Source organism: Desmodus rotundus, chromosome 1 (assembly GCF_022682495.2).
Source record: "Desmodus rotundus isolate HL8 chromosome 1, HLdesRot8A.1, whole genome shotgun sequence".
In the NCBI taxonomy this organism is placed as follows: Eukaryota; Metazoa; Chordata; class Mammalia; order Chiroptera; family Phyllostomidae; genus Desmodus; species Desmodus rotundus.
The window spans coordinates 78,394,703-78,538,425 of NC_071387.1; the positions used below are offsets into that span (position 1 = coordinate 78,394,703).

The 143,723-nt window shown below is 42.1% G+C and overlaps 3 protein-coding genes and 3 pseudogenes across 7 annotated transcripts; 5 read left to right on the forward strand and 1 right to left on the reverse strand.

The window, feature by feature from the left end:
• The first annotated feature begins 309 nt into the window (after positions 1-309).
• Positions 310-24,381, forward strand: ZNF367 (zinc finger protein 367). Its single transcript, XM_024558272.3, has 5 exons — positions 310-1,194; positions 13,924-14,074; positions 17,702-17,821; positions 19,108-19,246; positions 21,746-24,381. Exons 1-5 carry the CDS (start codon positions 802-804, stop codon positions 21,966-21,968), a joined length of 1,026 nt encoding a protein of 341 aa, XP_024414040.1. The 5' UTR covers positions 310-801; the 3' UTR covers positions 21,969-24,381.
• On the forward strand, positions 2,043-6,752 carry LOC112302750 (protein S100-A10 pseudogene; annotated as a pseudogene).
• A 2,174-nt stretch (positions 24,382-26,555) lies between the features above and the next one.
• Positions 26,556-89,471, forward strand: SLC35D2 (solute carrier family 35 member D2). Of its 5 annotated transcripts, XM_053925140.2 has the most exons (16): positions 26,556-26,745; positions 38,019-38,052; positions 40,658-40,744; positions 48,170-48,237; positions 55,673-55,744; positions 56,638-56,706; positions 60,890-60,992; positions 62,214-62,306; positions 67,978-68,045; positions 77,700-77,778; positions 78,726-78,808; positions 79,452-80,501; positions 83,537-83,643; positions 84,634-84,735; positions 88,540-89,032; positions 89,138-89,471. In XM_053925140.2, exons 1-12 carry the CDS (start codon positions 26,600-26,602, stop codon positions 79,552-79,554), a joined length of 1,005 nt encoding a protein of 334 aa, XP_053781115.1. In that variant the 5' UTR covers positions 26,556-26,599; the 3' UTR covers positions 79,555-80,501; positions 83,537-83,643; positions 84,634-84,735; positions 88,540-89,032; positions 89,138-89,471. The 5 variants fall into 5 exon arrangements, with proteins under 5 accessions (XP_053781115.1, XP_053781123.1, XP_053781130.1 ...); XM_053925148.2 differs by lacking the exon at positions 40,658-40,744; XM_053925155.2 differs by lacking the exons at positions 55,673-55,744; positions 56,638-56,706.
• Positions 35,268-37,495, forward strand: LOC112302727 (endothelial differentiation-related factor 1 pseudogene; annotated as a pseudogene).
• Positions 49,633-50,337, reverse strand: LOC112302728 (ATP synthase subunit g, mitochondrial pseudogene; annotated as a pseudogene).
• Positions 89,472-99,757: 10,286 nt separating the features above from the next.
• Positions 99,758-143,617, forward strand: HSD17B3 (hydroxysteroid 17-beta dehydrogenase 3). The gene is made up of 11 exons (XM_053925193.1): positions 99,758-99,911; positions 103,003-103,049; positions 126,613-126,688; positions 128,414-128,521; positions 129,791-129,858; positions 131,106-131,141; positions 134,260-134,294; positions 135,387-135,468; positions 136,115-136,180; positions 139,163-139,312; positions 143,320-143,617. The coding sequence occupies exons 1-11, from the start codon at positions 99,758-99,760 to the stop codon at positions 143,560-143,562; spliced, it is 1,065 nt and encodes a 354-aa protein (XP_053781168.1). The 3' UTR covers positions 143,563-143,617.
• The last annotated feature ends 106 nt before the right edge of the window (positions 143,618-143,723 follow it).

The following is a 143,723-nucleotide window of genomic DNA, read 5'->3' on the forward strand; positions in this document are numbered from 1 at the left end:
AGGGCGCGCACACTCACCAGCCCACAATCGCCCTAGCTCCGCCTCCCCACCGATTCTTGTCCAATCAGCAACTCTTTCCTCCCGTCCCAGTTCCTCGCGTCCCAGTTCCTCCCCATCTCTTCGCGCCTCTGCCCCTACAACCCGCAGCCTAGAAACGAGGGGGCGGGGCTCCCCGCCAGGTGCCGGGGCAAGTGGTAATGTCGCGCGCTCCCCCTGATTTTTTCGAACACAGTTGGCCCTCCAGGCAGAAAAAAATACAAGAGTGGCGGCCAATGGCTCTCCAGAAAGAACCCGCGCGCTGCCCGGGCCCCGCCTCATTCTGCTAAGAAAGAAGTGCAGGCCCGGCCATTGGTTCGTGTGATCTGTCACTCGCCGCTGCGGCCAGCGGGCAGGGGCCTTGCGGTGATTGGTTCCGCCCAGGCGCGAAATGTAACGCGGGAAAAGTCGGAGTGGGGACCGCAGAGGCAGGTTGTTATTTTCGGGGGTTCAGAGGCGTGAGTTCTGCTTTCCTGTCACCTCAGGCCAGGCCGCCAGCTGCTTCCCTTCGCTGAAGCCTGCATTGGAGCGTACGGAGGACGGGCTTGGCCCAGGGGTTGGAGTCCAGCACTGACCACCCGGTGGCTGCCTTGCTGCTCTGCTCCTTCGCTGGCCGCCGTACAGGAGGATTCCAGGAAACGTCCGCTTGCCATGAGCCGGTGGGACTGAGAGCCAGCGACTCGAAGCAGAGCGGGCGAGCAGCGCTAAAGGCCAGGTCCGGGCTCAGGGAGCGTGGTCGGCGGAGCTGCGGATTGGGGCAGCACGATGATTCGGGGCGTGGAAGCGTCGATGGCGGAAAACCCGCCGCAGCCGGCGCCGCCGGTCATCTTCTGCCACGACTCCCCGAAGCGGGTGCTGGTGTCGGTCATCAGAACGACCCCGATTAAGGCCACGTGCGGGGGGGAGCCGGAGCCGCCCCCGCCACTCATCCCTACTAGTCCTGGCTTCAGCGACTTTATGGTGTACCCGTGGCGCTGGGGCGAGAATGCGCACAATGTGACGCTCAGCCCCGGGGCCGCAGGGGCCGCAGCCTCGGCCACCTTGCCCACCGCTGCCCCTCAGCACCCGGGGCTTCGGGGCCGGGGCGCGCCCCCTCCCACCGCCTCCGGGGGTGAGGAGGAGGAGGAAGCCAGCAGCCCAGACAGCGGCCACCTTAAGGTGAGCGGGGCGGGGCACGGGGCAGCCGAACGGTTAACGGTGCAGCCGGGAGCCCGCAGCGCCCGGGACGCGTCGGGGCGGGGCTGAGTTTAAAACGCAGAGTAGCTGGGGCCACGACTGGGAGGGGGGCGGGTGACAGGACCCTGACGTCACTGCCGCGCGCCAAAAAACGGGCCCTGCGTGGGGGTGGGGCGAGGCGGTGGCCACGTGATGCGGGAGGCTGGGGGACCAGAGGCGGGTGGTCCTGTGGTGCTGTGGAAAGGAACCCATCCCGGGATAGCGGTGGAGGTGGTCAAGCCTCCCTGCAAGGCGCTGGGCAAACCTCTGGGTCTTCGCTGGCCCGGGAGGGAGGGAAGTGACTGTCTCCTTTGAGCTGTTTACTTTGGGTGCTGGAAGAGAGGGGGCTGCGTGCGCAGTTTGTGTTCCATCTCTGTAGATACTTGGCCCCGCTAAAGGTGCGTTGCAGAGACAGCTGAAGAGTGAGAAGGGAGGTCAGGGAATCTTGAGTGGAAGTTAGGCCTTCCCTGCCGTTCATTTACCCGGTGTACTTTCTTCCTTGGTGCTGAAAGAGCACTGTGGCATGGGACGCTAATCTCTAATCTTACTCTCAGACTGTTTAGAACTGGGAAGGATGCGGTTACCTGGTTAAAACCTACAATTTTACGGATTAGGCAATTAAGGCTTAGATAGAGATTGGTGAAAGGACCTCCCCAAGTCACACAGCTAGGTAGTGGGAGAGCTGGCACTGTGGTTGAGTTTCTGTGGCTCCTAGTCCTGACGCATGTGTTTGGGGTGCCTCTCTGCAGACATAAAGACTATTCGACTTTAATACCTTACACACTGTAAATGTTGAATAAAGGTGCTCAGTAAATAGTTAGGTAATGAATGAATGGTGCTAATATACGGTTACTATTAAGGTTCTATTTGTTAACTGGCTATATAAAATAAGCAGTTTGCCAAAGATAAAACAAGTAAATCACCTAATGGGTAAGTGCATCTGTATTGGCAAATACTTAAAAGTTGTTATAAGTTTGATCGTTTTACACGCAGTAGCAAAGATGTTGAAACTGTTGCTTGAGCCCGGAGGAAATTGATACACTTTATGTCATTGTTATTAAAGAACTATCAAGTTAATAAAACTATGTGCTTTGACACTTCATCTCTTGAAGCTGCACTTCAGTAAAAATTTGAACAGTATATAAGTAGGAATGTTCAAAATAGTGCTGATCTCTGGGTAGCCTTTAGTAAGATGGATAGGTATCCCAGGTATTTTTCTTTGTCCAGGTCTTTTTTAAAAAACATATCTTAGAGCCCTGGCTGGAGTGGCTTAGTGGATTGAGCACCAGCCTGCGAACCAAAGGGTTGCCAGTTCATTTCCCAGTCAGGGCACATGCCTGGGTTGCAGGGCCAGGTCCCCAGTAGGGGGCATGTTTCTTCCTCTCTCCCCCCTCTAAAAATAAATAAAATAAATAAAACACATAGATTATATAGTTAGACATCATAAAGGCATACAGGCACAAATACTTGTGGAAGGTTTTGGGCTTATTATTGATTATAACAACCTAATTTGGGGTTATCCAAGACAATATTATCACAGATAAATGGAATCTGCAGGTATGTCCTTTTTATCCTGACAGACATACTTTCATATAAACCTTTTATAAAAGTTGCTTGCACAATGCATAGGTTTGAATTTTATTTCCATGTTGTTCACCTCTTTTCGGAGGTAAAATATACCAGAAATTATGAAGAACATGTGAAAGTGAAAAGGCTGTATTATATTTCACTTTTTTACTCCTCACGATTTTTCATACTGTAACTCTGATAAATTATCAGAGGAATTGGTTCTAATTTGTCCTCTTATCAATGAAGCAATCCAAATACAGCTCCAAAAATTCACTCATTTAGCTTGACAATCTTTCAGGATTGGGAGAAGGTGGGGCCCCAGGGCGAATTTAGAATATGCCTTTATTTAAGGAAGTTACCTAGTTGGATTTGTGACAAGTACCCTTTAGACTAAAAGCAGGGAGTCCTAGTTCCCTATGTTTGCTCCTTAAAAGTGCTTGTAGGTCTTTATCTCCAGGTGCAGCATGGGTTAATCGTACTGCCTGAATCTGCTCACTTTTTGGGAAAGTGGGAGACAAGTTTTCATTAAAGCTGATGCCAGTAACATGCGCCCCTCCACCTTTCTCAGTGTATAGGTTAGAGGCTGTGGGTTTGAGAACAACATTTGTGTTCATTTGCTGTCTTTGTTGCTGCTGCTCCCAAAGGAGGTGTCTGAGTCCTGCACACTGGTTATCAGCTTCTGGTTGCTCTATTGTTTGTTCCTGTCCAACACTGTCTCCCCTACCTGTGGGGAGAACATCCATCATCTACCTACTTGTTCCGGCTCCTGATTGTAAGATTGCTTAGCATTTTAGCAGGTATAATTACATATTGGCATTAGAGCTTTTCCTGTAGAATTTTGGGAGGTAAGGGAGCAGGTCTAATTTTCCTCTGCCATAGGATATTTCAGGCCTCCCCATCTTGTGTCCATGAGGTTACTTCTCTACTGTGGGACCTGTGTGGTTTGGCTTCTCTGTGCTTAGCCTCAGGTACCGTTCACTCTTCAGGGCCTGCCAGCTGCCTATCCTCCCTTCCCCTTCCTATCACACGAATACTTCAACCATCTAGACTGCACACAGCCTTACAAATAGCTGATTAGTAGAGAGTAATTACTACCATATTAAACATAACATGTTAACACAGGAGCCACCATTTACACCATTTATTGTCTGGCACAGTGACCTGCCAGGCTCTGTGTTGAGTGTTTGTAATTCCTTTCCTAATTTACCTTGTTTACCTGATGAAGGAGAAATTAGAGCAAAGAGTCCCCAACATTAAGTGTAGTTACCATCATGGTAAGTGGCAGAACTGATTGGAATCTTCCAGAGCCCTTGCTCTTAATCCCTACATGAGATTGGTTTTGTGTATATCATGTGTGAATTGCCTTTAGGTATTTATTATGTTTTTAATATTAAGCTAATGCAAGTAGACTTACTACATATTATTAACACCTATCTATGTCTCAATGGAGATGCTTTATGAGGGTCTGGTAATAGTTCAAATTAAGACTTGGAAAGCTTTGCAGGTAGGTCAAGGTGGGGAATAGAGTGAGGGTAGAGTTAGGGGAATACAGCTATGGGAGCCATAGGACATTTAGATCTAAATCTGACTTCAAAAGGGGAAATAAGATAAATTATATTTTCTCAATTACTTAGCAATGTACATATGCCTTCCACTGAGTCCTATTTTTCTTTTCCTTCTAGGTTGTGCCTGGGTACTTTATTTGAATTTTACTTTGTATAAAAATGGGTTGAGGGCTTTTAGATTTTTTAGTAATCACATGAATACCAAGTTGAATATAACTTTTTCTAAAGCCTAGGTAAATATGTGCATTATGCCAAGTGGTTTGAGAGTAGCCCCAATTAAAAAAAAAAAATCCTCACCCGAAGATATTTTCACTGATGTTAGAGACAGAGGGAGAGGGAAAGAAGGAAGAAGGGAGGGAGGGAGAGAGGAAGGAAGATCAGTTGCCTCCAGGACCTGCCCTAACTGGGGATTGACCCTGCAACCTTTTGGTGCAGTGGGCAATGCTCCAACCAACTGAGCCATCTGACCAGCGCAAGAAATAACCCAAATTTTATTAAAGAATTTTAGCCCTGGCCAGGTTGGAGTGTCATCCTATACACCAAAAGGTTGCAGGTTCGATTCCCAGTTAGAGCACAAAATGCCTAAGGTGTGGATTTGATTTTCTGATCTGGGCGCATAGGGGAGGCAACCAATTGATGTTTCTCACAGCTATGTTTTTCTCTCCTCTCTCTGCCCACTCCTCCCCACAATCCCCCCACCCCCGCCCCGTCCCCCACCCCAAGCATTGAAAAAAATGTCCTCTGGTGAGGATTAAAAAACATAATTTAAAAAAAGATTTTATTTATTTATTTTTATGGAGAGGGGAAAGAGGGAAAATGAGAGGGCGAAAAACATTGGTCAGTTGCCTCTTGCATGCCCCTAACCAGGGACCTGGCCCACAACTGAGGCATGTGCCCTGACCTGGAATCAAACTGGTGACCTTTCAGTTGGCAGGATGATGCCCAGCACACTGAGCTACACAGTTGGGACAAAAAAAAATTTTAAAGTTAGTTATTCACATCGAGAACTCAAAACATTTATCATGGAATAGTTTTTCTAAAAAACTATTCACTTTCAAAAACACTTCATTTTAAAAAAAAACACTTTCAAAATCACTAAGCTACTTCTGGAGATGTTGAAATTCTATTTAAAAAAATGAAGTTTACTGAAATATGTGTACAGTTTTGGTAGTTTAATCATTTAGCTTTATGGTAGCATATCTTGCAGCAGTTGCCACATAATACCAGTGGGGTGTCTTAGAATTTGTTAAATTTTTCTTGCAAATCAAGCAGTCTCAACAAGATTTCTCTCTTTTGCTACAGATATACTTGGTTGCTGGTGAGACTCTATTGTTGTCAGAATGTACCTTCGTACTGCTAAGGCCAAAATGAAAATAGTTCTTTTTAAGTCTGCTTATTTTTTATATGTACAGTTAAAAGATGCTCTTTATTTCTTGATTTATGGCATTAGATGATTACTTACTTGCCTTGCCTAATTTTCTTAGTTCAAAGACTGCACTTAGTGAAACCTTACTTGTTTATGGCTAGGATGTTGTATTGTTTAGCTTTCCATTTCTCATCTGATAAATGAGAATGTGTGGTTTGTACCTGAAACAAGATCTTAGAATTGCTTGGAAGCAGCCAAATGGTTAATTTTTTAAATATATCTTCCTTCCTATTAAACACACTTTTTTTTTTACCAGAAACATAGACAATATTAATGAGTAATCTTAAATTTTTTATATTAACTAATCATTATTTAAAATTGTAATAGTCGGCTGCATATCCCAGCCAGCCTAGTGATCCTGCTGTGCTTCTGGCCAAGACCTCACCGAGATGCCATCTCAAATGGAACACGCCATGGAAACCATGATGTTCACGTTTTACAAACTTGCTGGGAATAAAGGCTCCTTAACAAAGGAGGACCTGAGAATTCTCATGAAAAAGTTGTTCCCTGGATTTTGGAAAATCAAAAAGACCCTGTGGCTCTGGACAAAATAATGAAGGACCTGGACAAGTGCAGAGATGGCAGAGTGAGCTTCCAGAGCTTCTTTTCACTAATTGCTGGGCTCACCATCGTGTGCAGTGACTATTTTGTGGTACACATGGAGCAGATGGGAAAGAAGACAGCAGCACTGAGTGCTTCTTCTGCCCTGATAAGAGTTTTCCCAACGTGTCGCTTAAGGACTGTCTGCCCCACAGCTTCCCTCTGTGTAAGGATTTCATGAGCAGATTGGGACCCTTAGAAAATGTACAAATAAAATTCCACCCCCATTTGACAAGAGAAAGCAAACCCAATTAAAGTCAGAGAAGCAGAGGATATAAGGGGACTAAATGGTAATGGAAAAAAATACAATAAAGCTTAAATTTTTTTAAAAGCCAGATAAGCTTTTGATTTTTATATTGCTTGCATCTTCTTTCCCTCAATAAACACATTTTATTTTTAGTTCTTAAAAAAATAAAAAACTACAGGAACTACTATAAAGGACACATGGACAAAATCAAGGGGGAGGGTGGAGGTGGGGAAGGGAGGTGGGTTCGGCTGGGGTGGGGTGGAGGGATGGGGAGAAAAGGCAGACAACTGTAATTGAATAACAACAAAAAATTTTTAAATTAAAATCATAATCAACAATATGTTTTTATGTATTTAAAAATATTAATATTAGGAAAAGGATTCTTTCATGGCAGAGGAGTTGTATATCACTAAGGTTTTTAATTAACTTGATTTCATTAACAGAATCACCTATTTTTATGAATCATAGATGCTACATTTATTTGTTTAGCATCTTTAAAACTATTTAAAAATATTCATGATATGACCAAAGCCAGCAACAATCTATACAATTATTGTAGCTCAATAAATTATGGCAGTGGATGGTCTAATTTTATTCATGGTTGGGTCTCTCTTTGCTGATGCTCAGTGAACAATTTTATCAAGAAAGACTAGAGCTAAATGTAGCTCCTGTGGATCACAGCCAAGGAGTAAAGGAGGTGAAAACGAAAATGTTTGATAACCAGCAACAATTGCCAAATTGATTTCCTAATTTGACCTTAAACATAAATAAGTCAAGTTCCAATTAGGACCTTGCCTATTCTGAACTTCATTATAAATGGAAACTCAAGAGCCATATGGTAGCCTTTTGAAGCTTTTGCTCAGAAGTCACACATGTAATTTCCACTCACATTTTAGTGGCCAAAGCAAGTTATGTGGCCAAGTTGGCCTTATGGGTGCCCACAGCGAGAGAGGTACGGTGAATATTTTTACAATAATATAACCTTCTACAGTGCCTTTGCACATTCCTTTTTTTTTGTCAGTTGTGACAAAAAACAACAAAATTTACCTTCTTAACCATTTTTTAGTTTTAATTGTGTATTGTGCAATAGATCTCTTGGACTTACTCATCTTGCAAAACTAAAACTATACTCACTGAATTCCTTCCTCTTTTCTCTCTGCCCACAACTCCTGGAAACCACCCTTCTACCTTCTGTTTCTAAGAGTTTGACTACTTTAACTACTTCATACAAGTGGAATCATGTAGTATTTGTCTTTTTGTGGCTGGCTTATTTCTCTGAGCATAATGTCAGTCAAGGTTTATCCATGTAACATAGCAGGATTGCCTTCTTTTTTAAGGCTGAATATTCCATGTATTGTAATGCACCATATTTTCTTTACCCATTCATCTGACCGTGGACATTTAGACTGCTTCCACCTCTTGGCTGTTGTAGAAATAGATTTTAATATCTAAGAAATTTTTTGGCCCTGGCCAGGTAGCTCAATTGGTTAGATCATCATCTCAATATGCCAAGGTTGCAGATTCGATCCCTGGTCAAGGCATATACAAGACTCAACCAATGAATTCATAAATAAGTGGAACAATGAATTGATGTTTCTTTCCCTTCCTCTTTCTCTAGAATCAATAAATTTAAAAAAAATTAAATGATTTATTCTTTAAGTTAACTTATATTGAGCTTTTTCAAGTAAATGTTTTATTTTAGATAAGGTTTAGATGTATAGAAGTGTTAAGATAGTACAGAGTTCCCATAAACCACATACCCAGTTTCCCCTATTGCTAACGTCTTACATTAGTATGGTACATTTGTTAAATTAATGAACTGAATTGATACATTATTATTAAGTAAAGCCCACAGTTATTCAGATTTCCTTAATTGTTTTTAATTGAGCTGAAATTCATATAACAAAATTAATGTTATATATAAGTGAAATTATAAGTGATATTTAGTAATTCATAATGTTATGTAACCACCACCTATATTAAGTTCCAAAAACATTTTCATCACCCTAAAAGAAAGCCCTGTATCTGTTAAGTAGTCACTCACTCTTCCCCGCTACAGTTAGTGTCTGGAAAATGCCAATCTGTTTTCTGTCTCTATGGACTTACTTACTTTGGATACTTCATTACATGGAATGATACAATATACAGCCTTTAGTTTCTGGCTTTCTTCACTTAGCATACTGTTTCTGAGGTTTATCACCTTGTAGCACTTGTCATTTCTATGGCTTAATAACATTCCATTATATATGTATTATGTACATTGTACCACACTGTTTCCAGTGATTTAACCCTTTACATTTTTCTCAGCAATGTACAAAGGTTCTGATTTCTTTACATCCTTACCAAAAAACACTTTAATTTTCTCCTTTTTTCTTTTTCTTTTTTAAAAAAAATATAGCTTGGTGTGAAGTATCTTACTGTGGTTTTTTAAATTAAATTCTTTTTCTTTGAGATTTATTGGGGTGTAATTGACCTCACTGTAGCTTTTTTTTTTTTTTAATTTATTTTCTAAAGATAGGGGAAAGGAAAGGAGAAAGAGAGGGAGAGAAACTTCAATGTGTGGTTGCCCCTCACGTGCCCTGATTGGGAATTGAACCTGTGACACTTTGGTTTGTAGGCCCATACTCAATGCACTGAGCTCCACTTGGCTCACTGTAGTTTTGATTTGCATTTCTCTGATGACTAATGACGAGCATCTTTTGATGGTTTTGCTGACCATTTGTATTGTATAATTACTATGGAGAAATGCGTATCCAAGTCCTTTACTCGCATTTTAATTGGGCTTTCTTTGTTGTTGAGTTGTAAGAGTTTTTTATATGTACTGGATGCTAGACCCTTAGTAGATATATTAAGATGATAGTGCAAATATTATCTTCCATTATCCTTTTTTCATCTGTGATTTTGGTGCTATATCTGAGAATCCATTGCCAAATATAAGGTCATGAAGATTTATTCCTGCTTTGTTTTTAAGAGTTTTATAGTTTTTGCTTTGACATTTTGACATATAATACATTTTGAGTTAATTTTTATATATTGTATGAGGTAGGGGTCCAACTTCACTCTTCTCCATGTAGAAATTAGTCATATCAGGCCATTTGTTGAAGAAACCATTCTTTCCACATTGAGTGTTCTTGGCACCCTTGTTGAAAATTAATGGGCAATAAATAGGGGTTTATTTCTTGACTTTCAAATCTATTGTATTGGTCTATATGCCTTTCCTTATGCAAACATCACACTGTCTTGATTGCTATTGTTTTGTGGTAAGTTTGCAATAGGGAAGTGTCAGTCTTCTTGTTTTGGCTATTGGAGTCTCTTGCGTTTCCATATGAGCTGAGGATTGCTTTTTCTATTTCTGCAAAAAAGGCCTTTGGAATTTTGATAGTGATTGCATTGAATATGTAGATCATTTCAGGTAGCAATTGCTGTCTTATATTAAGTCTTCTAATCCAAGAACTGTATCCCACAAGTTTAGATATGTTGTGTTTTTGTTTTCATCCATGTCAAAGTATTTTCTGATTTCCCTTGTGGTTTCTTTGATCCATTGGCTGTTTAAGAATGTGTTGTCCAATATCCATATATTTATGAATTTTCCAGTTTATCCTTCTGTTATAGATTTATAGTTTCATTACATATGTGTCAGAGAGGACACTTTGGATGATTTCAGTTTTTAAAAATTTATTGCCCTGGTTGGTGTGGCTCAGTGAATTGAGCACCGGATTGCAAACCAAAGGGTCACCGGTTTGATTCCCAGTCAGGGCACATGCCTGGGTTGCAGGCCAGGTCCCCAGTAGGGGGCGCTCAAGAGGCAACCACACATTGATGTTTCTCTTCCTCTCTTTCTTGCTCCCTTCCCCTCTAAAAATAAATAAAATCTTTAAAAGTAAATATTTAAAAAAATGTATTGATACATGCTTTGTTGCCTGACATATGGTCTATCCTGGGAAATGTTCCATATGCACTAGAGAAAAATATGTATTTTGCTGTTTTTGTGTGGAATGTTCTGTATATGTCTGTTAGGTCAAGTCAGTTTATAGGGTTGTTCAAATCTTCCATATCTTTGTTGACCTATGTAGTTGCCCTATTCATTAGTTGAAAGTGAAAGTCTCCACCTATTTTTGAACTGTCTCTTTTCTCCCTTCAATTCTGCTACTTTTTCTTCATACAGTCTGGGGACTCTCTTGTTAGGTATATATTTATAATTATCTTTTTCTATTCTTTCACTTTTAACCAATTTGTGGTTTTGGATCTAAAAGTGAGTCTGTAATAGACAGCATATTGTTGGAGCATTTTTTTTTTTTAAATCTGTTCTGCTAATCTCTGCCACTGAATTGGAGAATTTAGTCTATTTATATTCAAAGTCATTGTTGATATGGAAGAATTTACTTCTGCCATTTTGTTTTTTGTTTTCTATATGTCATATACTTGTTTTGTTTCTCAGTTCCTCCATTACTACCTTCTTTTTGTTTAACTGGGTTTTTTTGTAGCATACCATTTTCATTCATACAATCTTAGCTTCCATAGTATACAAAAGGTATGTTCCTACACAGCTCTGTACCTCCCCCTTTTATTGTTGTCACAATAACATCTTAGATTGTGTTCCCATTAATACTGATTTATAATTTTTAATACATTTGGCATTTGAATTTTAAATTACAGGAAAGAAAAGAGAAGGTACAAGCCAAAACCACTGGTGTTCTTTATTTCTTTGTCTAGCTTTGAGTTATTGTCTAGTGTCCTTTCATTCTGCCTGAAGAACTTTAGATTTATTGTAGGACAGGCCTCCTAGCAATGAACACTTGCAGCATTTGTTTGTGTAGGAATGCTTAATTTCTTTATTTTTTATTCTTATTGTTTTGTTTTTTATCCTCACCCAATGACATTTTTTGATTGCTGTTAGAGAGCAAGGAAGAGAGAGAGAAAGACAGAGAAAAAAACATTGATGTGAGAGAAAAAACATCGATTGGTTTGTGGACCTGGGATCATATGCCCTGACCAGGAATTGAACCGGCAACCCTTTGGTTATGGTTCAATGCTCCCACCAACTGAGCCACATCAGCCAGGGCTAATTTCTTTGTTTTTGAAGGATAGTTTTATTGAATATAGGGTTGGTGGTTGACTTCTGTTTTCTTTCAGCACTTTAAACATTGTCATCCCACTGGATTCTATGGTTTCTCCTGAGAAATCAGCTATTCTTATCTGTGGACTCCATGTATGTGATGAACTGCTTCTCTCATGCTGCTTTCAAGATTCTCTCTCTATCTTTTGTCTTTTGATAGTTTGATTTAATGTGTCTTAGTGTGTATCTCTCTGTTTATTCTTAATAAAGTTTATTGAGCTTCTTGGATGTTTAGAGTTTTGTCTTACAAATTTGGGAAGGTTTTAGTCACTATATCTTCAAATATTCTTTCTGCCCCTTTCTTTCTTGCCCCTGGGTCTCCAATGATGTGTATGTTGGTATACTTGGTCTCAATGTTTGTGTCCCCTTCCCCGCAAATTTGTGTGTTCAGGTTCTGACCTGCAAAGATGGTGGTGTAAGGAGGTGCTTTGGAATTTACTTAGGTCATGAGAGCTCTTATCAAAGAGGTTCTGGAGAAATCCCTTTCCCCTTCTACCATGTGGGGACACAGAAGGCACTGACTATATGAACCAGGAAGAGGGCCCTTATACGATTGTGCTGGCACCTTGATATTGGACTTCCCAGATTCCAGAACTGTAAGAAATAAATTTTTGTTGTTTATAAGTTACCCAGTCTATGGTATTTTGTTACAGCCTGCAGACGAAAACACATGATGTTCTACAGGTGTCTTAGGCTATGTTAATTATTTTCTCTAACTGGATAATTTAAGTTGACTTATCTTTAAATTTACTGATTCTCCTTGCCCTTTCAAATTTGTCGTTAAAACTCTGTAGAGAAAAATTTCATTTTAGCTATTGTTTGTTTTAGCTCCAGTATTTCTTTCAGTTTTTTATTGATCTGCTCTGTTTGTTGAAACCACATTCTCCTGATTTCCTGTTATTCTTTGTCCTTTTAGAGTGTCTAGTAACACCATTGTCTGTTTCTATTAATTTTTCCTTTGTATGGACCATAATTTTGTTTCTTTGCATGTTTTATAATATTTTCTTGAAAACTGGATATTTTGAATATTATAATGTGGTAACTCCGGAAATCAGCTTCTCTCAGCTCAGAATTTGATGTTATTGTGTGCTGTGGATTGTAATTGTTTGGCAACTTTTCTAGACTATTTTTGTAAACTCTATTTTGTTGTCTAAAGTCTGTTTCCTTAGCTAAAGTCTGGTCAGCTCATATTTTGAGAGAGATCTCCTTGAATGCCTGGAGCCAAAAAAAAGAAAGGGGAAAAAACTGCTAATTTTTGCAGAATGGCTCTGTACTGTATTTTTCCCTTCCTTCCTTCCTTCCTTCCTTCCTTCCTTCCTTCCTTCTTCGCCACACTATTTATAACTCTGTCTTAGCCTTAATTTCCTACTTGTGCTAAGTCTCTGATCGGCCAAAGGTGAAAGCTTAGTGTCTTCTCAGGGCTTTTCTGAGCATGCTTCCTGCCCTGGGCATGTGTGTGGCTTTCTAAATATCTATCTTTAGGATTCATTGGCACTTTTCAATGTCATAATTTCCCAAAGAAAATCTCATCCAGTTTTTCCTCCCAAGCTCTTGGCATATTTCTTTGTCTCATTTGAATTCTTTTGCCCCAGGTGGCAGCAAGTTGTCATTTGCCTCACAAGGGTTTTGAACAGTGAGCTCTGTGTAGCAGTTTCCACCCTGAGAGTTCTAAGTTAGGCAAAAACAAAGACAAGCACCTTGCCTCGGCCCTTCAGGTAGCCCCAAGTCAGGTCAAACAGACACAATTCTTTCATAATAAGATCTGTTCTACTCTCTCAGGAACCAGGGACTAGGTTCCCACACTGAGGATGAAAGCTGCTATCTCCAAGACCACCTTGTAGTATAGTAGGGAAGAGGGGCAAGGGCAAGTAAAAAACTCTGCAAAGCTTTCCTGCTATTTTCATTTGCCTTTTTCTTAATTCATTGTTCACTGAGTTGCCGTAAATCTCTGTTTTCTGGAGTTGTGACAAAGTTGATTGTGACAGCTCGATTTTTCAGTGATCTATGGAGGGATGGGTCCTTGAAACTACTCTGTTATTGTTTTGGTGATGTCACTCAAGAAAGATTTAAACAAAATATTTATTATGGTATTTTGCTTTAATGAGTGGAGTCCAAGAAATATATTAATGTTTATACATACTGTTAACAGGATGGTATTCGACGTGGGAGACCCAGAGCAGATACTGTCCGGGATTTAATAAATGAAGGAGAGCATTCATCCAGCAGAATTCGTTGTAACATCTGTAATAGGGTGTTTCCACGGGAGAAATCGCTCCAGGCTCACAAAAGGACTCATACAGGTAAGTTGTGCAAATTTTAGAGAATGTTAAAAATAATACCTAACAGAAAGCTGATTTGATGTTTCGGCTTATAAATTAATTTTTTAGTTGCATTATATTTCCTTATTGTAGTTTTAAAAGTAGGTACTATGTATGTTACAGGACCCAGGTTCCCGTGTCTGCCACTTCAAAGGAAGGACAGTATTCAACACATGAGAATTTCAGAGTAAGGAAAGGTTTATTGATCGAGAAGGCCAGCTTGAGGAGATGGGAGAATTCTCAAATACATTTTTTCTTTGTTGTATGTTTTTCCATTACCATTTATCCTCCTTAGACCCTCTTCCACCACCACCCCAAACCACCACACTGTTGTCCCTGCCCATGAGTCCTTTTTCTTTATTGCTTTACCCCTTCACCCCGTCAAACAATCTGAAATTGGAAGGGAGGAGGGGCGATCTCTAGATGCCTAGATCTCTAGGCAATCTCTAGACAGGTAGGTCTTGAAAGGGATCCAAACGAGAGTATGAATTTTCTCAGTCCCTTCTTCCTGGTTGGTCTGTGGACCCTCAGGATCCTCACCCTCACCCCTGCTGATCTGAGTCCAGTTTTCGAGACCGGTGAATCTTTGATAAACAGTCATTACTTTGTGCATATTTCCCACCCTTCAGGGTTAGGGGAAGCACCCTCTATGGCAGGGGACTACTCTTGCAAAAACTCAAGCCTCAAGCAGAATTCCTCTAGTTAATTATATCTGTAGCAGGAACTATTAGCCAAAGGGCAATAGAGAGAGGAAGCATTTCACCGTGTTACAAGTAAGTCGGTTTCTTTTTTGTTGGAGAGGGATGGCTTTCTGAACCATATGACTTCTAAAGTTACAGGGTAATTAATCTAGTAATCATAGATATCTTATTACTAAATTTAGTTCTATCTTTCTACCTATCTGAATTTTACTTGATATACCCTTGTCTGTATAATTATTTAAGCTGATTTGTTGGCCATATACTAAAATAGTAATTGTCAAGTTTTTAATAAAATTTCCAGAGCCCTGAGTGTGCCATGGAGAGTGTTGGACTTAGCCATTAAGGCAAAGGTGAAGTATAATTTTTCAGAATTAAATGTATTGTAGGTAGCTATTTCAAGACCATCATCCATCTTTATTTGTGTAGAGAATTAGACTTGTGTTTAAAATATCATATAGAAAGTGAACAGATAAATAATATAGAGATAGTCCTTGTTCTTCCACAGAGAAAGTTGGCCTCAGAAAGAGGCTCATGGTTCTAATCATGGTATCTAATAATTTACAGATGAGGCAGCTTAGGCAACTGCCTTACGACCTCTCCCATCTGAAGGCTAGAGCTGTGCTGGCCATTATAGTAGCACACGGGCTCTTGAGCACTTGAAACGTGCCTCGTCTAAATTGAGACGCACAATATGTGTAAAATATACTTAGTATGAAAAAACAGTGCATGATGTCTTTAATAATTTTTGGTACTGAGTATATATCTAAAATGTATATCCATACAATATCTGACATACAATATTTTAGATATATTGGGTTAAATAAAATACATTATCAAAATTAATTTCACCCAGCCCTGGCTGGTGTGCCTCAGTGGGTTGAGCCATGGGCCTGTGAACCAAAAGGTCGCTGATTCGATTTCCAGTCAGGGCTTGTGCCTGGGTTGTGGGCCAGGTCCCTGGTTGGGGTGGTGTGAGAGGCAACAGATTGATGTTTCTCTCATGCATTGGTGTTTCTCTCCTTCTCTTTCTCCCTCCTTCTCCCTCTCTCTAAAAAAATAAATAAATAAAATCTTCACAAAAAATTAATTTCACCCATTTTTCTTTCCTTTTTAATGCAGCTACTAGAAGTGGTTTACACTTTATCTCTCTTGGGCACTACTGGTTTAGACCTTGGATTTTTAACTCTTAGTCCCCTGTTTTTTCTACACCTGTTTCTTTTTTCCTTTTAGTTTTTTTTAAAGTTCATTTCTTATTGTATTTTTTCCATTACCAGTTAGCCCCCCAACCCTCTTCCACCTCCACCCACTCCCCTTCCTCTCCACCGCAGTCACTACACTGTTGTCCATGTATATGAGTTCTTTTTCTTTTTTGCTTGATCCCTCTCCTTTTAGTTTTTGAAAAGTTGTATTTTAATGTTATGCTAGAACATAGTTTTCTCAGCTAAATCCCTGGAAAAGGGTAAAGCTTAAATTTTGAATCATAAACTGGTGGCCAAGAAGTTTTGACTTTAGGTACAGTTCAGTAAAAATAATTACTTAGTGAATATCTGATTTTGAGAATTTTTGAATTAAAAAAAATCTAATTAGTCTGAAATATTCCCAAGAAACTGGTCGTAGAGTACATGTTGCCAGTGTAGAAAAGCTTCAAGACCATATGGCATAATGAAGAGAGTCCCAGTTCTGATCACCCACCTACCGTGTGTCACCTGATAAGCTACTTCCCAGCTACTTCCAGGAGTCTGCCTACGACACTGTATGTCAGGAAACTGAGCCCAAGATCTCCGTGGTGTAGTTAAGCTCTAAGAGTGTATGCTTTGTAAAAAGCTTTTCTCTTACTATTTTAAATAATTCCCCATCTCCTGTGTTTTATGAACTTGTGTCCAACTATCACAACCATTTAGTGTATTTCTAAATAATGAGAAATTTAGAGAGGACTAATTAGTGTTCTTTTAGTCATGTTGGAAGAACCAGAATATAACTGTGGATCAAAGAATATTTTTTTCAAGAAATAATTAATTACGATTGAGCAACGTTTTTGAGCACTTTGTCCAGCCTAGCACTGTGTTGAATACAGGAATTGAAATGGAGTACAAGGTATTATGCATCTGTGTGTAAGGAGAGTACCACGACACATGAACAACATAGGGTACTAAGTTAGGGAGAGGGTACAGAGCTCCAGTATTTGGATGTAGAGGGAGTTTCATGAGAGCCCACAGGATTGAGAAGATTTGAATGGGCAGAGAAGATAGGATTTGCAAGGAGTAGAGCCAGATGAGGAACTGCCTCTTGGCTGCAATAAATCTCAGGGGTGAAGTAAAGATAAATCCTGTCCCCAAACCCAGTAGTTACATTGCACACTTTAGAGGATCATTTAGAAGTCAGCAGATAATTTTTATTTGTCTAAGGAGTGTAGTAGGGTTTAGGTGGTTTAGGGGGTAGTTGCTATGACAAAAGCAAGAGTTATGTGCCAGCTACTTTTGAAGTGTTGTGCAGGTGGATTGACTAGGGCGTTAGCCAGGGTTTGTTCTAGGTGGAGGAGCTTCCAGTCAGCAAGGGGAAGTTGCAGTGGGAAGTGGGAATGGGAGACACTTTAAAGAACCAGCAAGAGTTTGTGATTTGGATTATGGGGAGAAAAAATATGGGATCAGCTGAAGATGGTAACTTTAAGGATTTGAACCTGGGTACCTAAAAGTTCAAGGCCTAAAGAAAATATTGTGCTTCCAAGTGGATAGCTGCCTGATATCAGGGAAGGGCTGTCTTTGGCATGTTCACTTGCAGCTCTGTAGAGGTCGATGTGTTTTATTGCTGTTTGGAGTCATGATCTATATAAAGGTTGATATTCTCCACCTGGCCCTTCTTCTTCTTGCCTTATTGTTTCAGAAATAATGTATAATGTCTGTCTACTTAGGTGAGAGACCCTACCTGTGTGACTATCCAGACTGTGGCAAAGCCTTTGTTCAAAGTGGACAGCTCAAAACACATCAGCGTCTTCACACCGGAGAGAAACCTTTCGTTTGTTCAGAAAATGGTACGATGTTAGAAGTTAGGTTTGTGTAATAACTAGTTGTGAGTTAGTAGTTAAAATATCTTTTGCTTGAATTATTTGGGAGGGTATTTTTGATAAAGATTTTAGAAAACAGCCCTAACTATTGTGGCACAGTGGGTTGGACGTTGTCCTGCAAACCAAAAGGTTGCTTGTTGGCTTCCTGGTCAGGACACATGCCTGGTTTTGGGGCCGGACCCCCAGCTGGGGGCGTGCGAGAGAGACAACAATCAGTGTTTCTCTCACACATCTGTGTTTCTCTTCCTCTCTTTCTCCCTACCTTCCCCTTTCTCTAAAAATATATAAATAAACTCTTTCAAAAAATAATTTTAGAAAACACCATGCTCAATTTCTGGGAACAGATTGATTTTTTAAAAGAAGTATTCTTTTTAGGTGAAAATCTTAAAGGGTAATTTAAAATACTGTATCCAGTTGTAGGCAGTAGAAAAATCTATAGCCTTTAGAAATAGGCTTTTAGTTTGGTTCTAAGCCTTTTAACTATTAAACTGAAGGAAGCATATTATTGTCTACATTTTCAGTGAAGGGAGAAATTTTACCATCTTAATACTTCCACTATTAGTAATTTCTTATTACTTAAGTGATTTTCTTAATCTCTTATCACAGTTTCTTAGGATATTTTTCTTGTGCGCATTTTTATGCAGTTATAATTGAAATTAAATACCATTTTGTTCTGTAGCTCTATGATTTTCTTGATTATTGTCAGTTGTTACAAATGTGTGCAGGCTTTTCATCTAGTGAATTTGCTTGAGCATATACTAGTTATATCTGGATATTTGCCTCTAACTCCCACGTTATTCAAGGGTCAGCTGTGCACAATAATTGCCTCATAGTTCAATATTGAATATTTAATTTGTTTTAAAAATGCGTTTGTTACTAACAAGGCTGAGGGTCATGTTTTCTTACTTAAAGCTTTGTTTATCTTTTGGGATGTTGTGTTCTGATAGATTCAAGAATAGAATTCCAGGGTTGGAGGGTCTGAACATTTTTATGACACATGCCAATGAATCACTTCCAGTGGGTTGACTGCATTTATAATGTGATGACCCAGAGGTGAAAGAACCAGCATCCCATCCCCCTCACTAGCATTGATACAATACTGTGCTTAGGGTTTTTTTCCCCCCTCCTTTAATTAATGGAATGCTAAATCTCATCATCTTAATGTATTTTTCTTGGTTATCAGCAAAACTGAACATTTTCCATGTGTGCTGGATGTCCAGATTCTGATGAGTGTTTCCCTCTGTGTTTTGAAGGCTGCCTTAGCAGATTCACCCATGCAAACCGCCACTGTCCGAAGCACCCTTATGCCAGGCTGAAGCGGGAGGAACCCACTGATGCTCTCAGTAAGCACCAGACTGTGGACAACCAGGCCGCTGCCGAGTGGTTGGCAAAGTAAGGCTCTTCCTAGAGTCCACTGCAGAATAACACCCAGTATATGGGCTGATGCTGGGGACTTTACAGTTCTGGGTTTTGAAATAAGTAGCTTTTATACACATTTTATGAAATAAAATAACTTGAGATGGTGCTTTATTTTCTTAAGCCACAGAATTGTTAGGAGTATTACCAGGATCTGTATGTGATAGGAAACTATATGGTACTAGTCTTGAGTGCCCAGACCACAATTTATTTTAAAAGCAAAAGTTCTCCCCATTTTAAAAGAATGTTTTATACATATTTCATTTGTTAGTGCAACCCCTCTTTATTTCCTTATACTAGAATTAAATATGTGCTGATTATTATAGGAATATCTATCTCCATATAGCCCCATATATCTCTATATACAGGTATGTATGGATATAGATGTATATTGAGAGATGTTCTTCTGAAGTTCCAAAAAGCACCCAGTTTAATTTTTTTAAAAGGCAACAAGGTGGAAGGAGGCAGTATTAAAAAACTTCTCTAAGGACATTTTGATTTAAAGAGTCATCTCTCTTATACAAACCACCAGCTGCTAATTGTGCCACTCTCGAGCTTCATCAGCTTCTTCTGCACTTGGGATAAGGTCTGGAATGCCTGAGTGTGCTGGTGCAGCTCTGCCTTTCCTTGGCAATGAACCTGTCGCCAGCCCTCTGGGCTTCTGGCTCCTTAGTACCATTTTCCCTATGGTTTCTGGGCATTTGTGCTCTTTGCTTCCTCTGCAGAGTATGTTCACTTCCCTCTTCATTTAGCCACTTGGCTCATTCTTCATTTCTTACTCAGATTAAACATCACTGTAGGAGGTTCTTCCCTAACCTGCTCACCAACCCCCCAAACAAATAAGGTTAAACTCAATTAATAGATGCTTTTATAACATTTTATTTTCCCTTTCAAAACCTTTGTCATATAGTTATTCATTCATGCAGTGTCTGTCTGTCTTCCCTGCTGGACTGTAAGGTCTACAAGGGCAGGAATTATGTCTCTCTTGCCTACTATATCACTTTGTACCTCCTTCTTCCTCCTCCTGGCTGGTCTCCACTGCCCCATTATCTCTAATTTTGTCCAAGCCAGAAACTTGATGGTTATCCTTGTCTTTATCCTTTCCCATCAATTCAGTGGCTAACTTTTGGAATCCACCTCAATAACTCTCAGATTCAGCTACTTCGTCTCTCTAAATCCATTCTCCATGCTGCTGCCAGGGGGTCTTTCTAAAATGCTAATGTGATCCTCAGCATGAAGCCTGAACCCTATATTATAGTATTCAAAGATCTTCTTTACTGGGTCCCTGCGGACCTGACTACACTTACCTTTTGCCAGTCTCCTTTTCTAGCTGTCCTTCAAGTCAAATAAACTATTTGCATTTCTTTTTTATACCTCTGAGTATTGCCAAAACTTTTCCAGTATGAGTAGTAACAGCTTTACTGAGGTATAATTGACATACAATAAAAGTACACATTTAAAGTGCGCAATTTGATACATTTGGACATATGGGTGTATCTGTGAAATCATCACCACCATCAAGATAGTGAACATATCCATCATTTCCAACAGTTTCCTCAGGCCCCTTTGTAATTCATCACTCCCACTCCTTCCTTCCCGCCTCCTCCCCAAACAACTGATCCGCTTTCTGTCACTATAAACCACTTTGCATTTTCTAGATTTTTTATACAAGTGAAACCATACAGTATGCACTCCCTGGTTGTCTGGCTTTTTTCACTCAATGTAATTATTTTGAGATTCATCCACGTTGTTGACTTTTATCAATAGTTCATTCCTTTTTATCTCTGAGTAGTAATCCCTTGTGTGGATATACCTCAACTTGTGTATTCATTCATCTGTTGGTAGGCATTGGGTTATTTTTGGCTATTATAAAGAAAGCTACTGTGAACATTAATCTGCAAGTCTTTGTATGGACAGTTTTGGATATAATGATACTGTCATTTAAATATGCATTTCTTTAGTTACCAGGAAAGGTGGAACATTTGCATTTTCTCTTATGAATTACCAGTTTGCCGTGAAATAGAATAATGGTGGCGCTCTTAAGTTTTTGATTAAGCTCTGGTTACAGATTAATCTCTAAGGCATTTTTGTGGGTTTAAAGTTTCTCATAGTTAACTCTGGATAGAATAAATAGGTTTCGAATGGATATTTGTTCTACTATTTCTATACTTCAGTGCACTTTACATATGACCTTTAAGGCAGCTATATTTTAAGGGCAAAAACATGTGATTAGAGGGTTGAGTATGAAACCCAGCACTGCTTTTGATGTTGATTTTGGAAATCTGAGAAAATCTCTCTTCAACTTGAATTTTTTTCCTCTATAATGAGAAAGATATGTAATATATATGGGATATCACTTTATAACTTTTTAAGCCAAAACATATTTAATACCATGGTAAAGAACCTTTTTTTAAAAAGTAAACATTTGAAAATGTCAGGTATACCATTTAACTAATGCAGATGCATTTCCCATAGGTATTGGGAAACAAGGGAGCAGCGTACCCCAACCTTGAAAGGAAAGCTCGCTCAAAAGGCCGATCAGGAGCAGCAGGACCCTCTGGAATACCTTCAGTCTGACGAGGAGGACGATGAGAAGAGCGGTGCCCAGCGCCGGCTGCAGGAGCAGCGGGAGCGCCTGCATGGAGCCCTCGCTCTCATAGAGCTCGCCAACCTGACGGGGGGGCCACTGCGCCAGTAGCCTGCACACTTGACTCTTCCACTGTACAAAAGTACCGCCCAGCGTACTTCAAACATAGATCCCTGGGCATAAGCTAAGCACCTTATTTGCTTGTCATAGGCTGCTATTCTGTAGAAATTAATGAAGAATGTCATTGCCCCGGAATATGGGGTGAGAGAGAATTGCACTTTTTAAAATATGGTAATGGGTTGTTGTAAAGTTTAAAATATTTTGTAAATATGGGACCTCTAGTACAGGGTAGGAAACTACACGTTGTGGGAAGCTAGATTTTGCAAGTTTAATGCATTCATTGGAAGCAGTTCTCACAGGAAGCACTTTTTGAATAAGACACTTTTATTAAAAAACAGAATGGAACATGTAGCCAAAGAAGGTTAAGATAGATTATTTATAAGATCATTTTTAACAATGTGTATTAGTATGTTTAACAATACTGTAAACACTGAAGTAAGTAAGAAAATGTAAGGTGTATGTGAGATGTATATTTTTAAATTGCAAAATAGTGTGACTAACAGTACTAGAGAAGTGGAAAACTGACTATTTCGGAAGATGTCCTAAGTTACGGACTTTGGAGGAAAAATAGATATCTGAGGATCTGAGTAAGATGCATAATGGTTGAGACTTTTAAAAATTGGAGTAAAATCAGTCTTATTCTATCTTTATGAGGCTTTATATATCCTATGATGTTTAGGTTTGAAAAGCACTTGTCATCTCTCTCATGTTAACTTGGGAACTTTTGCACATTTCATATTTCTCATTTGCTGAAATTGAGTGATTAATCTTGCAAAGTCTAGGTAAACCTGGTAATTGCTTTCTTTCTTTCTTTCCTTTTTAACATGAGCCCTGTAATGAGATTTGGCACTTGGATTTTTATTAATAAAATGGACATCTACAGGGTTGTTTTGTAGTGAACTGTTTTAAATCTTTTGTTAACAAACACTAAATTTTAACTGTATTGCTTTTTTAGAATTATTAGCAAATGAAAACCTCCTATTTATATTTTCAGTGCATAAAGCTACCTTGCTTTTCAGAATACCATGCCAAGCTATTTTGTGCTCACTAAATTTAGCTATCAGTTAAACACCGCAGAGAAAGTATTAGCTACTCAAATAAGTAGGTTTCTGGAATAGTTTTAATTAACTGCACGTGTGTTAACTTGTGTGGTGGTTTTAAACCATTTTTTCCAAATAGATGAAGTTTTTAAACACCACTTTATGTACTGAAGCATGAACATAAAAATCAAGAGCTAAGCAGTTCACCTCCTTTATGTAGGTACAAATATCCATCATTTTAGCTTTTGTTTAAGCAGGAACTAAATAACATACATAACATGGTAATTTTTTATGGATGCTTAATTGGAGTAAACCTCAGAATAATAGAGGGAAACATGGGCTCTTCAGCGCCTTTTGTTTTCTTTTTTGAATTGAAGTAGTAGCCTACATATATAGTTTAAACATTATCTAAAATGTAGGCTTATTTATCCCCAAATCCCAATGAGTTACAGTCACAGTTCATATATGTAGCAATGGGGAAGGGGAGGCATGTAAATGTCTTGAAAAGGAGCAAAAGTTTGAAAGATGATAGTAACAAATGATGTGCATGATGAGGACTTACTTTACAAATGTAATCCTCAGTACAGTGAATTACAAATCTTGAAAGATGTTTTTGTAATAAGAAAATTTATATTTGTAATGGTCTAAGAATTTTGTTTGTAATCCGATATATAGAATTTTAACTTGGAGCACTTACAAGCACAGTGAGAGACTATAGCATTGAATTTTCTTGGTTTAGGTTTCAACATTTTCTCTAGATTTTTCCTCTCCAGTATGACTTAAATGAACTATATGAAGCAACACTTACTAGTCTTAGGAAATTAAACATTTAATGACATTACATAAAGAAGGAAAGGCAGTAAGAATTTTAAAAATACAAATACTTGTCAATTCAAAAATAATAAAATTTAAGACCTTCAAAAGTATGGTTTTTATTTCACTGGTCAACTTTTGTCAACTATAATAGTTATATTCACAGACATTTTTTACTTGTATAATTGAAAATTTTAAGAAATTATTACAACTATTTACTATAGAAATATTTAAAATGTTCTTTTTGATATAAGCTATGTACTTGGACAAAATACATTGGCATTTAAAATTTGAGGTGTGTGAAGACTGCTTTTTGTTTTTAAAATGTGGTTTACATTCAGATTTTGAAGTGTTTTATGCTTCATAAGTTGTAGTTTGGCAGAGTTAACAGCATAAAAATAAATATGCTGTAATTTTAAAAGATGCTTTGAATAAAATTTTATTTTAATTTACAGTTTAAAGTACATGTTCCTTATTGAACTGTTTATCATTTGTTTTCCTATCAAAAATATAACCACCATGATATAAAAATTAAAAGATTTAGAAAGAAATGTCTCCTATTGTCTTACATTCATCATTACTATTTTGATATATTTCATTCCAGTTATATATACATATTTTTTAATCCTCACTCCAGGATTTTTTTAATTGATTTTAGAGACAGGGAGTGAGAGAGAGAGAAACATCGATCGGTTGCCTCTCTTATGCTCCCAGACTGGTGATGGAACCACAACGTTTTTGGTGTATGGACCACGATCCAACCAACTGACCCACCTGGCCAGGGCCTGGTCATCTTTTAAGCATAATTGGAACCATAGTATGAATTGCTTTGTCTTACTTTGGAATAATGGCCTTTTATATCAGATACTCATTCAACTTTCTCCTCTGGTTCATTATTACAGTGTTAAAAATACACTCGTGTAGATAAGTGATAAGTATTGCAAACGTATTGGATTAGGGTAATCAGGAATGGGATTTAATTTTACTTATATGCAGGATATATGGGATCTGGGGTCACCTCCTCAAGAATCCACTCAGAGCCTGTTTACTTTTTATCTGCAATTTTTCTTTCTTTCTTTTTTTTTTTTAGTATATGTTTAGTCTTGTACTTGAAATGACAAGGTCCAGCCTGGGGCTTTGCAAAAGAATTTCACAAGCAACTCTTTAGTTGTGAGTTGTGATTTTAACAGTGGCTTAAGGTTTTGGAACTTGGGTGCATAAATGCACCCACATAGATGCAAATTAAATGCAAAGCGATTAAGGATGTCATTCAAAGTGACTACTGTTTGGCAATCAAAACTGACTTGGAGACTCACTGGAAACTTGATCTTTTTCAGGAAATTAAAATGATTTCAAGTTCAGGTTTTTTGATTCAACTTGCCTATGAGTTTACTTTCTATTTTAAAACGGTCTTACGTGTGTTTTCTTTCGTGTGACATGGACTCATTCTGTGTTTTTTAGTGCTAGTTGCCAAAAGTTATGTTTTAGTTCTTATCAGTGTTGAAAATGTTCTTGGTTGTTCAGTGCCTACAATAGAAAAACAATTGTATGGCACGGATATAATTAGCGCAAAGCTAAGATTTCAGATTTTTTATGTTAATTATTTAGAATGAAAATATGGGACATTTGAAAAATTCTAGAGCAGTGGACTGTGGTCAAGAGTAGGCAGCTCTGGGAGGATCTTCAGTTAACGCCAGTAACACTTTCTTAGTTGCTATACCGCTGGATAGAAAGCGGACCCTCGGGAAAGGAGAACCTGTCAGAAAGCACCCAGAGGCAAGGGAAGCCTTGAGACTTTGCACCTACCTTACCCAGCCATTCCACTCCTAGATACTTACAGAACAGAAATGAAAACATGCACACGAATGTTTATGGGAGCATTTTATATACTAGCCCTAAACTGGAAACAACATGCTCTGCAACTGATGAATGAATAAACAAATTGTGGTACTACTCAACAATGAAGAAAACAACAACAACGGGCGAGTGGCAAAAATACAAAGGGAGTGGAAAAAGCTGTAGTCCTGACTTGGGGGTGTGGTTCGGTTGGGCCTTGACCTGCAGAGAAAGGTCGCTGGTTCCTCCGGGTTGGGGTACGTGTGAGAGGCAATCGCGGATCAATGTTTCTCACATCCATGTTTCGCTTGCTCTGTCTCCCTCTTTTCCTCTATCTTTAAAAAAAAAAAAAAAGCCGTAAGAGAGAACATACTCCTGAATTTCCAGAAAAGGCAAATCTAACTTATGGCAATAGAATAACTCCTGATAAACTTCGGTGGGGCAAAAAGGGCACTTTTGGGGGTGACGGAAATGTTTTAATTTGGGTGGTTGCATGGGTGTATGTGTCAAAACCATTACACTGTGGACTCATGAAATCTGCATTTCATTCTATGTAAATTATACATTAAAAGAAGTAGGGGAAAGGCAAAATCAACCCTGAAAAAACCATTTCTCCCCAAGAGCAGTGTGGAAGGAGGGAGGGCCTTTGAACTCTTCCAAACCCGTCCCAGATCTCCCGTTAGACCGCGGGTGCTCGCACGCACGGCCTTTCCGAGGACGGACTCCAGCTGCCGCGGCTCCTCCCCCGCCGGCAGCTCCGGGGCGCCGGCCGGCCTCGCGGGCGGGGGGTTCGCGCAGGGGCCCTTCCTGTTTGGGCTGCGCCCTGTCCGGCGACCGGGGGAGGGGCGGGCGGGCGGGGACGGAACTGCGGCGGGCGGGCCGGAGCGACTGGGAGGGTGCGGGCGGCGACTGGGCGGGTGCGGGCGGCGGGCCATGACCCGCCAGGCGGACGGCGCGGGCGCGGACCCCGCCCCCGGCCGGCTGCCCCCCGGGGTGGCCCAGCTGCTGTCGGCGCTCTTCTACGGGACCTGCTCCTTCCTCCTCGTGCTGGTCAACAAGGCGCTGCTGACAACCTACGGGTGAGGCGGGCGCAGGGGGCCGGGCGGGGTCCGCTGGGGGCGCTCGGCCGCTCGGCGGCGACGGACCCGGCACCTTCCCGGCACTGGTGCCGCACCCGGAGCCGCGCCCGCCGGCAGGGGCTGGCGGGACTTGCGAGGTCCCGGCGCGGGGGCCGGGGCGGGGGAGGGGCGGAGAGCCGCGGGGCTGCCCCGCGCCCGGTGCGCTGAGGCCGCGTCAGCAGGTGGGCGGGGCGCGGAGCGGGGAGTCCCAGCGCCGAAGTGCGCGGCTGTGTGCCCCGCACCTTGACCCCGTTTCACGGGGCCGGGAGCTTCGCAGCGTTGTAAACACCGAACCACACACCGACGAAAGTCATTCTACCCCCAGGGACCGCGGGCACACCTCACTACGACTTACTCCGCAGGACTCTCAGTACTTTCAAATGCAGCCGTGAGCTGAAAGAAGTGAACATTCCTTTATGTGAAGCTAGATGTTCAGTCATCAGATCAGTCCTGAGGGATAAGTTTATTTGTAATATGTATTCATTCTTAAATTACCAGCACGTTCATAGAAACTGGGGAGAAAGCAATGCGAAGTTCCCATGATGTAGTTTTTTGTATGACTGTACAGTAAACCAGCAAATTTGTGGTTTCTTGAACCTATTTGTAAGGACTAAAAAGTATGTCTAATTCTATTGTCACAGTAGCCGTATTGAAAGAGCTGTGAATTTAGACCCAGCTTCACCATTTAGTAGCTGTTCCTCTTGGGCCAGTCCCATGGTCAGCAGTTTTCTCAGATGTAAAAGCTGGGTAATTACCGGCCTGTTAATTGCCCACCAGAGCTTTTCAGGAGCTGTCGTAAGTGAGGGCTCTTTGTAAACTATGCTTGCTACAAGACTGTAAAATCAGCATTTTATAAAGAGCACAAAGAGATGTCAGAGTATCTTCATTCAGCCTTCTTATTTGATACTTGAGAAAGCGGAGACCCACATGAGCTTGGCTGGTTACTCCTACAACATACTACGTGTCAAACCCATGGCGGGCACCAGGGAAGCAGGTGTGAACAACACAAAGCCTGTGCCCTGGAGGTCCCATGTCAATGGTGGGGACAGAAAATAAACAAATGGGTTCATGAATAACTGAGGTGATTTCAGGTATGAAATGAGAGTGCCTGGGATGGACTGGTTGGTCCTAACGCATTCCCAACAGAAGGGAAGGTGTTGAAGGGGGCATGAGCTGGGCCAGCTGGAGGAACAGAGAGGGCACTGTGGCTGGAACTGAGTGAGCAAATGGGGAAAGATGGGAGAGATGTCAGGGAGGTCAGCAGGGAAGGCAGGATCAGATCCTTCACTCAGTAATATTTCTTAAGAGCCTATTACGTGCCAGGCACTCTCCTAGGCACTGGGATACAGAAGTGAATAAAGCAGGTCAAAACCCCAAGTGTCGTGAGCACACACCTATCCTTCTGGCACTTCCATGGAGCTTTCTAGTGCATTAAGAAATAAACTGCTGGAATTTGTATTATGGCAGATGCAGCTATGCAGTCAAGAGGGAAAAAATAGGCAGGAAAGGGAGTAAGGTAGGGAGTATGGGCATGGGAAAGAATTCCGTCTTAGCGTGGCCAGTGAAATCTCACCATTTGAGCTAAGACATAAGTGAGGTGAGGGAGATGGGGGAAGAACATTCCAGGGATAGAAGAGTAAGTAGCTTGGATGGGAATGGTACTAGATGAGTCCCAGGTAATGGACTGGTACATTGTGTAGGGCCTTTGTGGCCACCAGAAGAAGCAGAGGAGTACCACTGTTGATGGAAGAGAGCTGGTTCTTCTTGCTGATTCATGTAAAGAATTACGGATCAGCAGATCTATTAGCATGTAATCAGTTTATTAGTGACCTGTTCCCATGGAAGAGAATGGGACTAGGTAGAGTGGGGGTGAAAGGCAAAGTTCCAGGGCAAAGCAGGGCGGGAAAAGTAACAGCAGCTGAAGACTGACCAGGGTGGCAAGCCCCCAGGTTGTCTGAGGCCGGGTGGCCAGAGGCCCAGTGGCCCGAGAGCCAAGAGCACCAAGAGCACCCCAAGCCCCAGAGAGAGAGAGAGAGAGACCTTTGTTTTGTGGACTTACATAGTTGGTGGGATGGGAGAAAAAGGTTACATGTTGATTAACGGGTAAATGTGGTGCCAGCTTTCCTGGGGGAATGTGACTACCCAAACTTAGGTTTGTGTCGGGTCTGTTCACCTGAATCCTTATCTTGCTCCAGACTCCATTTGTTCATGTTGTTGTAAAACAGATGCGTAACAGGAGGCAGTTAATTAAAATTGGGGCACTTTCCAAAGTTATTTAAGGGCTCTTTCTATAAGCATCAGGGACTCCCTTGTAAAACAGATAGTGACCAGGGGTAGACAGTTAACCAAAGTTGTTTTATGGTCTCCTTCTTCGGGCACCATGGCCCATCTCCCACATTCCAGGCCTTGGGATAAAAGCACAGCTTCAAGGCCTCCTTTCCCAGATAGTGGAAATGCTACAAAGAATTTCAAGGACTTCCCTTCTTTCTTGCTGACAGTGTTTCTTGTGATGTTGGAACACCTAGTGATATTACCAGACCAGGCTCAGGACTGCTGAGTTAGTGAGACATGTCTCCGTCCTCCTCTCTGCCTCAGTTTACTATTTATTCGACCTAAGTGGTAAAAGGTGTTGCCTGGCAACCAGGATGCTAGAAGCTGGTCAGTAACAGCAGTGCAGTCTCAGAGTTCTTCCTATGCTGTCTCCTGCCTCACGGTGATTTAAATCACTTTGGCTGCTGTGTTGAGAGCAGATATTGGGGGACCAGGGAGGAAGCAGGGAGACCATCAAACCAAACAATCATTTTAATTTTAATCTAAGTGCAATAGGAAATTCCTTGGATGGTTTTACAATGGAAATGACATGCCATAATTTGTGCAGTTAAAAAGATTTCTTTGGCTGGTGGGTGGGTAGAAGTGATGACTGGAAACAGGGAGAAGAGCTAGGAAGCCATTGCAGTATTCTAGACTCTGATAGCTCCGATTGGGGTGGGGTTAGCAGCGGACATAGAGGGAAGCAATAGACTTGGGATTTTTTTTTTTTGGTGGTTCTATGGCTGTTGACGTTGTTTACAAGGTCTCTACCAGTGTGTTGCAGCTTGATTGCTGGTGTCCATGGGAAATGCAAACCCTGCTTTAAAGAAATTAGAATGACCATATGCCTACACCTGGATCATTTAACACGTACAGTGGAAGCTAATGAAAGAAAAAGAAAACTTGAACACCTATGATAAAGGACAAGAGAACACTATTAATAGGCTTGTTTGGGAGTGGTTGGAAGTTGTGTCAAAAAGTGTGCTCAGTCCCCACTTTTTGAACTTGAGTGAGCAGGTGTGCTCTCTGGCCATGGTAGTTAGTGCCTCCAAGATGCATGTTTCCTTGTTGGAAGCTGGGAGCAGTAAACGTTGGTTAGTGCTTTGAAAAGGAAGGGTAGTGTCCAATCAAGAAGAATATTACATGAGACATTCCATGCTGTAGGCTTTCCATCTTTAAAATTTTGAGGTCCATGATTAAAGGAGAAAGTCAAGTTTTTGTCTTAGCAAGACAAAACCCTTATAACCCTTATAAGTAAATGGTTCACATTTCTGTAATGTAATATGTCGTACAATTGGAGAACCCTGTTCAAATAACATTGTTCATTTTCTCTTCTCAAAATGCTTTAGGAGCAGTTTTGAAGGAAGGAGGGTTGGTGTGATTTGGTTACAACAATAAACCGTAGAAATCTGATCCAAGCATTACCTGTTTGAGGATAATGTTGTGTTGCAGGTTGGAAGGAAGGACCTTAATAATCACCTCATTCACAGGGTCATGGGAATGTAACTCCGTGGATGTTTTTTCTCTTCAATTTTGAGCAGATTGTTTGTGGTTGGGGTACAAGACTGACTGATGGGTGGTCTTAGTTACTTGTGCTAGTTATTGTATTTTGTTTTAGTTCAACATGATGCTCTATTTTCCTGTTTGGACAGAGAGGTCGCTGAAGTACATGAACTGTCATGTGCTGCGGGGAGAGGGAAAAGCAAGGTATTCAGGTTCATGATGGTTGTGCAGGTGGTCAGTTGTTGTTTGGTTGCCATTTTAATGCTATTCCTTATGATGTGCAAGAATTTACAAATGATGCTTGAAAGATATAGAACTTAATTGTATTCAGTTCACAAGTATTTGCTATGTGTCTACTTCTTTCTGCATTCCAGAGCTTTGGGATCATTTAATAATGGTTTCCAAATCTGCCTGGGTCATGTGAATCACTTGGAAAGGTTTTATAAAAGCTGTTGAATCAGAATCTGGAAATCTACATTAAAAAAATGAAGCCAATTATTAATTTTCTCAAAACTTTGATGAAAATGTGCTGTAACAGGGTGCAGCCAGCAGGGCGGGGTGTGGGGGAGGCACCCAAAGAGGGATTTGTAATGGGGTCTAGAACTTGGGGTGTCCGGGAAATATTAAAAATACGGGATGTCTTCACCCCACAAGTTTGAACTGGGGGGTGGGACACATGGAGCAGGGCCATTGAGAGCTATTTTGCATAGCAACAGTTTTGCAGCTAACCTCTGGCATGGTCATTTAACATATCTATAACTTTTCACAGATATGTTAAATAGCCGTGGCCATGCTTTGAGCCAGGGAGATGGGAGTGACTTCCACATAGGAGGTAACTGGGAGGCAGCTACTCCTGGTTACAGCGCCTGTGTGAGAGCCTGGAGTAAGGTTGGGACCACGCTGCTTTGGCGAAAAAGAGAGGGGTCCATGTGGCTTTGGGGCTCCCTTTGCCACGCAGCTTAGGAAGCTGGGAAACAAGATGTAGCAGCGATGCAGAGCTCTCTCTCAGCAGTTTGGAAGAATGCAGGAGACACTGCGGGAAGGAAAGGGGTGAAAGGACTCTTGCTGTGGACCAGGAGAAGGTGCTACGTGGGTTTTGGATTAAGAACTAGAGCTCATGGTGACACAGCTGATGGTGCTGGGAACCGAGGGAGGCCTGCCATCCGAGCACGGATTACTGGGAAGAACCAGGGGCTACCTGAGCCATGGACTTCTATTTCTTTTCCTGAGATACGATACCCCTGAGTGGGCAAAGGGGGGAAGGAAGTACTGTGTGTGTTTGTGGGTGTTTTAAGGGACTTTGGGGTCTTAATGAAGACATTAAGTCATTAAATCTATATAACTTTTGAATAAAGTCCTTCCTTTTTCACCGATCTCTGACACTGAGAGACGTAATTCACTGGCAGTGGGCAAGGCGAACCTAGTACAGGAGGACCCCAGGAGAACCGGGGTCCATTCGGTAACATTGTGTGACCCCACCTTCTCTGGTGGCCAATCAAGGAAAATTATGAGACCACATGCACAGTAGCTTTAAAGTAATACAACTACTTGTACATGTGCAATAAAAGCCCGCCCAAACTAGCCTGGAAGGATCGCCCTGTAAGAATACAATCCCTCCAGCCCCTGAGGTCATCTCTGTTTGGAGTTGGCCTGCTCCCATGTTCTCTGCTATAAACTCTGTGTGTTCAGTTCAATTCTTTGTCCCCATCACCAAGAGCCTGGTTACCTGTGCCCAACTGTGACAGTGCCTCTCCAGAAGATTCTGCTCCCTTCTGCCCCCAAGTTGGAGCTGGATTCTGATTTCACCCTGGGTGTGGTCAGGGGCCAGAGTGCCTGGCGGGGGTCTGGTGGCTTCCACTGCGCATGCTCCTTGCAAACTCTGGCCTCCCAGCATGCATTTGGAGTTCTTTGTGATGGTTCCAAGGCTCCTGCAACTCTTAGTGAAGAGACCTGATCTTCTCAACTGGGACTGGCGTCAGCCATCAGAGCTTCAGCATATCCATGCTGAGTCATGGCAGCTGGGCTCATCCCACTTGCTGTGGTCACTCCCGCCTCTGCAGGGATGGCTGCCACCTCGGGCTCTGGGCAGCCCCCCTCTGGGTTCAGCGGTCCCATAGAGAGCAGCTCTGGCAGTCATGTGCTCCCTTCCGGCTCCCACCTTGGCTGTCACTCGTCCAGTGCAGCGTCCTTTCAACTGCCTCCTTCCTTCAGTGCTTGAGCAGCTCTGACTGTCCTGGCAGAGAAGACATTCTGGGCTGGCTGGTTTGACTTTAAATTGTTGATCACAAACCTCACACAGCTCTCCTTGTCCCAGAAATGACTCAGGTTTTGTCCTGTGACGTGAAATTGCCCACACCCCCATCCTCCACCCTCCTTCCTTTATACTTAATTGAAAAAATACAAGAAAATAGAAACCGTCACACGAGGCCACTCCCTGTCGTTCCTGCTAACATCGCAGGAGCCTTTTGTTGTCCCATGGAAGGGCCGCCTCCCCACCACTTCTAGGCTTCCACTCCGTCCGCGATCCCCCTCTTTTCTCATCAGCAACCAAAACCTTCCCTTGACCCCACAGGGCATTCATTTCTAGTTCTCTCAGTCCGACTTCTCAAAGGGCACCACTCTACTCGTACTGCCTTAACTTCCTTGCATTCACTCCTACAAGAACTCAGATAAAAAAAACTGGGGGCTATTAAAATACAGAACTGTACAAAGAATAATAAGTATTCATATTTCCACAACCTAGAATCAATATCTTGAAATATCTATTTTTTAAAAAGAAAAGTCATCCTGTTGTGATCATTATAAAGACTTCAAACAAAAGAAAAATAATTAGGGTGAAATTTCACAAGTTTCAAGCATACAGAAAAATGGAAAGCAAAGAACAATGGATACCCATATAGATACCACTGAGATGCAATAATTAACATTTTGCTATTTGCATTTTCCCTCCAGCACCATTGAAAGTAAGTTTTGAACATCATGGTACCTCACTCTGAAATACGGATATTCTCCTACATAGTATCACTTTTTTCTGTTAAACTTATCAGTAATTTCCTAAAATAATTTAATACCAAATCTATAATTATTCCCATTTTCCCCAAGATGTTCGTATAGTTATTTCTATATTTGAGGCAAGATCCAATCAAGCTTCATGTAATGCATAGAGTTATGTCTTTATAGTTTGTTTTCATCTAGAAAAGGGCCCCATTCCACCCCTCCCCCATGATGTTGACATGTTGAAAAGCCAGCTGTGTTGTAAAATGCTCCAAATTATGGATTATCTGATTTATTTTCTTAAGTCTCGCTGACTTATTTTCCTCCATTTCCTAACTGAAAGTTATTGAATAGACCTAAAGGCTTGATTACACTCAGACTAAATATTTATTCGGCACACTGCTTCATTGCCGACCCTGTGCACTTCACAGGACATCTTATCGGGGTTGCCGCACCATTAATCATGCTACCTGCATTTGAAGACTTAATTAAGGTGGAGATTACAGGTAGCATGTATGTAGGAAATTACTTCTAACTGATTTGAATGGAGGAAAGAATTCAACAAAAAGAATTGTTGACTTTCAGATATATATTTCTTCACTGCAAGAGTTAATATTTCTTAAAAGATCCCGTTAAGATTAAGAGGTCATGAAAAACATTAAGCTGAAGTCATTATGTTTGTTTTATAAACACATTTCAATTTTGGATGGTATGTATGACCTCTCTGCTATGAAAGATGAGCAGCTCTGACTGTCCTGGCAGAGAAGACATTCTGGGGTCATACTTCTTCCCCTCTTCCCTCCCCTCCATAACTTCTTTTTTAATGTAGCATCCTGTTCTGTAATTATAATCCCACAGTTGTCTCCATTTCAGTTTATTGTTTTGATTTGACTCCTAATTGGTGGATTCCTTTATCAGATAGTTTTTTCATGAAGAGTTCATGGCTGCTGTATTAATTATTTGAGCATTCTTCACAGATTTTTCTGTAATAAGTGTGCTTTTAGATCTGAAAATTCAGCTTATTTTCTTCATGTCATGGAAATGAATCTGTCTTTTATCTTTAAACTATTTTCTCTTTTTACTGAGTTCTTTACACCTGACTCAACAATCAGCCCTGCATGGGGTGTTTGTCTTCCATATCTATTTATCTTTGAATAGATACATCGAAGTCTTTTTCTTCTGCATTTACCCTACTTCCAGGGTTGGTAATTCAGTTTTCTGCAGTGGCCACTTAGTCTTGTGCTGTTTCTAAATTACTCATGTGGTAGCTGTGTTGTTTTGGTCCTCAGTTTGTTTCCATAGACCTGTACACGCCCTCTTCATCTGACTGTTTTATCCTCTCAATTTTGAACACTTGTTTTACTGACCTCATCTTCTTACTGAGGTGTTCCCTAAGCAGAAGCAATTATGAAGAGTTCCTTCTCTCCATGTATTATATTTTCTTTTAGGCTGGGCTCTTTGTCTACCTTCTGAGTGTTTTTTGTGCTGGTGGTTGTACTGTTTGTTTATATTGTTGTCTTACCGTTTTGCTTGATGTCACAAGTTGTGTTCTTAGGAAGCAGACTCTGAGGTTTGGGGAAGTATTTGAGGAGCACTTGTGGGATTCATTTCTGTGGTGGCGGGGTGGGAGGCAGGGTTAGGCAGAGGGGGAGATTGGGCTATATTGTGCTCAGAACAAAGCCTGATCCCAGAGTCTCTTGACAGAGTTGTCCTGAGTTGGGGTGAGAGGCCCTAGCCTTTCTACCCCTGCATAGACCAGTGACTGGGAAGCAGGTTGCTCTCAGAGAGGGAGTGTGCTATTGGCAAGGCAGCTTTCTTCAGCTCATGCTCTTGGGCAACTGGGGAATGAGTGCTTCAGTCCAGAAGCGGGTATCTGGGTGGCACAACCCAGCATCCATCCACTAGAGTTCATTTCATTCTCACAGTGGTAGTGTCCACATATTTATTCTGTTTTCTCTGTTAAGATAGGCTGATTTCTCATTTTTTTCTTACCTGTCTGAAATAGGTGTCTCCATATGACAGGCAGATCAGGGGCTGAGGTGTTGTTGTTTTTTTTAATCCCCCCCCTTTTTTAGTAGCCCGAGAGAATGACTGGGAGCCAGTAGAAGGTTGGGCAATGAGTGAGCCCAGTGAGGTGGTGAGCTACCTTCCTAAGTATGGTGTGAGAGAGGGGTCAGGATTTATCCAGACTACCCGGTGCCATTTGTGGAAATGGCACTTCTTTTCCCCATTGCTCTGCACTGTCATTTTTGTCACAGATCAGGTATCCATTTATATGTGTATCTGTCCCGATCTCTGGTCTCTTCCATTGCCCTATTGTCCAAATACCACACTCTCTCATTTATTGTAAGTTTACAGTGGTGCTGACATCCAGTAGAGTAATTTCTCTGGCTTCATTGGTTTTCAGGATTGTCTTGGGTAATTTTTGTTATTTGCCTTTCTATTCAGTTTTAGGATCAGCTTGTCAGTTTCTACAAAACACCTGCTGATGTTTTCACAGCGATTGCATTGATTTTATAGCACCGTTTGAGAATAATGGAGAATATTGGGTTTCTAATCCATAAACTTTATTTAGGGCTTCTTTAATTTTTTAAATATTGACTTATAGTTTTCTTTGTAGATGTGTTTCTTGGAAATCTCTTACTAGATTTGTACCCGGTTATATTATTAAAAACAAAATGAAACAAACAATAAATGAATCACCATGTAGCCATCACCCAGTTTCAACAACTTTGTTACATTTATATGCCTCTGTTACTTAATCCCACCATTTTCCCCCAGATTATTTTGAAGCAAATTAAAATATATCATTATAGGCATTTTAATATGTATTGCTAAAAGATAAGAAGGACTCTTTAGTTTTTAAAAAATAAACATGGCCCAGCCCCGGCTAGTGTGGCTCAGTGGATTGAGCACCAGCCTGTGAACCAAAGGGTTGCAGGTTTGATTCCCAATCAGGGTACATGCCTGTTTTGTGGCCAGATCCCCAGTAGGGGGCACACGAGAGGCAACCACACATTGATGTTTCTCTCTTTCTCCCTCTCATCCTCTCTCTCTGAAAATAAATAAATAAAATCTTTAAAAAAATAAACATGACCCAGAGTGACAAAGTGATGGCTCCTGAATGGCTGCCCTAAAGCCACGGGATCTAACACTGTCCCACTCCCCCCACCATGGATGGCCCAGAGCAACTGGGACACCAGGACAGTGCTGCAAAAGAAGGGACCCTGGCCACACATGCCAATCAGGCCATCTTAGCAGCTCACACACGAGATGTGGAGAATTCCAAGAAATGGGCTGCTGGCCAGAACAAACAGCATTCAGTCACCAAGAACACAGCCGAGCTGGACTGGGGAGACACTGGAGGTGGGCAGGGTAATCCAGCGGGATCGGACCGGCAGAGCAAGGCACTGACACAGAAGACCGGCAACAGAAATCAGCAAAAATTCACAGGTCGTTGCAGACTATACGAGAGTGAACAGGCCAGTCCTAATCAGGTTCTGGGCAAAATTGAGAGAGCCATCACCCTCAAGCTCTGGGAGGACATTGGGATGCCGACGAGAAGGGACCAAGGGCAAAATGAGTAAAAAGCCTTGAAATCAGTGCGTCCCAGCTGGTCTGGCCTGTCTGGCTACCCTAGACCACCATCACCATCCTGGGTCTCTTCTTGTGCCGAGTGTGATACTGGGTGCCAGATCTGCCCACCAACCCCCTCCACACAAACCTGCTTTCAAACGAAACCTTGCATACTCTTTGCTTCTGCTGATTGTTTTTCCTCCCTACACCCCATCCTCAAATTAGGGTGCAGAACACCATCGTCCTCTCCCAGTGTCTGCCCACTCCTGAGGGAGCTCCGTGCGAACCCTCACAGGGGTGAGAGAGAGGGATGATGCTGCCTCCGGTCCAAGGCATTTGCTGCCCTTCAAACAAAAAACAAAACAAGACACTACCCAATATCATTTTATACCTAAAGATGTAAAAACAATTCCTTTTACCATAAAATGTCCGGTTAGTGTTTGTTGGTTTTTTGGTGCTAGTGTAAATATCTTTAAAATTTTTCTTTTCCCTTATATCTTTCTGGTATATAGATATTTTTATATGTTTGTCTTGTATCCAGTATTTTGCTAAAGTTATTTATTCTAATAATCTATCCCAGATTATTTTGGCTTCCTATATACACAGTCATGTTTGTTGATATGACAGTCCACCTCAAACGGCAATGAAATTTCCCAGGTTTAGAAACCATCAGTTTAAAAAGTGAAAGAAATAAACAGATGAAAAGTGAACAAATTTGATGTTAAGATTTCATCATCTAAGATGAAAAAAATGGAAGACTTTTTAGTAACTGTCACTATGTATCATGTTACAGACTGTCTTCACATTTTTAGGAGTTGCTAAAATTATTTATTATTCTATGTTTTTTGTAGTTTCCCGTCACCAATTGTTCTTGGAATTGGTCAGGTAAGTGAAAAAAAAAATTAACCTCTTAATTAGCCAGTACACATGCAATTTTAAGTGCTTTTGTTTAAGATTGTGGTTTACAAATTTATTCATGTAGTCTTGGTACTCTTGATGAAACAATATGAAACAACACATTTTATTTCATTTTACAATTTAGGAAGAGTGTGTATTTATAGGGAAAACAAGTACTTACTTTAATTTCCTTAATGGAATTTAGTTGTTCTGAGGGGCCAAAAGATTGAAAGCCTTCATGGTCTGGTGGGTAGTAAAGGAATGGGTTGGGAGCTGGGGTGGGGCCCTAGAGCCTAGTCGCCCCTTTGAGGTGTGGGCTTGTAACTCCGCTTAAGCCACTGTGCCAGAGAGGAAAAGGGTGGGGAGATGCGGTAGGGCCCTCTAGGCCCTTATTATCAGACTCCAGAGGTTTTTTAAGAGCAGCAGGGAATTTGAAATTTTTACATCAGATTTCCCAATTTGTTTTTTGTTTTGATAAGCAAGTTTATTTGTAAATTTAGTCAACATACATAATTGACCTAAAAACGTCAATAGAAGGATAAATTTAAAAACCAGTTAGAAAACCATCTCTATAAAGTGATTTTCCCAGGACCATACCAGAGGTAACTTAACTGGACACCATCTTAACTGGCAGAGGATCAATAAGCTGGAGCCACGTGTCCCACCCCCACAGCAAGTTCACACTAAGGGTTATAATACAAACTCCAAGAGGAAAGAACTCGGGTATTGTTTCCTCTTGGTAGAGGGAGAAAAACTCAACCTAGTTATGAAACCAACCACAAAACAAAAATGCTGAACTAGTTCAGAATGTTAGCAACAGATGATGCTGGTGTGAATAACTTGTATTATGTTCTAGAGCCCTTATAAATAAAATCCCGCGATAGTTTGCATTATCAGCTGGAGGGTAGTTAACATGTGGTAGAATGAGGACTTATGCAAGGCATTAATTTGCAAAGCATTTTACTACTATGGAACAAGTGCAGTTTAGTTAGAGGAGAAAACCAACTGGACCTTAAATTACACACTCCTTACTGACAAGACTCCCCACATGTGAATGTAAAACATTTAATTTAAAAATACACTACAATGCTGGCAATGGATTCCAATTTTTATAAAACTCTCTGTGGCCCAGACAGAAAATGTTTGTTTCCTGTGGTTTGTGGTTTTTGTTCTCAGGTATAATGTTGAGCTTGGAAAAACTTTCACACTAACCTGTTTGGCTGTTTCCCATTAATGTGAATTTGTGGCTTGTTTATTCTTTTGGTAATATGCTGGTGATTTCTAGTTGACAAGTGCCAACAGGTATCAGATTTTTTTTCCTGATTTGCTTTAATTTATAGGGAGAAAAAAATTTAAATTATGACAATCATATCTTAACAAAATGTCTAATTGTGAATCTGGAAAAAGCTGTCATTTATATGATTATAGTCTGGTTAAACGTTTTGCTAATACGGTGCTCTTTGCAACATCATGTTAGGGAGACAAAATAACAAGGAAACAGTATATTTCCTTAAGGTCAAAAAATGTATTATTTTTAATGTTTCAATGTGAAAATATGCAGGAAAAAGGCATTTTAAAAGGTCAGTGAATATGTGATAATATGCCCTTTGTACTCCCTAAGGCAAATAAAATCACTGGCCGTACTCAGTAAAGGTAAAGTCTTTTGATTTGTAATTTGTTGGTGGGAGGAGCCAGCAGACCTAGTTTTAAAAGTCTGAATTACAGAATATTTTAAATAAGTGTTAGTATATTTCTGTAAGAATTATAAAGTAAGTTATAAATATAAACCATAATTATAGTTCAGCATGGGTTGGTTTAGGTGTATAAATCTATTATGGGTATTAAGTTTATAAACTCATTAGGATCAAGATCTAGGATTATAATCATATTGAAGGAGTCTTTAAATTTTTGCATTCTAATATGGCGAAAATTGAGAAAGTTCTACAATTTGCATAGGAAGATGATACTAAAATTTATATTTGATAATAATCTGGAGTATTACTAATATACCTGGTGTGCTCCATGATAATAGGATTTGAATGAGACATTTTTGCAATACTGGAGACATTGGAGAAAATATAAATCCCCTTTAAAATTTATTTTTCTCCTAATTTGTCCTTCTGTGTTACAGAAATACTGGACTTTACCAAAAACTGTGTTTCTGTGTGGAGTTTGTCCCCCTTCTTCTACCCTCACATTCACTTTATGGGGGAAGGTGACCACATGCTTAGTACATGGAAAGGAAGGTCCAGGATCGAGGGTCTTCACTGACTGTGGTCACTCTGGTCAGTTTTGGGGACATTGTTCCTGTTTCCCCTTTGTCACCCCTTCCTTAAGCTCCTTGAGATAAGATGTGTGTGTGTGTGTGTGAGCCTACTTGATGTTATACTTTTGCCCGTAGGTCTGCTGAAATTCATACAGTGGCGAGAAAATCAATTTTAATATTATAAGAAATAGTTCATTTTTCTTGGAACCTAGAAAGTGATTTTTTGGTATATATTTCTTTTTGGTGAATCTGTTTTCTTCTGATGTCTTTGTACCTCAAACAGTCCAGATATTTTGCTGAAGTTTCTTTTCCCCCCCTTTTCTTTAGATGGCAGCTACCGTAATGATACTGTATGTGTCCAAGCTAAATAAAATAATTCACTTCCCTGATTTTGACAGGAAAATTCCTGTAAAGGTATGTGATAAAAAGTACAAGTGGCTATAATGGAAGATGTAAAAATATTACAGAATTTACAAATTGATCTTACAGTACAGGTCAGTCTGTATACACTGTGATTCCTGCTTGCACTAGGTAGAAACATTATACAGTTAAAAATTGTGAATATGGTCCATACATAGGGAAAAAGGCATCATGTGTGAATATATAGCTGAATAAGTAACCATTACCTAGGTCATAAAATGGGATCACAAAATCCTCACCAAATTCTTCTTTTGTAATAATAATTTCCTTGCTATTCCATAATTTTTCTAAATTTGTATGAATCCCTGAGTTATGCAGTTTAGTTTTGCTTATTTTTGAACATTTTGTAAATGGAATTAAACTCTGTGTATTCTTTTGTATCTTGCTACTTTCACTTAATATTATAGTGGTAAGACTCATGCATGTTGTATATAGCTGTATTCTTTTATTATCTGCTTTACTGTGTAAGGTAATTTTGGTTTCTAGCTTGGCAGCTAGAAAAATTAAAAGCACTGTTTTGAACATACTTACATTTGGATCTCGGCCAGCATTCCCATAACAAAATACCACAGATTAGGTGGCTTCAACAACAGAAATTTCTTTTCTCACAGTTCTGGAGGCAGGAAGTTCAAGGTCAAGGTGCAAGCGAGTTGGTTTCTGGTGAGAGTTCTGTCCCTGGCTTGTAGATAGCTGCCATCTTGCTGTGTCCTCACATGGCCCTTACTCTGTGTGCCTCTACTCCTGGTGTCTTCCTGTTATAAGGACACTAGTCATTTTGGATTACGGGTGCACTCTTATGACCTCATTTAACCTTAATTACCTCCTTTTAATGTCCTATATTCAAATACAATCATCTGGGAATTAGGGCTTCAAAATGTGAAGTTTTAGGGCACACAATTTAGTTCAAAACACCACATGTACATAAGTTTCTCTGGGAGGTATATCAAGACATGGAGCCGCTGACCCCTAGTGTACGTACATGTATGTTGGCAACTCGAGTAGGTGCTGTCAAATTGTGCTCCAAAGTGGTTGTACCAGTTCCCTCATGACACGAGCACGCTCCTGTTGCTCCTTATTCTTGCCTGTTCTTGATATGTCTCATTTAAATTGTGCTGATCTGGTAGGTATGTAATAACATCATCTTAGCTTTTATTTGCATTTCTCTATTTATTAATTTATTTTATTTATTTCTCTAGTTATTAATTTTTATTCCTCACCTGAGGATATTTTTATTGATTTGGAGGAAGGGAGAAAGAGAGAAACATAGATGTGGAAGAGAAACATATTGGTTGCCACCTGTGTGCACCCTGACCAGGAATCACACCCACAACCTAGGTATGTGCTCTGGCTGAGAATTGAACCTGCAGTCTTTTGGTGCATGGGATGATGCTCCAACCAACTGAGCCACCCATCCAGGGCCCTTTTCACTTTTTTAAAAAATATTTTATTTATTTTTAGAGAGAAGGGAAGGGAGGAAGAGAGGGAGAGAAACATCGATGTGCAAGAAAAACATCGAAGGGTTGCCTCTGGCACACATCCCCATGTGGAGACCTGGCCCGGAACCGAACCGGTGTCCTTTCTGTTTGTGGGACAGTGACCATCCCACTGAGCCACAACAGCCAGGGATGGCCCCTCTTCATTTTTTAATGCCCTTTTGGATATTCTCTTTTGTGAAGTGCTTGTTCATGACTTTTGCCCATTTTTCTATTGAGTGGAAGTCTTTTTCTTACTGATTTGTGTAGGAGTTGTAAAAAAATATTTTAACGATAATCCTTTTGTTACTTATGTACAATATTATAAGTACATTTTTTTCTCTTTGTGGCATATCTTATTTTATGGTGTATTCCTTATCATGTAAAGGAATCTTAATTTTAAAATTGCTATTTATCAGTACTTTCTTTTATTATTAATCTTTTTTCTTATTTAAATAATTCTACTCTGAGGCAATAAAGATACTTTCCTAGATAAATAGTATGTAGATTTTCAGAATGAGGCTTTTAATCTGCTTGGAGTTGAGTTTTGTGGATGGTGTGAGGTAATGGTCCAATTTCATTTTTTTCCTAAATGGGCACTCAGTTGTCACAGATTCAACTGAAAAGTCTGTCCTTAACATTGTGCTATTGTCATTCACACGCGCGGGTCTGTTTCTGGGCTCTGTCAGCTTTTCATTTGTCTACTTGTGTTTTCAGCACCATCACCGTACCGTCAATTTCTGTAGTTGTAGAAAAAGTCTTGTTACCTGGTAGTGTTGCAGAACGGACCTATGGTCGGGGGGACAAGATACTGTTACCCCTCTCCCGAGGACCCTCTGCACTAGGTTTGCCTTGCCCACCACCCTTAGGAATTGTGGCTCTCAGTGCCAGAGTTTGGTAAAAAGGAAAGGAACTATTTATTCCAAAGTTACACAGTTTAGGATGATGACAGAATGTTGCCATTAAAAATCCCAAAGTTCCTTAAAACACCCACAAACACACATAATCCTCCCTTCCCCCTTTACCCAACCAGGCCAGTAAGGGCTTCCACTTCTCGGGAAAAAATAGAAGTCCATAGCTCTGCTAGACTCCTGGTTCTTCCCAGTAATCCGTGCTCCGTTGGCAGGCCTCCCGCAGTTCCCAGTACCATCAGCTGTGTTTCTACGACCTCCAGTTCTTAATCCAAAACCATATGGCACCTTCTCATGGCCCACCAGCAAGAGTCCTTTCACCCCTTTCCTTCCCTCATTATCTCTTCTGCATTCTTCCAAATTACTGAGAGAGAGCTCTTCATGGCTGCTACATCTTGTTTTTCTGCTTCCTAAACCACGTGGTAAAGGGAGCCCCAAAACCACATAGAAGCCACATGGCTGCCACGCCTGGGTTTAAATCCCAGAGCGAATCTTCATCTGCACCCCATTTCCAACTCCTCCTACCATCAGCTACACCTGCCAGCACTCGCACAGTTTTCAGCCTTTCTGGGCTATTGTAGTTAGTCCGGGCGGGTGTGGCCTGGTGGTGGGAGAGAACCATCTCCAAGCTCTGACACAGGTGCTATAAAGGGGAGCTGCCTCCCAATTACATCATGGAACGAAGTCACGCCCATCTCCCTGGGTCAGAGTTGCACCACAGCTACTTAACATGTTTATGAGCTAGCCAGCCATTATAGATATGTAAAATAACCATTTTTGCATATCACATGAAGCTGGCCAACTGTTGATATGCAAAATGACTCAAAGGCCATGTTCCATGTGTCCCATCCTCTAGTCAAGACTTGTGGGGGTGGGGACATCCTATATTTTCATAATTTCCTGGACACCTGAGTTCTGGACCCCATTACAAACTCGTTTCGGGGGGGCCTTGGCTGCACCCCGTTATAGTAGGACAAGTCTTTCCTTCCTTGTTCTTAGTCTTTCACATTTCTATATAAGTATTGGAAGCAGCTTATCCAGCTTCAGAAAAATAACATTTTGGGATTTTGATTGGGATTGCATAGAAGTTATAAGTCAATTTGGAATGCACTGACATTTTTAAAGTGTTGAATCTTTCAATGCATGAACATAATATATATACACCTTCTTAGTAAAATTTAGTAATTTTCTTTGTAGAGTTCTGATGATTTTGTTAAGGGTTATTCTGAGGTACTTCTTTATTTTATCTTATTTTATTTTTGCTATGAATGTATCTTTTAAGTATACATTATTTGGAAAATATTAGAGGGCATATTTTTGTACCACTTTTATACTGCAAAACTGTAACTTATTAATCACAATTTATTTGTAGCCTTAGGAAGTTTCCACATTCACAATCAGGTAATCTGTAAAAAGTGACAATTCTGTTTCATTCTTTTCAACATTCTCACTTTTATTTCTTTCGTTTGCTTTATCTGTAACATAAGACCTCTAATGCAGGGTTGATAGAAATGGTAATACTGGGTATCTTTGATTCAGAGGCAAAGCTTTTAACAATTCACCATTAAGTGAGGTTTCTGCTGTTTGTTTTTTTTAAAGGTTTATTTATTTTTGGAGAGAGGGGAAGCAAGGGAGAAAGAGAGGGAGGGACCATTGATGTGTGAGAGAAACACAATGGGTTGCCTGTCACACGCCCCCAACAGGGGTCCTGACTGGACTTGAACCTGCAACCTTTCGCTTTGTGGGACGATACCCAACCCACTGAGCCATACCTGTCAGGGTTGCTGTTGGTTTTTTGTAGGTACCTCTTATCTGTGATATCTTTTGCTGCATAACTTAACTTAGTGACTCAAAACAATAATCATTGCCTGACTGGTGTGGCTTAGGTGGCCGAGCGTCCTTCCGCAAAGCTCTGGACCGCTGTTTCTATTCCTGGTCGGGGCACATGCCTAGGTTTTGGGTTCGGGGGCTGCTAATCGATGTTTCTCTCTCACATCAACGTTTCTCTACCTCTCTTTCTCTCTCAAAATATGTAAATAGAAAAAAACCCAGGAATCATTTAATTATTTCTCAGTTACTGTGGTTAAGGAATTCAGGAAGGTCTCAAGTGGGCAGTTCTGGCTAGAGCTCCCATATAGTTCTAGACAGATGATGTCAGAGCTGAAACAATGATGGGGGTGGGGTTGGTTAGTGCAGTTGGTTGCTGGTTGTGTATCTCTCTGTTCCGATAAGCTCAGGCCTCTGCATGTGGTCACCCATCCAGACCAGTTTGAGCCTTCTTACAAAGTGGCAGGCTCAGGCAGTCATCATAATGGTTACGTGCTGGCTGAAGTCTTCGAGGGTGAGAGTATTCCAGCAAGGAGGCGCCAAACTGCATTGCTCCTTATGACCTAGCCTTGGAGGTCACATAGCATCATTGCATTTGTACATTGTTCGTTAAATAGCCCTGCCCAATTTTAAGAGGAAGGGATGTAGACCCTACCTCTGGATGGAAAAAAGTGTCAAAGTCACATTTTAAGAGCATGTGGAATGGGAGGTATTGTTACAGCCATCATCTCTGATTGCAGATTTGTTTATTTTTCTCAGTATTTCTGCCAGGTGTTTTGTTTTGTTTTATTCATTTTGAGGCTGTATCTTTAGGTGCCCCCCAAAATTACCTAGTTAAATCTTTCTGGTGATGTAAAGTATTTAATTACATGAGGTGGATCACTTCTGTTTCATTTCTTCTAGTGTTAGCCTGGAAATTCCAACAGGCATGACTGACTTACCAAACTAAAGGCAATTAACACAGGTACTCTGCCCCTCAACAGGGCCAGGCCTTTCACCCGCTTATCTCTCCTCGCAGTGTATGTGCTTTTGTCAGCAGATACTTTAATACATACTCTACCTTTATTTAAATTTCACAATACACTTTATTTTTTTTTTTAAAAATCTACCAATGTTTATTCATATTGTCAATGGAACAAACAGTCAGACCTGTAGAGAACTTTTGTGAGTTTATTTGAGTCAAAGTGATGACAGTTGCTGGGGAGCAAAACCTCAGGAGAATGGCAGTCTTGCACTTTATTTTTTACGTTACAATTAAAAGAGGGGGCATAAGTGGGTTACATGAAATCCACCGGTGATTAGGGAGGTGGGAGGAAGCAAAGTGGGGAAACCCCTGGGATTGGCTAAAAAATAAAATGATAGATGCATCTTTTACATAGCTGGGTATAGGATAGTAACAGTCAACAATTAACATGGAAACAATAGCAATGAGGGGATTTGTGGCCTCCCCCTGGAGCTTTGAGGGGTCCAGAAAAAGGAGACCTGACATTGCAAAGGTGTGTTATCATAGACACAAAAAGACAACAGGCAGGCTCAGTTAAGGTAAAGATTGACTCTGTTAGGGAAAAATAACAGCCTAGGACGTGACTGCCTGCCATGAACTGGTTTTAGTTAAGAAGTTTTAATTTCAGACCGTCCTTTGTGGTTACTGTAGGTCTCTCAGTTTGTAAGGTCACCACGCAGGACTCCCCTGAGGATGTTGGGTTTAGTGTGTGGCCCCCTTTCTTCCACAGTGTTTACCCAGGTATTTACTGCTTCCTTTGCTTTTCTTTCCCATTTTATCTCACACTTCACGTTTGCCTCCTGATTGAAGCACCTATTTCAGAATTTACAGCTGGTGATGAAGTCCCCTAGTTTTCATTTGTGTGAAAAAGTCTAAATTTTCCCTTTGTGGTTGAAAGAAGAGCCTTTTTGGCAGAATTTTGAAGATGAAATTCTGCTGTCCTCTGGCTTCTATTGTTTCTCTTTGGGTTTCTGTTCTCTCTTTAAGTTTTGCCCTGGGAATTCCTATTTTTCCTGTCCTTTTGGGCTTTTATGAAGGTTTTGTATGCTATTTTATCTAGCATTTTAAATTGTTTTCAGCAGCGGGATTAGCATAAATAATTTAGCCCACTGTTACCAGAAGCTACAAGTCAGTATTGTTTTTATTTTGAATTATTTATGGAAATGAAGGCAACTGATTCTTTTCAATGCCAGACCCTCTAATGTTGTATTATCACCCGCCGTGTTATCGCTGAGCGAGTTGTAGGCGGTTAACCTGAATAGCTGTTGATGAATAAAGGGGAGGGTCCTGGATCTATTAGCCTGTCTTCCTCAAATCTTTCTTGTGCAAATCTCCTCATAATAGAATTCTATAACGCTTTTAGCACAAGATACTTAGTATTTCAGAATCCTTCAAAGGGTACCTTATCTGATTTATATGCTTAATGCATTTTTAGAGGAAAAAGAAATGTTAAACTCACCTTGATTGCTATGGACTATTATGTCAGTTAAGAAGTTCTTAAAGTTATTATGTGTGAAAGGATATATACTTTTTTCACTTAAGGGAGACTAGGTCTTACATTTTGTTCCTTCAGTATGTTCTGAACTGTATACCTCCTGACAATCTGAACATAATTCAGGAGCTCAGAGCTCAGTAAACCTAATTCAAGGACAGAGTGAGGGTGTGCATTGCTTGACTTATGTAGATAATTATTTTGGCTTTTAAGACAAAGTAACTTTAAAGTAATGTGGCCAGTATGCACATCTTTTTGAACGGGTCTCCAGTCTTGCGACGTTCCAGTGAGATGTGAACCAACTTTGCCTTTGTCCGGAAGAGTGCATGTGTGCACAGAACACAGAAGTTTACACAACTTTTTACAGCCTTTTGAACTTCATGCATGAACTGTAAACAGCCACCCTTAACTCACCAAGAAGTTCCTTGTCCAGAGGCTTCCTTTAGGAACATAGTCTATTAATGTGGGCAAGGTCAAGATTTCTGTTTCTATCCAGCTCCCCCGTGAATATGGATATCAGTGCCCACCTAGCTGTTTTGATCATGTGGAGAAACTTGTGAATGTTTTTTGGATTCTGCACAATTCACATTCGTTGCAGAGAAAAGAACTCAGAAGCATTTGCTTACTGCTGGGGAGTGAATGTCACCATTTTTATATATGAAGGAAAATACGTTGTTGGAATTCTAACCAAATAATCTTTCTTTTTTATTGAAGCTGTTTCCCCTGCCTCTCCTCTACGTTGGAAACCACATAAGTGGATTGTCAAGCACAAGTAAATTAAGGTAGAGTGCCGGGTAATGGTTGACGGGAGGCTCTTCACTTGTTTGCTTCTAATGCCACGAAGGCCACATTGGATTTTTCAAGATTCTGCTTGGGCTACATGTAGAACACAATCATATTTAATAGTTCAAAAAATAAGATAGAGTTTTGGGTTTAATTGTTAGTGCTTTTAGAAATGCTAAAAAGCCGTTTTTTCCTTTCTTTCTCTCTCTCTCTTTTTTATGTTCAAGTCTGCCCATAAAAAGTGAGCTGTCTTGGAATCAAGATACAGAGGGCGATTTATTCAGGAAGAACCATTTATATAAGTATGTTTCTGTGTAACTTTTGGTTTCATCAAAGTTTTATAAAAGCAGAAACATTCTGTCAGATTTGGTATAGGTCAGGTTTGGCACAGGGTAAAAGAAATAACACATTGTTTTCAAGGGGGTGCTATATACTTCTGAAACCTGCGTTTAAACTTATTTCAGGGCCTTTCATTGACTGCGTTTGTTAGAAGTAACTGTACGATATAAAAATGGAAGTGTGGATAGACCCAGGCGTCCTATAAGTCAGGAAACTTGGTGTGAAATACGTAGCCTAATGAACATCATCAATCACTAATCTTGTGACAAAGATATAAATAATGAAGTTTGTACAAAGGGTGACAACAGCGGAGGAGAGCCTGCTTGAATAGTGAGTGGAAAAGAGGCAGGTAGAAGGTAGACCAGAAGGAGAAGGACATATAAAATGGACAATGTGAAATTTGGCCGGTGGCCTCTCTCTTGTTTAGAAAGGAAAGGACAGGTGTGATTACGAAAAAAAATGTGACATACTGTTTTCAGTTACACATTTTAGTTGATTTGTTTGTTGTCTTCTGAGATCAGGGCAATCATTTTTCCTTAATTACCTCAAATGTGTTTTAAAGCTGCCTGCGGTAGATGTTACTGCTGTGCTACCACTTACCCTCCTGGCCTTTCTCTGAGTTCCCCTGTGGGTGGTGCCCTCGGTCAGCAATGAGGACTGGCCACCCCTCGCATTGGGGGTCTCTGCCTCCCATATGAGGGTTTCTTTTTTTTGTTTTTAGTGACCCTAGTGGAAACACCTTTTAAAAAAACCTTTAATTTGTTGGGGTAACGTTGGTTAATAACTATATAAATTTCATATGTACAACTTTGTAATACAACATCTGTGTACTATGTTGTCCACTCACCAGCTGGTGTCTAGTTTCCTCCCCTCCCCATGTAATTGACCACCTTTACCCTCTTCATCCTCCCCTAGTCCCCTCCCGCTCTGGTCACCACCATTCTGTTGTCTGTATCTATGAGTCGTTTTCTTCTTTAGATTTTATTTATTAAATTTAGAGAGAGGGGAAGAGAGGGAGACAGAGAGGGAGAGAAACATCATTCGGTTGCCTCTCACACGCTCCCAGCTGGGGACCTGGCCCACAACCCTAGCGTGTGCCCTGACCTGGAATTGAACTGGCGACTAAAGCTTTGCGGGATGACACCCAACCACACTGGTCAGGGCTGTATCTAGGCGTTTTTTGTTTGTTTTGTTTCTTCATTTGTTGCTTTTTTGTTTTATATTGTATATATGAGTGAAACCATATGGTTCTTGTCCTTTTCCATCTGACTTATTTCACTTAAGATTTCTCCATGTTGTTGCCAGTGGCAGTATTTTATCTTTCTTTCTTTTTTTAAGGCTTAGTATTATTTCATTGTGTATATGTATCACATACTGGTTTTTTTATATCTTTTTTTAATTCAAATACCATTCTGATCACTCATGGTACAAGAACATTCAAATAATAAACCAAAAAGAAATAGATGTTAAAGATTCATCTTCAAACATTCTAGCCAGTGATGCCACGTGTGCCTGTGATCTCGCCGACGTGAAACCACAGCCACACCTCAGTGGCCACCAAGCCATTCGGCACAGCTTCCTTAACTGTGAGCTGTTCGAAGCTATCAGTTGGAGCTCAACCTTGGCATAGTGCCACAGCGTGGCCAGGCGAGGTTTTGAGTGAGTCACAGCAGCATTTACCAGCACTGGGGCCTTCTCTGCGAGGCTACGGACAAATTGGGCCATGGTTACAGGATGGAAATTCTGTGGCCCTGCCGGCCAGCTGAATGTCACCCCTTGAAAGCTGTACCACAGATTCTTATCCAGTCTTCTGTCAGAGGACATTTAGATCATATCCATGTTTTGGCTATTGTAAATAATGCTGCAATAAATGTAGGAGCATATATAGACAGGTATTTGTGAATAAGTATTACCAGTTTTTTTCAGTGGAGGGATTGTTGGGTCACATGGTAGGTCTATTTTTAATTTTTTGAGGAACCTCCATACTGTACCATACAGGTGGCAAACACAAGGCCTGCGGGCCAAATCTGGCCCTCCACTGTGGGGGGGCTCCGCCCGCAGGACCCCCCCCACTCCCATCCCCGCCCCCCCCAGCTGCCATGGATGAGAATAAGTCTACCAAGACATGATCTGCTTGGGGAGGAAAGGTAGCCGATCTCTCAAAGGAGAAGGGCCAAGAGCCTTTTCCTCATTGGGCTTTTACTGGGTTCAGTTTGCACAGGAATACAGGTAAAGCTCATCAATCATTGTCAGGCAGTAATGATCAAACAATAGATAACATACAAAGAACTCTGAGGGCTTATTCTGAGTCAGGGTCAGTTAGCTAAAGGGCTATAAGATTTTGGGAAACAAACTCATTTCAGGCTTGGACCCTTATCATTTAAATTGAGGGTATTAGCAAAGCAGGTTTCACAGGATTGTATGCATTCTTTCTTAGGCCTGATCTCCCTGGGAAACCTGCCCTTTCTAGCACAGGACTGCACCACCCTCTGTAATTGTTTCAGGCTTAAGTCAGGCACGAGAAGTAAGGCAGTCAAGAGATTAGGAGACTTCTTGCAGACAGAATGAGGACTCAGGCTATGTCAAAGCTGAGGGGTGAGGGTCCATCACCCCCTTTTTCAATAGCCCCCCAAGTCCTTCCCTGAGGGCCTCTTCGTGACCATGCCTGTCTTAGGTCGTCCCTCCCTTGAGGAATCTTAACCGTCATTGGCTAACTGGTCAGGCTCAGGGCCAAGCAGGGTAAAGTAAAGTGGGCAGGGGTGGTTCCCCTGCCAGGGAGATAAGCTTTGTCTCCTTAGTGGCTTATGGTCCCAAGGTCTATGACTCAGCCTTAACCATGGGGGGGTTCCAGCTTCTGAAACCAGGCAGGGTGGTTCTCAACACTCCACCTTGTTTTATCTGGCCCGGTACCTTGTTTCTACCTGGCGGGAGCACGGAGCTCCTTGCCCCTAGTTAAGGAGTAGTTACATTTATACAGTCCTAAAATTACATTTGGCCCTTTGAAGGCAACTGCGAGGCTGATATGGCCCCTGGTGAAAATGAGTTTGACACCCCTTGCTGTACCAGTTTATATTCCCACCAGCAGAAAAGAGTCTTTCCAACAAAAGGTGCTCAAACAGTTGGACATCACACAAAAAACTGAATCTAGGCATAGGCCTTACATCTTTCACAAAAATTAACTTTAGCATACACCTAAATGTAAAATGTAAACTCTAAAGCTTCTGGAAAAAAACAGGAGAAAATCTAGATGACCTTGGGTTTGACAATGAGTTTTTAGATACAACACTAAAAGCACAACCCATGAGAGAAAAAAATGAAGGCAGAAGTTCATTAAAATTTAAAGCATCTGCTTCCAAAGACTGTGTTAAGAGAATGAAAAGACAAGCCACAGACTGAGAGAAAATATTTGCAAATACATATCTGATAAAAGACTTATATCAAGCAAATGACAACTTATGAATTCATGAGAGCAAAAAACAAACAGAAACAACTCTCACTGGTTACCAGTGAAAATGACAGAACACTATTACTTCTCTGATCATTTATAAATGATTCTCTTTCTTGCCTTTCCTATGTGAAATGGTGAAAATGTATATTTATTGAAGAAGTTTACACAATAAATACAGAAGGGATGATATAGTTAGAAAATCACCATTTTGCAATTTGTAGTGAAATAATGAGTCTAGATAATCATCATCAGTGGATACTAAACCCATTAGGTGAAAAACTGATGTTCACCTGTCCCAGCACCATTTGTTCAAAAGCCTGTTCTTTCCCTGTTATGTTGTCTTGGCACTCTTGTTGAAAATAATTGACCGTTATTGTAAGGATTTCTTTCTTTCTTTCTTTTTTTAAAGATTTTATTTATTTTTAGAGAGAGGGGAAGGGAAGGAGAAAGAGAGGGAAAGAAACATCAATGTGTGGTTGCTTCTTGCATGCCCCCTACTGGGGACCTGGCCCAAAACACAGGCGTGTGCCCTAGAGTAGGAATTGAACCTGCGACCTTTGGGTTTGCAGACCCGCGCTCAGTCCACTGAGTTACACCAGCCAGGGCAGGATTCATTTCTTCATTATCAATCCTATTCATTGATTATATGAGTATGTCCCTCCTTAACCCAGTACTGATTGTTGTAGCTTTGTATTAAGTTTTGAAATTGGGTCCACCAACTTTGTTCTTCTAATTATTGTTTTGGCTTTCTGGTTTTCGTGCATTTTCATATTAATTTTAGAATGAGCCTTTCAATTTCTGGCGGGGGAAAGCCAGCAGAGATTTTGATATGGATTGTGTTGAATTTATTGGTCCATATTGGGGAGTATTTCCATTTTAATAACGGTAAGTCTTCTGATCCATAAACATAGGAATGTCTTTTCATTTAATCATCTTTACTCTTTTAACAATATTTTGTAATTTTTAATGTATGAGTGTAACATTTCTTTTGTCAAAATTATTCCTAAGAATTTAGTTCTTTTTTTTTAAAAGAGATTTTACTTATTTATTTTTAGAGAGAGTGGAAGGGAGGCAGAAAGAGAGGGACAGAAACATCATGTGTAGTTGCCTTTTGCACACCCCCCCCACCGGGGACCTGGCCTGCAACCCAGGTATATGCTCTGACTGGGAATAGAACCAGTGGTCCTTTGCTTTGCAGGCTGGTGCTCAATCCACTGAGCTACACCAGCCAGGGTAAATTTTGTTCTTTTTGATGCTATCATAAGTGGAATTGTTTTAATTTCCTTTTGGATTGCTTATTGCTAGTGAATATAAATACAACTGATTTTTGTATATGCGTTTCCTGCATACTTCCTTAACTCTAATTAGTTGTAATTATTTTTATAAATTTTTAATGCAATTTATTTATTTATTTGAGAGAGGGGAAGGTAAGGTGATGCGGTCACTGGCCCACAGTGTCTGCGGCGTTGTGGCTGAGACGATACAAATTCACATGGACTACCGAGTCCTGTGGAGGAAAAGGGACTGCATGGCCACTCTCTCAAGGGGAGAGCGCCCCGACCCTTGCCTCACAGGCTTTTATTGCTTTTCTGGACACATTACATTAAGGATGGTCCTCATTTAATATACACAGGTTCACTTTAGGTGGTTACCTTTTACAGAAAACAAAGGAGAGGATGTTGCTAATTACATAAAAGAGGAAGGATATTTGCAAATGTAAAGGGAAAAGTGGTTGAACTGGTTACACTCGTCCTTGGGAGGTTTAGCATAGATTTTAGGAAGTTACTTTAAAGATATGCAGTAAACATTTGCTGCCTCAGTTCAGGGTGAGGGAGTTTTAGCAAAAAGCAAGTGTCAAGGCAGCCTAGGTGCAATGCAGGCCTGATTCCCCACGGGATAACCCATCCGTGGGCGTGGGTCCTGTGTGTCAGACCTCGCTTTCCACTGGCCTTTCCAAGTGGGAGCTGGGCCCACGCCATGCAGAATGGTCTCCTATAGTAGGGAGAAAGAGTGGGAGAGAAGCATTGATGTGGGAGACAAACATCGATGTGATAGAGAAACATCAATCAGTTGCCTCTTGCACATGCCCAACTGGGACTGAACCCAAAACTCAGGCATGTGCCCTGACTGGGCATTGAACCAGCACCTTTCACTTTGAGGGATGATGCCCAACCAACTGAGACACACTGGTCAGGGCTGTAATAATTTTTAAATGAGTTCCTTAGGCTTTTCTATATATGTCATCTGCAAATAAAGATAACTTTATTTCTTCCTTTCCACACTGTATGCTTTTCCCCCCGCTTGCTTAATTGCCTTGTCTAGAACCTCCAGTAAAATGGTGAATGGATTTAGTGGTGAGAGAGAACCTGCTGGTCCTATTCTTGGTCTGAGGAGGGAAAAATCAAACTTTTGATCATTAAGTATACCTCACCTGCTTTTAAAAGGCATTATCTAAAAATATTTTTGAAGTTTAATTGAAAGTAACAAGACATTTAGTTGACTGCTTTGACAAAGGCAATTCAAACCAGTCTCATCTTTTTTTAAAATTTTAAGCTGTTTATTAAGAAACAAAAGACTCAGAAAGAATTTTTGACCCTTCCCCCTGACCTGCCCAAGAGATTAAACTCTCATAAGAAATCTTTAAGTGTGATTCCTTAAAGATTTGGGTTCCTGAAAATCCTTTCCACACTTGGTCTCTGGTGGTAGTGCCACTGTCAGTGGGAAGTCTCTCCTCCAGTCTCAGGTCTGGCCCGGAGGAGCTGGCCACTCTCCCTCTGGGTTGTGGTTCTGACCTTCCTTCCCAAGGCTGCCATCTTCTGAGGGTCCCATCTGGAAGCAGGTGGAGGCGGGCTGTCCCAGCCCCGGCAGTCTGTTGGCTGTGTGTTGAGCTGTGTCCTGGAATCTCTGGGTTTTAAGAGTTGGTAGAAGTGTTTTTTTAAAGCATTGAATGTAACCTCATTACATAAAGTTTTGGAGGAAAATCACTGGTAATTCTATCTGCTAGCACACTATTTTAAATATTCATTTTTAATCTTTTAAAAAATATACAGAATGTACTTTGTTATAGTTGTAGGCTCTATATAATTTTGTATCTTCCTTGTCTTATTTAATATTTTCTTATAGTGGTAAAGTTATCACATACAATGTTTCCTCAGTGCATTTATCATAATTTATCTAATCGTTGCTTTGTTGTCTGACATTTTGTTGCTTATGATGCTTTTCCCAAAGATACTACTGCAGTGAACACTTTTGCACCCGTGGGTTTTTCTTTTCTTTGGATGATTACCTAGGATAAGTTTCCCAACCAGAAGTAATTAGGTCCAGGGTTAGGCCCATTTAATGACTCTTGATGTATAGCCCCAATCTGTTTTGCCAAAGGGCGTATTGGTTCACATTGTGTACTAGTTTAGCACAATTTTGTAGTAATTGGATATTATGTTGTTTTAAATAACTAATAGGTGAAAGTGACTAAAATTATTTAATTTCCCATTTTTAAATTATTTAATGTGATTTGGTAGTAATATACATGAGAATTAGGTCAATTCCTCATATTTAATTTGGAAAATTAGTGCCTTAATTAAAAATGTAAAACATGTTAAAATTTTCTTGGTGTCTGATGTTATTCTTCTTAAATCTTTTCCTGACAGCTTGCCGATGTTCACTGTGCTCAGGAAATTTACCATTCCACTCACTTTACTCCTGGAAACCATCATACTCGGGTGATTTTTGTTTTTCCTCCGTTTCTCTGATGTCCTGTTTCCCCTTCCCTGCAGTATTTTCACCTCACAAACTCTCAACATCTAGTCTTCTTTCCAAATAGTTGATTTGAATTGCTAGTAGTAGTAACTTCAGGACAAATAGTTATCTTAAAAATAGTCTCCTGTTTCCATAATACCCTATGAACTTAATGAGTGATTTTTTAATTATAATTTTACATTAGACAAATAATACATGTTTGTGGTAGAAATTTATTTTAAAAAATCAGTAACCCCAAAACAGATGCAAATCTGTTTCCTGAGCCAGATGGAATATACACTGATTTTGAAAAACAGAGGAAAAATTGTCCATGTATATATAGGCTAGGAGGGGAGACACTCAGGGAAATCCATTCTGATGCAGTGATTATGATGTAACATTAGAATACGTTTATTTTTGTAATGTTGGGTTAGAAGTTTTTCATAGGGATACTCAGGCTGACATTCATAAAGGTAATTCCTGATTTTGCTGTGAAGGTTATTTAGGAATGAAGTTTGGATGATGGCCCAGTTTTATCTTAATCTTTGGATGCTTGATATAAGTACCTACCAACTAGACCAGCAGCAGGAGCTGCTCTGCATTTTGTCCCAGCGTCTCTCTAGTGAGAACAGAGAAATGCGATTGTAATCAGATTAAGATGGTTCCTAAGAAATGCAGTAAATTCGGTCAGTTACTCATCTACTTACAGATACTTTCAATGCTTTCTCTAGGTAAAGCATTATTTATTCAGTTTCAGCTATAAAACTCTTAACAATGTTTATATTCAGTTTGTTTTAAAAATATGTTCTATATGTTTTTTTACTCTCCTTCTTTGGACTGTCTGTCTCTCATCTGCGCGTCTGTGTATTTATTACAGGAAACAGTATTCCTTGAACATCGTTGTCAGTGTCTTTGCCATCGTTCTCGGTGCTGTCATAGCAGCTGGGTAAGACTTTGGACAGTTTCTGCTCAATAACTTCTTTGTGTGTTTGACAACAGGCCCAGCCTCGTCCTCATTTTTTATTTTCCATCTGGCTGCCGTTGAATTGAGCAGCGAAGGGACAATCTGGTGTTTGGGAACCTCCCTGGTGTTCCTGTGAAAGTCAAACTGGATTCCATGTTGGCTGGAACGTTTCTGAGAATATATAAAGAGAGCATTAGAAGATATTAATACAGAATTTCTTCATAAAAAAGGAATGAACTGTTTACTTGTATTACTGAATATTGGTCTTCAATATAAAAATTTACTTGAAAACTTCTTAGGCATTTGATTAAGAAGAGTAACATATTTATTAAGTACGTTCCAGCTAGAATGCTGATTGGCTTTGTCATCCTGTGATGCCTTGGAAGTCAGTGTTTCCAAGGCAGAATACTCCCATGAGATGTCTTACGATGTTTGGGACAGGAGCCAACAATGCCAGTGCGTGACTACTGCCTTACTCACTAATATTCAAGAGCAGGAATGAGAGCTCGGAGTCTGCATTTGAAAGCAGGCGCTCAGAGCCTGTCTTTTATAGCAGGGTGGTCACAGCATGTGGGCAGTTACAGGCCCTGGGTTTAAAACAGTCCTGCCTCTGTCAGCTCTTTCTCAGCCTGCCTGTGCCTCAGTTTCCTCTCTTATAAAGTAAAGATTATAATAGAAAAGAAAACCCTACTTGAATGAAGGGAAGAAAGAAAAGATTAGAGGAATTTCAGTTAAACTAGTGACCTTAACTCATTTCCAAGCAAGTGTTCTGGATCATTACTTGCAAATTAAATAAGGGTGTGGGCTGCAGTGGCAGGATGTCTGGGATCTTATTCCGGCCACCTCACCTACTAGCTGTATTAGCTGGGACAAGCTATTCAACCTCTCTGGGCCCAGTCATGCCAGCAGCACAGTAGAAATGAGAATAGCATCCACCTGCTAGGTTCCTTGTGAGAAGTAAATGAGGAAATAATAAACTGGGGTTTGCCCTAGTGCATGGCAGCATCAACAGAAATGTACTAAGTGTTTACTGTGTGCCAGGCATCATTCTGGGTGCTAGGGAATCCAGTAGTTAACAAAACAGACAAGAATCCTTGCCTTTGGAAGGAATAGAGCTTCCATTCTGGTTGGTGGACAGACAATAACCTACGGAAATATACTTAAAAAATATAGCACACCAAATGGTGACAAAGACACGGTTTATTATTTATGTTTTCATGTGTATCTTGCTCCTCCCCAATCCTGGCTGGGGCGGAGGTCAGCCACTTGGAAGCCGGCCCCGGGTGTCAGCCTGCGTTCCCTCCCTGTGGTGTGCGCCAGTACAGACAGTAAGCAGCAGCACTCAGAGCCTGTGACAGTCATGAAGACTTTTGCTCAAACAAAATCAGATGAGTAAAATAGCTAAAATAAGAAGGTGCTCTGTTGAAAGTTCTCTGCCCTCACAGCACTCTGGGGATCTCTCCTGGGCAGCCTCTCTCTTCTAGGTTTCTTCCAGCTCAATTTGAAAACCATTGACTTAGAGCCAGTTGAAGAATTTACAAAAAAAAAATGGTTTATAAACAAGTCTGTAAATCTTTGGTGAAGAATGGCCCTGCAGGAGCTGTGTGTGTGTGGAAGCACATTCCAGAACCAGTTAGCGGAAATTTAGCTTATTTAACATATGTGACACTCTAATGAGCTGGAAGGGTAGCTGGTTTTATCTAAGAGCCATCTTGGAATAGTAATTCTCGACTTTCCCCTTTGTCAGCACCCACAGAATGAACATCCTGGTGGGTGACAAGTACAGTTCTTAGCTGTAGGCCAGCTGAGACCCCACCCTTCTCTCCTCTCACAGAAATTAACTCATCCAAATATAAGTAATCCTAGAATGGACTCAGTTGGATCAGCCAGTTAATGCTGCTGTAACAAACAGCCCCCACATTTCATCTTGGCTGTTTAACATATCAAATGTATTCTGCTCACACCTCTCATGCAAACCAATGCCAGTTAATGCTGTGTGTGTGCTCTGCTCAGTGTGGCTGCTCAGGGATCCAGGTTGATGGGACCCTGCCTCAAAGGGGGCTTCTTACTCATCCAGGCTGGAAGAGGGCATATGGAGAATTGTATACTCATTCTGCAAGCTTTGGCCCTGAAGTGAGGTGTTAATTCCTCTTACATTTTATTTGCCAAAGCAAATCAGAAAAAGTTGAAATAGAATGTCTGAACAGCCCTAAATGACAACCACAAGGGTTAACCATGAATCCGCTCATTTATAAACAAGTAAATTCCTCTCAGCCCTGGCTGGTGTGGCTCAGTGGACTGAGCACCAGCCTGTGAATCAAAGGGTCGCCGGTTCAATTCCCAATCTAGGGCACATACCTGGGTTGCAGGCCAGGTCCCCTGTAGGGGGCACACAAGAGGCAACCACACATGGATCACATTGATGTTTCTTCTGTCTCCCTTAACCTCTCTACAAATAAATAAATAAATAAAATCTTAAAAAAAAATTCTTCTCAAACTTCTGTGCTTTCACTACTGGCCTAAACAAATGATGTTTGGAACTGCCCTGGACTCTACTCCCCCAATCCCCAGAGGGAGAACTGAGAACTCGAGAATCCCTCAGGCTCTCTGAGGAAGTGAGCAACACCTCCCTTCATTCCTCTAGAAACCTGGCTGTTTTGCTCATTCTGCTCTTTGCCAGTTAAGGGAATGGCCAACTTTCAATCACTGAGCCTAATGTGAGTAGGCAGGAGGTTTGAACCCTTATTTTGAGGGATTCTATTTCTGTGAGTGAGCCAAAGAATTCTGATAGTGATGACCTAAAATTAACTTACAATCTCACAAATATATGTAGATAATAATGCCAGTGGAAGCTTCAAGCAAAATCTGGTTTAAATTGTGTACAGATCTTGGTGCAGTTTTTGCTTCTCTCTTTCTTTTTCTTTTTGGTTAGAAATAATATTTTCATATTGAAGGGGATCAGGATATGCTGCTCTGAAATATGCCACTTTGACCTAAACATTGTTTTGAGCTGAAGGTAATTGAGAATCAACAGATGCAGGAATCTCTGCCCTCCCTTTCCTGCCTAAAAGCAGATCATATTTTCTCTTTGTGAAGGTGTCCCCTTCCCTGGACCCGGAAATAGGAAAGGTGAGAGCATAAACAGACCTAACTAAAATAACCCTTATCTTCTGTTAGTTTCCCCCATATATTTCCTAGTCCCTTTCCCATCATTTGTTCCTCAAAACCTAAACCCTCTTTGTTAAAATGGTATATAAGCCCCAGAACCAAAAGCTTCGAGTTTCACTTCTCTGTGAACTCCTGTGTGCATAAAATATTTACTACAATTTGTATACTTTTTTTTTCACTGTTCATGTATCTCTTGTCAGTTAAATCTACAGGCCTCCAGTCACTGAACCTGAGGGGGTAGAGGATACCTCCTTGGCAATATATTTTATGCATTATGACATTGGTCTCATACTGTCTGCAAGGTCATGTGCAGGTGGATGAATCACATCTTGGCTAAGCTGTTGTTCTCTGTTTCTTCCCTATGTCATATCCCCCCAAATATTTTTATACTAGTATTATTTATTTAAAGTAAAACTTGAAGAAATGTTTCACAAGAATGGGAAGAAGGGAGCCTTAGAGGAGGCGCAGAAAAGGCATGGCTCTCTGCTTTGCCTTTTTGATGGACGGTGTTCTGGTGGACCATGTGACTGGGCACCAGATGTAGGTGTCAGTTTCTCAAATGACCCCTCTTGCTACAGTCGCTGCCCAGCTGTCTCCACGCGGCTGTACCCTGGGGATGGCCCTATTTACTACAATAAGCAACTGCCACTGGGTGTGTTGCATAAGTCATTCCCCTTAGAAAAGCAGAGCTCACCAATTACTATGCTGATTTATCAGTTAGCAAGAGAAAGGGCTTTACAGGAAAAAGAAGATGCTTAATGTCCTCTGGTTCTAAGCCACTTGTGATTAAGTGGAAGCCACCCGATGGCCTGGTTTTGTGTTTGTCTGGAGGCAAAGCAGAGGAATTAATCATTCACTACTGAGGGGGAAGCTATCCCGGAGGAAGGTAGTTACTAGCATCACCATTGGATTTGATTGGGGAAAGATGAAATGGGCAGACTTTTGAGGCCAACATGTGAGTGTCTGAAGAGTGTTCCTTTTGTGTTCTCTCTCTCAGTTCTGACCTTGCCTTTAACCTGGAAGGCTATATTTTTGTATTCCTGAATGATATCTTTACGGCAGCAAATGGAGTTTATACCAAACAGAAAATGGACCCAAAGGTAACACATCTTCACTCCTATGTCGTTTAGGCTTTGTCATCTGGCCCCTGAAATTACACGAAAAAATAAAATGAATTTGTAAAGTTGGCACGTAATTTAATTTACATAATGTCACTAATTTATTTTCAGTGACCTTGCCTGTAGAGTTTCTTGTTACTTCTTGTCTTGCAAAGTTTGGGTTGAAAATTAGATAGGATGGGGAAAGATGCCACTGTTGTTGATGTACAATCAGAATATATAAAAGGGATTATTATGAAAGGCAAATTAATAAAAGTTTTTTGTACCACCATCATCAGTGACCAGTTGAAGTCTGAGAGCAACTCCAGCTTGAGAGTCTGGAAATAAGGGTTCCAGTTCCAAGTTTTGCTGCTTACCAGTGGTCATTGTGACTTTGAACTTGAACTTCTTCAAAACCCCAGTTTCTTCATCTGTGGATTGAGGTGATTGGAGTAGGTAATTTATAAGGTCCTGTCCAGCAGTAACCACCTCTCACAGTCCTGAGGGGTTGTGGGCAGATGAGCTTTTCTGCTGAGGTGCCGCCTCCAGCCCTCACCCCAACCCCAGCTGTTCCGGAAGCACAGGAGAATGAGCCAGACATACGGTTCTTTGTACCAAGTCCTTTGTGTCAAGCGAGGGGTTTTCTCTGATGGACAGGCTTATTTCTATGAGCTGTTTTTATTTTCTCCTCAGCCATTTGTTTTTTAATGGTGGCACTTTTACAAAAACAGTTTTGTCACCTTTTGAGAATCACAGTATGTTGCCCTTTATGGAAAGTGGTGGAGAAGTGGTGTAGCTGCTTTAATGAAAAGTAAATTTATGGAAGATTGGAAATGTACCTATTGTTGTAACCATTCTGTTCTTTAATAGAAAGTGCAGATGTTTTTAAGGAGTTCTATTCATATTAACATTTTTAATTGTTTTTTGTTTTCTAGATTTTCTATTTTGAAAAGCGTGCTTTAAAAAAATTAGAATATCAGAGAAGGGTGGAACCTTGGAGGCCATCCATCTCCAACCATTTTATCTGTTTTTGTGTGAAACCAATGTTTATTCTGAGATTATAGTATACCTGAAAGGAATCATTTTGCATTAGAGATTTGCCGAAAATATTCCAATACAGAGTTCGTCAAGATGCATTTTGTAACTGCCTAAATAGATAGTTTATAAATGGAAAGTTGATATTCATGTTTCTAAAATCAAGTGGGGTTTTCTTTGTTTTCGCAGGAGCTAGGGAAGTATGGAGTGCTATTTTACAACGCCTGCTTCATGATTATCCCGACCCTCATCCTTAGCGTCTCCACGGGAGACCTCCAGCAGGTAAGCTGATGGCAGGCACTGTATTGTTACTCAGCATTCTTTCACATCTTTGAGTTTAATCCTCAGTACTCACTGAAACACAGCGTGTAAAGGTTACTAGGATTCCATGCAAGCAAGATGTCTGATATCCCATGAATACCTTTGGCACTATCCTTTCATTGGCATTTACCTTTAGACCCCTGGGAAGTGGCGGCAAGAGGTCCCAAGAACTCTGGACTGGAAGATTTTTGGAAAACAACCATAAAAATCTGAGCTTGAGTCTCACTACCCTTTGTTGATGTGGGGAGCCTGGGAAAGCTACTTAACTTAGAAGGGGATTTTGACATTAAAAATGTTATTTATTTGTGTATTACCTTGATTATGGACATTTTAAAACATGCAAAGTAGAGAGAAAAATGTAATGAACTCATGTACCTTCCCCCACCCCTGCTTCCATACTTTTTGGTATTTTGTCATTGATATTTCATCTCTCCCCTCTGCTCTCACTTTCCCCAATGGAATATTTTAAAGCAAGTTCCAGACAGCATGCCACTTTGTCTTTAAATATTACAATATCTATGTTTGGATTTTGAGAAGGTATTTTTCTTTTCGTATTGTTACAGAGCAAGGTGGGGGATGGTGGTTGACGATAAATTATTACAGAAAGGATCCTCCCTTTCTGTCTCTGGACGTTCCTCCCCCCCCACTCCCACCTGCTAGGTTCGCAATGCCCGCCGCCAGAGGAAAGACCTCTCTCAATGCCAGAGACTGGTGAAAAGGAAAGAAATTGTTTATTTAAAAGTTACACAGACTTAGGGTAATGGCTTAATGTCTTCAATAAGATACTAAAGTCCTTTAGAACACCCACAGATGCACAGTCCTTCCCTCTCCCTGTGCCCAGTCCGGGGTACCGTGTCTCAGGAAAGGAAGTAGAAGTCCATGATTCAGGCTCCCGGCACCACCAGCTGTGTGGCTGCCGCAATCTCCAGTTAATCCAAAGCCGTGCGGCACCTTCTCATGGCCCAGCAGCAAGAGTCCTTCCTCCCCTTTCTTCCTGGCAAAATCTCTCCTGCTGCCTAAGCCGTGTGGCAAAAAGAAGCACTCCAAAACCACATGGTCCTTCTACTCTCCTTCAGAACCGTGTGGTCCCTTTCCCCATTTCAGAGCCGCGTGGTCCTCTTCCTTTCCCCTCAGAGCCTCGTAGTTCTCTCTCTATGGCTGCCGCGCCTAGGTTTAAATCCCAGTGCCCATCTTCCTTTGCAGCCCATTTCCGACTCCTCCTACAGTCAGTTACACCTGCCAGCATCCCCGTATTCTTCCAGCTTTACTGGGCTGCCATAGTAAGTCTGGGCAGGTGTGGCCCCATGGCATGGAGCCAATCGTCTCCAAGCTCTCACGCAGGCCCTGTAACCAGGGGGAGTTGCTTCCCAGTCCCATCTTGGGTGGAATTTGGTCCCATCCCCCTGGCTCAAAGCATGGCCACAGCTATTTAACACATCTATGAAACCAGTTAAAGGTTATAGATATGTTAAATGACTGTGCCAGGGGTTAGCTGCAAAGCTCTTGCTACCCAAAACAGCTCTGAATGGCCCTGTTCCATGCGTCCCATCCCCCCTGGCTCAGGCTTGTGGGGGTGAGGACATCCTACATACATTTTTCTAATATTTCCTGGACACCTTGAGCTCTGGACCCCATTACAAATCCCTTCTTGGGGCCCTCCTCTTGGCTGCACCCTGCTTCAGTATCTGCCCTACTCCCTTATGTGGGCACACCAGTGAAGGACAAATGAAGTGGCGGATTAGTAGAAATATAGGTGGCCCAGCTGGAGAGTGGTGGCCTGTCTCCTGGGAGGGGCAAATGTGTGCCCCAGGACACTGACAGTGGCCACCTTGCAGTGTGCTGGCGCTGCCAGCCCTGCTTCTTCAGAAAGTTGCTGGCCACGCCACTTCTAGGAATGTTGCCTGAGTCTTAAGGAGATGTTTAAACTCAAGTGAAAAGCTAGGGTGTTACCTCAGCCCACAGAACCAACCCTGCTGGCCCGTGGCGGGGCGGTCAGACAGGCCCTGTGTAGCAGCTGTTTTGGGGGTTGGTAAGAGAGGCCCCGAGCAGCAGCTGTTTTTCTCCCACAGGACAGCATTTCTGTGTATAACAATCAGCGGGGGCGGGGGGGGGGGGCAGTGTGTGCACGCAGACTGACTCAGTCCCATTAGTAGCACTTCAACGGATTTGAAGGCTGCAGGTTTCTGGGGACTCTTGGGGTAGATGGCAGGTCCCATTGTCCTTCCTCAAAACTACTTTTTCACTTGTACAGTTCCTCTCCGAAAAGCAGGGGGCAGCAGAAGGGCTTAGCAGCAGCGTCCCTGGGTAAACAGCCATTTCCATGAGTTTCTATTGAAAACCACCCAGAAACAGCAGTTTTGGTAAAGGGTTCTCATTGTGTGAGCTGAGGCCTCCTGTAGTTCAGGGTGTTGGAAGGTAGGGCAAGCACCCACCCCTCTCTAGTAATAACTTACAGGGCAGGATATCAGAAAGTACAATATTTTCTTTTCAGTCACCATCAGTTGATTTTAAAATGCATTTGGGGCTTTTAATTTTATTTTTTATTTGTTTTTAATCCTCACTCAAGGATATGTATTGATTTTTAGAGTGAGAGGAAGGGAGAGAGCAAGAGATAGAAACATTGATGTGAGAAACACCAATTGGTTGCTTCCTCTGCGTGCCCAGCCGTGGATTGAACCTGCCCCCTGGATATGTGCCCTGACTGGGGACCAAGAGCGAAGGTTTGAACCCTCAGTGAGGTAGCTTGTCTCATTTCATTATCATTGAAATGAGGTTTTCTTTTAAAGTCACTGGAATGTATCTATTCTGAAATCCTGGTGTTTTAGAGCTGTTTCAGATACATTTTTATTTCTAGAAATAGAAATCTAGAAATTCCTAGCAACCCTTTGAACACCTGATTGGAACTATAAGCATATTTCCCCATAGGAACAATGTTATGAATGGCATGGTGACCAGAAACTTAATTTTAGGTACCTATGAGCAAAATAGACTACATAGTACGTATGCATTAAGTGTGGTTGTTTCCTCTTGTTAATCTGTGTCATGTCTATTTGGTTGTTAGGCCAGCCAAAAGAACCCTGAGGGTAAAGGAAAATTTGTTCCCCACACTCCCTACAATTGATTCAGGACAAACTTCTTCCAATCACTTTTGACCATGGCTGCCTCCATGTTGATTGTTGAATAGATGCAATAAATAAGCAAATAATTTTACATAGGTGTGTTAGTCTGCAATGCAAAATTGCATTTTACTTGGCATGTTTGGTTTGATTTTACCAGAAGTTGATTGATGAATTAAACGAAATGTTAACTTCTCTTATTTGTGGAAGGAGCACTTCGATGAGTTAGTTTTCCTGGTTGACAGCAGAGGGTCAGAGATTGTGTTGGGAGTCAGTGCGAGTCACTGCAATGGGGGTCCACTCCTGGACCTTGGACTTACACAGTTGGTAGGTCTAATGGCGTCTTGATTCTGTCTCTGATTGAGTCAGTGATTGTTAACAAATTAGGCCTATGGAAATCATTCAGTAGGTGAACTAAAGTCATTTGAGTCATTGAATGATTGAATCAAAGTACATTCATTTTTGTATTAAAAATTTATTTAAAATTTCAATTACAGTTGACATACATGTTGTATTAGTTTCAGGTGTACAGAATGCTGATTAGACATTTATATAACTTAGGAAGTGATCACCTTGACAAGTCCAGTATCCATCCACCCAACACCATATGTAGTCATTACAATATTATCGACTGTATTCCCTGTGTTGTACTTTACATTCTCGTGATTGTTTTTATAACTGGCAATTTGTCAAAGTGCATTTAGTGTATTACAGTTGATGTTAGGGGTAAATATGACTTTTTTCTGATTAAAAATCCACAAATGCAAAGTGAAAATGATTCACATGCTTACATATGTTTACAGCAATAATAAGTCTAAAGGAAGAAGTACTTTTATTGTTACTCATCTTGAATTATTTTGTTTTAAAATAAATGTCATGCTGCATTATTTTTTAAAATGCTACCCATATAGCCTCATCATTATTAGAGAAACACAATAAAGCTGAAATCTGTCAAACTTTAGGTTGGCCAAGAATCCAGATGTTTTTATGAAGGTTACTCCATCACCCTCTGTGGTTTATGTGGTTTATAACTTGGATTTCCTGTTTACTTGGTTCAAGTTTGGAGTGTATGGTTTCTTCTAGTCCCAATTCCATTTGACTTTCAGACACAGAGTGTTTTCGTGGTTTGTGTCTGGTTTTGCCATCGGGGCGTCAGCTCCCAATGGTGGCTGCTCCTTTGATTGGCATGGGACTTGCCAATATGACAGATTTATACTCATATTTTTTCTTTCACAAGTAAACATTTAAAAAAAATGCTTTAAGATGGAAAATTTCAAACCTATGCAGAAGGAGAGAGTATAGTATAACAAACCCCATGTACCCAGCAATCAGTTTCAGCATTTATCATCTTTTAAATTGTATTACCTTTTTGGTAAGAGAGGTGGGTAAAGTATTACTAATGAAACAGTGACAGTAAAGTGTACAAGGTTATAGTAATCAGACAAGAGAGTTCCATTTTAATTGGTTTAAACAATTTGAATTATAAACATAAGAAAGATTTAAATAATTTTAAGTATATGAAGTTATTAAAACTTGGCCAGCAAAATATTGCTTAATAGGAAATAAATAGAACTTTTATTCAATCATAGTATTCAGCAGTACTTAGGCATACTCTTTTATAAAATGATTTTCTTTATTTATTTTTAGAGAGAGGGGAAGAGAGGGAGAAGGACAGGGAAAGAAACATCAATGATCAGTTGCCTCTCACATGCACCTCCTCCCCTCCCCCCCAGCCACTGATCAAACCCACAGCCCAGGCCTGTGTTCCAGCTGGGAGTCGAACCAGTGACCTTTTGCTTTGCAGGATGATGCCCAACCTACTGAGCCAACCTGGTCAGGGCAAATCTTGAGTCCCTCTAAAATCATTTTTGGAGGCAGGCAAGAGACAAATCATGAATAAAATACTTTTTATTGTCACTTGTCATTTCAAGATGGTTAATTTTATGTTCTCAGCTAGGGACTAAGAGCAGAAGCTGAGTCTTAAACTTTTCTGCCTACCAGTACCTCCACCAAATTACTTTATTGCTTTGTAAATAGCAAATAATTGTGTCTTTGTTCATGATATTTCCTAAGCATTTGCAAATTCTAGAAAACAGAGTAATGCCAACATTGTTAATTTTATAATAAGCTTTGTTCTAAGGTTATTTTTATAGAAAGTAAACCTAACCTGATTGTGTGACTACAATTTTAGTAAAGATTTAGCGATAGCCATAGTAACAATAACTCTCATTTTCTTGCCACCTGCAAGGTTCTAAACAATTTCATGAAATCCTTATGTTGATCTTTTGAAGAAATTTTAAAAAAGTAATCCTCATTTTGTAAAATGGGCCTCAGGTTTAGGGAAGAAAAGTAATTTGCCCAACGTTACATAATTGGTACTACCTAGGGTTTTTAAAATAATGTTTTCTCTTTGGGAAATTGGCTCCTGTACTAAATAAAATGCACAATGTGGTGAAATCAATAGATTTAAACTGTAATTTTGTTGATCTAATCATTAGTTTTCTTTTTGATACTAGGCTACTGAATTCAGCCAGTGGAAGAATGTTCTATTTGTTATACAGTTTCTTCTTTCCTGTTTTTTGGGGTAAGAAACTATAGATAAATAAATACATGCTTTGGTCTGTGGTATCTCTTGACAAGTCAAATCGAAATATACATTCTGTCTGTACTGTCAGAATTCCTTTGTTTGTCCTTCAGTTTTCTCTGGGAAGTTCCCATGTAGCAGAGGAGTGGACTGGGGCCCATGTTACATGCCACATTCTACAGATAGGATGTTGCCTATTGATTTCTTTTTCTTTTTTTTTTTGGTGATAAAGGAAATAATTCTTTATTTTTTTAAACTACTTTAAATATACTTTATTGATTATGCTATTACAGTTGTCACATTCCCCCCCTTATTCCCTTCTGCACACCTCCTCCCACCACATTCTCCCCACCTTTAGTTCATGTCCATAGGTCATACATATATGTTCTTGGGCTTCTACATTTCCTGTACTATTCTTAACCTCCCCCTGTCTATTTTCTACCTACCATTTATGCTTATTTCTATACCTTTTCTCCCTTTCTTCCCCTGCCCCCCTCCCTTTCTTGCTAATAACCCTCCATGTGATCTCCATTTCTGTGATTCTGTTCCTGTTCTATTTGTTTGCTTAGTTTGGGTTTTTTTTTGTTTGTTTTTTTTTTTTTAGGTTTGGTTATTGATAGTTGTGAGTTTGTTGTCATTTTACTGTTCATAGTTTTCATCTTCTTTTTCTTAAGTAAATCCTTTTAACATTTCATATAATAAGGGCTTGGTGATGATGGACTTCTTTAACTTGACCTTATCTGGGAAACACTTTATCTGCCCTTCCATTCTAAATGATAGCTTTGCTGGATAGAGTAATCTTGGATGTAGGTCCTTGCTTTTCATGACTTGGAATACTTCTTGCCAGCTCCTTCTTGCCTGCAAGATTTCTTTTGAAAAATCAGCTGATAGTCTTATGAACACTCCTTTATAGGTAACTGTCTACTTTTCTCTTGCTGCTTTTAAGATTCTCTCCTTCTGTTTAATCTTGGGTAATGTAATGATGATGTTCCTTGGTGTGTGCTTCCCTGGGTCCAACTTCTTTGGAACTCTCTGAGCTTCCTGGAAGTCTATTTCCTTTGCCAGACTGGGGAAGTTCTCCTTTATTATGTTTTCAAATAAGTTTTCAATTTCTTGCTCTTCCTCTTCTCCTTCTGGCACCCCTATGATTTGGATGTTGGAACATTTAAAGTTGTCCTGGAGGTTCCTAAGCCTCTCCTCATTTTTTTTTTGAATTCTTGTTTCTTCCTTCTGTTCTGGTTGAATGTTTCTTTCTTCCTTCTGCTCCAAATTGTTGATTTGAGTCCTAGTTTCCTTCCCGTCACTGTTGGTTCCTTGTGTATTTTCCTTTATTTCACTTTTCATAGCCTTCACTTTTTCCTCTATTTTGCAACCATAGTCAACCAATTCTGTGAGCATCCTGATTACCAGTGTTTTGAACTGTGCATCTGATAGATTGGCTATCTCTTCGTCACTTAGTTGTATTTTTTCTGGAGCTTTGATCTGTTCTTTCATTTGGGCCATTTTTTTTTTTAATCTCTGCAGCGCTTGTTGTGTAGTAAGGGGTGGAGCCTTAGGTATTTACCAGGGCGAGGCAACCCCGGTCACTTCGATGTTATGCTGTATGTGGGGGAGGGGTCCTAGAGGGAACAATGCCACTTGCTTTGCTCTCCCAGGCTTTCAGTCACTTTCCCCGCTACCCATAAGCAAATTGGACCGTTCTGGTGCTGACTCCCAGTCAGTGGGTTTGTGTACATTCTAGGACCCTGGGCCTCTCCAAGGAACTCTCCTGTGAGGCTGGGAGTTTCTCCCGCTGCCTCAACCCTCACATGTTTTTTCACTCAGAGGTTTGAGGCTTTAGTTCCCCATAATGGGACCCTGGGTTGCGTGGTCTGTCTCGCTGCCCAATTGTTCCTCCCGGTTTATCTGCATGTGAAAGTGGGACCGCCTGGTCTGCCAGTCTCCACATTGCTCGCCCAGATCCTCCAGCCGCTGCCTTGCCTCCAGTCCTCTCTGCCCCGCTGCCTGTCTCCGCCCCTGCTCCTGGTCTGGATGAATGTTTCTTCTTTAACTCCTTGGTTGTTGGACTTCCATATGGTTTGATTTTCTTTCAATTCTGGTTGTTTATTTTTTTTAAATTTGTTGTTCTCCTTCTTTTGGTTGTGTGAGGAGGCACAGTGTGTCTACCTACACCTCCATCTTGGCTGGAAATCCCAGGAAAGAATTCTTTATTCAAAAGCTTCACAATTTTAAAACAACATCTTCCCACATGCATTAGTTTCATAAGCCTATCAATTAAGGCTAAACTCTTAACTGAATTCTCCTAGCATGCCTCGTTAGTTTTAATTATATTATTTCTATAGGGTTAGTTTACAAATGAAAACAACATAAAATATAAAAGCTACACAATTTTGGAAGAATGACAGTTTTCTACCTCAGAGCTCATCCTCTCTAGAAGAATCACCCAAAGAAGAATAACCCTGCCTGCCTTTGCCAGGCCAGCCTTATCCTAAGCTGTGCCAGGAGTTCCTTCCCATCCAAAACACCGTCCGTTGGGAAACGCAGGCAGCTGCAGCACGATCATGCAGGCATCCTGCAGGAAGAAAGAGCCAGCCACTGATTTGTGAGTTAGTTTGACACGAAGCTAGCTGACATGTCAAATTCAGTACTGTGTTTGTCTTTGTCACAATGTCCCATGCTTTCCAGGCTCCCCATTTTCTGTAGTGCTGTGCCTACTATATTCAGGGAAATTTCTGAGTGGTGTTGACCATTATGTTGTCCAATAAGTTTAGGTTTTTTTCAAATTTTCCTTAGGTCTGACTTCCTATCAGAAGCCATGCAGCTGTATCTTTTTTCTTATGTTCCCAAACTTGAAAATTTTCATGAATAGATAATAATGCCACTAGCAAATAATCCAAAAGCTGCAAAGGAATGCACAGGGAACACAAGCCACCCTCCCTCATTCTCGTTCCCTCATTTTCCCTTCTTCCATGCCCTAGAGCACTGCCGTTTTCCTCTCCAGAGGCAGTCACTGTGTGAAGGCTTGGGCGTGGCCTTCCTGGGCTGGGCTCCATGTGTACACACGCCCCTGTGTCTTTTTGCATATTAAGGGGTCTTTGAATGCCTGTCTCAGGGGATTTCTTATTAAAAGGCTTTTTCTGTGAAGAAAGATGAATTTCCCTCTTATTTTTTAAACCATGAATACTACAATTTTAGTGATGTGTAAATGAACTAAGACAACTCTTGATCTCTTTGATCAACACTCAATTATCAAACTGGGTTTTAATTGCATAATGTAGTCACATACAGTAAAAATACTTATGTATATATTCTCCAGTTCAGTAATCCTCTGTTTAGCTGTGTCCGATTTAATGTTTAACCTGATGATGGAGTTTTTGATTTTAACATTTTATATTTTGTCAGCATCGTATAGCTTTTTTTTCCAAACTTATCTGCTGATCTTTGACATTCTTTCATTGGTAAACTTTGTGACTGTACCTTTTATTGCTTTAAATGTTACATGCATAGCTATTCTGTATTCTGTATGTGATGATTCCAACACCTGTAGTTCTTAAGAGCCTAAATATGCCCTTTGTTGACTATGTAGTTTGTGATTGTCTTTATGGTTTGCTTTCCAGTGTGTTTGGTGACTTGTGGTTGTGAGCATATTGCTTAGTATTAATCAGTCCTATTGGCTGAAATTGGGACTTTGAGAAAATTTCCTACAGGGACAAATGGATTTTGCTCCAGCTTGTTGCCAGGTGTTGCCCCTTACCTAGACCACTTCAGGCCTTGTTGAGGGTCTGGGTTCAGCGGGCGACAGTGGCCCATCCTCCCCACCTGGAGTTTGGACCCGGCTCAGTTTCCAGACTGCTGTTCTGCTCTGCCTCTGCCCTGAGGCGACCGGATCCTCCCCGAGTCTGCTGCTCCGACTGTGGCTCCAACTGTTGCCTGGCCGGAATTCCTTACTACTGTGTGCCCAGTTCCCCCGCTTTCACAGGGGTGATTTCGAATGATCTCTTGTGCCTCTTTCAAGACCAAAAGTCTCAAATAGTGTGTCCTTCCCAGTTATTTGTTGTTCTGCAATGGGAGAGTACTAAGTACTCTAAGTACTTAGGTAGCCACTGTTGGAAGCATAAGTTTAGTAAGATATTTGTAGTTTTCCCAGTTGTTGACTGAGAACATTCAACTTTGGAAAAATATCTACTAAGCTGTGTTGTGAGTTAGCCTTTGTCAAACCATCTTTTTTTCTCTTTCCAATTAAAAAAAGTCAATCCATATCACACAAATCCAGACCAGCACCTTTCCCTGGCTCAGCCCATTCACCTGTGAACAGGAGAGCCAAGTTTCAAAGCCTTTGTCTCAGGTTATTATAAACTTGATGAGATACTTGTGCTTCGTTATTTAACCATTTCATGAGTGATATGACTGGCAGTGTCTGAATGTGAGCTGTCAGTCTGGGGCTTGTCTCTGAGGGGCTTGATTGACTCCCTCTGTGTACAATTCCATACAGTTTTTTCCCACTTAAAAATATGGGAAATTCTCAGAAAATTAATATTCTCTCATTCAAAATTATTAATATATTATCAGTGTTCACTTTGAAGTGAAAATGTCCTAAAGGCATAGTAATTATAAATAAATCAGTAAAAATGATGAAATCATTGACATTTCAGATTTCACCCAAGTTTAAGGATGAAAACAGGGTAGGTCTCAGTTTTTTAAGTGGGTCTTTTGAGGCTACTATAATTGTCACACCTCTCCAACAGTGAAGTGCCTGGGCTCCGGAGTCAGATGGTCTGGGGTTCAGTCCTGGCTCTGCCACTTAACAGCTCTGGGTCCTGGGGTAAGTTCTCTAACCTTGCTGAGTCTCGCTTTCCTTACCTTTAAAAGGAGAGCAGTGAGCTAAAGTGTCTGATTTATAAGGTGGGGTTCTGTGAATTGAATGAGTAAAGAGCACTGAGAACAGTGCGAGACACAAACAAAATGCTCAATAAGTATTAAATATTATTGTCAATATTTCTGTTTCTTATAAATAGGGAGCATGATGACAGCTATGGGGGGGTGAGGGGGTGGAGGGATTGAGCAAAAGGGAAAAAGGATTTATGGACAACAGTGGGGTGGTTGCGGGGGAGAAGGGGAATAAAGAGGATAAATGGAAAAAAAGTTTTCTGTTTCTTGAGGGCAGCCTGTTCAGGTTGGCTGTCCTTTCTTTTTATTTATTTTTTATTTATTTTTTACTCCAGACACATTTGGTTTTCCCAGATGTGGATTAGCAGTGGATCGGGAATATCCCTTCTGTTATGTGTACTTTACCTTCAGCCGTCAAGTTTTAATTCTGAAGCTGCTCTAGAAGGAGGCTTCAGTTCTGGCATGGTAGATTTTTCAGAATCCTGCTTTCTTGCAGTTTCTCACTTAAAGGACACCATATGGTGGGGTCATTTGCTTCTTCGCAGTAGTAGGACTATTGTGAGTTTGTGAGAATACCCTTGGTTTTCAGAACAACTGGTGCTGGGCTCAGGCTGTCCCTTCTCTCAGGTCGCTGCTCAAGGAGCTTCTAGCCCTAGACTCCAGAGGGCTCTCATGTCCAGTTTCTTACAGTCTCTGCTTTCAAGTTTGCATTTCAGCCTTACTTTTTCCAGCCACTGAACCTCTATTCCAAGTTGAAAATAAATTTAAGAGAATTATAGCACTTTAAAAATGTAATTTAAACATCAATGGAATGGTGAAGAGGAGAGACTTTTTTGTTAAGCTATGGTGAACGACTCAGCTTTAGGAAATGCTACTTGTAATCAGGAGTTTGTACATAAAGCATATAACAGTGAAATTATGTCAGGAAGATAAGTTGGATTCTGGAAGCTAAGGCAGTAAAATATAGACTGTAATTTAAGTTGACCAGCTGGATTTTAAAAAGCTAGTTCTGCAGCTCTTTTTAATTTTGCTGAGAAATGACAGATTCCTGTTCACCCATACCAGCCACAGGCACCAGCCCCCAGGCTCAGAGGTGATTGTCCTGATCTGTTTCTGCCCCAGTAACAGGCCCTTTAATCCTGAAACAGTAATGGATTTCTTAATAAAGACACCAAAGCATCAAAGTTCCCTACTTATGAAACAAAATGTTCTGTTCTTTGAAATTTCATCGATAATCCCAAGCTGTACCAACATGAAAAAACACGATTCTGTGGATCGCTGGGCACAGGACCCACAGAAGCTTTAAAAGTGGGAGACACCCCCCTCGTTTCCCAGCAAACCAAACCTTAGTGTGCAGTCCATGCTCCACGAAGTCGGGCTGTATTCATCCCAGGACTTCAGCATCCTTGCCCATCATGGAGGGCTGGGGTTGGAGTGAGCTCCTCCAGAGATGGGCAAGATGAGGCTTCTTGGAACTCTTTGAAACCTGGTATTATGAAAGAGTAATGTTTCAAGGGCACCATTGTGATCGGTGCAAGGAGTGTTAATGTGGCCTTTTATTATTTGAACATTTGTTTTGAATTTCTCCATGTGTTTGTGCACGGAATGGTGACTAGCAATAGGTTGTAAATGAGGTCATTTCAGTTCTGTTGTGAATGGCATGCGTGTGCCAGACAGGCTTAGGTAAATGCTTTTTTCTTTTTTTGATGGGTGTGTCATTTACAGAAACACGAGGAAACCTTTGGGCAGGGGTTCTGGCCCAGGGCTGTCCACATGTCCACACGGACGCCTCTATCCCTTGGGCCCTATCAGCTGAAACATGCAGCCGGCATCTGCTATCTGAATAAATGTGTATCACATATATGTGCTTTCATTTTTCACATGTACAGAGATGATATATGATTTTAAAAATGCAGAAAGGCCAAAGCTGCTGAGTATTTGCAGTGCTTTTAAATATCTTTGCATTTTATTCCTCTCCTGGTGCTAAAATCAAAATTACTGTCATTGAAGGTTGACTTTTTAGTGTTAGAAGTGATGTGGTTTCCTTTGGACTGAAGTTCATAGAGGTTCTTTTAGTTTAGAAACTTTGTCTTCACCAAAGGTCTGTGTAGGTACTTATTTACGTATAGAAATATATTATGTTTCTCAGGAAAAAAATTAGTACACTACTTTGATCTTAGTGGTTGTATATTCATCCTCTTTGGGGACACCTAGTGGTTACACTATGAAGTGCAGCTGTTCTGTCTAGACGTTGTCTATTGCCCAGAACTGCTTGCTAATTCCAAACTCCACCCGAATGTTAGAGAGGATTGCTCTTCCCCTGCTCACCCCAGCTGGTGAGTGTCTTAGATGCCCACACTTGTGGTAGATGGGTATTGGAAGCTTGGATCCAAGGTGGCTGTGATTTTGAATGCAGGCCAAGATGGTTTCCCTAAAATGTAGTATGGAGAAAATGTTGCATGATTGGAACACTGGAATAGGAATTTTTAAGCAAAAATAAAAATAAAGAACGTCCATGCTTGTCCTGGGTTTAACGCCGCACTGCAGCTGAGGAAGCCTGCTGGGAGCTTTTCTGTGTTCCCTGAATTGGGTTGGTCCCCTCCCCTGAGTTGTAACCTCTGGGATTTTGGTAGACTCCGAGCCCCGCCAGAGGAGATCTCTGGCACTGTTCTCTTACTGTCCCGGCCCAGCAGAGCAGGCACTCATTAACATCAGGCTGAGTTTTTAAATCTTTATTTTGTGCATGTGTAGGATTATTTATAGTTCTACAGAGCTGTAAGTTAATTTATTGAGAATGTAAAAATTTTTTAAACTTAGATTTTGTTAAGCTTTTAATATTTAAATGCTGTTGCTCTATTTATGAAGCTAGTAATTTTAAATATAATAACTTTACTTTCATTATTTCATTAATGGTTTGTTATTTCAAGTTTAACTGATTAAAAACTCCTAAACAATTTACTGTAGATTAGTCTCATTTACAACTTAGTGAATTAAAATATTTTTAACCTTTTAACACTGCATTTACAAACATGATTTACTTGTCCCCCCCAGTAATTTCTAGCCCTAACAAGGCCCTAGCAAAGCCAATGAACCAGGTTGCTTTACACACCCAAGCAACTCTTTGAAATTTAGTAAACCAAAGTTGAAAACGTAGTAAATCACTTCTTTTCAACACTCAAGTACTCTGCACCATTTACTGAGGCTTTCTTACTCCTTTCAATTGAAAATGAAGTGGGCAAGTCTAACATCAGTTGCACGTTTCAAATTAAAACCACAAAGACTGAGATGTTGGCTTCTCTAATTTGTCAAATTGTTGCGATTATCTTAATAACAAAGACACATTTTTCTCAGAATTACAAAATTTAAAATTGTAATTGAATTTATTCCTCAACTTTACGTTAAAGCTTGGCGTATTGTACTTTATCTCTAATTTGTTCTCCACCACACCTCGTAATATACGTCTTAGGCCAAAATTGGTTACTGGGTTGATTTCTGATTCTGATTCTGTTACCAACAACGAGAGCTTTCGGCCTGGACCGGAGACCGCGAGCTAAATTCCTGCAGGGTTTACTTACCAGGTGAACAAGATGAGTCCTTTCTCAGAGCCGGGTCCCCTCTGTCTGTCGGTGGGAGATGCAAGTTCCTGCCTTCTAGCTGGGATTTAGCCTTAAAATCCAGCACTTCTTCTGCGTGCTCTCTCTATTTTTTCCGTTGTATTTTCAATCAGTTTTCATTGTGATCTCTTTCACCATTTAATCACCTGATTCAGGTGGGTGGTATTTTGCACCCTGCTTAGGCTGAAGCTAATTTTCTTCCTGCTTGATTAAAATGAATCTGACTATAGATTCTTTTCTGGGTATGTATATATTCTTGTCTGGTGCTTGGTCACAATTCTGCCATCATTTTGTTGACACACTTAAGTGTCAAAATACTGGGGAGTGTCAAACGCCTGTTGAATTAACTTTGGTTAACAGGTACAGGAGTATCATTGACATGGGGAATCCATTCATTTCAATCTCCTTTGCCCAAAGCCAGTGACTGCTTAGCTGATTTTCTTTTCTAAAGATTTTATTTATTTATTTTTAGAGAGAGGGCAAGGGAGGGAGACAGAGAGAGAGGGAGAAACATCGTTGTGTGAGAGATCACTTGCCTCTCACATGCCCCGAGCCCAGGACCTGGCCCGGAACCCAGGCCTGTGCCCTGACTGGGAATCGAACCAGTGAGCTTTCAGTTCACAATCCAGCGCTCAATCCACTGAACCACGCCAGCCAGGGCTGATTTTTCTAACACCTGTGGTTCTCAGGGCCGGCTGCACATGAGGGTCACCCATGGAGCTGAGACTTGTACACGGGGCCCACCTCAAGCCACTTGAAAGAGAACCTCCGCCTGGCATCATTGTGTGTTAAAAGTGCACTGGGTGATTCTGACACACAGGAGAGAGGGTTAAAAACTGGTGTTGTAACATAGCTGTCAAATGAGAGATTTCAGATCATTTAAAAAATCTCATTGTTCTTACCTCCTTTTCAAAGAAACATGAATGGGAAAGATAGACAAAATGAAAAGGACACAAAGTAGAAAGTTTGGCGAATCCACAGCTAGACCATTTTCCTGTAAAAGGTCAGAGTTAAAAATGTTTTAAGATGTAGGTCATAAAATCTGTTGGTAGTAAAGTACCTGTGTGGGGGCACTCGCTGACTCTTCCTACGCAGTGTGTCGTCACTACCCAGCACCGGCAGGCGCACACTCAGTGTTTGCTCCCTCGCCCAGGTTTCTGCTGATGTACTCCACGGTGCTGTGCAGCTACTACAACTCCGCCCTGACGACAGCCGTGGTTGGGGCCGTCAAGGTACTGGGTGAAGCCTTGGGATGCAGAATCGAATTGAGAACGTGACTGTGAGCCCAGTCTTTGCAGTAGAAGCTAAGTTTGATTTTATTGTTGGTATCAATGGTAGTCAGAGTGGACATATATTCACCTGTCCCTGGGTGATCGTTTCTTCCATCTTCCAACCTCCTCATGCATAGAACAGAGGGAGGACGGGCTAATTTAAAGAGGAGAGACAAATAATAATTTTTAATTGGGAGGAGAGGATGATCTGGGAATGTGAAATGAAAAATCTGTTAAAATGCCAAATTTTTGCACTCACCAAGATATCTTGTCATCTACAGTTTGGTTTTCTGGGAGAATCTGCCAACTAAGAAAGGGAATTCTTGTGAAGAACAGTTTCAGTCTCTCTATATGCTCAATTATAGGGTGATAAACTCATAGACTGGCGTGGGTATTTGCATGTGTGTGTATATGCATTTGAACACACACAAATGATCGAGGGTAGGGGTGTTCTGAGTCCTCTCTTGCAGATGCTTTGTCTTTCTCTTTACATGACTTCTCGAGGGAGGAAATCTGCCTGCTTCCACAGCAGGCTTGTCTGTTGGCTGCCCAGAGGCCTCCTAGAATACCCTGGACAGAGACGTGCTTGGAATTTATGAAGTGTCTCTAATCTGTTAATTAAAATTCACTGTCCAGTGATGATAAAGAGATGGGATCTGGGAAGCCGATTACAGCCCAGCTCTTACGTCTGTTTCCTGTGCACGAGCTGGAGGGGATGAGTAACGCAGCTTTCTTGTATGTGTCCTGCTGCGGTTCACTTCAGTTCAATAAAGCCTATGGAGTGGTTCATCCAACATTCCGTGAACACCTACTATGTGCAGAGTAACTAAAATATTTAGTTTCAGATATCATCCTATTTTTCTCCTAAATTCTTTACTTTTAAAGTGACCAATCCTCTTTTCCTGCAGAATGTATCCATTGCCTACATTGGGATGGTAGTCGGTGGAGACTACATTTTCTCTGTGTCAAACTTCATAGGCTTAAATATTTGGTAAGTGGGATTTTTTAATGAATTCATTTTAGCAAAATATGAATTTTTAAAAGTCTGATTAGTATAAGTGAAAGAGTAGGTGTTTTGACATGACAGTTTTTAAGATAATTGTACCTAAACCACTCAGTTCATCTGTTTTTGTGATACGCTCCCTGATGTGGAGCACGGGGTCATGAGTAGTTAACATTCTGGGGGCCGAGATCTAAATTTAAGTCATGTGTCTTCCTCACAGAAGAGTGCCCTGCATTCCCTGTCTTCCTCTTGTGAAGTGGGCCTCGTTAAACTTGTGCTCTGCCGAAGCCCCACATGCCGAGGGCGCAGAGAGGAGTGACTGAATTTCTTGTAAAAGGCCGTTTGGGATTCCAGACATGGGATGCTTTTTTAGGATGATAATGTATAGTTTCTTCAGTAATAACCAAGTGCTTATTTTCTCAGTAAGGTTCTGTATTAGATTTGACCTACTTTTTTTTCCTGCCCCAGAAGATCTATAAAATAAGAGGGGTAATTCCAATCAAGTAATCTACAAACGAGGAAAACCAGGGGGCTCAATAATTCCCTCCAGTTTAGCTGACTTGTTTGTGAAGGTGGCGGTGATTGCTGGGGGGTTTCTTTATTTTCACTCTTTTTTTCCCCCTCCTTTCAGCATGGCAGGGGGCTTGAGATACTCCTTTTTAACTCTGAGCAGCCAGTTAAAACCTAAACAACCTGTGGATGAAGAAAACATCCCTCCGGATTTGAAGAGTTAGACACTGGGGCAGCACTGCAGGCAGACCTGTGGTCCAGGGGCTGAGGGATGTGGGAAAGTGACGCCAGACCTCTGAGGTGTGGGACGCCCTCTGGTGAAAGCAAGAAAAGAGATCTCTGAGAGAATCTACCTCGTACACACTGCGCAATGAGCCGTCACTGCCCAGGGAAATGTGTCTGGGCAAAGCCTTACCAGCCAAAAGTGAATCTTCTCAAAAGAAGCCTCTTTTTAAAGGGATTGTTTCAGGGGTCCTGTGCTGTCCATCGCTCCTCTGCTGTTCCCCACTACTGCGTGCGCTTCAGAGGACGGACAAGGTCGACGCCGTGAAAGAGATGACTTTCTTAGCAGCACCTTCGCCTTAATTTCAAAGGTCCCAGCCAAAGCACAGTGACAGTGAGAGCATTTTTTCAGTTTAAACAGACATATTTTTATTTTCATTAAATTACCTGATTAACTGCCAGTAATGTGTTAGCTTTGATTTGATCTTATATTTTTCCCAATCATCAAAATGAAATAAAAAATAATTTATATGCATGCCTCCTACTGTGTGTGAAATCATGGCAGACAGGCAGAAAAACAGTAAGTCATTTCTTCAGTCCACTTTCAAGAGTGATACTCCTTTTAAGGTTTGTATTGGGAAAAATTACAAAATAACTCAGTGGAACATGTTACAAGGCTTAGTGTGCCCTGTCCACATTTAAGTAGGTCATTTCTCTCCTCATCTCCCTCCAAGTTTGTTCAGGGGCCTATGAAATTCAGATCAGGTGGACTTTAACCAAAGTTATATATCCTTCTAGGCCTGCCTGACCTCCCAGATGCGTGGTGTGTTGGAATGAGCCCCGAGTGGGTGGGAGTCATCATTACTCTCCCCATCAAGAAATGTGCTGTCCCCATGGGGTTGTGGTGCAGGCAAGGGCCGCGCCCTGGTGCACGACCCAGCTATTACAGGTGAGGGCGACAGGTTTTTATTCAGAGGGCTCCAGCCTGGGGGCGCTGAGGGCCAGCACTGTCCTTGCTCCCCACCAGGCTGTAAGCCAAAAATGAGCCCAGTAGTTCCCCATCTCCTTATCTGTTCGTAAGCCGGCTGCACAAACAGTTCTCCATCCCCTCTGGAAATGCACACTCATGGGTCGCAGCAGCCCTCCCCTTCAGGATCTGGGGTACCTTCTCCTCAGCCTCCATGTGGTTGTCCAGAAGAAGGTGCTGTGTTACACTGGATCATGGTGAAGTCTGGGAAGGCACACGTCCCAAGAAAGTGGCTTCTCTGTGCGTCCTTCAGGGAAGCAAAAGTCTATAGTCTTGGCATTCCCAGGCACAATTCAGCATTCCAGGCATCTCCCACTAATCTGTGTTTGGTTAGGCAGGTCCTAACCTAACCAGGTCGCAATTGCCGGCACCATCAGCCGTGCCCCCGTGTTCTCCAGGCAGGTTTCCCAACAGGTCTCTTTCTTACTCCAGCTCCTTCCTTGCTACCCCAGGCCACATGGCAAAACCTGACTACAAACTGCACAGCTGCTTGCTGCTTTCTCTCTCAGACCTCATGGCTGAATTCCTCGTGGCTCCTTCCTCATGGCTGCCTGTTCAGAGGAGCAGACATAGCTCCTCCCTCACTACAGGTGGAATGGCTGCAACTCTCCCACAGTTGCCCTCTTCACTACAGACCAGCACAGCCGCTCACGGCACACCAGCCTCTCTCTCTCTCTGCCTTCCCTTAGTTTGAATCAGGCCCCGGAGCTTCCTACGTGACCTCATCTCCGGCCCCTTCTACAATGAGCTACATTTGTCAGTTTCCAGTGTCTTCTACCTTCTCTTGGCTGCCATCTTTAGTCAGGGCAAGAGTTCCTGCAACACGGGGTGCTCCCGGGAGGACATTCGCCTCCCATAGCTTTATCGTGAGTCACTAAATGCTCTTTGAGTCACTTAGACACCTTTTACCTGGGGTGGTATCACAGCTTCCCTTCAGGAAAGACAAGGCTACCCACTTGCCATTGTAATGCAAAGTTTCTTAAATGCCTGTCATCTGCTCTTCCCCCCCACCCCCCAACAATGGGCTGTGGGGGGGTGTCTCCTGTATTTTTGAGGACCCTTGCTTTGTACCCCATTTCACTTCCTGTTAGTCTTGTCTTCATTGCTAGCCCCCCAAGACCTTCACAGGTCACCTTGCATTGTGACCTCCATTATTTTAACCTACAAAGTTGAGCTAGATTTTTAAATCCCCACCAGCTCAGCTTTCTACGTTTCTAGAAGCTGAGCCAGATGTGGGCAGGGCAGCAAATGAAGGAATGATTGTGCTGACTGATGTGTTGTTTAAATTTACTTAAAAATTTTAAAAAAGTTTTTATTGTAAAATACACATAAAATTTACTATCTTAACCATTTTGGAGAGTACAGTTCAGTAGTGTTAAATATATTCACACTTTTGAACAACCAAGCTCCAGAACTTTTTCATCTTGCAAACTGAAACTCTGTACCCATCAAACTAACTCCTCCTCTGCCCTGGCAACCATCATTCTACTTTTTGTCTGTATGAATTGGACTATTCTAGGTAACTCACGTAAGTGGTATCACACAGTGTTTGCTTTTTGTGTCTGGCTCACTTCACTTAGGATAATGTCCTCAAGGTTCACCTGTGTTACAACGTGTGTCGGAGTTTCCTTCCCTTTTAAGGCTAATCATATGCCATCATAGGGACACACCACACCGTGTGGACCCATTCAGTGGTCGCCGGGTCGGTGGGTGTTTGGCTTGCTCCCCCTCGTGGCCCTGCGTGAGTGACGCTGCGGTAGACACGGGTGTGCAGACGTGCCATCGGGACCGTGCGCTGACCGTATGTTGCCATGTGTGATGCACGTCCATGTTTGGGGCTCAAACTTTCAGGAAAAAAATCTTTTGTTTTAATTTTTTAATTCAATTTTTTATTCATATTTAGAAACAAAACTGATTATCATATTCCAAGGTATAATTTTGCATATGTGTATTGTTATTATTCTCTAGATTTACACTTTTAACACTTAAGCATAAATACAAAAAACATTTATATAGATATGGAATTAGTACTACCCATATATAATACACATTGTTTATTTTTCCCTCAAAATTTTGGGCAAACAATTGCTCATTATACATGGACAAATATTAAAATTAAACTGGTTTCCTGTGCACACAGAGCACTTCCGACAGCAAATATGTGGGGTCTTTTTTTCATATTAAGCAGCTCTCCAACTCTCTGGACACCAACTGGGTGCCCTACGATTGAATTCTGGCACTGGCCGCAGGTAGCGCACACCCCGCAGGTTAAGGGCTCAGCCCCGCACACTGCCTCCCCAGCACAGATGGCGGTCCCAAGTCCCAGGCTGTGACTGCTGCTCTGACTAACCAGCCATAAATCAAGAATTTCCCCTCCCTTGGGCTCAATAACTTGTTAGAATGGCTCACAGAACTCAGAGAAGTGCTCTACTTTATTACCAATTTATTATAAAGGATACAACTCAGGAACAGCCGAAGAGAAGAGATACAGAGGACAAGGTATGTGGGAATTGGTTTGGAGCTTCCATGCTCTCTCTGGGCCAGCTGTTCTCCCAGCACATCCCTGTATTCACCCACTGGAGGCTCCCCAAACTGCCTCTCTAGGCTTGTTACTCCTCACCACAGTAACACGGACCAGAGCTGCATGATTTTACTTCCCTTGTACAATAGCACACAAGGTCTCCAATTTCTTCACATCCTGTCTGACACTTGCTATTATTTTGGCAGTGTCCACCCTAATGGTTGTGAGGTGGTATCTCATTGTGGTTTTCATTTGCATTTCCCTGATGATTAATGATGTTGAGCATCTTTTCAAGTGCTAACTGACCATTTGTATGTCTTCTTCAGAGAAATGTCTGTTCAAATCCTTTGCCCATTTTTGAATTGGGTTGTTTGGTTTCTGTTGTTGAGTTGTAGGAATTCTTTATTGTTTCAGTTTATTTTTTACTTTTTAAAAGGCTTGTGGAATGTGACCTTGGGGCTCCCAAGCTGTGTAACCACCATCTCTTGCATCATCAACATCACTTCTGAAACCCAAAGACCAAACTGCTAAGATTTGGAAAATGTAAATATAAATTTCTTATTTTTCTCAGTGACAGAAAACAAAAAGACTTTCTTCCAATTTTTTTTCTAGTTTTATCCTTAAGAATCTTAAAGGAAATCACTTTTGTGTTTTTATAAAGTTTTAATATGGTCAATATTTTGCTTTCATAACTAGAATGCCTGAGGATGGGAGTTCTTATTGGAAATTTTTCTTTTCCAATCAACCAGATATCATTATCTTTTTTAAAATTCTTTTTTTACAAGCATATGTCAAAGTTTCATTTTAAACTTGTTTACAAGCAGGCTGATAAAGATCCCTCTTTTTCAGGGCATTTTGTAGGAATAAAGCATGTTAGGATCCTTGTTATTAGTTTGGATACAAAGTAATGACTGTCTGGAATCATTGGTTATCTTCTAAGACTGGTCAATGGTCATTGTCCTCTGCCAAGACTGATGGTCTTCTAGGTGAATTTTCTGGACGTTACGCCCACTAAAATCTATCATAAATAATAACTTCCCCAAATGAGCAGCTAACAACATCAGACAACAAAGCTCAGGTTTGAAACATTTTCTTCCTCAGTACAAAGGGCATACAGAAAGAGATCCCACTCTTGCTGGCGGCTCCCTAGTACGGATGCCGAGGAGCAACAACGTTACCAGTCTCTCGAAATATGCTCACACCTGGAGATCCGCCTCCATCAGCCGTGAACTAGGACCCTAAACTGTACAAATATTCTAAAGGGTGTGGGGAGTGTCTAGCTTATAACCTGAAGTGGATTTTTTCCCTCGTTTATCTTTAAAGATCAGAGTAAAATCTACTGCCCTCACCTGGCTTAACATAAATGTCCTTCCAAAAGGCCCTCATCTCCCACCCTATGAACCCTTTCTTAAATTGCCTTGAGAAACTTTTTTTTTAAAGATTTTATTTATTTATTTTCAGAGAGAGGGGAAGGGAGGGAGAAAGAGAGGGACAGAAACATTGATCAGTATTCTCTTTCATGCCCCTGACTAGGGACCTGGCCTGCAACCCAGGCATGTGCTCTGACTGGGAATCGAACTGGCAGCCTTTTGGTTCACAGGACAACACTCAGTCCCCTGCACCACACTGGCCAGGGTAAGAAGTTTGTTTTGACATTCCCTATAGCGCTTCACATTACTTTGAATTGTCCTCTAGCTCAGGACAAGTGTGAGCATTCTTTTTATTTTGGAATAGACTCAATTGATAAATAAATACTACATAGATATAGTCAGGGTGGGGGTAAATGTGAGGATAAACAAATAAAGACTGTTTACAAAATATTAAAAAATACTTCCAAAACTATACTTTCTCATTTTGATCCCCACCTGAACCCTAGAGGTAGATATTCTTATTACAGTGCTGCCTGACTCTGAACTCACTATTTTTAAAGTACATTTTATTGATTATGCCATTACAGTTGTCCAATTTCTTTCCTCCCCTTTATCCTCCTCCACCCTGCACCACCCCTCCCACCAGCATTCCCCTAGCATGTCCATGGGTCATACATATAAGTTCTTTGGCTTCTACATTTCCTATACTATTCTTAACCTCCCCCTGCCTATTTTCTACCTACCATTTATGCTTCTTATTCCCTGTATTTTTTCCCCTATTTTTCCCCCACTCTCTTCCCACTGATAACCCTCCATGTGATCTCCATTTCTGTGATTCTCTTCCTGTTCTAGCTGTTTCCTTAATTTGTTTTCATTTTTGTTTTTTAGGTTCAGTTGTTGATAGTTGTGAGTTTGTTGTCATTTTACTGTTCATAGTTTTTATCTTCTTTTCCTTAGATAAGTCCCTTTAACATTTCATAGAATAAGGGCTTGGTGATGATGGACTTCTTTAACTTGACCTTATCTGGGAAGCACTTTATCTGCCCTTCCATTCTAAATGATAGCTTTGCTGGATACAGTAATCTTGGATGTAGGTCCTTGTCTTTCATGACTTGGAATACTTCTTTCCAGCCCCTTCTTGCCTGAAAGGTTTCTTTTGAGAAATCAGCTGACAGTCTTATGGGAACTCCTTTGTAGGTAACTGTCTCCTTTTCTCTTGCTGCTTTTAAGATTCTCTCCTTCTGTTTAATCTTGGGTAATGTAATGATGATGTTCCTTGGTGTGTGCTTCCCTGGGTCCAACTTCTTTGGGACTCTCTGAGCTTCCTGGAGTTCCTGAAAGCCTCACCAGATTATGGAAGTTCTCCTTCATTATGTTTTCAAATAAGTTTCCATTTCTTGCTCTTCCTCTTCTCCTTCTGGCACCCCTATGATTTGGATGTTGGAACATTTAAAGTTGTCCTGGAGGTTTCTAAGCCCCTCCTCATTTTTCCTGAATTCTTGTTTCTTCCTTCTGTTCTGGTTGAACGTTTCTTTCTTCCTTTTGTTCCAGACCGTTGGTTTGAATCCTGGTTTTCTTCCCTTCAGTGTTGGTTCCCTGTATATTTTTCTTTATTTCACTTTTCATAGCCTTCATTTTTTCCTCTATTTTGCCACCATACACAACCAATTCTGTGAGCATCCTGATTACCAGTGTTTTGAACTCTGCATTTGATAGGCTTGCTATCTCCTTGTCACTTAGTTCCTTTTCTGGAGCTTTGATCTGTTCTTTCATTTGGATCATATTTCTTCGTCTCAGTGTATCAGTCTGGATGAATGTTTGGTTGTCGGACTTCCATACAGTTTGATTCTCTGGAAGTTCTGGTTGTTTTTTGTTTTTAAATTTGTTGTTGTCTTTCTTTTGGTTGTGCGAGGAAGCAAAGTATATCTACCTACGCCTCCATCTTGGCAGGATCCCCTCACCTTTTCTTAAATGACTTTTTTTGCTGTGTGGAGATTTCTACTTCTGCTTCCATCTGTGGCCAGCAGAGGGCACCCTAAGAGCAGCCCAGCAACCCTTGTAGCTGGGTTGAAACTTGGCAATTTCTGCTATATCACTAAAGAACCAGATTCTGGAGGTATGGGGTTAATGGCAGTTCCAATCTGACTTTTGAATTAAGGTGAGTTGAGGGTGCTGGATGCAGAGTGTTGGTACAGAAGGGGGCCAGGAGCTACAAGGAGGCTGAAGAAATGTAACCCAATGCCTTAGGTTTCCAGATTTCTTTTTTCTTAGTAAAAATCACTCTAGATGGGAAAAATAAAACTATCCTTGACATTTTGCTTACTTCTGACTATTGTACTGCTAATAACAGCAATTTATTTGTTAATTTGGATTTTTTGCTAGTATTTAAAAAAATTTTTTTAACCCTCACCTGAGGACATGTTCATTGCTTTTTGAGAGAGAGGAAGAGAGAACATCCAGGGGTTGCCTCCCCGCAGGCGCACCCTGACCAGGGATGGAACCTGCAACTGTGTGGGTGCGTCAGACGACACTGCAACCAACTGAGCCACTTGGCCAGGGCTTCTCTGACGTTTTAGTACTTTTTTCTGTATATTAAATATATCTCAAGTTCAGGGGCACTGGAGTTTTGCGACAGCTGATTTTGCATCAATAGAAGAACCTAGTTTAGAGACATTTATATATATGATGTATTTTATATACATGTATTATTGTATAATACATGTTATATATTATATAGAAGTATATATGACATATTTGATTTATACGCATTTTCTGTGCCCCGGGGAAATAACAAAGGTACATATGTCAGTAATTTAAGAATCTTTAGTGACTTTTTTTCCTTTTCCATGATCACTTCAACTTTTAAGTCCTGGTGAATAATCCTTTATCACAAGGATAAAAGATAAAAGTCCTGGCTTTTATCCTTGTGAGTCACTTCTGTGCTGTCCAGATGGACATGAGCACTCGTGCTGACCAAGGGTCAGCAACTTAGCTGGCCAGCAGCTCTTACTCCTGGCAGTTTTCTGTAAAGGGAGAGTGCCCAGCAACTCAGAACCTCCACTTTTCTGTCATCAGGTACTGGAGCACAAGTTAAAAGACAGCATGCCCCTGTAGGATGAAGCCAGGTGAAGTCCCCAAGCCATTTCTGGGGCTTCCTGCTGAGAAAATGCCATCTCTGTGGCTTCTGACTCTCACCTCCACTGCAGGTTAAATTCTCCCTTGATGAGCCTCGGACCTTTTTGTTCTCATTGTGTGCTCCCTGGGCCAGAACTTGGGCATTAGCTGGCGGCTTGTTAGAAATGCGGAATGTCAGGGCGCACACACCAAGTCAGAATCTGCATTTAAACTGGGTGATGTGAGAAGCATACCCCAGTCTAGTCTTCTAGACCATAATTTCAATACCAGGGGTTCTTATCCTGGGTTTACAGAATGTGGGAGGCTGGTTAACTTGGGTAGGGAAACAGTGCACCTTAATTTTCCCTACCAAAATTTAGCATTTATTTTAATTTGAATGTAGGCAAAACCACAGTAGTATTAGCTGCACTTAAGTGTGACTTTGTTATTTACAGAAGTTGGGATATTTTCCTATCACCTTATAGTTTTTACAGAAAAATCATTTATGACCTGATCAGTATTTTGGTAGTTATTAGAGCCTCCACTAGTTTTTGTTATAATATTTCCAGATTTCCTTTTCTTACTAAAAGAAGCATATTTTAGTACATCATATTTAGAATATATTAGAATAACATTTTCTTTGTAATTGGTTTCCCTTATAGTTTTATGTATTTTATTTTATGAATTTAAAAATTATTCTGCTCTGGCTGGTGTGGGTCAGTGGACTGAGCGTTGGCCTGTGAACTGAAAGGTCACTGGTTTGATTCCCAGTCAGGGCACATGCCTGGGTTGCAGGCCAGGTCCCCGGTTGGGGGCATGTGAGGGGCGACCAATCGATGGTTTCTCTCACACATGGATGTTTCTCTCCCTCTCTTTCTCCCTCCCTCCCATGTCTAAAAATGAATAAATAAATAAAATCTTTAAATTTACACCAATGTTTAAAATTTTTTTTCAGAGAAGGAGGCTATAACCGTCTCTAGACTGCCACTGTGGCCTACAACACTGACAGAAGTAAAAGACCCTGTGTCAGAAGAAAAGAGAAAATTCCAGATTATGTTTTTTCAGTAATTGTTCCATTTTTGGCCTTAGTACTAGTGGAGGTTTGCTGCCTGAACGTAGATGAGCCCTGGGTATTTTTTCGTATCTGACAAGGTGGGAGGGGGTCATCCTCAAGCCAGTGGTGGTCGGCTGTCTGCTGCTGGAGGGGGGAAGGGAGAGAGAGAGGTTTAGGGGAGAGAGTGGGACAGGGCTGCTAGGCTTCACTGCTACATCCTCCTCATGCAAAGATCAGAACAGAGATGTGGCTCGTCAGCGTTACTGTATAGAACTTTACTCTTCAAGTTCTGCGACTGCTCACTTGGAGTGTGATGTTAAAAGACTACGAACGTGGGATGGGCAGCAGGAGGAGCTCTGCGAACCCACGCCCCAGGGAAACAAAGAAACTTCATGTAAGTGGCTCGCACATGTGGGAGGTGGCTTCTAAAATGGCTCTCAGTGGTCCCCACCCCCTTATACTCACACCCTAATATAACGTGGGCTTGCTTCTCCTGCAGAGAATACAGCAAAGGTGATGGGAGTTTCCTTCCAAGGTGAGGTTACGAAGCAGTGTGGCTTCCGCCTTTCTTACCTCTCTGACTCGTCTTTCTTGCCCAACCTGATGAGGCAAGCAGGAGTCCGTGTTGTGAGCTGCTTCATGAAGAGGTGCGTGTGGAGGAGCAGCTGTGTGCGGAAGACTTCATCCTGGCAACAAAGGTGTGCGAGCTTGGAATGTATCTTTCCTCAGCTGAGCCTTGAGATGATACTTATGGTTTTTAGTTACCAAAGTAGTACATGTTCATTGTGAAAATTTAAAAATATTAAAAAGCACAAATATGTAAGTTAAGAAATCTTTGGTTCATATCCTTACAAACTTTTTTCTACTGATCATCGCATTTAAAAAACAATTGGGACTATACCATTTGGTCACCTGCATTGTTACAGATGTAATTTTATTAACTCTCACAGTAGTCCTTCCTGCAAAGTAAGAGTAATTCTGAGTCCCATTTTATAAGAATGACTTGAGGGACAGACAGACAGCTTGTCCAAGTCACGTGACAGAATGGCAGAGCCAAACATACATCCGGCTGTTTTTCTCCAGAGCCCGTGCTCACCTGCATCCCAGGTGCTTCCAGATGAGCTGGACCACGGAGGAGACAGAACATGACAAGGAAAAAGATCACTGAGAGGAATTGTTTTTAATGTTGATTTTGGTGACTGCATCTATCTAGGAAAGAGAGAAATTTAAAAGTGACTCTAATTTTTCCAGCCTGAGTAGCTGGGAGAAGGATGATTCCACAAATGATACTGATCCCATAATCTGTTCATAATGTAGTTTCTACTAGGCAACAAGTATTGCCTCATTCAGACCTGCCTCCAACTCAGACAGGACTTCACACACTGTGTGATCCAATGAGGTCCTATCATATCCGAAATCCAGTTACCCCGCGTGCACCGAGGAGACCTGGCCTCGTGGGAGCCAGGGTGGGGACTGGGGCACCTTGTGTTTGCTAGCATGGCCTACCCACACTGTGCTTCCCACGGTGGCTCCTCTGTACTCAGAGGGGCACCTGGAACAGAGGGGCACCTGCACTAGGGTGCAGTCAAGCAGAATGGTCCCTCCCCCACTCCACACCAAGTGGACTCCATTTCTGCCCCAGCAGGGATGGGAACAAGTTTTTGCCAGAAGAAAAGGAGAAATCAAAACATATTTCCCCTGGGCTGTGTGTCCCTGGCTTGACTTTATCACTTGTGTAACAGTGATATTATTTGTTAGAACAGCACAGATTGTTTCAGAAAACTCCTGAAGTCCCGCCTGGGATTTGGTCCCCAGAGTTCCCATCTTGGACTGTGGTACAGTGATGCTGGGTCATCTGCCAACCTCAAGAAAATTTCTGTGCAACCAGGCGCACTATAAAACACCAGGCAGTTCCCGCCGAGACCTCATCCCCGTGGTAGACCTCATCACTGGGGGCATCCAGTCCCCACACCAGCCCCTGCTGCCAATCCCGAAACCTAATGGGCAAGGGTGGCAGCTTGTCCACGGCTTAAGAGCTATTCACGAGGTGGCTGTTCCCCATTCCCAGTTGTTCCATACCCAACACCTTTCTGTCACAGTTGCCACCAGACTGCGGGTGGTTCCCTGTTGCAGAAGACCCCTGTCAGGCATTTTCCGCACCCTGTCGGCCCCAGCAGCCAACGTCTCTGTGCTGCCACAGTCTGTGCTGCACAACAGTGTTGCCGTCAACAGCAGGCCAGGCATCCAATGAGATTCTAAGGACACCGGTGGTGGTTGGGCCTTGCAGCACAGGGCATTACTTGCTGCTTGCGGTGACGCTGGTGTAAGCCAAGTGACTGCTGCATGTACAGTCTTGCACAGACATAATATTGTGCTTAATAGTGATAATAAATGACCATCAGTGGTTTATGTATTTTGGAGTGTTCTCTTTCTACATATAAAAAGAGTTTGCTGCCAACCAGTAGCTGGGCTACACGGCAGCAGCCTCACACATCGCTCGATTGCATCATTTTCTCTTGCGCTTGATTTAATCTGGAGCGGTTTTGTACCGTAACATGCTGCACGGGCTTGTAGCCTGGGTGTGCAGTAGGCTGTACTCTCTAGTTTCACGTAAGTGTGCACTATGACATCCGTGCAGTGAGGAAATTGCCTAATGATGAATTTCTCAGACTCAGAACAATCAACAATGTATCCGAACAGTTGTGCCTCAGGGGTTTGTGAGGCTCCTTCTTGTTTCTCCCAAGAACTCCCCCCAGATGTAAACTTCCTCCAACTCCCTGGGAAACACACCCTTTTACCCTGGGTGGACAAGGTCTTGCCGAGCTCAGTTACAAAGTGGTGTCTGTTGAGGATTCCATTTATTTGCTACAACAGCTACCTGAAAGAGACATAACATCTCTAAAGAGAAATCACAATTATTCTAGGCACTGCTCATTTCCTAGATCATAATCTAAGCATTGAAAGTAGATATTCAATTATCTCCAAAAAGAAGCTAGTCTAAGAATTCCCTAGACTTACCACTAAGCGATAGCTTAGAGTCATGGATTTTTAGGTCTAGCTGCAGACTATGCTTCCTAATTTTTCTCATCGGCTTCCCTACTCTACGAACTCACTAAAATTTCAGCGAATGTGAGCCCTTCCCGGGGAAGGTAAACCTGAGCAGGCCTTTGTAAGACTGCAACGAGCGCTGTCCGAACCACCTGCGCTAAGGTGACCTAGCTCTTCAGAACCGTTCACCAGATTTGCGCATGAAAGATATGACCGAGCCCTGGGAATGCTCACGTGAGAACATGGCAGTGGACATGGCGATGCCCTAGTGCCTGTCCTAGCAGACAGCCAGATTCAGCTGGCTGGTGCCCATCCCAACTGCCTATAGGTACAGCTGCAGCTGCAAAGTGAGTAGAAACCTCTGGGGATTTCACTCTAGGAAATGACATTTTTTTTTTTACACATTCCACAGGCTGCCTAAAGTCTTCTTACCCCTGAATTGACTCAGTATTTCTCGGCATGCAGACTAACCTCCTATGAGGCCCTTCTGCTGTTGTACCTAACCTACATCTCGCATGTTGCAATGTTGTTATTCCTGCTACGTTACTACCCTTGACTGAGGTGAGCCCCATGATTGGGAGGTAATAATGTCCCATTTTGTGACACTGTGACTTGCTTTACAACATACCCCTTTACTCATCTGAATCTAATTTTGCTTGTTGATGGTTCATACTGTAAAAATGAAAGAGGGGATTTCCCAGCTGGTTATGCTGTTACTACCCAATATGAAGCCCTTGGATAGGGAAACACCCAAAAGCTCAGTTAGCCCAACACGCAGAGCCCCACGCTCTCACCAGAGCATGCCAGTTACCAAAAGGATGCGTTGCTAATATTTATACTGAGACCGGTGTGCCTTTAAGGTCATCCATGATGTTGGGCTACTATGAAACAAAAGGGTCTTCTTATTTTACAAGGACCCCAGTAAAAAATGGGCAACAAGTAAACAACAATTCTGACTGCAATTCTGTTACCCTCTGAAGTTACTGTCACCAAAACTGAGCCTCACACTAACAGGACTGAGCCTGAGTGTCAGGGATATGCCCTCACTGACTTCCATGCAAAGGCAGCAGCACAAGAATGTAGAAAGGTTGTGACACACGTGGATAAAGTCTGTGCTGCTTCTGCAAAAACAGACACGGACTTTTGTCACGATGATGTCCTTGCAACATGAATAGAGAGATCCGGATGAGCAAACAACGGCTGTAAATCAAATGAACAGTCCAGACTGTGGGAAATCCAGGTGGCTTGGATTTCTTTCAGGCTCCCTGGCAAACCCCATTTTTTGATTTTTGCATTCCTCCACCCACCACAGAGCAATTAAGATGACTCAAATGATAAGGAAACATTGGCAGGGAGTCTTCTATCAAATTGCAAAGACAGTTCATCACCAATGTCTGACTTGTCAGGTCCATAATCCTGGAAAAACTATTTTTGCCCCCAGAAGTATCAAACCTGTTCCCTCTGGACACTTAGAACACCTGCAGCTGGACTCCACTCAGTATAGGTCACCAATATGTCCTTGTCACTGAACATATGTTTCCCCGATGGGCGCAAGCTCCCCTTTCTGCAAGGCTGGTGCCCTCACGGTGGCCCAGAAACTGGTGGAACATGTGCTTTCCACTTGGGATATACTTTCTGTGACCTCCAGAGACAGAGTCACCCACTCCACTGGGAAAACTGTATGAGCCTTAGTAAAAACATTACAAACTTTGGAATTATTGCTGTCTCTATCACCCTCAATCCCCAGGCAAGTTTCAGAGAACTGATGGGATCCTCAGCCTTAAAATCTCTAAACTTGCCAAAACTGCTGGACTCACTTAGTCTAAGGCAGGGGGCCACATTTTCACCGGGGGCCACATCAGCCTCGTGGAAGCCTTCAAAGGGCCAAATGTAATTTAGGACTGTATAAATGTAACTACTCCTTAACAGTTAAGCGAGAGCTCGGCGCTGCCACTGGGTAGAAACAAGGTGGAGGGCTGGATTCGGCTGGCAGGCCTTGTGTTTGCTACCTGTGGCCTAAGGTGTTGTCTCTGGTCTTGCTGACTGTTCAGAGCAACCCGTTTGGGAAACCAAGTTACTCCACATGAGATAGTCACCCGTAGACCAGTGTGTACTGGTCTGCACTTGCTGCTGATCCCTTGTTATCTCATACTAGTAAGTCTTTAAAGTGTTATACTAAAGCCTATCAACAGCTTAAACAGCTTCTCCAGATTTCAGTTCAGAGGGTCCTGTTGGGCATGGTCTGGGACCTGGTGACTGGGTATTCTGGAAATGTCACCAGAGGAAGACAGCCCTGGACCCCACTGGAGGGGACCTTACTGAGTGCTCCTGACCACTGACGCTGCTGTACAGTTAAAAGGCATTTAGCCTTGGGCCTACATCTCACAGCTAAAGGAGGCTCCATCTGACACCTAGCCTTGTACGGATGCTGAGCCCTTCAAATCAAATTGACAAGGAGGAGACTAGCTGACAGCAACTCGAGATACTGGATCTAGACTTCAAAGTTTAACTAACTACGGAACCCTTTGCTTTTCTTTCTTTCCTTTACTCTGGCATTGCCTGGAAAGATCACGTCCTCATCCGTACCTCCCAGGCCGCTGTTGCAAAGGCGGGTAGCCTTTCAGACTGCTAGGTTTGTCATTAGAGAATCTGCTGTACCCACAATGCTAAAGACACCTGTTACGCCCTGTGACCAATTTCTCTTCTATCTCAATGTTGCCACGACCCATGATTGACCCCACCCCCACCCGCCAAGTCTCTTAGCAAGTTCAATTTTTACGGCCAGAGCACCCAGTGCTTTGTTTTCACCTTCTCTAGTTACAACTGTACTTGCCCGATTAGACATAAATACCTATGAAACTCTCAGTACATCTGCACCCTGATGTTCGCATGATTATCTAAATCAGATCTGCCCTCAAGCGTGAGAAGATCTCACCAGCATCACCCATCTTTGTGAGGGATTTAGAATGGCTCTTTATTTCAGGATAGATTTACTTCCCAAATGCGCTGAAAACTTGACTGACCCTTAGCCTGAATGGGTAAAAGCAACAATTCCCCCTAATGAATTCATTAACAGCGCCAGCTTAAGGGGAATGGCTTGTGCCCCAAGAGAGTTATCTTTGTTTTGGTCATTATCGTTCTCCTTGGGCCTATGAATGCGTAGATGGCTGGTACAAAACCAAGCAATGCCTGTCAAGTTATCAGTGCCCTAACCTGTTCACAAATGAACTGAGATACTGTTGGTTGATTCCCCTGAATTTACATCCTGGAGTTAAAAAAGACCTGCCAGGAGGCATTCATGATTCAGGATTCTTCCTTTGGCAGGGCCCCACTTCCCTGGATAGGAGTAAATGCAAATGAGGTTATGATCAGGGGCATCTCCTTAACACTTGAACATGTTGCAGAATCCACTGCTGAGACAGTAGCTGCCCAACAACGACAAAATCCTTAGACTCTCTGGGAAAAGTTGTTCTTGATAATAAAATAGCCCTTGATTATCTTTCCGCTGAACAAGGAACTGTCTGAGCTATAACCAACCATACCTGCTGCCCTTGCGGAAGCTGAAACTCGGTGGCGTAAGGTCACTGAGCAAGCCGCTTGGCTTAAAAGGGTGACTCCTTCAAAGGGGTCTTTCTTTTACTTCTTTGATTTCCAATGGTTTGGGTCTGGGGCCTTGGCTCTGAAATGCACTCCAACTTTGGGAATTATTCTTGCTAATAATAATCATAATAGTCTCCTTGATGGGCTGTATTCTCCCAAAAGCTTTAAGTGCATGTTTGCAGCTGCTAACCGCCAAGCGAATGATCTCCCTAAGGCTGGAACACCAGAAAAGGGATGAAGAACGTGACCGACTGAAAAATTGTGAGCCTGCAGTCATGACCTGTGAGTGCCGCAGACACTGAGCAAAAACAGCATGACCTGCGGGCGTCACACACAGGGGCTAGAAAGCTTGGGGCTACAGAGCCGTAGCTGAGAGGGGTACTGACCCCTTACATTTAGGTCATATCTCGCAGTGAGGCTGAGAGTCTGATCAAAGTGGGGGGATTGTTTGAAGGACACAATAGGCCCCAAGTGGAGTCACCTGTGCTAAGCACCAGGGCAGCAAATGAAGACTTCACACCTCACCTAACTGCAGTTTTGGCCTCTCCCGGGAATGTGATCTTTAACCAGCTAATCTGCAGTTACCTGGTCAATGCCCGTGAGGTAATCACCCTGACAGAACCCTTCTGTCTCCCACAGGTAGATGACCTTGCCTGAAACAATCCAACCTTCGCTAGAACCTTCCTTTTCTTGTGCCCTTCTGCCCCAAAAAAGCCTTTCATTTTGTACAGCCCTTTGGGCTCCTTTCTGCCTGTTAGATGGGATGCTGCTCAATTCACGCATGGTTGAATAAAGCCAACTAGGTCTTTAAATTTACTCCGTTGATTTTTTTAACACTGGTATCTCTCACTTTCCTCTCTGGGGCTCCTCTTCACTCACAGAAGCTCACTGGTCATCTGACACGTGGGCAAACCTGGGAATGAGGGAGACAATACCGCATGGGGCAAACTTGATCGGTGGGCACTGGAGCCAATAGATAAACACACTCTACTTCTGTGCTGAAGTCAGAAGAGTCTGAGGTGCATTTTCCAGTTTCTCAGAGGCTTCCCAGCAGGATGAAACCTCAGTCACCCACAGCAGTGACGAGCTTTGTCTTTCGTCTTGTCTTCCCTGTTCAATCTCCCAGGGCCAACCCGACTCCTGTTCATTGGAGCCACTTCCCGAAAGAATTGTCTTTCCTAGGCTCTCATGGCAGAAAGAACGCAGCTCAGACGGTCACACTATCTATGTGTCAGTCTTTCCTCGTAGATTCTCTCTCTCTCAGTATGCTTTATATATAAATATGAAATATATATAAATGTGAAGTTATCGATAATCTCGTTTCTTCCTCATATCTCCTTCAAGTTAAGAGGTCTCAATGTCAGATAATCCACAGTTTCTCTCTCAAGGAACTCTTAGACTTTGCTCTTTTAGCATATATTTGGCTCCAGCTTGTCCAAGCTGGTTACTACTGTTTCTGTATATATCAGCAAAACCCAGGAATCACATCACTTATTACAGAAATTCTCTTAGAGTTACGATGCTTACACTGTGTTCCCTGTAACTGGTAGAGGAAAGATATTAAATTTCTTCAAGTTGGAAACTGTCATTTGGAGGGTTGCAATGAACTTCTGTACTTTAGGATGCAGGCTGTCCTTTAATTCTGGAAGCGACTTTTTGATGAACATTTCACTAATGTTCACGGACCTACCACTCCCTGCATTATGGTGTTATACTGAGTAACGTAAATGAACAAACAGAACGAAACAAATTCAAAGCTGCAGACAACAGATTGCGGTGACGAGAGGGTAAGGGGTTGAGGGGAGAACCAAATGGGCAAGGGGGCCAGTTGCATGGTGACAAGTGGAAACTAGACCTTTGGTGGTGAGCTCACTGCAGTGCATACAGATGTCGGCTCATAATGTTGCACCTCTGAAATTATACAATGTTGTGAACCAACGTTACCTCAACTGAGAAAGTCCTTGCCATTCTGGGGACGGGGGCGGATGTGAGTGTGTACAAAGTAACAATGGACATTAAATGATAGTAAGTTTTATTATTAACTGTCATTATATTTACTTATATATGTGTAAATGGGGCCCATTAAATTAGTCTCCTTACTTTTATGTTTTTGATATTTTTCTTAATATAAATTTTTGTTAGTGCAAAAATTCTTGAAGAAATTATAAAAATTCACTGAGCGATATTAAGAAGAACTAAAAGGAGAGATATGCCATGTTTATAGGTTTAATGACTCAGAAGTGGAAAAGCAAATGTTAGTTCTTCCCCAACTGCGCCCCAGTAGAGCTTGCCCCCGTGATCGCAGCAGCACCCCGCTGGCTACTTCCCCTCACTGGAAGTGACTTTTGTTTGACAAAATGTTTTGTCAGCACTCCAAGGGGGTCCCTGTCCCAGGCAGCCAGCCCCAGAACCAGCCCCGTCCTCTGCACTGTGAGCAGCTGTCGCAGTGCAGCCCGGGGAACTTCACACCGGTTGGCTGCAACCACTCTCTTTCCAGGGAGGTCTGAACCCCAGTCTTGGGTCCAGAGCCTCCTTGCAAGTTTATCTGTTCCTTAGACAATCTCCTTCAGCCCTTGGGCATTCTTTTGAGTTCTCTTTTATGCCCTTTTAGTTGCTAAATTCCTTATAAGCAGTTAATATTTTATATTGCACAGCCCTTGTTCAAATGCTGTGTGGTTTGTGTCTCCTAAGTGGATCTGACTGATACACTAGTAAGAGTAAAACTGAAGTTCTACATATGTGATGTGTGTGACCAGGAACTGTGTGTGTGTGTGTGTGTGTGTGTGTGTGAGAGAGAGAGAGAGAGGAACTTGCACATGTATGGCCAAGTACAGTTACAAGAATATCCATAGCAGTGTTGTTCGGCATAATCTGGAACTCAAAATGAATCCACCAGGAGATAAACTGGCTGAGGGATGTGAGAGAAAGAGATGAGTCAAAGATATCGCCAAGGTTCTTAACAGGAACAACGGGAAGATAAGAGTTGCCAGTTCCTGGGACTGGGAAGTCTGCAAGGGGACGAAGGTTTCGGTGTTGGAAGGCAACACCAGAAGGCAGTTTCAGACGTCTTAAACTTGAGACGAGGCATTCAAATGGAGGTGTCACCAGGCAGTCGGATACGCCAGTCTGGATGGCGAGCCTGGATTATCATTGAGGTTGTACATCTGAGGGTCCTCGGCATACCGAGAGTCCTTAAGGTCAAGAGTGTGTGTAATGTCACCAAACAAGTGTGACACTGGGACACTCTTCTTGGATGACTGCCATAATCTTACCCCTCCCCCCGGTTCAGTCATCTTGCCCACCCCCCATCTCTACCCCTAAAAGGTCTCTTCCTTCAGCACCCAGAGTGACAATCTAAAAACGTAATTCAGATGATATAACTTCATTGTCTGAGCCTCTTCAGTGGCATCCTGCTGCCTGTAGACTACGGTCTCAAGTCTTACCAGGAGGATCTGGCTGTTCCTCACACCTGCATCTCACGTTCTTCTTTCCCTGTTCTCTCCAGACCCGTCCCCATACTGGGCTACATTGTTTATTCCTCAGATTCATGGATTGTTCTTATTTCAGGGCAGCTGTACTAGCTGCTCCTTCAGCCTGGAGGGGGAACCTCATTTTTCCTGGCTCCTCCTTCTGACTCAAATTTCAGTGCAATGTGCCACACTTTACAGAGTCCCTTCCTGGACACTCTGGCTAGAATATTTGATCACTAGTCACTTTAACAGGACATTCAGTAGCACTTTCTCACGGCACGCCATTGTGTTAGCTCTTTGCGTATCGTCCGTCTCCCCTTCTGGAAGCTCCGCTCCCCAGTCTTGCCTATGACTGTGTACTCATATTCCCAGTGCCTTGCACAGCGATGCCACCTGGTAGGCAGTCAATGAATGCTTCTGAATAAGTGCCTTACAGGATACTGCAGCCTTTTTAGCTTCCAAATCAGGGACAGTTCTCACCAGTGTGGCTCAGTTGATCAGAGTGTCAGACTGAAAGGTCACGGGTTAGATTTAGGGTCAGAGCACATACCCAAGTTGCAGGTTCAATTCCCAGTCAGGGCCTGTATGAGACGGAAACTGATTGTGTTTCTTCCTCTCTCTTCCTTCCACTCTCTCTGAAAGCAATGCAAAATATGTCGTAGGGTGAGGATTAAAAAAAAATCAGGGAGAGAACCTTGGGCTGTCATTTTAATTTTATCCAGGCATTATCTTTCTTCGTGTCTGCCTGTTACTCCTTCTCCAGCTCCCCCGCAGGCACAAAAGCCCAACAGTGTTATAAAGATATTAGAAAGAATACTTTATTCCAAAGTCTGTGAATCAGAGGATTGTGTAAAGAAGTTACTCTAATCTGAAGGTCTTTAAACAGTGGATCACCCTGGGTGACCCCAGAAGGTGACTGTCATGCCTCCCCAGCAGCCACGCCCCGGGAGGCCTGTGACGGCCCTGGCCAGGTCTGCGACAGAGGCTGCTTTGGTGCAGTCATGGGGGAAGCTCTGGAGCACTTCTTCGTCTTCATAGGGCTGCTGGTGTGCCTGGTCTACCTGGTAAAGTGGGTGAGATTCTCCAAATGTGTTTTCCTGCACTTCTGGAAAGTTTTGCCAAGGTCTTTCTTGAAGTCAATGGGACAGTGGGCAGGTAAAGAAAGCATTCCATCTTTTGGTTTCTGTTGTTCTTGCTTATTATTATTTGTCTCAAAAGACACATTGCATCTTTTCCCTTTGAGAGCAAAGATGTAATTCCTTTGGGTGATTTTAAATTGGAGGGATCTGGAAAGCATGAGCAAAGTTCGAATTGTTGGAAAACAAGAGGTGGGGTCTGAGGGGGTGACTGGGGGAGGACTGTGCCTGTCTGCTTGTCCTCAACAGCTGCGCTTTCTTCCTCGTGCAGCTTCTAATGATATGAGTGGTAATTGCTGCAGAAACCGCTGCATCCTGTTCTCCACGTTTTCAAAAGCCCGAGTGCCTGTTTTGTTGTGTTTCCAAATTCCGAAATTTGAATAATTTCAATTCACTTTATTAAAAATATTTTCACCAAGTCCTTTTGGAAAGTGAGTGTATTATCAAATCAAGGCAGCTAAGATCTCTATGGAAACACCTTTATAAGAGAGTTAGACAGAAACTCAGTCTGGTGGGTGTCCCAAGTGGGTTAGCTGCTGCCTCCCAAAGGGACTTATCTCCTGGAACCGCCACGTGGAATTATAGCCCACGGCTGGGTTTAAGGTAAAGGGCATGAGGCTGGCTTCGGCATCTCCTCAAATAAAGTACTAAGGCTACATTTCCAAGTTGGGCACCAAGAAACCCAGTGACTTAAAAAAACTTAAGCAGCTTTAGAAATACCATGCCAGGAGAAATTGTAAACAACCCTATAGAGCTGCCAGATAAAATACAGTTACATTTGAATTTCAGATAAACAGAGTAATTTTTTAGTATATAACAGCCCAAACACTGCACGGGACATATTTATACAAAAAACTTATTCACTGTTTACCAGAAAAATCAAATTTAATTGGCATCTTGCATCTTTGTTTGCTAAAGCTGGCAATCTTATAACTTGAGCAATGGAAATAAAAAATTTTAGCATTTTAAAATTGCTAGGAATGGAAAATAGGTTTGTAAGTGGCATGTTCCATTTGCAGAGTGTGTGTGAGTATTCGCCCCCTCCCGGGGCGATGTGCAGGCTCGGCGAACTCGCCAGGGTCCGCCAATGTGCAGGGTCCACCCGGTCTGCTCCACAGGAAGGCGAATGCCCACACTGCAGGGGCTTGGACCTCTGTGCAAGTGCTGCCCATCTGTGCTGGGCAGAGCCCCTCTAAGATCGCACATTCCAGAAAAAGTTCGCAGGAGGCTAGAGGCCAGAGCATTTGTTGACTCAGAAAACATAATCTCAACCTGCCCTTTGAGTCGGTATGAATAATGTTGTCATTAGCAGGAGTGAAATGTCTTTGAGCAGAGGTAGATATTGAGGAGATAAGTGGAGGGGGTGGGGGAGGAAATCCAATTATTAGAAACAAAAATTTTAACCGGCCCCAGAGCTCTGTGGTTGGTTTGCTAATTATGTCATTGGTATATCTTAAAAGACTGACAGCTGCAAAGCCAGACAGTTTGGGTTCAAAGCCCATCATCATAATTTTTAGCAGTGTGACCTTGATAGAGTTAAGAACTTCCTCTCTTGGCTTCTGATCTGTATATCAAGAACAATGGTGGTCCCTACATTAGAGTGTTATTTTGCATAGCAAGTGGGATCATGCATCTGTAACACTGGAAACTGTGCATGGCAGAAAGGAAGCACTCAGCAGATACCAGACCTTGATCGATGTCATTATCTTAACTATAGTACAGGCCTGTACTGGGTGATTTTGAATGGCCCTGTAATAGAGGGGAAGGTGAGGTGGAAGATAACCCTCTGCGTATGCAGCACAGGAGCTCCCAACTCAAACCAGGGGGCTGCTTAAGCGTTCGTGATGTTATGAAAAAAAACACCCAGTGGACTAGCTAATAGGGACAAGCCATTTATTACTCACGTCACAGGAGAGCGAGTCGGCCACGGAGGATGGGTGCGAGAGAGACCGCACCTCCGGCAGTCTGAGGCTCATTATGAGGGCTCCCAGACAAAGGGGGCACATGTCCTAAGAGCACTGTAAATTACATTACTTCAGTGGGTAAAAGGTCTCAAGAAGCAGTCAGAGGACAAGAAGCTGCTCCCAAAGGAGATAAGGAGGGAATTACAATCCACTCCCAAAACGATATGCATTCCTTCTGGCCAGTGGCCGTTTGACCAGCCTTCAGTCACGGGAGGGGAAAGGGCCATGTCCACTGACCCCACAGCACAGTAAACACTTCTACTAAGATGAACACGTAATATGCATGGATTCACTTAAACTACCTAATTAAACAGATAACCACTAGCCATTACTGAAATCAGGGTGCTTCTGCCGGTGTGCTGCTGGGAGCTCGTACAACTTGGTCTGCTCTTACTCTCAAATAAGCTAAAGGTACACGGATCTTTTGTTCACACTTTTAGAAAGCCTAACTTTTAATTGTTGGTGCAAAGGTAAATCGCAGATATGTATTTATTGAATTGTAGCACATTTTGATATTATGTCCGAAAGAGGTCTATCCTAGAGTTCAGCCATTAAATATGTATGCAGTGTTGGATATAAAAAAATTAGAAGGCCAATCTGACTGTTCTATATGAAACATCAGCATCATTGAATGCAGGCTTTTCAGGTCCCTTCATTTTATTTCCTCCTCCTTTTGCATTTCTGTATTTTCATCTTTGCTAAGTGCCCTACCTTTCCTGGGCTTTGATTGCTGTAGATCTGTGGGGCTGCAGATGGGAAGGGGGAGGACTCAACTTTTAGAAGGAACCTTGAAATGTCCTTGCAGTACATTTGGATATGCGGATAGAGATAACAGGGTGCATTGCTTGCCCTTGATGAATCAAGGCTTATGGGATCTGAGTGAAATGTTCCCTGGCTGTGGTTTTTTATTTTTCTGTAGTGTGTTTTCTCCAGCCTCAGGGAGGGAAAAGAACAAGTCATTTTGAATGTTCAGTGAGGGAAGTTGAGGGCTGGGAACTTCCCCGCTGGGTGGGGTGGGCTAGGGAGCAGAAGGGCACTGCTTTAGAATATTGTGTCCCAGAGAGCAAGCCTGCAAGGAAACATAGCCAGTGGGGAAGGGGACTTAAAGGTTAACTCTGTGCTCTAAACCTTGTCTGCTTTTTGCAGTGATCACTGGAGCAGGAGATGGCATTGGGAAAGCTTACTCATTTGAGGTGAGTTGGGTTCTTGGAGACATTCTCTGCCTCTTGTGTTGAACACATCGTGGTCACGTGATGTCCACCCCAAATGCTAGTGTCTGACTAGAAAGGCTAGACATTCATTTATGAAGGAAAATATTTTCTGTAAAAAAGGAAAGTTGAAAGTCATAATCACACTCCCTGGATACCTTAAAAAACACAATGATACTCAAAGGTGGCAGCATCTCCCCTTAGGAGTTGTTTTAAAATTTAGGGGTATTGTTATTTTCTCGTGCGATGGTACCACAAACATTTATGTACTTGAACACAATTTAAAAAATTATAAACTATTTTTATATATCCTTTAGATTATAGTTAGGGCATGTATTGATTTAAAAAATTATTTGTGTAGGCAGGACATAGTGCCTATGACTATAATTTCGAGAAGATTAATGGGCATTACCAAATATTACATAAAGAAAGGGCTGAGAGTCACTGGAATGTGACTGGCATCTTTTAGTATCTTTCCCGGCTTCCTGTTTCTCTGCACACAGATAGATAGATGGGTAATAGATGAGTGTCTTTACAAATACATTTATAGCATATGTAGTTTTCTATGCTGTTTTTATTATTATTACAAATTCCATGAAAGAGGTATTGTTTCCTGGAATTCCTACACAGTTTATTTCTTCCTAGAGTCATCACACTGACTGCCAGAACCAGGTAAAATACAAAGGAAATAGAAACAATCATAGAAATTATGAGGATGGGTGTCAAAAAATCAATAACACCTTAAAAATATGAAATGCACGTCAATGATGAAAACCACAACGAACACCAGCTCAGCACCCACGTGTCTCCTGGTCCCCAAAAGCCTTCATCGTGATAGATGCTAAACCACCTGGGGTGAAATGGACGGTGCAAGGTGTATGGGGGCACCTGATAGAAACTTCTGGGACCTTAAAAACCTAAACCATTCCAGTTAAAGAAGCTCCTAGTACTGGTCTTTTGGGTCTGTCCCCCCATCCTTCATCCTCTGATAGTGTCCGCGGTACCGACATTCTGCTTCAGTTCTTTGCTCTTATCCCAATTCGTGTGTAACACCTTTCTGATGAAGAGTGGTGCCCAGCGCTCAGCGGGTGAGTGGTCATGTGTGAGTGTTGAGGTTGGGGAGGCCACTCAGCAGCCATTTTCTGAAGCCTCGTGTCTTCCATACCCAAATACAAGGAGGAAAGCTTTTCTAGCTATTTGCATTAAAATTGTATCATCTTTTATGTAACTATTTTCTACCTTATATCACATTCCTGGAGAAGGCCTAATCCCTCATCCAAAAGACCCGTGGCCTTACCTCTCAGTTCTCCAGAGTGCTGAGAATGTTAGGTCCTTCACGATTTTCCTTAAACTCATGCTGGCTTGACCTATTTGTGGTCCCCTCCATATCTTTTTTTTCTTTCCTTTGGTTTCTTTCTTTTTTAAAAAAATATTTATTGATTATGCTATTACAGTTGTCCCATTTCCCCTCCCCACTCCACTCCATCCTGCACACCCCCTCCCTCCCACATTCCCCCCCTATAGTTCATGTCCATGGGTCATACTTGTAAGTTCTTTGGCTTCTACATTTCCTACACTATTCTTACCCTCCCCCTGTCTATTTTCCACCTATCATCTATGCTACTTATTCTCTGTACCTTTCCCCCCCTCTCCCCCTCCCACTCCCCTATTGACAACCCTCCATGTGATCTCCATCTCTATGGTTCTGTTCCTTTCTAGTTGTTTGCCTAGTTTGCTCTTGTTTTTGTTTTAGGTGTGGTCGTTAATAACTGTGAGTTTGCTGTCATTTTCTCTGTTCCTATTTTTGATCTTCTTTTTCTTAGGTAACTCCCTTTAACATTTCATATAATAAGGGCTTGGTGATGATGAACTTCTTTAACTTGACCTTATCTGAGAAGCACTTTATCTTCCCTTCCATTCTAAATGATAGCTTTGCTGGATACAGTAATCTTGGATGTAGGCCCTTGCCTTTCATGACTTGGAATACTTCTTCCCAGCCACTTCTTGCCTGTAAGGTCTCTTTTGAGAAATCAGCTGACAACTGATTTCATTGGGAGGTCTTATGGGAACCCCTTTGTAGGTAACTGTGTCCTTTTCTCTTGCTGCTTCTAAGATTCTCTCCTTCTGCTTAATCTTAGGTAATGTAATTATGATGTGCCTTGGTGTATTCCTCCTCGGGTCCAGCTTCTTTGGGACTCTCTGAGCCTCCTGGACTTCCTGGAAGTCTATTTCCTTTGCCAGACTGGGGAAGTTCTCCTTCATTATTTGTTCAAATAAGTTTTCAATTTTTTGTTCTTCCTCTTCTCCTTCTGGCACCCCTATAAATCGAATGTTGGAACGTTTCAAGATGTCCTGGAGGTTCCTAAGCCTCTCCTCATTTTTCCAAATTCTTGTTTCTTCATTCTTTTCTGGTTGGATGTTTCTTTCTTCCTTCTGGTCCACACCGTTGATTTCAGTCCCAGTTTCCTTCGCATCACTATTGGTTCCCTGTACATTTTCCTTTGTTTCTCTTAGCATAGGCTTCATTTTTTCATCTGGTTTTCGAACAGATTCAACCAATTCTGTGAGCATCTTGATAACCAGTGTTTTGAACTGTGCATCCGATAGATTGGCTATCTCTTCCTCTCTTAGTTCTATTTTTTCTGGAGCTTTGAAGTGTTCTGTCATTTGGGCCATTTTTTGTTTTGTTTTGTTTTGTCTTGGTGCGTCTGTTACTTTAAGGGGCAGGGCCTTAGGGGTTCACCTGGGTGGGGTAACACTGGTTGGTGCGCTGTGACGCTTACGTGGGGGAGGGGCTGAGAGGGAGCAATGGCGCCCTCTCCACTCCCCACCGGGTTTTAGTCACTGCCTCCGCTACCCACAATCAAACTGGGCCCCTCTGGTGCTGGTTCCCGAGTGGGTGGGCTTGTGCACGCCCTAGGCCCCTGTGGGTCTCTCCAGCGACCTCTCCTGTGAGGCTGGGAGTCTCTCCTGCTGCCGCCCCAACCCCCACGGGCGTTTTCACTCAGAGGTTTGAGGCTTTATTTCCCTGCGCTGGAGCCCTGGGTTGTGCAGTCTGCTTCACTCCCCGCCGTTTGTCCGGTTTATCTGTGCACGAATGTGGGGACGTGGGGTGCTGCCCACTGCTCAGCCTGCCCCACTCTCTGCCACTCTGAGTCCAGCCCTCTCAGTTTATCTGTGCACGAATGTGGGGTCGCAGGGTCTGCTAGTAGTCAGACTGCCTGCCCCGTTCGTCCCACATTCTGCCAGTCTTGGTCTCGCCACGGCAATGCGAGTCCTCTCCGCCCCGGCTGCAGGTCTCCGCCCCTCCTACCGGTCTGGATGAATGTTCCTTTTTTATTTCCTTGGTGTCGGACTTCCTTGCCGTTCGATTTTCTGTCAGTTCTGGTTGTGCGAGGAGGCGCAGCGTGTCTACCTACGCCACCATCTTGGTTCTCCATATCTTAAGACTCAGATATTTCTCTTACTGCTTATAGGAGGCCCATGTGGAAGGTCTCCTCAGGCATTCGTTTCTCTGCTGTTGCCAAAAGCAATGGCCTAGGGGTCGGGAGCTGGGTGTGGCAGTCCTCACTCTGACAGTAACTGGAGATTGTGGACAAGTTGCACATCCATTCTGGGCTTCCAGTCTTCACCAGCACAGAATATGCCTCCCAAGAGCTTCCAAGTTCTAAATTCTGTTTCTGTTCTAGGCTAATTCTTGTTTTGTTCTTCTTGTATTATCTTTTTCTTTGTTTCTTTTTGTTCTTTTCTAAGGCAACATGTTAGACAGTTTTCTGGGCTTTTTACCTCTCCTTCATGCAGGCTTTTCTCCTTTCCAGGGAGCCTGCTCTGGTCTCTCTGGTCCACGCCACCCCAAGGGAAGCAGTGCAGAGCCTGGGAGACTGCAGACTGAATGGCTGAGCCCCAGTTTGGGACATCTTTGTGTTCAAACCCTGACTGTGATGCTCACCGCAGAATTTACACATCAATAAACTGGATGTGATGACACCCCACCTGGGCGGTGGCAAGGGTTAAGTGGCATGAGGAGGGCAAAATGCTTTGCACAGAGTAAGCTTTTCAAGCTTCAAGCTAGCCACTATTATTATTGAATGTTCAAATTGTGCTTCCTTTCCCATGTAATCCTTTTGTAGTTACCCATATGTTTATTCTTTCTGTTGTTCTTTCTTCCTCCCTGATGTTCCCAGAGTCTTTCTTTTGTTATTTTCTTCCTATTCAGAGAACTCCTTTAGCTATGCTTTGAAGGTAAGTCTGTTGGTGGCCAATTCTCTTTGTTTTCCTTCATCAGACAATGTCTTGACTTCCCCTTCATACCTGAAGGATAACTTTGCTGGATTACTCATGGTTGACATCCTTTCTTTCAGCACTTGAAAAATGTTGTGCCACTCACTTCTGGTCTCAAAGTTTCTGATGAGCCTGATGTCCTTCAAGTTGTTTTTCCCCTTTAAGGAAGGCTTTGTTTTTCTCTCCGACTGTTTTCAAGGTTTTTTTTCCTTTATCTTTACTTTTAAGAAGTTTAATTATGACGTTTCTTGGTGTGCATTTGTTTGGGTTTACCTTGTTTGAGGTTCACACTGACTCTTGAATCTGTAAGTTTATGTCTTTTCACAAATTTAGAAAAATTTCACTCATTCTTTCTTCAGGTACTTTTTCTGCCCAGCCCCCTTCTCTCCTTCTGGACGCCGGTGACAGAAATGTCAGACCTTTCTTACAGCCCAACAAGCGTCCGAGAGGCTTCTCATTTTTTTCCAGTGTATTTTTCTTTGCTGTTTAGGCTGGGCAGTTTCTACTGTTTTATGTTTAAGTTCACTACTTCTTCCCTTAGTCCCCACCATTCTGCTGTTGAGCCCACCCATCAAGTTTTTAATTTGGGTATTGCATTTTTTGTTTTAAAATTTCCATTTTGTTCTTTTTTTATACCCTGTATTTCAGGGGTGTCAAACTCATTTTCACTGAGGGCCACATCAGCCTCATGGTTGCCTTCAAAGGGCCGAATGTAGAGCTCCTTGCCCCTAGTTAAGGAGTAGTTACATTTATACAGTCCTAAAATTAAGTTTGGCCCTTTGAAGGCAACTGCGAGGCTGATGTGGCCCCCAGTGAAAATGAGTTTGACTCCCCTGCTCTATTTTTTTGCTAAAATTTTCTATTTTTCATTTGTTTTAATTGCGTTCATCATTGCTCATAAAAGCATTTTTATGATGGCTGCTTTAAAGTCCCAGTCATACAATTCTAACATCTGTGCCATCTTAGTGTTGGCATCTTTTGATTGCTTTTATTTCACTCAAATTGAGATCTTCCTGGTTTTTGGTGTGAAGAGTGATTTTTGAATGAATTTTGGGCATTTTTGGTTTTATGTCAGAGACTTTGGATCTTATTTAAGTCTCCTTTTTAGGTCTACACCAACACTGCTTCATGCTCCTTTAGGGCATGGGGGCTGACTGGTCCCTACAATGTGCGGTAGAAGCCCAGGTTCCCACTTGGCCTTCACGGGACTGCGCTGTCTCCTAGTTACTGTGGGGATGGGTGAGAGCGCTGGCTCCCCCTTAGGTCGCTTTGGGTGGGGAAGGCAGAAGTGCCCCCTTATTGCTCCCCATGAGGCCTCCAGTGGTGCCTGGGGAAGATGACCCTGGTGTGGGGTAAGTCCTGACTGTCCTTGATGCCTTTCCTGTCACCATACCAGGAGAAGGGAGGGAGGGAAAGGGGTGCCTTGGCACTGCCAGGTGGCAGTAGAAGTTCAGGTTTCTTTTGACATGGTGGGGTGGGTGGGATGAAAGTCCCAGGTCTATACTTGGCCTTCTCTGAGGCCAACCTGACTGGGGGCTGGGGCCATTGTTACGGCAGCCTCACCAAGATGAAATTCTCGGCTCATCTCTCAGCGTTTGCAGGCAGTGGTGGCTGTAGGAACATAAAAATGTTTTTGAGTTGTTTATCTGGAGTAAAGCAGTTTTTGTTTAAAGTCTTCTGCTTGCTGGTCCTTTGGTCAGAGAGAAGAGGCTTCTGTTGGGACTGATGTCTGCACTTGCTGGTGTTTCCGAAGTTGGGGATATATGAGCCCTCTAGCTAGCTGATTTGCTTTTCATCTTTTGGAGTCTTTTTATGTTTCTTTTCTGTATTATGTACAGGTTTCACTTTGTAGTTGCATTCAGTGGCCAGAATGGGGAAAAGTACTTCTACTCCGTCTTTCTGGGCGCCTATTCTATATTGCACTTTAACTTAATCTGCAGTTATATTCAGAGTGGCAAAAGAGACTTCATCTCCTGCCAAAGGAATTTCAAGCATTACAGGGAGCAAGTGGGAAAACATCGTGGGGAAGGATGGGCCTGGGACAAAGGACCAAAGAGGGCCTGCCTTCTGTGCCTCTGAGGCCGCTGCCCTGCCCTGTCTCTCACACCATTTCTCCTCTTTTAGCACCTGGATTTCAGCCTCTGCTTTTATGCACTGTCACACAGAGGAAGCTCTGTCTTTGCTGGCAGTCCCACCACCTGTTAGAGATCAACAGTGACAAGCACCTTCCTTGACCCAGGCCCTAACATACAGTAGAAGGAGAAAGGCCCATTCATCAGGGCAGCAGCCATTCTTCAGGCTGGTGCCCCACAGTGAATTCTGGGAAAGAAAGAAAGTGCTTCTGTGGCTTAACTCCCAGGAAAAGGGAGACAGCAAAACCCGCATATGGAGCCTGTCAACCTGGACGTTCTGGAAATGAGATTGCGCTCTGCTCAAGTAGACAAAGGGGACAATGCTGGCCCAGACAATCAAGTGCCCTCTGCACCCCCTCCTGGCCCAGACCACTTCACTTGGACTTAAAAGTGTCGATGGCTCTTGAGAGGATGGAAAGCCCACCAGGCAGAGAGCATCCTTTGTGTTGCAAATGCAAATTGTTTCCCATTTGATGGACAATCTCCCCTCAGGAGGCCGATGAAGAGAACTGAGACAAAGGCGCTCCCTTTTTTAGCCATCCTAGGATGGATCCCAGGACTCAAAGATGAGGGTTGGAGATGGGGGACGGGGTGGGGATTTTCCATGGAGAGAAGAGAGAGAAGACCCCAGGGTACCTTTGGCAGGGTCCCCCTGGAAATGGGGCAGTCCTTGGTTTTTATTTTTTAATCTTTTAATTTTCTCTTATTTTTAAGTTTGTTATTAAACTTTATTTCTCAGAGAAGTTTGAGGCTGCCTGTAAAATGGAGTGGAAGTGCAGAGATTCTCCACATGCCCCCTGCCCCTGCACATCCACAACCGCCCCATTATCAACACCCCGTCCCCGTCAGAGTGGAGCGTCTGTTACTATCCATGAACATACACTCACGTCATTGTCACCCAGAATCCATGGTCGACCTTAGGGTTCACTCTTCGTGGTTAGTTTTCCCGTGGTGGTTGTTTCTCAGAGCAAACAGTCAGACAGGCACAGCTGAAGATGCATTTCTTTGAGGGGCTCTTCCTCCTGCCTTCCCCTCCTTTGCTCAGTCTGGCCACAATGGAGCTTAATCTAGGGTCAATCAAAACTGACATGAAGTCTCTGGCAGATTTTTCTGTGGTTTATTTTTCATTTAAACCAGAGCTGTGTTCCAGCTTTCGTTTTGAATAAACTTTTTTTGTATGTTGTATTTAAGTACACTAGGGAATTGACTATTGAAAGGGAACAACAGATGCAGAGAATCACCTCTAATTATCTTTTTTTAAACAAAAGATTTTATTTACTTATTTTCAGACAGAGAGGACGGGACGGAGAAAAAGAGGGAAAGAAACGTCAATGTGTAGTTGCCTCTTGAGTGCCCCCCATTGTAAAATAAAAATACAATATTTTTAAAAGATTATATTTATTTATTTTTAGAGAGAGGGGAAGGGAGGGAGAAAGGGAGGGAGGGAAACATCAATGTGTGGTTGCCTGTCATGCACCCTCAAGTGGGGACCTGGCCCGCAACCCAGGCATGTGCTCTGACTGGGAATCAAACCTGCAACCCTTTGGTTTGCAGGCCAGAGCTCAATCCACTGAGCCACACCAGCCAGGGCTAATTATCTTTTCTAAATGTCTAGATTTTGATTCATTTTTTTAATAAAATAAAACTTATTGTACATATTCCCGGTCAGGGACTTTTTATGGCTGAGGATCATCTCTTAGAGTGAATGTAATTTACTTTAAAAACTTCAGCATAGTTGATATGATATGCATGTGGTCAGTTAATTTATATATTTTTATATTTTAAACAGTTTCTTGAGGTATAATTTACAAAGAAAAAATGTACTTAAGTGCACAATTCAATGAGTTTTCATAAATTAGCCAAGTTCTCCACCATCATCACCATCCAGTTTTAGAACATTTCCATCACTCTAACACTTGCCTGGTCACAGTGAACCCTTCATTCGCATCCCTCCCCCCAGGCTGCTGCTAAGCCTTTCTGGATACTGCATGCAAATGCCACCACACAGTATGCAGTCTTTTGTAACTGGTTTTTTCACTTAGCACAATGTTTTTGAGGTTCGTCCATGTTGTAGCATGTGTTAGTGGTTCCTTCACTTTTATTGCAGAATAATGTTCCATGGTCTGGATATACCATAGTTTGTTTGTTCACTTACCAGTTGATGAATGCTTGGATGTTCTCATTTTTGACAACATGGTAACGTCGCTGTGAGCATTCATATGTGAGTCTCTGTGTGGACATATGTTTCCATTTCTTCTGGGTAGATTACTTGGGAGTGGAATCACTAGACTGTATGGTAAATTTATGTTTAAGGTCCACAAGTTTTAGTCCCCATTTCTGCAGCACTGGGTTCACAGTTGAAGTTAACACTCAGAGGTGGTGTCTGCTGGGTTTCTCTACTTGCCCCTCCAGACCCAGTCTCTGTCCTTCTTCACCCTGCTCTGTGCCCCACGAGGCTGACTTGCACCAGCAAACTCAGGTGGGCTCTGGTTTCAGCTGGGTTTGGCCAGTGGGGGACCCTGGCAACAGGTGAGAGGGAAGGAGGGGAGTGAGGATGGGTTCTTTTCTGCTCTCTCTGTGGGTCACAAAGCGTTGGCTGTGACCCTCTGCTGAAGCTCTGTTGGACAGCCCTCTTCACACAGCTCTTACTCTGGTTCCACTAACAGTTCACTCCTCACACTTTTCAGGCCCACAAGTGACAACAGGCCTATTGTCATTAGCCGCAGAGTATCGTGGTTTCTCTACACCCTTCACACACCTTGTAAATTGTCCTTTTGTTAAACTCTCTTCAAGTTACCCGATTTGAGTGAGCTGTTTCTGTCAGGACCTTGCTACCTCCAGTGTTTAGTTAATTTTTTTATTCTCACCCAAGGACATGCTTATTGATTTTAGAGAGAGGGGAAGGGAGGGAGAGAAAGGGAGAGAAACAGGGATGTGAGACAGAAACATCAATCAGTTGCCTCTTGTATGTGACCCAACCAGGGACCGAACCCTCAACCTAGGTATGTTCCCTGACCCAGGAATCTAACCTGCGACCTTTTGGTCTACTGGACCACGCTCCCAACTCACTGAGCCATACCAGCCAGATTAGTTAGCTTTAGTTAATTTTTAAAGATACTGTATTGAAGTTCATCAATATCTACACTTCAGCTAATTGGACTTTCATTAGAGGGTTTGCTGTTTAGACAAGAGATATTATGAATTATTTTCCTGAAGTAATGCAATCCAAGATAATGTGGATTGGCTAGAAATATTTCACAGGCACTTTTGCCCTCATATAAAAAAACAGAAGCGATATCTTGTTTGGCCATGCTCCCGAGACTTAGTGAAGGATTCTCTCCCCTGACCCATGAGAAGGCTGACTGCATCCTGCCCCAGGACAGTATCTACCCATCTAGAATGAGCCTTCATCAAGGTCCTCACAGAATGCCTAACGGGCAGAGGGCTGGGAGTCTGCTGAGCTATAAGAACAGGTTTGTGATGGTTTTGGGTGCCAGTTTACTGACGGATGTTGGTGTGGTAGGATTTGGCCTGAGGCTTCCTTGCTTGCATTTTGAAGCACACCATCTGCTTGCCGGGCTGTGGGGAGGACACCTGAAGCCCTCATCTACTCCTGGTTACTGGAGGATACAAGAATGGCCCCATGATTATGAACAACCAGACGGGCTGAGGACAGATAAAGACATCAGATTTACTGCCTGATGTCTAGGGTTCCGGCCATCCAGGGTTCCCAGTCAGCGGTGCCCAGGTATAGGACCCCTGAGGAGGAGGTGCAACTGCTCTGGCCTGTACAAAAGCAACCTGCTGTCCCCAAGCAGGGCCAGTGCCTCCATTCTCCCAGATCACCTTGGCCCCAGCTGAGCCCCATGTGGGAACCACCCAGTCCACATCTCTTGCTCTTTTAAAAAGCACTGTCACCTACTTTCCATGTACTTGTTTTGTTCTCCTTTAAAAAAAATTAAAGGTTTTATTTTGAGATAACTGGAGGCTCATATGCGGTTGTACGAAATCCAGAGTTCCCACATACTCTTTGCCCAGTTCCTCCGCAAAGCCTCCGCACAGTACCACAGTCAGGGTGTCGGCGCGGAGACGGTCAAGGACAGAATAGTTTCATGGCCACAAGGATCACTTGTGTTGCTCTTTTACAGACCCCCCACCCCCTCCTACTCCCACTCCCTCCTTCATCCCTGGCCAGTACTAATCTGGTCCCCATTTCTAGAATTTGGCCATTTCAAGCATGTTACATAAATGGAATCATATGCTTTTGTAACATTTCTGGATTGACTTTTTTTCACTCAGCATAATTTTCTGGAGATTTAGCGAGGTTGTCTCAATGGTTTGTTCCTGTTCAGTGCTGAGTAGGTTTATGTTACAGATGTTTCAGTTTGCTCTAACCACTCACCTGCTGAAGGACATCTAGGTTGTTCCCAGTTTTGGGCAATACAAATAAAGCTTCTATAAACATTTGTCTCTAAGTAATTGCGAGAGCGTAAGTCTCTATTTTTCTGGGATAAATGCTTAGGAGTGCCACTGCTGGCTGGTATGGTAGTTGCATGTTTAGGTTTTAAAAAAACTGCCAAACTGTTTCCCAGGGCATCTGTGCCATTCCCACCGGCAATGGCTGAGTCACCCAGGTTCCTCACATCCTTGTCACACTTAGTGTTGTCGCCTTCTTTTGATCTTATTTTATCCATTCTGCCTGATGACTATATAGTGAGATCTAATTGTGGTTTTAATTTGCATTCCCTGATGTCTAATGATGTTTATGAGTATATTTTTAACTCAAAGAGGCAAAAGAAGAGAACAGCAAAAGGTCATCATCTCTTTGCCTAGATAACCCCTGTTAAAGATAAAATAATGCAGACATAAAATGAGAAAACTTAAGCACCACAGGAAGGCATAAAAAGAAATAAGGCATTCCATCATTCCTGCCCATATCCTGCCCTTCTCTGTCAAGGTCTCCGTGTTCAAAATGTCTTGAGATTTCTTCCAGAAAAGGCAAATAAAACCCATGCTTAAGTCCATACGTCCATGTGGAAAAGGATGTTGACAGAATGGTGGAGGACGGCTGCAGTGACAGAGACCCAACGGCAGTCCAGATTTTCCTGATTGGCAGGTGGCTTTGTCCAGGCTCCTTCTGTCTTGTCTTGCAGGCCTTTGCTCCACTCTCTAAAGCTAGAGCTGGGTCATGAGGCTGTAGGTGGTGTCCTGGAAGCCCACTGACAGAACTCAGTCCTGCGGCCAAACGCGGGGCAAGAACAGCCAGGTGTCCTTTAGTCTCCTGCCCATGAAGATGTGGTGAAGAGGTTTCCGTAGCCCACCAGCAGCCTCCCTCAGAATGTATGCCTGCACGTTAGTTTTTGCCATGTCAGCACCAGTGGGGTCCTACTTTACACGACCATAAACCCTGCTCTCAACTTGGTGTTGTTCGTTTAATAATCTAGGGTGGAGATCTTGCCACAGCAAAAACATACAGATAAACGGCCTGCATTCTTTTTAATGATCTCAGGGATACTCCTTTCCAGGGATGTACCATGTCTCTTTTATCAGCTTCTAAGGTGTTGGCACTAAGGTTGAGTTTCATTTTTGCTTTTACAAATAATGCTTCAAGACACATCCTTGAACATATACACATTCAAATATACATCCCTATCAGTAAGATAGCTGGCTTATGGGTGTGTGCATTTAAATATTGGATACTGTTGCCAAATTATTCTCTATATGACGGAAACAATCTTAACCCATCCCATATTATTATAAATTTTAATATTTACATAAAATATGAGTTTAATATATTTAAAATATTATGCATTTTACTTTTTGTCACTTTGATATATGTAAGTAAACCTGTATTCTTGGCTATTAATGCCCAGAGAGTGCTAGAAACAAAATATACAACTAAAGCTTGTCTGGTTTTATTCCTTCACATCTGGGCAGCTCTAGTGCCACCCTCAACACCTGGGATGTCATGGATGCAGGCACTGCTCCCAGCTCCTATGTGGCAGAGAGAGCAGTCAGAATTCTCCTCAAGACAGTTCTCTGGGAAGCTACAGGGAATGGCACAGAGCTGGCCCCCAGATCCCATTCACTTGCCTAGCTCTGCTTCAGACCAGCCCAAGAAATCCCCGCCGTGCCCTATTCGTGATTGTCCTCTTACTCAGCAATGTATGGTGGTACTTTGTGCTGTTTCAGCAAGGAAATTCTTCTTCTAATGTCTAAATTACTCGAGTTTAAGTTACTCCAGCTGCACTCTCAGCTTATTCTCTTTCATCTGGACTTAAATAAAAACAGTAGCTTTTAATTATTTTTACATTCCCCTGGATTCATTGCTTTGTTCCTGTGCAGCTTGACTTCAGCCATATAATTTCTGATTTAGGCTTTGCTGTCCCGGGTTCACTGTAGTATGCCATGAATGTCCACGTGCATGTGTGTGAGACAGAGAAAGAGAAGGTGAGAGAGAGAGAGGGGAGAGAGAAAAATGCATCAAACAAGAGTGTATATAATGCATAGGTATGTTTGAAAAAATAGTAACATGAGTACTGTGTCCCTTATCACCCAGCTTAAGAACTATAACATCACCAAAGTCCTTGAAGCATGCCATACGGTCACACGTCATGCCTTTGTGTTTCCTCTCCCTCACTCCACAGATGTAGGCACTATTATGAGCATTGTATTAATAATTTTCTTACTTAAAAATTCTATTGCATATACATGTATCCCTAAACACGTTGGTTGCACCTCTTGTTTTGAATTTCATGTAAATTGATTCATAAATTGATATCTTCTGCAGCCAGCTTCTTATTAATCAATATTATGCTTTGAAATTCATCCATGCTGATGTATGTGGAACACAGTTCATTCATTTTCGGAATTGTTTGGTACTTCATTATGTAAATATACCCCAATTTAGGCTTCCGGTCAAGAGGGAGGCATAGGTAGACATGCTTTACCTCCTTGTACAACCATAAGAAGGATCACAACTAACCTCAAAACAAAAAACACCCAGAACATCCAGAAAATCAAACTGTGTGGAAGTCCAACAACCAAGGATTTAAAGAAGCCATATTCATCCAGATGGGTAGGAGGGGCAGAGAAGGGGAGCTGGGACAGAGAAGAAGTGGTGTTGTGGCAGTGAAGTGGCGGTGGTGTTGGCTGGTAGAATGGGTGGTCCCGCATTCATGTGCGGTGGATAAAAATCAGGAGGGACACATTGGCAGCAAGCGATCCCAACCCCAGGCTAGACTGCGCAGCCTAAGGTCCCCCAAGGTTTCCAGCCAGGAAAATAAAGCCTTATAACTTCTGGCTGTAAAAACCAGTGGGGGGTTGGAGTAGCAGAAAAAAACTGCTGGTCTCTTGGGAGAGTCTGTTTAAAGGGACAGCACAGTCCTAGAATGTATGCAAATCCACCTACTCTGGGAACCACCACTGAGGCAGCAGCTAAAGGGGTGCCAGTCACACATGGGAAGGGGGTGAAGTGACTCACACACAGAGCCACAAAGTGGTGAAGGGGGTTGCCCCTACCTAAGGTTTTGCCCCATACAACTTAACAGGTGCACTAAGACAGGGAGTCAAAACAGCTCTACCTAATGTATAGAACCAAACACAGGGAGGCTGCCAAATTGAGAATACAAAGAAATATAGCCCAAATGAAAGAACAGAACAAAACCCCAGAAAAAGAACTAAGCAAAACAGAGATAGGCAACTATCAGATGCAGAGTTCCAAACTCTGGTGATAAGGATGCTTAGAGAACTCACTGAGTATGGCAAAAACATAAGGGAAGAGATGAAGTGAAATAAATTGAACACTAAGTGTATATACACTAAGTGAAATGAAGAAAAATCCACAGGGATCCAACAGTGAAGGGAAGAAAGTCAGGGTTTGAATCAATGATTTGGAACACAAGGAAGAAATAAACATTTAACCAGTACAGAATGAAGAAATGAGAATTCAAAAAAAAAATAAGGAGACTATAAGAAGACTCTGGGACATCTCCAAATTTGCCAACATCCAAATCATTAGTGTCCCAGAAGGAGAATAGGAAGAGCAAGAAACTGAAAGCTTATTCGAAAAAACAATGAAAGAAAACTTCCCTAATTTGGCCAAGGACATAGGCATAGAAGTCCAGGAAGCACAGAGAGTCCCAAACAAGATGGACCCAAAGAGGACCACACTAAGATCCATCATAATTAAAATGCCAAAGTTAAAGATAAAGAGATAATCTTGAAAGCAGCAAGAGAAAAGCAGAGAGTTACCTACAAGGGTGTTCCCATAAGACTGTCAGCTGATTTCTCAAAAGAAACTTTGCAGGCTAGAAGGGACTGGCAAGAAGTATTTAAAGTGATGAAAAGCAAGGACCTACATCGAAGATTACTGTATCCAGCAAAGCTGTCATTTAGAATGGAAGGGCAGATAAAGTGCTTCTCAGACAAGGTAAAACTAAAGGAGTTCATCATCATCATCAAGCTCTTATTATATGAAATTTTAAAGGGACTAATTTAAGAAGAAGATCAGAACTATGAACATTAAAATGACAACCAACTCACAGCTGTCAACAACTGAATCTAAAAAACAGTAACAAAAACAAAATCAAACTAAGCAAACAACTAGAACAGGAACAGAATCATAGATATGGAGATCACTTGGAAGGTTATTGGTGGGGAGGGGGAAAGAAAAGAATAGAGAAAAGGGTACAGGGATTAAGAAACATAATTGGAAAGGTACAAAACAGACAGGGGGAAGTTACAAATAGTACAGGAAATGGAGAAGCCAAAGAACTTACATGCATGACCCATGGACATGAACTAAGAAGGATGGGGATTGCTGGAGGGAAGTGGCATACCAGTTGAAGGCCGGCAAAGGGGGAAAAATTGAGACAACTCTAATGGCATAATCAATAAAATATATTTAAAAAAATATATATATCCCAATTTAGTTATCTTTTCCTCTGTTGACAACATTTCTGTAGTTTCTCTTTTGCTGATCTGAACACATTGTCCGTGTCTCTCTGAAGGACTTGTGTGAGAGCTCAGCACATGCCTGGGAGCAGAATTGCTGGCTTATAAATTGTTCAGAGTCAACATTACTAGATAATGTTTTCAACTAGTTTCTAAAGTTTTGGTGTTGAGATTATATCAGCCTCATAAACTGAATAGAGAAATTTTACCTCTTTTTTCTCTTTAGGAATTATTGGGTATTTTAATGTTTAATAGAGTTTGTCTGTAAAACCACCTTTGTTTTAAACTACTTATTTATATCACTACCATCATCACTGCATTATTGCTATTATATTTTAATAGCAATTTAGTGGTCATAGAGCTATTTGGGTTTTCAATATTTTTTGAAAAGTCTTGGATTTATATTTTTCTAGAAATATATCCATTTCACCTGAAGTTTTCAAATTTATTGACTTTTTTGGTAACATTTTCTTACTGTGCTTAAAAAACTTTAGCAGGAAATGTGTTTATCCAAGGCTATGAACTAATTCACAAAATCACTGAGAAGGGTCAACAGCTTTGTTCTGAAAATGAGCAGAGAGATCGAGAGGCTAGTAATGGGACACATTTATCCCCCTCCATTTCCTCTCTTTTTTTTACAACTGCAATCACCCAGATGTCGGGCAATATTATTTCTGGAAGTCCTATTATGAAGATCCTGAATTCATCCTCTATTTGTCTCTTTTTCCTCATAATTTGTTTCTTTGCCTCTTTGCTTTCCTGTTTACAAAAGGATTTTATCAATTTTATCCAACTCTTCTATTACATTTTTCATTTTTTGCTCTATTTTCTTTACAAATTTTACATTCTAAAATCATTAAAAATGAAAACTTTTAAAATAAATTAAAAACTGTTCACCACTTCTGATGGGTATTTTTCAACTCTCCTTGCAGTTCTATGTGAAGATATTTTATTAGGTGATCCAGGATTAGAATTGCTCTATCTTCCTGATGAACCTTTTACTAATCTTTATTTCTGGTAATACTTATTTTCTTTAGTGGTTGTCTTGGCTGATATTAATAAAGCTGTGCCTTTTGTCTTTTGATTGGTATTCACCTTGTATATATAATATATTTTTTTCTCATTTTAGGTTCAACCTTTATGTGACCTTATGTTCTAGATGTGTTTCTTGAAAATATCCTAAAGCCTGATTTTAATTCAACTCCTCTCTGGTATTCTTTGTCTTTACTAGGGCTTGGTAATACATTAATTTCTGAAATCTTGCAGACATTATGGTTATAGTGTAACTATTGTGTTCATTTAGCCAAATGAGTCAAAGGATTGCTAATATTTTACTTCAGTATTTTAGAAGCACAAAGATACATGCTAAAACTTGTTAATCTTTTATTTGACTTAGTAAGGAAGGATACAGCAGGAAGACAAAAGAGCTGATTGAGAACATTTGAGAAATAAGGGCTTATGTAGTCAGTCGGAAAGGAATGTGAAATAACATTGCCAAGTTAGATACCAGACGGGCTTTCTACAGGGTGATAACCATGCCATCTTTGGGTAAGCTTCTCTGCCAGGCTATGGAGACCCCAGACTCCTCTCTTTCAAACCTCCTTGGCTGTGAGCTCTCTGCACCTTTGTCGGTTGAGGGCTGTTAAAGATTCTGTAACAGTGCAGTAACCTGCCCCAAGTGTCAGGTGAGGTCAAGCAGGCTTATTAGAAAATATTCTAGGGTGAGAGTGATTAAAAAAACCCAAACAAGCAATTATCATTTTACCAGCGGGACAATACACGGAGCTGTGGTCTGATTTCTCTCTCCCCTGACTTAGCATCTCTCCTTTCCCTGGGTGCTGAGGGGCCTGCACCTGCCAGGGATGGAGGAGCAGGAGACTCAGAGAGGGCGGGCAGAGAAGAGAAGGGAGATCCTACAGGTTTTATGTGCATAAAAGAGCATCTAGCTCTCTGGTCCTGGTGACTGACACTACTTATGGAGTAATTTTCTGAGTTCTCTACCACGGTGAGCGCCCCTCCCCTTGGCCCTGGTGCACCACCCTCGTCCTGCATCCTGCCTCACACTCTTCCTCCAGCTGCGCTTCTCTGGAGGTCTCTTTGCTTTGAGATAATTGTTGTGGAAAGAATGCAGTCCCATACCAGTTCTCTCCCACATGTGGTCAAAGAGAAACACTCAAACAAGTCTGGGTGGTGGCAGCAGAATGCGCCAATATCAGAGCACCAATAAGTTCCAGCCTCTGCTCTGGAGACTGGGAGCCGGCCTTCCTCAACGATAAGTCTACAGTTCAAGCACGATGAATAAGAAATAAGCCTTCTTATATTACTACGCTGCTGAGATTTTAGTGTTAACTTGTTACAGCAGCTTGACTTATGTTATATTAACCAATTCAGGCAAAAAAGGGGGGCAGGGATAAAGAACAGGAAAGTACAATGTATGTAAAACATACAATAAGATGGGATGCTACTCCTCTCTGTTGACTCGAGGTGAGAGGCAGGTAATGCTCCTCCCTCACGCTGCCCTTGGGGATGGGAATCACAGTTAGGAAGCAGGAAGAACCAAAGCAATCCTCTTGACAAATCCTTCCTAATTGCCACTCTGTTATATATTTATATGAGTGAGGGGTCCATCAGGGAAGAGATCAAGAATGATATTACTTTGACATTTTTTCCGTTGATTTTTGAAATCACTTTGTGATCTGATTATCTTTTGAGTCTTAGCACTTCTGTTGAAATTTCTAATTTAACATCTTATTACATAAATCAAAACCAATTAAGGGTATAAGAAAATTAAATAGTCTCTCATACTGGTTTAATTAATATTTGGTAAGTCATTATAGTGTATTGAGGTAAACATCAAGTTTCGTTTAAGAGGCAACAGTATATAAAACTGAGTGGCCAAAAAGATCAAATACACACTTCTTAAGGACATTTATGGAACAATCATAAAAGTTGTCTGCTTATTAGGCTACAAAGAAAATTGTGATAAGTTACAACTGCAAAAAACATACCTTTACATTCACTGAATACTATACACTAAAATTAAGAATAATCTTAGAAAATGATATCCATATCCTCATCTTCATTGAAAAATTATTCTTCAATGTAGCTTTAAGACTAAAGAAAAAATAAAAATGGACACCCTTGTGTATCAAAGTGTTATGCAGATGAAAAGTTTTGGCTTTAAATGCATTTAGTAGAAAATAATAAAAGGCTGTAGTAGTCTTAGCTTTGAAGAAATTATAGAAAAAGAACAATAAAATAAATCAAAAAGAGATAGAAGGAGTAATTAATAAAGGGGAAAACAAAAATTGATGACATAGGAAACACAGGGATAAATTAAATCGATCAGTTTAAACTGAACTGATCAACCGAACTGATCAACCAAACTTATTCTTGAAAAAGACCAAAACAGAAAACGAATCTTTAAAAAAACTTAAGCTAAGGGGGAAAAAAGAAAACAGAAAAAGAAATAACAACATTAGGAACATAGCTATAAACGAGATTTTTAAAAACAAAGAAGAGAAGCCCTGGATGGTTTGGCTCATTGGTTGGAGTGTGTCCCATAAACCAAAAGGTTGTGGGTTCGATCACCGGTCGGGGCACACACAGGAGGCAACTGACTGATGTTTGTCTGTCACATCGATGTTTCTCCCTCTCCCTCTCTCTCTCTTTCCCTTCCTCTCTTTCTAAAAGCAATAAAAAAGTGTCCTCGGGTAAGGATTAAAAAAAAGAGAGATGGAAGAAAATATTACTTCAACCTTTGTATCAATAAATTGAAAATTTAAATGATAGAAATGATTTTCCTCATATGAAAATATAAATAAAGTTGACTCAAGAGGAATTAGAAAAACATCAAGAGACTAGTACTCAAAGAAGGAATGGGAAAGGTTATACTTAAATAAAACACCTAAACATTTCTATAAGTAAATATTACTAAATTTTCAAGGAATAGACAAAAAAAATTCTAAGATGACTAACCATCTTGTTTTGCCTGGATCTGAGGCAGTTGCTGGGATGTGGGGATTTCAGTTTTAAAATTGGGGAAATCCTGGGACAAGTTGGTTACCTACATGTTTCATGAACTGCATAGTCAAATTAACATGAATCATACCAAAATGGGAGAAAGATAGCATAGGAGTGTTAGAATCCAAGTTAAATATTAGCAAACAGAAGTTTTAAAAAGAAGTAATTTAGGAAAAAGAATGCATGAAAATGTTCTGAAATTGATAAATCTATCTTCCAGAAATACTGGAAACATCGTGTTTCGTATTGAGAAATTTGTTCTCAGTATAGCGGGAAACAGGCAGCAATGTTTGCTTACCGTTGTTCAGGACGTGTTAGTCAAGATAATAAGGGCAAAGTATTCAAGTACTGTAAAGGAAGGGACAAATTATACTTTGTAGAGTATATTATTGTCCATGATAAAAAGCCAAACGTTGATGAACAAGTTATTAGAATGCATAGTTTTTTGTTGTTTTTTTTAACCTAGGTAGCTGGGTAGAGTGTCTAATTACAAATAATACCAAATTAGAATATATAGGAAAAAGGCCCTGGTTGGGTAGCTCACTTGGTTAAAACATCATCTCAATAGGCCAAGGCTGCAGGTTTGATCCCTGGTCAAAGAACCAATGAACACATAAATACATGAAATAACAAATTGATGTCTCTCTCTCTCTGTCTTTTTCGCGCTCTCTCTCCTTTCTTCTCTCTAAAATCAATTTAAAATATATAGAAAAAATAACTAATACTATTTGAGGGTTTCAATATAACAGGTTCTATGTCATAAACTTTGGAACATAAATTAAATGCATTTTCTAATTTAATCTCAGAACAAGTGTATAAAGTAGGTCTATTGATGTCCTTGTTTTGCAAATGAGGAAACCAGAGGACCAGGTTGTGCACACAGGTGCAAGTGGGGAAAACAGCAATTGAATCTCGGTATTTAATTCTAGACTTTCTTCTTCTTTCTATAGTAATTTAATTCACAAAACCAACAAGTAAACTTCAGATTTTGGACTCAAAGGCAACTACACATCCCCCATATCCCTCCTCTTCCTTCCATTGGTATAGAGTTGCAGCTGATAAGTGGTTGCCCCACCAGGAAATTTCCCAGACTCCCTTGCATCTCCCTTGCATTAGTCACATGGGTGGGGCCATGTGACTAATTTTGGTAATGAAATCAAGCAGAAATAATGTGTGCCACTTCTTGGTCAAGGTGGCTAAGGCACGGTATCTTCTTCACCCTCTTGGAGTTGTTGCACCGGCTGGCTGTCAATGCCCAAGGAAATCTTAAACCTAGTGCTGTGTGGTAAAGCCTTTCTTAGCTGTGGGCCCTGAATGACTATTTGCAATAGAGTCTGTTACATAAGACAAAACCCCAAACTTTGTTGTATTAAGCCACTGAAATTTGGAGTTATTTGCTACAGCAGCTAATGTTATCCTAGCTAATGCAAATTAACAAGATATGTTCCAAGTTTACATGAAGAAACTTCTAAAAGTGTTTAGAAGAATTATGAAAGCTGAATAAATGGAGATCATATTTATGGCTGAGACAAGTGGTCACTGCCAAGGAGTAACTTCCCTCCTGAATATCTCTAATTTCAATATAATACTTTTTAAAAAGATATAATTTTACCTGGAAAATTACACTAACAAGATAAAACAAAAATATTTTGAAAGAGCATAATAAATGGTAGGGACTTACTCTATCAGACACCAGATACCAAAGCTTACTGTAAGATTATGATTAGATTGTAAGTGGCAGTGGTATATAAATTAACAAATAGGTCAATGAAACATAACAGGCAGAACGGAAACAGACCCATGTACCACTGAAAATTTTGCACGTGACTAAGTTAGCATTTTAAGTCAGGAAAGAATGGACAAACAGAAAAGTACTGTTGAGACAATTAGCCACCCATTTTGGAAAAAATAATGCCAGATGATTTTAACCTCACCCTACTTTCAAAAATAAACAACAACAAAACGAACTACAGAGAGTTATAGGAAAATCTATTTATATTCTTGGAGTTAGGGAAAATCATAAAGAAAAACTTTTTAAACCCTAAGGAAAATATTCACAAACTTGATGACATTAAAATTAATATGTCATGTATGCCGAGACACCATAAACAAAGGAGAAAATGCTATGTACATAGTAAGCAAAAAATTAATATGCAGAACATATAAAAACTCCTACAAATTTATAAGAAAATGACAAATAACCCAGTAGAGGAATGGACAAAAGGTGTACACTGATATTTCACCCATAAATATACAAAAAGGTACTCAGCCCCACTGTTAATTGGAGAAATGCAAATTAAAACAAGAAAGGGATATAATTTATTGACCATTAGGCTGGAAAAGGTTGAAAAGTTTATTAGTATAAAATATTGGTCAGAGAGTGAAGAAATAGCTGTAACTGTATTTTTAATGGTATAGTTAAGGGAGGGCATTTGGGCAATACTGTTAAAATTTAAGAAACATATATCCTTTGACACAACAATTCTGCTGCTTGTCTATCTACTCTAGGAATTAATTCACTTGTGTATACAAAGAGCTACTTAAGGTTTTTTATTGTAGCAGTATTGGTAATGAGAGAACTGGACAACTTAAACGTCCACTGAAAAGTGAACTATGAACACCCTGGAGCAATAAGAAGAATGGAGGGGATCAACGTGGACTGATGTAGAAATGGGTACCATGCTTAGCGGTAAGATACAACATTATGCTAAAAAGACAACACTCCCAGTGCTATTTGTAAAGTGTGAAAAGAGAAAACCCACAAAGTGAACATTTGTTTCTGCATGTATTTATACGACACGTGTCCATATGCAGATGCTGAGATGAAGTTAGGAAGTCAGAGCACCAAACCGGAGACAGCGAGAGCCTGTGGCGAGCGAGGGGGCGGAATGGTGGCATCAGGGACACCTGTCACAACCAGAATGCACTTGTGTATTTAATCGTATAATTTAATAAATTAAATAGAGAACATGTAAATGCTGAGGCTTCAATCCCAGAGATTCTTATTTGGATGGTTTGGTAGGAATTGGTGTTTTTTGACATCTTCCTGGGTGATTCTGAGACCACTGGCTTGAAGATCGAATGACTGGTTATTGTAGACCCTGTATCACAGTCTTTCATTTGGCATCTTCTGTGTTTTCTAAAATGCATAATCCTTTATGAAAATCCTGGCATAGCGCTTGCTTTGGCGCATGCTATGCATATTAAAACTGGAGTGATACAGAGAAGTGAGCATGGGCCCTGTGCAAGGGAATATGCACATTCATAAAATATGCCATATATTCATTAACATTGAAAATTTTCTGCCGTGTGTAGTTTACCACCATTAGAGCAGTATAAATCATTTAATTAAAGCCATAGAGAAAGATTTTTTGTTAACTGGGTCCTTTGTCACAAACTCAAATGCCATCAGTGTCTGTTTACATGAACATCGGTTTTCCCTTCCTTCTTCAGGAAAAGCTGTAATTTTCTTCACGAGTAGCATTAGTAGGTGTGATGCCCAGCACACGGAGTTCCCATGTCTCCTGTGCCATGTTAAGGCTTCTGCGCTGCGTCACTAGGCCCCCACGAGTCTCAGTAGTATATATTCCAAGGAGAATGCCTTGTTGATCTCATGGAAGCATCCACTTACCCTGCGCTTCCCCATTCCACTGTCCTGTCGGGAGCCAGAGAACCACGAGAAAGGGCTCCGGTCCATGACCATAGCTGTATAAAGTGAACCATGAGAAGAATGTCTGTATGAATAGGAAGCAGCTCAAATTTGCTGCAGAAATATGTTTTTTTATTAAGGAGTGCTGCCCTGGGCCTGACACATGAATGATAATACCCTCCAAATTCTGATTTCCAGCACACATCCCACCCCAGGAGGTTCAGATGAGAGGGCATTCAGATGGTGGGAACCTGCACAAAAGGAAGTGTGGAATAGTTCCTGGCACATCATCAACACACACACACACACACGAACTACTATGGTTATGTCACATTGAGCCTGACCTGGTACAGCTCATAAACCAGAAACTTCTGCCACATTCTGTACATTTAAACCCAGGAGAAACAAGCACATCCCCTTGAGACCAATGGGTGATGTCCCATTCACCCTTAAATCAAGTCTTCCTGTCTGCTGATAGGCTTTGTCTTTTTTGGTTTCCCACCCCCAGCTAGCAAGACAAGGGCTCGATGTTGTTCTGATCAGCAGGACGCTGGAAAAACTACAGACTATTGCTGTGGAGATTGGTGAGTGACCCCAAGGAATAAGGAAGATGTTTGTGGAGCCCACTGATTAGGTCTGATCTGGTTCTGCCCATGGATGCACCCTCAACATCCCTTCATCTCTCCTCTGAGCCTGGGTTGCTGGTGCTTCTGTGGGAGCTCAGTTTACAAAGTTAAGCGCAGACTGATAAGTGGGGGCATCAGTTCACCAGTGCGTCTTTGGGCTCGATGAAGCAGGATCAGACTGATTCAGACTGACGCATGACTAGGTCTGCTCTCTTCATCTCTAGGTCTGGTGTCTTCATCTCTAGTATCGGACCTCCTAGTCCAGAGGCCCAAGCTTCCTGGCTACATCTGCCACTCCCTTCAAAAGCAGATCTGTGTTTCCCTATGTCTGTGCTCTGCTTCATGCAGGAGGGTGAGGGGCTATGCTTAGCGGTGGTTGTCAGGTTTTAAAAAAAGATTTGATCCAGGGCTGCTGTGTATGGCTGTGAAGGTTGAATGTTGTACAATTCTGTCCTAGGAGGCAGCATTCATGTTACAAAGTTTTATTATTATGATCCTTTCTGAAGTATTCTTAGTTAATAATGATTATAATATCCCTTTTTGGGTATTTGCATTTTAATGATCAATTATTTATTTAGCAATTAATAAACTCCGTAAGTCAAAGGAACAGTCTTCAATTATACAAAGACTTGTGAGACCAGGGCAGGCTGTCATTTGGATTAAGAGAGGGGTGTGGGAGGCCCAGGCTGAGCAATCACACCACAAGGCTCAGTGCCGTTGGACCAATGAGTTCTGCTTTTGTTTTATGTCTGGATATCAGAAGTAACTGTGACCAGGATTAGGACATTCTTCAGTGTTCCTCTCACAATGTTAAAATGTGCTTTTTACCGTCCTCTTGAAAAGCAAGTGGTGTCTTTAGTCCTAAAGCCCTCCCCCACCCCCAAATTATGCCTCAAGATCACTTGCCCCTGGAACACTGGGTCTCAATCCAATGCTGAGCAGGCAGCAGCTGGTGAAATCTGTCTGTTGCTTTCAGGTCTGTCTGAAGGCTCCTGCAGGAGGCAAGTGCGGGGAAGACAGAAAGAGCCTTGGCTGGGTGGGAACAGAGTGTGTGTGCCCTTGGGCGAGGTAGATAGCGTCTCTGAGCCTAGTTTTCTCCTCTGAAAAAGGGGAAAAATACTTACTTTACAAGGCTGTAGAGAGGATTCAAATGTGTTGTGTAGGGAAATGCTTTATGAATTCTAAAGTGTTGGACAAATACAGAGTGTTGCTATCTATGTGGAGGGGACTGACACAGCACAGGCAGTGTCACTGTTTGCTGTCATGGCTCTTAGTCTAGGGGTTTCAAAGCTGAGTGTGCAGCAGTCCCCTGGAGTGTGTGTGCAAAGGGATTGCTGGGCCCACTCCCAGGTTTTTCTGGTTCCATGGGTCTGGGGTAGAGCCTGAGATTCTGTGTTTCTAGCAAGTTGCTGGTGATGCTCACGCTGAGAACCGCTGCATTAAATCGTTGTAATGCATATACTTGTTACTGTAGTAACTCTTAGACTCACAGAGAAACCACCATTCACAAATCTTTTAGCCCATCCCAGCATTCACCCGGGGCTATTGCTTGTTTCTTATGGGGAGATGGGCTTGTGCTTTTCAAAGTCTGCTCAGGTTGTGTGGGAGCACCAGGGGAACTCCACGGGCAGAAAGGGATTTGGGCTCCTGTTCATCGAAGAATAACTGTTGTTTCTAATGCAGAGCGGACTACAGGGAGGAGTGTGAAAATTATACAAGCAGATTTTACCAAGGATGACATCTATGAATATATTAAAGAAGAACTTAAAGGCTTAGAAATTGGGATTTTAGGTAAGTTGATTGCAAAGGTTGTTGTAATATATCAGTGAAATAATTATCTTAGTGACATTTGATTATTCCATGGTGGCTTAAACTTAACTCATAACTGTATTTTAAGCTGTAGCATTAAATGAATATTAAATCTCAATTCTTCGAGAGGCATTACTGGATTAATAGATTTATATATAGCTTTAGAATGTATCAGATTTACACATTTCTACCTACCCAACCATATTTCCTAATATCGAAATGAATTTTCTTTCACTGAACTGATACTGACACTCGACGGGAAGAGGGATTCTCAGAAACATCGGCCTACAGGAGCTCATTTAACAAACAAACATTGTGTGGTTGGTTCATGAAAATGGCAAGTCGATGTGATTATTTGAGACTTGAGTACCTTATTCAGGAAACAAGATAATATTTTTTCTGTGCTGATTTATAAACGAGCTATTTTATAACTACATACACAGTACAGTGTTTGTATTGTTCATAGAAGGAAGATTTGATTTCTGAACCTCCTGCTGACTTTAAAAAATATGCCCTGGATGCTGTGGCTCAGTTGGTTAGGCATCATCCCACAAAGCAAAAGGTCGCAGGTTCGATTCCCAGTCATGCGACAGGCAACCAATCGATGCTTCTCTCTCTCACTTTGATGTTACTCTCTCTCTCCTCCCTACCTCCCCCTCTCTATAAATAAATAAACAAAATCTTAAAAACATAATTACTAATTCTTTTTCCTAATAAAAATGTAAAACATCATTGCAGAAAAGCTGGAAAGAGTAGAGAAGCACATAAAAGAATTATAAATTTCTTAAAATTCTGACAGCCTGAGATAGCATTTTGGTGCATACCCATCCAGATACATAGTTTCATATATTTACGTGCATTTTACATATTTACACATATTTTCAAAACGGGGTTTAATTTACTGTTTTGTAACATTTTCAAAAATGGTACAGCACAGACCTTTCCTGCATCTTTCAGACTCCAGGCGGCTGGAGCTGGGACAGACTGCAGGGCGCTCCAGCCTACAGCTGTACCATAGTGCGCTCAGGGGCTTCCAGCTACCAGACCACAGCATTTCCCTCAGACTTCCTCTCTGTTACCAAATCATGTTTCAGTGAACAGCCTCGTATAGGACTCTGCTTGTACATTATTTCTTTAAAAACACTTTCCAAGAGAAGAGTTTCTGGGTCGAATGTGATTATTTTTAAGGTTTTCAGTGAACATTTGCCACTGGCTCTTCTGACGTCTTTTTGTTTTGCTTCTCCCTGTCAGTCAACAATGTTGGAATGCTTCCAAGCCTTCTCCCAACATGTTTCCTGGATACACCAGATGAAATCCAGGTATATCTGCGCTTTCTGGGGACAGTGTCCTCTCACCAGGTACTGGGCTCCTGGGCTGGGCCATTGCCAGGGCCTGGGGAAGGTGTCTGGAAAAATTCTGAATTCCCGGTGGGTATCTCGAGGTTTCCCTTTCCTTTCATCTTAGTGCTTGACAGACAGTCAAGGGCAACACTGTTCACGGCCATCTCTAGGGTAAGGTCATCTCCCCCCTTCTCTGCACATCAAAACTTACCTGCCTACTGTCTCAGTCTTTTGGGGGCTCTGTGCTCTGCCTTATAAGGAGGGGTCGTACTGCCTGAAAAATTTACAGTTGTGTATGCAAGTGGGAGGATAGCTTATTTTTTCAATTGTCTTCCCAGGTAATAACACTTGTTCAACTTTCAGTGTGAGGAAAGTCAATGACACAAACTCTGTGGTTGGGGGTACTGTGAGTTCAGCAAGCTTGGCTCGGAACCATGACCACCCTTGTTGGTCATGAGGAAACTTGTTAGCATTTAGCAGTCCTTGAAGGTACTATTTGTTAAGTCTTCCCCAGGCCCTGACCTTTGATGTCATGGGGTTACACCAATACTGAGCAGGCTGTCATGGTTCTGCAGGTATTCCTATGTTCCTGTGAAAGCCCTGAGTCCACTGAATGGGGACAGAATGACAGATGGTTTGGACGTCATTGTACATCCTTGCCAAACCCTCCTTCACATACCTCTAGCCTTGTGGTCCTTGCTTCTGGCATAAATATGTGTCTCTTCATTAAGCAGATTCCATTCTTGCTTCTCATTCTCTAGTTATGTCTGCATTTGTGCTTTCTTCTGTGTCTGTCCCCCTCTCCCTCTCTGTCTTGTCCAGTATTTTCTCTACCTGGCCTCTGTAGCCCAGAGTCTCTACCTAGTATTGTGCGATCATTTGCCTTTCTGTTCTCTGTGTTGTTGTCTTCTAGACTCACACATGCTAACCTCTCTCCCCGCAGCTAGAAATGAACAATCTCCCGTTCAAACACTGAGTCCATATTCCGCTCTAAGTTTTTGAGGACACTCTTATCTTCTATTCAAGAAGCACACAGTACGGATGTCAGATGTTTCCCAGTTCCAGTGCATACTTGCTGACCAGTTAGGAGCCCGACACGAGAGAGCGAGCGAGGAACAGCTCACACACATGCTTTAGCCCACTTCGTGGTTCTTTAGCACTGACTACATCTCAAGAGAATTTCTGAAATGATCTGGCTGATTTGTGGTTATGATTATTTATTACAGAGCCTCATCCATTGTAACATCACCTCAGTGGTAAAGGTATGTGGTCAATGTATGTGCTAAATGCATAAAATGTAGCAGCTATTAGAATGTGGCAACTACTCTCCTCCTGGTAGAAGGAGAATTCTCTGAAATTGAACCTCACTTGATTGAGAGGTAACATAGTGGCCTTTTAATGTCTTACTCTGTTTTCATCAAGTACCAATGATGAAAAAAGTCCTCAAAGGGAAACATTTTGCCAAAGTGGAAGAGGTGAAACAAAAATGGCAGAAGCACTAAAGGCATCAAAATCGACAAGTTCAAAAACTGTTTTGAACAATGGAAAAAATATCTTGATAGGTGTATTGCATCAAATGGACAGTCCTTTGAAGGTGACTGAAGTTTAGACATGTAAGAATAAATACACAATTTTTTATAAATGAATTCTGGCGGGTTTTGGGTTTCCCCTTGTGTTTGTTGAACTGAAATTCACATTCATGTGTATTTCTGACCCCAGCTCAGCTACTAGTTAGTTGGACAGTGCTGGGATGCTATTTAACTCCCTTGAATTTCAGATTCTTTATCTGCATTAAAAGTGTTGGGCTAAGCCCTGGCCAATGGGGCTCAGTCGATTAGACTGTCGTCTGGTAAACTGGAAGATCATGGGTTCAATTCCCAGTCAGGGCACATAGCCAGGTTTTGGGTTAGGTCTCTGGTTAGGGTGCATAAGAGAGGCAACTGATCAACGTTTCTTTTTCACATCAATGTTTCTTTCCCTCCCTTTCCCCCTCTCTAAAATCAATAAGCCTGCCCTTAGGCAAGGATTATTAAAAAAAGTATTGGACTAAATGTTGTGTCTGGTGCCATTCAGCACAAGAATTTGTAGATATGACTACCACAAGGCTGTCCTGTACTGTGCCCTTGATTGAATAAAAAAATCACCCTTTTGGCCAAGGCAGACAGTTTGGGAAAAGGTGCTACTTAAGAGTGGACACAACCTGATGCTTGGTGAGTAGATGGTACTTTTGTGTGAACACAATGTTTTCCTTTCCTCTGAATGGTGAGAGCCCTCTAAATGGCTCATGAGTAAACCCTGGGCTTTCAGCCCCACTTAGCCCACAGCTGGGCACCTGGCTCAGGACATAGAATTCTCAACTGCATGTGGCAGCCCTTGTGACCATTCCATTAGGCCAATGGACCTGCAGCAGTGAATCAGGTATGATCCCTGATTTCATGGATCTAGATCATACCTGGGGAGCAGGAGGAGGTTCAGTCTCATCTTGAAAACATGGACTGTCCGTGGAGGGCTTCTTTCCCAAAGGAAAATCAGTTGCTCTAAACCTAAGGAGAGGGGAAGGATGCTGAGAAGACCAAAAAAAAAAAATTTGTTTTTCTTTTTCCCAGGGGAGTAAGTTGGGCCGAGAATTTTTTTTTTCTTTTTTTTTTTTACCATTGGTTGTTTTTCTGTAAGCACACTGGTATTTTATAGTTTCCTGCTCAGTTTTTATTGATATACACATTCTTTTTTGCTGAGCAATCAATGGCTTTTTAAAATTCCAGTTGAAGTAATTTTAAGTTTTATATGTCCAACTGTTGGCAGGCTTACCACTAAAATCTTTCATATTATTTTACACATTGATCTTTTAGTTTTGGTTCATTTGATCACAGGGCTTCCCAAATGTGTTTGATAACCTCTGACTCCTTCAGAAGAGAAATTTGATTTGTTAAAAAAAAATAGTTTACATATTGCTAGACACTAATTTCCCTAAAAACAGAGAAAACACACTGCAGGTTAGGTTGTAAGTATGCCACCCCCAGTTGTCCGCACTGGTTGGAGGCATGACAAGTATCACTTAATTATTCCAAAGGAGCCATCTGGAAATAGTAGAGATCTGTGTCAAGGGCAGAGATGGGAGATGAGTTTGAGGGCAAAGGAAGGTGGGATCAGAGGCTAAATATTGGGAGCTTTGTGACAGAGACACACAGTCTGATGTTCCCTCTCTAATTGGTATTACTCGCCCAACGAGACTAGTGAATGCTTGTGGGAAACTCTGAGGATGTGCTCCACAGACACCCTCAGTGAAGCTGGAAAAGCCCGGGAATGGTGGTGGCACAATCTGGCCCTTATCCTTCTCTCACCTCCCTTAACATCCAGGCCTTCAGGAGGCAGTCCCGTGGGTTCTCGGGAGCCTCCTCCCCACCACTCCCGCCCTGCCACTGACCCAGCGCAGTGAAAACATCGCTCTGGAGGCCCTGCCAGTTGGGTGCAAGGGCCTGGCCCGTGAGGCGGGAGTGGTGGCAGGGCTCCCAGACAACACGTAGAAATAGGCAAAACTTGTCTTCTGGTCCCCAGTCTTTTTTATTTCTCTGCTTCTCTCCATCCATTTGGTTGCTCTCTGTCTCAAGCCTGCTCCCCAGACAGGGCCTGAGTGCACTCAAGCATACTTTTGAGAACATTTTAGACACACAGTTGCCTCCTCCTCAACCCTTAAAATGTGGGCCTTATAATTTTGACGTGCAAAGCTCTTTTCATGGGACGTTTAAGCTCCAGAAGTGGCAGAGAAGACCTCTTTGAGAGCAGAAGGTTGTGGGGAGTGGGGAGGGACTTCTTAACGTTGTTGTAATTCTGACAGACAGACAGACAGACATGTTCTGTGTAGGGAGATATTTCACAGACCACCTGCAGGTTGCTTATGTGGCTGCTGCTGAATTGACAGATGTCCTTCTCCACCTCATCCTGTGAACTTGCGATGCTTATGGACACTTGTGTGGTTTCCTGATGGTCCCCCAGTCCTAACTCATGGCTGAGGTTCATGCTGACTAGCCTACTTTGCCTTCTCCCCCAAAGTAAAGAGTATCTGGGGACCTCAGCATTGGTACCACAGCAAGAAGCCAATTGCCATAATTTGTCACTGCCCTCAATTTGCAGGAAGACTTTAGCTTTATGGAGGAGAAACCAGAGGCCTCTGAGCAGTTTGCCATTTGTCTGGGCAGCCTCTGTGGGTTCCAGCCAAGCTCTGGTGTTGCCAGAATGACTTCCAATAAGTCTCAGCAGAGTTTCAAGCCCATCTGAGATTGAGCAGTTCTCCCGCTTCCTCCCATGCCCGCTTCCCCAAGTCACGCTGCCCACTGCCATTTACTTACTTTGTCCAGGCTTAACTTTGGCCTTCTCTTGTAGATGACACAGCTGGTTCTGCAACACATGGAATCAAGGTAAGGCCTTTCTTTGAAAAGGAGTAGAGTGGCAAGGTCTCCCACGTCTGGCAGTCAGACTTGGAGATTGGGGGGATGGAGTTCATCTGGCTGCTACTTTAACAAATGATAACACTATGATGAAAGGACATGGAGATTACGGAAGAAAAAAAGAACACATTCTGAGCCAGGCTGGCTTTGCAAACAGATAAGCATATTGGAAGGTCAAATGTAACATATACTGGAGGGAAAAGAACAGCAGATTCAGCACACATTGTATTAAAAAAATTAACTTATGTTGAGCATAAAAGAAACTTCAGAAGTTGGCCTGAGACCACAGCCATCTCTTTGTTATTATGTATTTCAGCTCTTGTCAGAATGAATATTCCAATTTAGTGGTAAAAATCACCACCCCATCAGTGCCTCCATTTATCCCATGTTTTTATCACCCTATTACAACACCCATTTGGGAGCTGTTCTTTTTTCTTTTTCAGATGGTATTCATTAAAAGCAAATGGTCGATAGTTTTATCTTCCCTAGGGGAAGAAAGGGCTTGGCTATGGATTCTAAAGTGCAGTTTCTTGGTTTTTCTGAATTGAACTCATCTCATTGGGATGGATTGAAGAGATTAAATTTCAAAAGGAAAAGTAAGGACCCCAGAGACTTGTGTGGGGTGCCTGTGTGAGCAGGTGATGGACTGTCAAATTCCACCCAAGACATATGGCATCTGTCTTGTCGTGGGTCATCTGTATGAGTCAAAAGGGAACTTAAGCTTCTGTGGCCACATGTGAGAGAGAAGGATCTCTTCCCCCCATCTTGTCTGAGCTCAACTGGTTTTCTGAATTTCGGTGGGGGAACCTTTGTTACAGCAGAGCCCATTTCCAGTCACAAGCTCTGATGTCAACTGTCTGCCGAGTGACGTCACTGAGTGGTGCCATAGTCCGTGAGGAAGGGAAGTTCCACTCCCAGTCCTTGGAAGCAGAGCAGTTAGTGCCCGTGGAAGCCTAGAGAGGATGGAGTCTCCCCAGCGTTCACACGAGTCCCTTTGTTTTCTTCCTTCTCAAGGTGTGGTAGGCAGCAAATCAACCAAAACTTTGCTTCTTTACCTTTTAGGCAGAAAGGGCTCATCTTGAACATTTCTTCTGGGGTGGCCCTCTTTCCCTGGCCTCTGTACTCCATGTATTCAGCTTCCAAGGTGAGTGATAGCATGTGGTTTGAGTCCCCTTCTCCTTCTTCCTCCTGTTTCTCCCCGTGGGCATTTTCTTTTGGACTGTCTGACCAGTGGATGGACAGATCTGCCAGGAGGCACTCTTCTGCGTACAGGGTGGAGCTTTAGTCAGAAGGCGTGTGGGTGCATTCTGGGAGAAGGCACTGCTGCCAAGCTGACTAAGGTCTGCAAGCAGCACAACTGGGCATGAACAGTCCCCAGGGGCCTCCAGCCCTCACTCACCCCCTCACCTGGGAGCCCTGCTACCTTCCAGTCATCAAGTGACCCTGTGGTTTCCTTCCTGCCCTGGAGGTCTAGCCAGGTGTCCCCAGGCCCTAGCCTTGAAAACCAACTCTCAGAGGAGGGGTTGCTCCACACGAGGGACTGCGCCCTCTGATTTGGGTCACTCATGTGCAGTGGCTGGAGGTACGCATCCGTCCCCAAATGCATGTTCCCACTGATTGAAGGAGCTCTTCTCAGACTGAGTAATGAAGTCCTGACTCCCACCAAGAGAAGCTGCTACAGTTTAAGATAAAATGGAAGGCTCCTGTTGCGCCCTTTGAAATCTGAGTAAGTGGGTTCTGATGGAGACTGCAAGCTCTGGGTCCTGAGGTGTTTCTCTTTCTTGCTCCAGGCTTTTGTGTGCACATTTTCCAAGGCACTGCAAGCGGAATACAAAGCAAAAGGAATCATTATCCAGGTGAGGTTAACAGTTCTGAGTCCATGGGAATAGGAACACCAGATCCTCATTCAGCCGGGGCCACTGCTCCCTGCAAGGCTGGTGGTGCAAGTGCAGCCGGGAGGATGGTGGTCTGAATGATGCTCCCATGACCTTTGCGGTGGCCATCGTGCCACCTTGGTACCACCTGGTGCCTCCCTCCCCCGTGCCCTGGGTGCTGGAGCAGGAACTGGGACAAGGTGTGAGTGCTCAGAATGCTGTCGACCCTCTTGCTACCTTTACTCTCTGATAGAGGTACGGAGGACAGGCTTATATGGGAGGAATGGGGGAGAGGGAATAGAAGAACACTGGGCACTCGGCCCATGTTGGGAGGAGTGGGGGCCTCCCTTGCAGGCCGTCCACCTGTGATGGGCCACAGAGAGCCTCCTACTTGGGATCCTGAGCAGTTGGGGAAGAGGTGCTCTGCTTCCCCTTTCACCAGCAATGGCAAGACTCTGACGGAGATGACCTTGTCCTAAGCGCAAAGGGATTGGGTTGTCAGTGCTGCCTGTAGGCTGAGCAATATGACATCTTTAGGTGCCAGTGATATACATGTGGTTGGCTCAGCAACACAGAGTCTACTGGTTTCTAGAACCTGGAACAAACAGTTTACAGAGGGTTTTGTTGTTGCTTGGGAAGTTGTATGACATATTATTAGAAATGAAAAAGACACACTAGCAGTGATATCTTTAAAATCATTGGCGTGCATACTGATTTTCAATTAAAATACTCAGGTGAGACCATCTCAGGTGGTTATGCTTATAAATTGACTAAAAAAGCAGATATGTTTTTGAGTTAAAGCATATCAAAAGCTTACTCAAAAAGCAGATATGAATTAATGGTGAGAGTTTTGCAAATAACATCAACTCCCCAGCCACGGTGACTGTAACAGCCACGTCAGGACACCACACCACAGTGTTGGTCTTTGCCCCGCTGAATCAAAGCCTCGTCTGTCAGATACTTTTTCTTCCTACCCCTCTTCTGACTGCCAGCTGAAGACAGATTCCTTTTGCAAAAGTGCTGCCCCACATAGGCTGTTTGCTGCAGTAAAAAATAAACCTTTAAAACCTCACTGACTTAAAACCACAGAGATTTATTTCTCATTCATGATGCACTTCCTGTGAGCTGCCAGATGGGGTTACCTCACTGTAGTGACACAGGGACCCGGCTGATGGAGCAGCTGCCATTTTGGATATCAACAGTTGACACGCCAGGGAAAAAGTAGTAGGAATTCTAGAGGATCTTGCTTTGATAATTAAAGACTGTGGCTCAGAAAAGACATGGCACTTTTGCTCACACTCATTGGTCACATGGGCCCACCCAACCACAGGGGGCCAGGAAGTGCAATTCTATCATGTGTATGGGGGCAAAAAGAGCTCGCAATGGTTGGTGAGCAACACTACTCATTACCAGAGCTACTTGGCTGCTAGCCATGCGAGTGTGACTCTCAGCACCACCTTGATCTTGAAAACTGTGGTCCAGGGATGCTGTGGCTGTCAAGTTAGTGGGTGCTGAGGGGCAGGGGGTGTGGCAGGGAAGGGAGCTCCTTCCTTGATGCAGAAAACTTGGCGCTGTTCTCCTAGCAAGTATGAGAAGGTGAAAAGACTCTGTGATCTTTCAAAAACCAACTGGCCTCTCCAAACACTTAAGTAATTGGTGCTCAATAAATAAAAATTGGTTAAATGGGCAAGGAAGTATGAACTATAGACTTGAGTTTGATTTTCAAATTCCAGCTCTGCCTCTTATCATCTGAGTGATTCTGGAAAGCCTGTTTAAATTTTGTGAACCTCAGTTTTCCCATCTGTAAAAAGGCATTTACAATACCTGTTAACCTCTCTAGGTTATTATAAAGATATAATGAATAAATGGGTATGCAGGTTTCATCACTATTTTCTACAATAAGGTGTTTTGTCAACCAAATCTCACAGCAGGAATGAAAATACTTATTATTTCCATGTCTGGAAATGAGTTGGGAATACATGCTCCTATATCTCTCTAAGAGTAACACTTTGAGATCTTTGGAAGAAAAGTGTTATGCAAATTAATAACTGCATTCGCTTCCATGAGAACAAATTCAATTGGATTGATTCATAATGAATTATATCCAGTTATGCACAATTCATTTCAAGTGTGATGTGAAGAAAATGTGATATGACAAAAATTGAAAATGTGATTTGAAGAAAAATAAAACAAACAAACAAAAAACAAACCAAGCATGGATCTTTTTCTCTTTCTAAAGATGCTGCCAAGGTCTCTATGTCTGGGGGAAAAAGTAAGAAACCCCGTGCGACACTCCGTGCCAGACCACGTGGTGGTGTGAGCGTGGGTAGAAACAGTGTCAGATTTGGGAGGTACAATGTGTGCTTGGTTTCTTTTCCTCATCAGGACAGGACAGATTATGAGATCTGTGCCACTCCTGGCTCCTAACTGGTGTGAAAGTGGGAACCCAGAGTGCTTTAAGTTGCTCCAACTTTGGCCATGGAGGTTGCAAATAAACTTCTGAGATAGAGTTGCCAGGTAAAATACAGGAGATCCAATTAAATTTGAGTTCCAGATAAATAACAAATAAATTTTTAAATGTAAGTATAGCCCATGGAATACTTAGGGCATAATTATACTGAGTTATTTTGTTGTTTTCTTGGATTCAGTTTAACTGAGTGTCCTGCGCTTTCATTCTCAAAGTCTGGCAACCGTGTTGTGAGAGACGCCCGTGACCTCAGCCGCCGTCTGAACCCCCTGGCTGCGTGTGGCTAAGGCTTCCCTTTGAGTCAGTGGCCGAGTGAAGCTAGAAACCCAATTGGCAGCTCCGCCAGTTCCATGCCTTTTCAGCGCTCCTATTGTTTTGGATCCTGAAACTTGTTGCAGGAAGGGCAGAGTTGGAAAGTGAAGGGATGGGGAAATGGGGATTCATTTTTCAGGGCTGGGCAGGCTGCTCCTATGTTATGGCTTCATTTCCCATTGTAGGTGCTGACCCCATACGCTGTTTCGACCCCAATGACAAAGTGTCTCAATACCAGCCTGATAACCAAGACTGCAGATGCATTTGTTAAAGAATCACTAAATTATGTCATGATTGGAGATGAAACCTGCGGCTGCCTCGTCCATGAAATCTTGGTAATTGATAATTAACTTCCTTCCCGAAGCCAGGGAGGGCAGGTGCGCAGGCGGCCCTCGCAGGGTTGGGCTAGCCCTTCCTTCCTATTGGAGGCCTGGGTGCTCAACCCATAAACAAGCTCCCAGCTGGCAAATCTCACCTTTGGCTGCCTCCCCTCTCACCTCACAAGGTAAGGTGGCTCCCAGACCTCCTGGGAAAAGTCGACCAAGACCCAGGGAGCTTCTCAGAGAGGCTCCTGTCATCTCTGATCCTCTGTCTTCGTAAATAATTAACTCTCTGGCTTTCCAGAAAAAAGTAAAACAGAGCACCTCAATTTGCAGCATTTGCTGATTTCAGTTATTTAATCCTCCCCCACAGTGGATTTTAAGCTTCCAGTGTGTTGTCCGTGCACACGGATTTAGGAGCCTGACCACTGGCTCCCGTGAGCGGCGCAAGCTGGCGCCTGCTCTCCTCGGACTCCATCAAAGGCGGAAACGGGGCTCAATGGCACAGGTCGCCAGGAGTTTTCTCCATTCCCCAGCCGCTTTTAGAAACAAAAACGATCATGAAACAAAGGTAAATGAGAATATTGCGTGGTAATAGTGAAACACATTATTAGTGAAACAACAACAACAACAACACAGTTTCCACGTAGTGCTGTTTCGAGCATCACCAAAGAATTTTAAACAAACCTTTTCCCGCAGTCTCATTCTAATGGGGCCTTGGTAGAAGAACATGCAGATGCTGGGGGATGGAGCACCAGGGAAGGAAAGTGCTCACGAAGAGAAAGAATGGAGGGAGGTGCTTTACCATGGGCACATTTCTCTTAAGGTAGAATTTCCCGAGGGCTGATCCTATAAGTGGCTGTTTTAGTCTCTGAGAAAACCTTGTTTGCTGAGAATTCATGGTGATGCAGGTGCGCGCAAACCTGCTGTGCTGCCCGTTGTGTAACAGTGTGGCTCATGCAGTTATCTGAAGTGCGTGCTACTTCGTATGAGAATAAGTGACTATTCCTGGTTTATGTATTCACTGTATTGTCCTCTTTGTTATTTTTTAATGCAAAGCCTTTTTGCTTATGAAAAGTCTGCTGAGAAACGGCATGCCGTGTTACAAGGGCATCCACCTCCTACATCGCGCATCTGCCACGTCCCTTGAGTGCGTTTTCTCCAGGGCTTGCGTTAACCTCGTGTTGTTTTGTGCACCACGGCCCCTCAGCATACAAAACACACTGTTAATGTTGCCACGTTGAGTGAGTGACCTGGGAATGAAGTTAACCGTGATTAAGGACTACAAAGGTGGAAAATCGGTGATGGCTATTGCTTGCCAGTCTGGCATGCCCCATCCCACCGTGGCTACGATCTTGAAGAACAAGAATGACATGATGGACACTGTTAAAGGACCTGCTTTACTGAAGGCAACAAGACGGCAAGTTGTGAAGGGACTATACCACACGGGGAGAAACTCCTAACGACCTAGAGGAAGACTGGACACAGAAGCGTATCCCTCCCAGAACCACGATGATCATGGCCAAGCCAAAATGTTTGTGATGTTGACAGAAGAGACTGCACCTAACTATGATGTTGAATTTAGTGCTGGCTCTGGGCATTTTAAATAACTCAAGGATCATTATTCATTACATAATGTGAAAGTGAGTGATGAGGCTGCAAGGGCTGCTCTGAAGCAGCTGAAGAATTTTTGGAAACTCTAGATAAGCTGATTGTGGAGGAAAATTACTTGGCAGAGCAACTATTCAGTATGGATGAACGTCCCTGTTTTGGAATGGATGCCTGAAAGGACTTTCGTCCATAAGGAGGTCAAATCGATGCCAGGCCTCAAGAAATTTAAGGACAGAATAACAGTCTTGCTTGGGGGCAATGCCACAGGCTACAGACCGAAACACTGTTTGGTCTGGCAAGGTGAGAACCCCATGGCCCTCGAGCACGCCAGTAAGCACACACTGCCGCTGTACCGCAGGAGCAATGAGAAGTCCTGGGTGATCCAGCTTCTCTTCCAAGATGCCCTTCTCAATGGCTGTCCAGCAAAATGGAGAAGTACTGTTTGGAGAATAACATACCTTTCAAGATCTTGCTTATTGTTGATAATATCCCCAGATATCCTCCTTTTACTGGTGATTTTTATCCCAATATCAACATGGTGTCTCTCTTTTCAAACACAACCTCTTTGTTTCAACCAATGGATCAAGGAGTCATAGCAGCTTTTAAAGCCTCCTACCTGAGGAGGGCCTTTGCCCAGGCTATTGCTGCAAATGAGGAAGACACAGATGCCATTTTGGAAAAATTACATCTATGACTGCATCAAGAACCTTGCTTGGGCTTGGGCAACGGGTGTATGAATGGCATCTGGAAGAAAACACTCAGGAAGTTCCCCCATGACTTCAAAGGACTTGCCAAGAATGAGGAGGACGCAAAATCAACAAGGCTGTGGCTGGGGGACACACTACTCCCACCTGGGTGTGAGTGAGGATGACAGCGAGGGGCCCCTAGTGGCAGTTTGTGAACAGCTGACTCATGAGCAGTTGCCGGAACTGGAACAGGAACACATAGCTTAAGGTGACACATAGGAAATGTAGAAGCCAAAGAACTTATCTGTATGACCCATGGACATGAACTAAAGGGGGAGAATGTGTGTGGGAGGGGGTGTGCAGGGTGGAGGGGAATAGAGGGGAGAAAATGGGACAACTAATAGCATAATCAATAAAATATATTATTTAAAAAAAAAGATGACACAAGCGAAAAGGAAACTGCAGGAGAAGAAAAACAACCTTCAAGAAAATTCCCAGTGCAGAGTTTAGCAGAAGTTTTACAGACTTCAACCAGCTGCTTATAAAGTTTTTAATTAAAAAAAAACTAAAATGTCTTTATTTATAGAGAGGAATATTCAGGTTGCATTATCTGCTTACAAACATATCTATGATAAAAAAAAGAAACAAATTAAACAAATCACCGTGGTCATACTTCCAAAAAGAGTGACACCTCTTCAAGAAGAGCCTAAGCAGGTCCTTCAGAAGTTATTCTAGAAGAAGGCATTGTTTTCATAGGAGATGACAACTCCATGCACGTTCTTGCCCCAGAAGACCTTGTAGTGGGACAAGATGCGGAAGGGAGACAGTGGCATTAAGGATTCTTAGTCTGTGTAGCAGGCCTGGGCTAATGTGTGTGTTTGTATCTTAGTTTTTAACAAAAAAGTTTAAAAAGCAAAAAAAAACCCTTTTAAATTTAAAAATAGGAAAAGGCTTATAGAATAAGGATATAAAGAAAGAAAATATTTTTGTATAGCTGTAAAATGTGTTTGTGTTTTAAGCTAAGTGTTATTGCAAAAGAATTGAAAAATAAAACAAAAAGTTCATAAAGTAAAAAAGTTATAGTAAGCTAAGTTTAATTTGAAGAATTATTGAAGAATGAAAATTAAAAAAATAAATTCCGTGTAGCTTAAGGATATAGTGTTTATAAAGTCCACAGTAGCTTACAGTGTTGTTCTAGGCCTTCTAATTCACTCACCACTCACTGACTCACCCAGAGAACTTCTAGTCTGGCAAGCTCCATTCATGGTCAGTGCCCTACGCAGATACAGCATTTTTTATCTTTTACACTGTATTCTAACCCTATTTAAAAATTTTAAATGTACTTTTTCTATGTTTAGATATGTTTAGATATATAGATGCTATCATGTTATAATAGCCTACAGTGTTCAATACAGTAATATGCTGTACAGGTTAGTTGCCTAGGTGAATAGGCTGTACCACACAGCCTAGGTGGGTAGTTGGAGACACCATCCATGTTTGTGCGAGCGCACCGTGTGATGTTCGCTCAATGACGGCATCATCTAATGGTGCTTTTCTTAGCACGTGTCCTCCTGCGTGACACATGTCTGTACTAGAAGATTTTGGGGCTTAACTTCAGTAGTCAGAAAAAACATTTAAAAAATGATGACTATAAACTGAGATGTCTTAGTTATAACTTCCTTGCTCTTTTTCTCACCCAGACACTCATGTTTTTGTCTGTTTAAGGCGAGCTTTCTGAGCCTCATTCCATCCTGTGTCATCTACAGCAGCACGTTCAAGAAGCTACTCCTGACTCGTTACACCGACTACCTCAAGCAGAACACCCACGTCAGTAGTCTAGGTGGGCAGATGGGCCATCCAGCATCATTTTCTTCACCAAGTGCTTCATTGGCTGCAGACAACCAAGAAGCAGACCATCCCCCATCGCCCCCTGAAGATGGAGGGCCACCCCATGGATACAGTACCTAGAATACAGCTTTTGTATCATTTTGCTCATGTTAAAATTGGGGACAAATGGAGACCAGCCTTGAAAATTCCCTGCGCAGATAAAGCCAGTTTACTCATACAAACAAAACTTACTTTAGCTTATTATGTAAGACTGATGATGGGGTTCAGGGAAGGCCACCCCA

Coding starts and splice junctions, on each gene's coding strand:
- ZNF367 (XM_024558272.3), top strand. CDS start 802: ATGATTCGGGGCGTGGAAGCGTCGATGGCGGAAAACCCGCCGCAGCCG. Junction 17,822..19,107: donor TTTCGTTTGTTCAGAAAATG/GTACGATGTTAG, acceptor TGTGTTTTGAAG/GCTGCCTTAGCAGATTCACC. Junction 19,247..21,745: donor GCTGCCGAGTGGTTGGCAAA/GTAAGGCTCTTC, acceptor CATTTCCCATAG/GTATTGGGAAACAAGGGAGC.
- SLC35D2 (XM_053925140.2), top strand. CDS start 26,600: ATGACCCGCCAGGCGGACGGCGCGGGCGCGGACCCCGCCCCCGGCCGG. Junction 56,707..60,889: donor GGTGCTGTCATAGCAGCTGG/GTAAGACTTTGG, acceptor TCTCTCTCTCAG/TTCTGACCTTGCCTTTAACC. Junction 62,307..67,977: donor CCACGGGAGACCTCCAGCAG/GTAAGCTGATGG, acceptor TTTTGATACTAG/GCTACTGAATTCAGCCAGTG.
- HSD17B3 (XM_053925193.1), top strand. CDS start 99,758: ATGGGGGAAGCTCTGGAGCACTTCTTCGTCTTCATAGGGCTGCTGGTG. Junction 128,522..129,790: donor CTTAGAAATTGGGATTTTAG/GTAAGTTGATTG, acceptor TCTCCCTGTCAG/TCAACAATGTTGGAATGCTT. Junction 129,859..131,105: donor ATACACCAGATGAAATCCAG/GTATATCTGCGC, acceptor TATTTATTACAG/AGCCTCATCCATTGTAACAT.